Source organism: Mugil cephalus, chromosome 16, assembly GCF_022458985.1.
Source record: "Mugil cephalus isolate CIBA_MC_2020 chromosome 16, CIBA_Mcephalus_1.1, whole genome shotgun sequence".
NCBI lineage: Eukaryota > Metazoa > Chordata > Actinopteri > Mugiliformes > Mugilidae > Mugil > Mugil cephalus.
Genome location: NC_061785.1, coordinates 21268579 through 21411535, shown reverse-complemented (window position 1 = coordinate 21411535; position 142957 = coordinate 21268579). Strand labels below are relative to the sequence as shown.

The window sequence follows — 142957 nt, the reverse complement described above, 5'->3', positions numbered from 1 at the left end:
TGCATGCTCTTTATAAAGTAACTTTTACATACACTTTTAGCCATTTAATATGTTATAAAGACTACAGCATAGTAAAATACCATTTAAAGACATTGGTCCTACTTAAGACGGCTTTAAGTAGGACCTAGAAAAGAAAGGCCTAGTGTTTTGAATCATTTTTTATTTTAAAATTGTGTTCTTGTTCTAAGATTTTCTATGAAAATAAAGTCAGTAATGAAATTTTTTGTGCTCTCTTTTTATTTGAAAAAGTCTCGAAGTATCGAAATACATGTTGGTACCGGTACCGATACCAAAATGTTGGTATCGTGACAACACTATAATCTACGTGACAGCTCGACCAGTCATCGAAGGACATGCTGTCGTCACAGCAGGACAGTGACGACAGCGAGTCCACGGTCTGTTCCCCGGACCTCGACTCCAGCAGGTCCCGCTCACCTGCTGAGAAGGATCCCGTGGACCTCCTTGAGCGTAGGAAAGGAAAATAAGCTTTTAGGACTGTGGCAGGAGCACAAATCTTTGTATAGTCTGTCTACAGACAAAAGTCACGACAGGTTGGAGAAGGAAAAGAGATGGGCTGAAATCACTGCTGCTTTGGACCCTCCAGGTGAGCACTTTCATGTGTGGTGGGTTAAAATATGAAATAAAATATGAATTACTGATTATGTGTAAGGCTGGAATGTATGATCGTGAAAATACATAGTGGCCATACTTTAATACGTACACGCATACCAAATGTTTGTCTGGTTCTATAATCTATATATACCGTAGAAAAGGGAGCGAGATGAGTTGATAGTAGTATATACACCAATCAGGCATAACATTATTTTGTGTAGTGCATTTGTGACTCATCAGAGAATGAATATGGGTCTTCTGAGGGTGTCCTGTGGTGTCTGGTAACAGAATGTTGGTAGTGGGGGTCTCTGGGTCCTATGGGTTGGGGGAGGGGCCTCTGTGGATCATCCCACAGATATTTGATCAGTTTGGGATCTAGTGAGTTTGGAGGCCAGGTGAACACCTGGTGCTGTTGTTTATGTTTTTGTGTGTGTCTGTGTCAGGCTGCATCCTGATGGGGATGGCTGCTGCTATCAAGGAGTGTCATTACTATGGGGTGGGGTTGTCTGGTCTGATCTAGGTGGGTGGTACATGTCTAAATGCCAGGTCCAAAAGTTTCCCAGCAGAACGTTGAATTAGATGATCAATGTTATTTACTTCTCCTGTCAGTGGTTTTAATGTTGTGGCTGATCGTTGTATAACAATTGTTGTAACTGTTACAGCTGAAACTTTTAAAGACAAGATCCTCATGAAATGGGTTTATTCAAAAGTTTCATTCATGTCCAGTTACTGTTAGAATTGAGTTCAACTTTCACATGAGCCATGAATAAGATCTGGAACTGCGTAAACAACCGATCTGTAACTTTCACTGTGGTTAGAGAAGTCTAATTACCGTTAGTTATTGCCACGTGCGATGATGGTTGTTTACTCACTAGATAAACATAAATAGTTCCACCAGCTACATATTTTTCCTTCACTTTTCACTTTTTGTTATTTTTAAAGCCTTGCTCAGGTTGTATTGCGGTCGTAATTTTGCAAACTTGACAACACTTGAAGAACTATCCGACCAAATAAACACAGATGTGACGAATTAAATCTTTAAACTCAATCAGCTTGATGTAGAACAAGGCAAAACCTTGTGACAATGAGCCTAAACATAACTTTTGTTTGTTTACTAGAACGCTTCGCAGGGTTCCTTTTATCCAGGAAATATGTGCAGCTTTAATGTGAGTGTTTTTTCTTTGAATTCTTCATAAAACCTGCTCCATTTACTGTGGCTTGCAGTTGAGTATGTAAAGACAAGGGCCACCTCGCTGCGAACTCCGTATTCCAGACTGATGAAACCACAGGAGTCTGGGAGAAACATGAAACCCATGACAGCGAGGCAGAAGAGGATTATCACATCGTGCGAATTCCTCAAAAAACACATCTCACACCACCCCTCTGAAATCAACGTGAGTGTTCCCGATGACAGGAACAGATGGATTTTGTAGTTTAAAAAGTGATTTACGCGATCTGTGTTGCAGCCCGACCAGTCAATGAAAGAGGAGCTGAGGGAAGACCAGGACAGCACCAACAGTGATCTAGAGGACGCAGAATTGCCCCAAGACCTTGATGTTGGGATGTCGCCCTCTCCCACAGAGAGCTCCTCTGTTTCGTCGCCTTCTCCTCAGCCCCCCAGAAACGCCCCCCACGTAAAAACGGCGACAACACAGAGAGAGAGAAAGTGGCCCTGCTGCAGCACACGTTGGACGTTATTCAGGAGACAAGCAGAGAAGCACAGAGAGACTGCGAGGACTCGTTTAGTGCCACTGTGGCAATGGAATTGAAAAGGATACGTGACCCCACACTGAGGAACTGAGTCAAAAGACAAATAATGACCCTCCTCTATGATGCTCTTGACTCTGAGCAGGTGGTAGAATCAGCCTCATACCCAAGAGAAGAATCCCACTCCATAACTGTAGTCATACATTGACCTCTGACCAGCAGGGCTCGACAAAGACTGATTTATCACATTTTACCACTTAGACATGTTATGTTGGTGTATTTAAAACTGAACGGAAGTTTATAGATCTCCTCCAAACTCCTCATTGAAAAATAACTTGTGTTAGACATGTTCAGTTTAGTTTAGCTTACCTGGTCAACAGTAAGCAGCAGAAAGTTCTCAAAGCAATAAAACAGTTCCACTCCTTCAACTCTGACCTTTGTTTATTCATAGAGGAAACATATCTTACTTTATTCTTAACATTATTACCTGTTAACTGTACTTTTATCTCAGTTCAATTCTCCACGTAGAAAGGCCCCAAAACTCATTTCCTGATGTTTTAGTAAGATTTACTTCAGCACTCTTTAATGTTTATTCCTCCTAAGAATATACTGTAATGTGAAGTATCTATTCATGAATGGTCAATAGCAGAGTATCTCAAGAACTATAGTGGTGCCACAAAGTGTTGACTCCCATTTTTTTGCACACTTGTCACACTTAAATTTTTCAGATCATCAAAGAAATTTAAATATTAATCGAAGAGTTAATGTAATGTGGGGGCACCACAGAAAACTGTGTTATCTCCTTTCCTGTTCATTCTTTACTCCTGTGATTTCCGATACAATCACGTACATACTCTGGGTCCTGCCACCTGCAGAAATTCTCTGATGACTGCAGTGGTAGGGTGTATCAGAGATGGACAGGAGGTGGAGTATAGGGCATTGATTGCAGACTGTGTGGAGTGGTCCCGGGCACACTACCTACTCCTGAACGAGGACAAGACCAAGGAGCTGGTCATTGACTTCATGAGGAAGAGGACACCAATGGAACCCATCACCATCCAGGCCATGGAGGTGGAAGTAGTGGACCACTACAAGTGCCTGGGAGTCCACATGAACAACAGGCTGGACTGGAGGGACAACAGTGATGCTGTGTACCAGAAGGGCCTGAGTACACTCTACTTTCTCAGGAAGCTCAGGTCTTTCAATGTGTGCAGCGAGTTACTAGAGTCTTTCTACCAGTCTGTTGTAGTAAGTGACCTGTTCTTTGCTGTGGTTTATTGGGGAAGTAGTACCAGCAAAAAAGACATCAGTAGAATCAACAAACTGATCTGAAAGGCTGGACATGTGACTGGTAGGTAGTTGGAATCAGTCTCAGTGAGGGACAGGAGGGCATGGGATAAACTGCTCTCCATTATGAACAATCCATTCCATCCACTACACCAAACACTAGAGGGTCAGAGGAGGTCATTATCCAGCAGACGCTAGTCTGCTGGATAATATAGTGAACGCTACAGAACTTCTTTTATTCCATATTCTATCCAACTGTATAACAGCTCATCTTATTATGACAATTAAGCTACTATGATCAATTAATTTCTCTTGCGGATCATTGAAGTCTGTTGAAGTCTAAGTTTACAACCATGACTGGGTCACCACCTGAGACACTAGCATCAAATTTTGCTAATGAAACTGGCAATGAACTGGGCATAGATAACATATCTGAGAAAATATGAGTTGATGTGTACTTAGATTTTATTACTTTAATCCATGTCTATTGACTAACACGGAAGAAGGAGAGTCTGTAACCTATAGTGCAGTCAGCCACCAGGGGCTTTACTTTTTGAGAACAGTCATGTCAACCATGTTCAAGAACACTCAGTGACACAGAGCATATGGACTGCCTGCGGAACGCCTGTTACTAGGCAACATCTCCAAGAGCAAATAAAAGTTGTCACATGATGCTGTGGCTTGGCAACATCTTCAAGAGCAAATACAAGTGGTCATATGATGCTGTTGCTAGGCAACATCTTCAAGACCAAACAAACTGATGGTGACATCAAAGGCAAAATAAGTGGAGTCACATGACATCAAAGGCAAATAAAACTTTCTACTACAGACCTCGATACAGTCTATTACAGACCTCGATACAGTCTACTTCAGACCTCGATACAGTCTACCACAGACCTCGATACAGTCTATTACAGACCTCGATAGTCTACTACAGACCTCGATACAGTCTACTACAGACCTCGATACAGTCTACCACAGACCTCGATACAGTCTATTACAGACCTCGATAGTCTACTACAGACCTCGATACAGTCTACTACAGACCTCGATACAGTCTACCACAGACCTCGATACAGTCTATTACAGACCTCGATACAGTCTATTACAGACCTCGATACAGTCTACCACAGACCTCGATACAGTCTACTACAGACAGCTACAGACTTCCAAAATCCGGTGTACGGTTGATTCTACATTGTCCTTGTTACCTGGATCAATGGCCCAAACAAACAGCCCAACACCCAGACAGGAGTCTGCAACGACTCCTGACAATGATGTCTTCAATGGGGACGAAACAGACCTCGACTTGTACTTTGAGCAAATCGGCGATCTGCAACATCAACTAAAATCACTGCAGAAGCAGAACAAAGGGCTTGTCTCTAAAAGGGACAAGCTCTACAGAGACTACGGCTCCATCAAGTGGGAGCATGACAGGCTGAAGGAACTGCTCCAGAAGCAGGAAAATACCAAAGCCAATGAGATGAAGGATGAGTCCTCTTCAAAGAGTCCCAACAAGATGTTGGACAAGCTCCAGCTACAGGTCAATGACCTGAAGAAGGAACTCAGCCACAGAGACCAAGAAATCCAGCAGCTCCAGAAGGAGAGGGAGAGTTTCTCTGCAAGCCTCAGTGACAACAAAGAGCTGCTGGCTCAGAGAAAAAAGATGGAGGAAGAGAAGGAAGCTCTGGAAGAGTTGAAGAACCAGCTGGAAGAAGAGAAGACAGAACTGAAAGAGCTAAAAGAAAAGAGAGAACTGCTTTCTAGTGAAGCAGACAATAAGGACAAACAACATAAAGATCCAGCAGAGAAGAACAAACATATGAAGAAAAAGAAAAAGCTGGAAGACACGAATAAAGAACTGGAGGAGAAAATTAGAAAGCTGGAGGAGACTACCCAAGAAATGGAGACAAAAAGTGCAGAACTGAGGAAGTCAAATCTTCAGTTGGAGCAAGGGATAAAAGACTTGGATTCCAAAAGCTTATGTCTGGAGGACATTAAGAGAGAAATGGTGAAGACAAGTCAAGAACTAAAAGACAAGAATAGAGACCTGAAGCAAGAACAGAGAGAACTGCAGGAGAGCATTAAACATCTAGACGAGACTAAGAGACAAATAAAGACAGAGAGTGAAATACTGACATCACAGAATAAAGTCTTGGAGCAGGAGAAGAAGAATCTGGAGCAGACAAATAAAGACCTGGAGGGAAATAAAAAGATAGTGGGGAAAGGTGAAGAACTGAGAAATAAGTTAAAAGACTTAATAACAGGCAAGAAAGAGCTGAAGGAGAGAAATAAAGAACTGGTGGAGCACAAGAGAGAAATGGAGGAGAAAACCAAAGAACTGGAGGAGCAGAAAAGAAGAATGGAGGAGAGAAATAAAGAACTGGAGGAGCGGGAGAGAGGAATGGAAGAGAACAAAAATGAACTGGAGGAGAGAAAGAACAAAATGCATGAGACAAGTAAAGGACTGAAAGAAGAGAACAGTGATTTGGAACAGGAGAAAAAAGACCTGGAGGAGAAAAATAAAGATCTGGAGGAGAATACGAAAGAAATCCAGGAGAAAAAAGAAGAACTGAAGGAGAAGAATGAAGCTTTAGAGCAAGAGAAGAAAGAACTGGAGAACAGGAATCAAGAAATGGAGGAGAAAATTAAAGACCTGAACCAGAGGAATAATGAAATGAAGGAGAGAAATGAAGAGCTGAAGGAGAGCAATCAAGAAAAGACAGAGAAAAATAAAGAAGTGAGGGAGAAGAAGAGAGAATTTGAAGAAAAATACAATGAACTGACAGAGAAGGTCAGAGAAATGGAAGAGGAAAAGAAAGAAATAGAGAGCAGAAAAGCTACTCTGGAAGAGAGGAATAAAGAACTTGAGGCAAAGAAAGAGATGGAGACAGAGAAGACAGAAACTGACTCCACAAAGTCAAAAAAGAAAGAGAAGAAGAAGAAGAAGAGTTTCTGGAGCTGGCTGCTCAGAAAGTAGAGTGACAGCAATGTGAGAGTGGAAGAGGAAGCTCCTTGTTGTTCAGGCCGGACAACAGCTGCTCCTTCTACCTCCACCCTCCCTCCATCTTCCTTCTGACCACATTCTTTCAGCCTTCCTCCATCTCAATCATCTTCACTTCTCCAACCTCACCCCTCTATTCTCCACCCTCCATCCATGACCCCTCCACCCCTCTGTCCCTAGTCCCCCTCCCTTCGGGGGCAGCATGGTGCCACAGTGACTAGTACTGCAGCCTCACAGGAGCCCCTCCAAGTCCATCTGTCATCTGGGTGTTTCTGTGTGGAGTTATGTCCCCAGAATGTGTCACATGCTGAAGTGTCCTTGAGCAAGACACTGAACCCCCAGTTGCTCCCAGTGCGTGGCGCTGGTGTGTGAATGTGTGTGTGTGTGTGTGTTTGTGTGTGTGAATGGGTAGATGTGTCTGTGACTTTGACTACCAATAGGTAGAAAAGCGCATCAAGACCATTTACCACCATTATAAACAATAAAAAGCAAATTAAAAATAAATCAACTGTCTCCATGTCTACTTCTCTAAATACACAGTAAAGTACAAGTGCAACACATTTCTAGTTGTTCGAGTTAATGTTAACACATTTTATTGTAGAATTAGTCAGTGGATGAAGATGATGACGATGAAGCTTCTTCTAATTACTGGACAGGATTAATATTGTTTAAAAAGGTTGTTGTTTCATCCATTCAATATGATATCTTTGAGGATCGGTGCAGTGATGGAAAACTACCAATCACACTGACAATAAGGGTTCACATTGTTAAAACCAGTTCAACAACAGTTTGGATTAAATCCTGTTAATGAGCAGCCTGGATTTATCTCATAAAATAAAATCATCCTAAAATAAGACAATAATTTGGATAATATTTTTCTTACAACAACAACAACAACAACAGAATAATAGGTAACAATACAATAATAATTTTGCAAAGCACACACTGTAAAAATGTCTAAACATCATGAAACTTGAAATAGAAAAATACAGTGTGTTAATATAGGTAGATCGGATTGTCCACAAACCAAAGTGTTAGCGGATCGATCCCCAGAGTGTTCCATATACCGAAGTGTCCTTGAGCAAGACACTGAAGCCCTGGCACCTGTGTGTGCTTGTGTGAGTGAATGGATGGATGTGTCTCTGACTGTAAAAGTGCTTTGAGTAGGTGTATGAAAGCCAGACCATTTACACTAGTTGCTGTACGTTAAACTCCAACACTGTAATACAAAAAGCAATACAATCCAGTTGAAACTACTCAATGAAAGTGTTGAAATGATGTTTTTGGTCAGGTCATACAGAAAGAAACTGTACTGCATTTTAACAAATTCATATGTTGTCCTTTACAGATATGAATATTTACAAATATTAGTAAAATCATGTTAATATGAAAGGTTCAAAAGAAAATCTGTGTCAATGTAGAATTGAACACTTATAACATTTGATTTGGTGAATATGCAGACTATCAGCAGAGTGTTCATCAGTTCCTAATAATGGACTCCCCCTTCAAGGCAAATAGTCTGTTCACTGATCTAAATCAATAAAATGTCTAAAATTAGTAACCATAGTAACAAATCTGCTTTTGGCCATTGAAAGTGGTGTTATGTAAGTAATGTATTTTGATGTGTCCGTGATCAGGAATCAATAGGTTGATTGGGAGGACTTGAAGTAATTCATGACTGAGGGGAGACTGTTTGTCCCTGTCCCTATAATGACCCATTATCAGTCAGAGACTCCAGTCTCAAGGAGTGAAGGAGGGCAAAATGTTTTGGGGGACAGAAGTTAAGACTGTATTGTAAACTGATGCCAGATTATATCTGAGTCCACCTCCCCTGTTCACAGAAGGATTTCCCATTCTCAAGCAATAGAGCCACCTGACTTGGGTCCAGAAGTCTTCTGCTGACACAGACAGATTTGTAGGTGATGGGCTGGAGGAGAAGTCCTCATTTTAGTCTGTTGAAAGGATTTTGAAATAGTTCATCGCTTTTGTGTACTTTTTACATATGTTTACTTAAGTACAGTGTAAATGTAGATGTTTATGTAGTAAATATTTTAAACACATTTACAAGGAAGCAAATCCATGATGAACAGACCAGGGTCAGTGTTGTTGTCCTTGTCTATGTGTTGTCCATCGAGGAGAGAGCTGATCCTCCATCCTTGAGAGAACATTCATTCATTATCTAGAGGGTCACAACACCACTGTGCTGTCCCCTGGTGTGAACAGTCTCTCTAGACATCTGCAAAACACTGCGCTGCTCCAAGTCATCTCTGTGGATTCGTATGACCTCATGCAATCCACCGATTGAAGACGTCATCATGTCTTCATTTAAAAAGCAGCCGAAGAAACAGTCCCAGGAACCTGGTGCCATCAAAAAGTTCTTTGCGGCAATAGGTACTGGTATTTTAAAGCTAAACTACATACATACATACATACATACATACACTAATCTACATACTCATCAGTAAAAAAAAATTTGTACATATTTGCTGTTATATATTATATTTATGCCAAAATGTATCTAGTGTTACTATTGTTTTAACTTGTTTTATTTTCTCCATTTTATACTGCAACAGCCTAATTTCCCCACGGGGATAATGAAATCTTATCTTCCTAGATGAATCCACCACAGAGCTCAATCAGGAGGTTACCAACTTCCCCTCCCCTTCCCCTCCACTGATTGCTGCCAGTCAGAGAGCAGTGGAGGGGTTGGCTACTTCCATCTGGGAACACCTCCTCCTCTACTAGCTGCTGCTAGTCAGAGATGTGGAGTCAGGAATCGGAGACGGTAAAATGCCTCGTACTGTGCTGTTTGGAATTGTTCTAACCGTTTAGGTATCCAAACCAAATCGATTGGAATTACCTTTCACATGTAAGTCTTAACAATTACTCTTGATCGTATTGCAGCCATATTCTGCATATTTTTTCACCATGATAACAGTGTTTTGGACAGTGATGGGAGTAACGGCGTTAAAATAAACGGCGTTACTAACGGCGTTACTTTTTTCAGTAACGGGGTAATCTAACTAATTACTGTTTCCATCTTTATAACGCTGTTTCCATTACTGAAAACTAAATGGGGCGGGTTACTTGGTTCTCAGCCACGGGAGCCGCGAAGCTGTTTTTTGCGAAGAGAGGAGGGAGGGGCGAAACAACCGCATAGGTGATGATTGGCTAAGGTGGAGTAGGCTTTCACGATGAGCCAATCACAGACAGTGTTCAGTTTATACACAAATCACACCCACACCCAACTAGCAGAGGTGAGCGGCAGCAATGCTGAATGTGGAGGAAAAGTTGCGAGCCGTCACTGGTTGGACCGGGTCAACCCGGGTTCTTCGCTCTGATGATGTTGTATCTGCCTGTTACATTCTGACTCAACGGCCTGATAGACTGTATCATTGTAGAAGCTTCAGCTCAAAATCAAAGTTTTGATCTACTCCCATAAAGACTGATCTCTGAAGGGCAGAGATTGTTGTTCCTAGAAGTAACTAGTAACTATAACTAATTACTTTTTAAAAGTAACGTACCCAACACTGGTTTTGGAGCATAACTTGTCAATGTTATGGAAAATACCATGGACTCCCGCGCAGAATTCATTTATCCGTTTAATGGTATTTACTTAAGTCTGCTCATGGTATTATATCTATCTATCTGCAATTAAATGTTGCGTCCCGTATTGAACCGATACAGAACGCGATTTGTTCCGTACTTTCTTAAATGTCCAATACATGTGTCTGTCTCACACATATACACTAAATCTAACAATAATGAACAAAATAAAACAGGAAATACTACGTTGTGGTAGTGCTTTGCTGTGTGTGTGGTGCTGTCACAGTTGCCTAGAAACAGACGCTGCTCAAAAACAATATGCATCTTTTAAAATGGTCCGCTGCACCCAGACTCCACCACGTCCTCAAAAGGAGTGAGGGAAATCTGTTGACTGTTTAAATCTGGTCTACTAATAATTGAATTAAAGTGAAGAGTCCCTGAAAAGAAAATGTTACAGGCCTGATTTGATGTTCAGGAGCAGTGAGGTCAGAAACTCAGAGACCACTTCCCCTAAAATAAAATAGATGAGCGCACGTGCAACTGGGTTTGTTTTTTACTCACATTATTCATCCATTACCATGTGTTGTGGGTGAATATGATGAGAGGGGAATGAGGGGGTGATGGATGTTTTGGGAGAAGAAAAAGAGATCCAGTGTCCTCTGCTGTGACACACGTGGCTGTCGATTCACTGCCAATAGCCGGCGCTTACAACTCTAAGGGCAAATATACAGACAGAGAAGTGACTACACAAGACTCCTCAGTAATTATAGAGTCAGTGTTTTCCTCTGGTTATCTAAACACAGTCTTTGTAAATGACTGGTTCTGTGTTTTGTGAATGTTTTCTGTGCATCAGAAAAGTCAGTCAGTTTGAGAGTCACACCCAAATCTAAACTTCACAGAGGGCCAAGTAGGTCTGGATTAGTTTCCCCTTAATAATAAAAACTTTCATTTAAAAACTGCATTTTGTATTTACTTGTGTTATATTTGACTATTTAAATATGTTTGGTGATCTGAAACATTTGAGTGTGACAAACATGCAAAAAACAAACAAACAAAAAAACATGTACAACATGTACAAAAAACATGTGTTGGGGCCAACACTTTTTCACTTCACTGTAGCTTATTTATTCTACTATTTATAGCCAGACCCAGAGGAAGAGGACACATGTCAAGTAAAATCAGAGGTAGTTGTTTAGATGGCTGCTGTGGTTTATTAACGTTTAAAGAGGCTGTAGGTGGAGACTGTGGCTTCAGGTGGAGGAGGCTGTGGATGATGGCAGAGGCTGGAAGGAGCAGGTGGACACTGGAGACAGAGACAGACGTTTCAGATGGTTGTAGAAGCTGGAAAACAGTTTTGGGAGTGACCTTGTGACTCTTGGTGCTCACAACGCTGCTCCTCTGGACTCAATGATCCTGGCTCTCTTGTTGTGGTTCGTGGTGCATTCAGGTCCTGGAGTCTACAGAGAATTAACAACTTACCTCTCTGTCCCTGTTGCTGCTCCTCTGGACAAGATGATGCCAGGAATAAAGGCACTTTTTTGGGGGGATCCTGGTGCCTTCAGGTCCTTGCCCCTAAAGTCTGTACTGAAGACAAGAGAGGTTTAGTACGTGCTCACTGACAGAGTAAACATGTGCATGGTGTTAAACTGTGTACTCTTACGTCTGGCATGTACTGGTGTTCTCTATCCAGAACACCAGGTTCTCCTCCACAGGGCAGGTGTATGTTGTCCCTGAGCCTGCTGCCGCCTCCTTCAAGAGAGGACACAGACCCTGAATCTGGTCCAGGACGGATGTCAGGAACTCATGAGCATCCTGAATTAAAAGATACACACAGAGGACTTTATAAACTGAGCACACCATCATGAGGAGATGAGATAACAGAAGAGGTTCAGGTGACTCACCTTCTGTTCATCATCCCTAAACTCCAGAGCCTGGCCCGACACTGTGTCCTTAAACGAGCGCAGGAGACGACGTTTATCTTTAGAGGCTGTGAACGCGTGCTTCTCCTGGATCTGACAAGACAGGAGGTTAAGTACATACTTAACCTTGTCCCTGTGGTTGTTCCTACGTGATCAGAGAGATCCTGATGCTCTTCCAGTCTCCAGTATTCATCCAGTTCTAGACCTGAGAAGGAAGAAGAAAACAGAGTAAACACTGTGTCTGTCTTTAAATCTCTTTCTCTCCTTCTGAACCTCAGTTGGATGTGATGGTGTCGCATGCTCACGTCTCTTATAAAAAAGGACGTACTTCTTCCTTTCTTCGCAAACAGATGAGTCGACTATAGCTGTTGATAGAAAGGAAACAGAATAGAGATATTTTTGCTGTTAGATGTGTTTGTTCATTTTGTTTTCTGGGTTTTGAGTTGAATGTGAGTGTGACATGGTTGTTGTACCTCAGCAGCTGAGCTCCAGGGACTGGACCGGCTCCATAGATCTGATGCCAGCAAAGAGATCTTTCAGGAACAGGAGACTCTGCAGGCTGGAGTTAAGGTAGCACGTCATCAAGTTCTGTTTTCTTGCTACAGTCAGATAAAAAACGGTCAGTAATCAACAGTCAGTAAAACACATCAAGGGGCTGAACATTGTTTTGATCAGTAACCTGCAGGGAAAAGATTTAACACAAACACACCGTATGATGCGGTTGGAGGTTTGTGTGTGACAACACATCTAGATTTTAAATTATAATCAGATGAAAAAACACATCAAATCTCATCAGGTCAGAAGTCAACTGTAATAACTGAACTTACTGGACCTTTCAAGCTGAGCTTTGGGAGTCTAAGAGTGAGATTTAGAAGACTGTTATGTGAACATGAATTGAATGTAGAATCTACTAAAAGGTATTCAGTATGCAGTTCCTTACCTCTGTGATGGGGTTGGTGGTTTCTTCTCCTCAGGTTTCTTCTTTTTCTGCAGAGTAAAAACAAAATGAATATTATAAGAAAACTTGGAGAGCGACATAAGATTTAGAGGAGCAGTATGGAGGTAGTTGTTTCATTACGTGTTAAAGAAGTCCTTGATGATTTTCTCTATGGTGGCGTGGAGGGTGATGTCAGACGGTATCAGGTCGTCGATAGTCAGAAAGCACCTCTCCAGATCTGGCACCACCTCTTTCTGCATCCCTGCTCGTGGTCTTCTTTTATTTCCTCTTTGACGATGCTGCTGCTGGAAGAAGAAACAGGCCGTCAGAGAGATCATGATGATGAGATGAGAAGTTCAGATGAACAAGTAACAGTCAGTGACTTTCACAGGAACAGGAAACAGCCTTAAATGAGTTTCATTACCTTCCTTGAGGTTTATTCTGTCCTTCAGGGTCGGGAGCCGGAGCGACCAGATTTTTTCTCTGTTGGAGGAAAGACAAATGTTTATGGTTCAATTAAGAAAAAACAGAACAATGGTCTTCATTATTTGTGTTCTGATTTAGTTACGACTGTTAAATATCTGGTTCCTTTGGCTCCTTGTGTGACACATACCTTGCAGCATTTGAAAAGCCGTTGCCACCAAGGTGCTTTCTTGGCCAGTCTGGTTGGCGTTTGGCCGTCTGAGGAGGCATCGCTAGTGATGAAGAGAAACATGGTTAGGTCTTTTCTTGTGCTTCACTGTTATGTGAACATGAATGATGCTAAAATGACAACATGACCATAGTGAAAGGTACTCAGCATGCAGTTTCTTACCTTTCAGATGGGGTCGGTGGTTTCTCCACATGTTGCTTCTTTTTCTACAGAGTAAAAGCATAATTTATAAAATGAGAACACAACAATGTCAACTGAAAAGGTTTTTATTCTAAATACAATATCTAAATGAGTGAACATGAATCTCTATCTCATTCAGTCTACCATACCTCAGAGATGCTGGAGAGACTCTTCCTCTGTTTCCTCTCTGGTTGTCCAGTCTCAGCTGGCTGTGTTGTGTCACACTCATACACACACACACACACACACACACACAGATGGTTGACAAAATTCACAGAAATCATGTACAAAAAACTTTAGTTCACACTGAAAACACCAAACCTCTGGAAGAATGTGCAGCAAGTCTGTGAAACAAACCTCTGTCAATCGCAGGCGAAACATTTTTAGTTCTCTCAGTCTGTACTGATATTGTGAAATGCTGAAATCTCTTGAAATCTAGAAAACTCTGGAAATTGTGAAATTTCTCCAGGTCTTGAAATCTGTTCGGTCCGGTAGCTGAACTAAAACTGACTGAAAATGTTGCTTCCAGGGAGAAACACTTTTAGAATGTTGACCTCTGTGATGTAATAATGAAGATTCTGAATAGAATGTACAGTGGTGCTGCACCCTGATACCTAAACATGGCTTTATTCACATTTATCATAAACGTATTGTTATTATAAACTGTGGTAATTTAAGAATTTACGAACTAAAAGATTACAGTGGGCTAAATCAGTCCCAAAATATCATGGCGGTATGTATATCTATTCAATAAAGTAATTTAAAAAATGTGACAATATGGGAGATGTACTACAAACGTCTGATAATTATTGATTTTAAAAAGTGCAGTGTTAAAACACAACTTAAGATAAAATAAGATAATCCTTTAATTCATCCCACAGTGATTGACAGGTCCAGTCTAGGTTAATTGGTGATAAGATTGGTGGTACCAGTGTTTAATGTTACATCAAAACTGACAAATTTACAACATGAAATATGATGGTTTCATCCAGTAAATCCTCTTAAAACACAGCGACACATGAGTGAACTATTTAAAATACCCAACTTGTTAATACTCCTTTAATAAGTCATTTAATTCACTATTTTGATGTGAATCTATGTCAATACTAAATTTATAATTTAATCAAATCATCAGATCAATCAAACTTTATTTATACATAGAAATACAACCCGAAGTGCTTCACAAACATGAAAAACACACTCCAACTTCTGTATCAGGGATGGTTGGCGCAGCGGCTGAGAACAGCTCCAGGTGGTTGTGGCTGACAAGGAACCGCAGCTGGAACCCCTCTGCAAGTGAAGGCTAACTCAGCCCTCATTGCCCCACTCAGGAGAGGTGTACAGGTTAAGGGGTGAAACACCTGTGACCCTGAGATACCTGCAGAGGATGCAGAAGGTGTTCCCGCATGCATACTGAATGTTTTTCCAGAGGTCCATCACGGGAGTGATCTTCAACTGCCACATCCTAAGTTGCTCCTGCAGTCTCTACTTGTAACAAAGCATCTTTGATGTTCATTTCATCTTCTCCATAATTCACACTGGAATACAATAAATGAGGAACGATTAGAAAAGTTTGCATATTGTCTGATTATTACCTTTTATAAGCTCTGTCATTAACTGATTAAAATAGTTGACATAGCAATGTCCAGTTATCTGTTCAGATATCACAGGAAATAAAGGAACAAAATCACAAATCATGACTAATACTTTTCCTCATGTTTTTAAACTCTGATGTGAGTTACCAGGCTGCTGGGTACTAAACTCAACAATCAGCCTTAAAGGCTGGTGCCTTTTCTGTCAACATACAAATGAGCTAAAAGAATGTTACCAGTAATAATCTGAGTAAAATGTAGCTTGTCTGCATTAGCTAAAGCTATCAAATAGCTGAAATATCTTCATCCATCGAGTCGTGGTTGCTTTAATGATATAACTCCCAAGCATTGATGATCAGTCTTACGTTAACTTACCGCGTTGGGCTCCAGGCAAAACTTGTGCAGCCTCCTCCCAGGCCGAAGAGCCCGAGGGTATCTATGTCTATGAGGGTACCTACCTACCTACCTGTCTACCTACAGAACTATCTATCTTCCACTTCCGGGTTGGTTCATGTCATTGTGTTTTCTGTTTTGCCATGTTTTGCACTTGGGGGCCACCATGGACTCCTGTATTATTTTATCACAGAGGACAATCCCTTGTGCCAAGATCTCAGGCAAAACACATTTAGAAGCCCCGCCAACTGAAAAACCGACCAGCAGGCTAGAAGTCAGCTACCAGCTAGCAACCAACAAGAAGGCACCATATGTAGCACCCTACCCACGAGAGTAACAATATCTTTTTACTGACAAAGTATTACACTCTATTTATCGCGCAAGTCTGGCTCTGGGTTCTTTATTTTTTGTGTGTGTGTGTGTTTTGTGGTGCCATATAATCTTAGCATGAAGCTGTAACAAAAGGTATGTAAATTAATTGTTCAGTGCCTCCACTTAGTAGAACATGAAATAGAATACAACAAATTCTACTACGAATTTATATTAATTTAGACAGTTTGATGTGGGCTGGACCCTTACTTTGGTTTGCTCTATGTAATTCTTAGTCTAATCAATATAACCTAACAATAACATTGTAAGGCCTTCTAATTATCATTCAGTGTATTAAATTAAACAAATGTCACGTATAAACAAAAATCACAATACACCTAGGTAAACTAAGAGATAAATTCTCAAATTAATTAAAGTATACAAATTGTAACTTAAAACACTCCCTGAAATGAAAATGTTACAGGTCTGATTTGATGCTCAGGAGCAGTGAGGTCAGAAACTCAGAGACCACTTCACTTAAAATAAAATAGATGGGCGCACGTGCAACTGGGTTTGTTTTTTACTGATGAGAGGGGAATGAGGAGGTGATGGATGTTGGATTGGGAGAAGAAAAAGAAGAGATATCCACCGCTTACAACTCCACAACCCGGTCTCACCTTGGATCATGAAACTGTCACGAAAATTAATCTGTTGTTTCTTGGTGCCAACACAGTTTTTTTAAACCTTCTGTATTGATTTAGAAAAAAAAAAGCAAACCAGATTTTTTTTTTTTTTCAAATAAAGTTTCAAGTTGCTGTCAAACCATCCCCTGACCTTTGACCCTAAACCACCTCACCAACCCAAAGGGACTTTTAAGAGCCATATCTCTATCTTTCTATCTGTCTGTCTATCTGTCTGTGTGTGTGTCTGTCTTAATATTTTGTCTTTATTACTGTCTTGTTGTGTGTCTGTCAGTGTGTCATAATGCCGGGAGGGTCTACAAAAAAGACTTGCCCCTTTTGCAAGGGAATTTTATTTTGCACACAGAAGGTGTGTTATCACTGCAAGAAGGAGCAGCCTCTGAAGAAGCGCCTCAAAAAGAAGCTTCAGAAGTTACATGAGAGGCAAGAAAGAATGGGTGGTTGGCTTGCTGTTGGTTACAAACCAATACTTCTCCTTGGAAAGAAGACGAGGGAGCAAACCAAATGTGACATCCTAAGCCCTCTCTGCAGTCTGAGTGCCTTTGCCCAAGACTACCTTCAGAAAAAAGGTTCATTTTATGAGTACCTTTGTGAAGGCAAGATGCATGCATTACATGTTTAACAAGTGGTACTATTAATGTATGAAATTATGTATTGGAAAAGAATTATGTTTTCATTCTACTCTTCATTAGACAACTGACTCAAAACTATTGTACCTGTCCACTGCCACTGTTTACATTTGTACAGTTATTCAGGGTTCGAAAGTAATTGCATACATTTTGGGTTGAGAGTATCATGTTTATTTTGATAGTGAGCTCCTGACGAAATGCACAGATTTAACTATTCAGTAATTGTCTACCTTCATGACATGCAGAACAAAATAGTACTAAAATACAGAAGCAGAGCTAAAGATGAAAATTATCCGTTAACAAAAGTAACACAGAAAAAGAAATCACATTGGTGTGTTTTCAGTGACTCTAGCCCACTGAACTAAAGGCCTTTTATTTTTCAAACCTACTCTGAGTGTCTAAACCTGGATTTTATGTGCTTTTTGGATATAATCTTTCCAATTTCCCACAGCTTTGTTTTTATGTTCACAGATTGCTCTTACCATGCTCATACTCGACTGGAATTCGATTTTCTCCAGCATGTACACAGTGAATCGGAGTTTTCATTGGATAAAGCGTATGTATATGCTCCACAACCGCTGCGCTGGCGTGTGACCCCGGAACAAAAACATCCAAGAAAGCTAGTTGTAGAAGAAAAAGATAAACGAGACAATTAGTGAGAACATCACATACGAGATTTAAAAATTTAGTATTATCCGCCTGATTGTTGTTTGAAATGCCGGGACAAGGACTGTAGTGAGAAAGTCGAATTTTGAGCATAGCTCGATTAAGCTCTGCGTGTAAACGTACTGAATGATATATAAACTCTCATCTCTCCTCCGGTTTGAACTAGCAACATTTTTTATGGCATTAGCGGAGAACTTGCATGTTCATCTGGACATGCGCTTTTCTGTTTGTCTGCAGTGCGCTGCAACGCACAGCCAAGCTGATGTTTGAAATTGAATGGATTTTTATCATCACTTTTTTTTAGATATTCCCCAGACACCTCAATATAGAACAGTTGCCAACCCTGAGGAACGGGTATCCAGACTTACAAAGAAGCTTCTATCAAAGAGGTATGAGATGAACCAGTTATGAACAGTACCAGAGAGGCAATGTTCCCTCTAAGCTGCGCGCTTGCGCAATCGCGCACTGCTTGCGCATTCTCAGCGCACAAGAAAATCTATGCAGCGCATAAAATAAAATTCAACATAAACGTATTAATTAATATCTAATATTAGACCTAATCTAATCCAATTAATTAGACCAATAATATTGTGTTCTATACCATTTTGCAACGTAACTCAGTGAGTGACAGGTGTCCATTCAATGGTACGATACAGTTCACTTACGCTGCGCAACCAATCATAGCCTTGACCAGACCTGGGCATTTTACGCATACGGCCCTTTGGGCATTCCCGTCCGGCCCGCGGTGCGTCAGTCATGAGCACAGAGGAACTGTGCATGCAATACGACTGTGTTGCTTATATTTTGAGCCATGATGTATTATTTACGTCATGGCACTGTTAATTCGTCAACAACAAAAAAAGAGAAAAACAGCTTCTTGCATCTATTAACCCTTAAAAGCCAAGGCGGTCTATTTTGAATTACCGTAAGTCACAGTGGTTTGCGCTATTGACAGTATTCATTGTGAGTGAACACTGGTTAGTTGTGCTTTTGCCTGGAAGACCTTCGTGACATCTCAAGGGTATAAGTAACTTTGTTTTTACCAACAAATTCCTCCAAACAAGTCTCTCTTACTGAGGCTCCGCGATCGTTGCTCTTCAACCTGCAGCCACAGCAGCGGTGCGTCATCATTACCGTAATGGCAGCGTTTTTTTCTAGAAAGCGCAACTTGAATATTATCCATTGGAGAGTTACGGTAATTCAAATACAGCAAGCTTCTCTTTGTGGGCAGACGAACATTCAGGTCTTAAAGGGTTAAACATTTATTGAGATTTATTGAGATACAGAAAATAATTCATGTAGCTACATGGTCACTTCTTGGTCCACTGACGTTTTCCAAAGAGGACAAAGTTTCCAAAACTACAGATCGATTGTGTTTCATTTTCCTCTTCAACCTACAGCAAAACTCATAAATTTAAATAAATATTTACATAATATTCTTATGTTTCTGATTAACAGTAGCAGCTTATCAACATATATAATTTACTGCTTTTTACAATGGGAGAAAATTAATATTGAGCAGAATTACGTTCAAGTTATCATTTGGTTTGCCCCTTCAACACAGTTCAGATTTTTCATGCGGCCCCATGTAGAAATTAACTGCCCAGCCCTGGCCTTGACAGTGCTTGCCTATGTGCCCTCTGCCCTGCCCATACGCGCCGTGTAGGCTAGCTAGCTAACAACAACCCATACCATGGCGAAACGAACGGGCAGCGACACATCCACTCACCAAGCTAAAGTAAAAAAGAAATGCTTTTTTTTGAGATGGAATGGTTGTCGGAGAATGTGCAAATAGAAGAACAAGCAGTAAAACTGGGTGAGATTTTTTCTTTTTCGAGTGAGAAAGGTCTACTCTGTAAATGTTGCTCACAGTGGTCCTCGGTGTGCTCAGGGAGCTTGTGTGTATGCCCAGACACATGAAAAATTAGAGGGAACATTGCAGAGAGGCCAACCAGGTGCCTCATCCTGTTAATTAAAATGCGATGGTCTAGATCCAGCAGAAGCAAGACTGTGACTTTCTGGTTATCTAAAGTGCACCTGATGTCATTTAAGATCTTCAAAAGGGCTGTCTCTGTACTGTGGTTCATCCTAAAACCAGACTGATGCTTCTCTAAAACGTTGTTCCTACTCAAGAAATCATGTACTTGGATAAAAAACATTTTTTTCTATAATTTTGCTTAAAAATGGTAAGTTGGATACTGGCCGATAGTTATTAAAATTATTTGGGTCCAAATTGCTCTTTTTCTTCACCACCACTGCCTCGAAGGAGGCGGGGAAGACACCTGTCTGAAGAGAGCAATTCACCATATATAGCAGCTGTTCCTCAAAGAATCCATAAAATGTTTTTTAAAAAACTGGGAATTGGGTCTAAAAGGCAGGTTGTGGGCTTTACTTGGGAGAAAACTCGACCAAGTGTCCTCGTATCAACCAGGGCAAAACTCTCCAGAGTTTCCTCACGTAAAATCAATGATCCATATGCGTCAGTGGTTAAAATCTGTTGAGGTAAAAGTCTCGACCTAATGTCATTGATTTTACCTCTGAAGTGGTCTGCAAAGTCCTAGGTATCCTTGATGAACTGTTAAAATTTGTGTTGGTTATACGGTCTATTGTGGAGAAGAGAAATTTGGTGTCGTTTTTGTGTTCTGTGATTAGTTTATGGAAGTGGGAAATTCTGGCCTGTTTGACTGAGTTATTGTAAGTTTTGAGGAGTTCCTGTAATATTTCATAACGAACTTTAAGCTTTGATTTTCTCCATCTCCTCTCAGCACTCCTGCAGTTTCTTTTCAGATGTTTATTTTCTTCATTTCTCCACGGCGGTGTAGGTTTTGATTAAATTATGTTAATAACAGGTGGAGCCACTGAGTCCAGTGCTGATTTCAGTTTGTTGTTAAAATCATTAATAATAAAGTCACAGGACGCTGGTAAAATCTCTACTCTGTAGGTTTTGATTAAATTATGTTAATAAAATTTGCAGCCACTTCAGGAGTAAGGTAGCGTTTCCTCACTGTTCTCACAGGGGCCTCCCGGTGGTTAAAACTGGTGATGTTAAAAAACACACAGAAATGGTCAGACACAGACAGATCCACGACAGAGGACACAACCACGGATAGGCCATAAGGTATGACCAGGTCCAGGGTGTGCCCCTTGCTGTGGGTCGGCTGTGTGACACAAATCAAAGCATTGTAAAATGTTTAAAAGTTCTCTGGACATAGAGTCCGAGGAGACATCCACGTGTATATTAAAATCACCAGTTATTAAAATTCTGTTACATGATATGTGGATAACTGATAACAGATCGGAGAAGTCTCTGATAAAAGAGGAGGAATAATGGGGTGGTCTGTAGATTAGGATAGGTGGGCTGCTAAAAACAAAGGCATGATACTCAAATGAAGTGTAGCTGTTAAAAAGAGTTTCATTTGAGAACATGTTATTTTTTATAATTGATGCAGTGCCTCCTCCTCTTTTTTCCCCACTGGTAGAAACTAAAAAGTTAAAATTTGGTGGGGAAGCCTCAGTGAGAACAGCAGGTGCATTGGTGCCAAGCCATGTCTCTGTAAGAAGAAGGCAGTCCAGGTTATTATCTAAAATTACATCATCAATGATAAAAGATTTGTTTCCTAGAGAGTGCACGTTCACCACAGACATTAAAATGGCTGTGCTGAACGTGCACTCATGTCATTTTAACGGAATTTTAAAAACACTATTTGGTCTAAAAACAGTCCTGGGTCTTGTTCGTCTGTGTTGTTGGGATTGAAAAAAATGGACCAGACACATGTAAAAATGTTTAAACTTATTAGACATGCTCAACGAGCACTAGTAACAGGAAGATTTCTTTCTTATTTTCAGTGGCAAGGAGTGGGCCCATTCCTGGCAGCCAAATGATTTTCAAAAAATTATATAAAAATAAAAATGTTTAATATGAAATTGTGTTTTGGTGTGAATATTTTTGTTTCAGTATATATGTTATCCTGCATCTATCGCGCATTTAAGGTAATGCTTGTCTCAAATTGAGATAAGATGGAGAACTCAACATACACTTTGTTTTTCTATCAGCTGTTCTTCCCAATTCATAAACAATCATCTCCTATAATTAGGATTGGATCGTCAGCGTAATGTAATAACTGACATTATTGCCACAGCAAACTACATCAAAACACAACCTCTCCAGGATGTTACAGCATTCAGTCTTAACATCCTGCCTTCCCCAGCAGTCTCTCTGAGCTGACCTACAGACCTGCAGCACCACCTTTGTTTGTATGGCTGCATATTTTGGTTGTGCATCTGTTTGATCAAATAAAATAATTGTGACCGAGGGAAGTATATGACCTTCCTTGCCTTCATGCTGACCCTGAGCCAGTGGGTAAGAGAGGAGTGGGTAAGACGCTTTTTTTTTCTTTCTGCTGTGGTCTCAATCAAGACAAAATGCCACCCAATTTGGCTGTTGTCATGTCATTGGAAGGGGATAATCTTTTTTGAAAGATTTGTTTTTGAATGGCCATATTATGTAAATGGGAAAATATGACCTGTGAAACACTGATTGGTTTGAAACATTAATTGGCCCCTTGAACCTTGTACCTGAGACACATTTGAAGGCTTACTGTTCAACAACAAAACATGCTAGAGACACAGGGTTTTGGAAACATATTGACCTCTACTATAATACCTGAGTGCAAACTAATGGTGGCGCTACTGACTAGTGTTGAAACCTTGAAAAAAACCTGATTTCACCCTCTTACCAATGATGAAGATGAAATCTGATCGAACAGTTGTGCTCCCCAGTCCCTAAAACCCATGCAAAGTATACTAAGATCACAGTCACAATTTTAAATAATTGAGAGAATACATCAGAACTACAAAATATGTGGTGCGCTATATGGAGGATTAGGATTAGGGTTAGGATGTTGGTATTAGGGAGAGAGCTGTGTTAGGGATTTGTGCGGTTATAAAATCTCCTGCTTTAAAGATGCACTCCTCTGGTTTCCATCCTGTCCCGACCAGGCCCTCTCCTCGTGGATGTTCAATTCAGCCTATAAGACACAAAACAATAGTCCACACCACGAGAGGCCAACCAGTGTGGATGTTGGTCTGTGTGTGTTTTTTTTTTGTTCTTTTTCCCCTGTGTCTGGTCTGTGTGTTTGAGAGCTGGGGATCTTCCCACGTGAGTTCACCACTAGCTTTCCGTCATGTTAGAATCCACCACAACTCTTTGACAGGCCACCTCTCTAGGTTATTAACCAGTGACACTCAAATAACTGAATGAGCGAAAACCTACAGCTACTTGGAGTCCCGCCCATAGAACTTTCAGCATAGGTCTTCAACAGGGGATCCGCAAAGGCACTGCAGGCGGGTTGCAAGATCTTTGATTAGACTTTTTTGACATATATATTTTTTTTAATTTTCCCCCAGAAATTTAAATTTCTTTAAATACACATTAACACGAATCCAACATATTATAGTAAAGGGATAAATGGAGGCAGAGAACTTTCGTTCAGCACTTCACTCATTCAGCGATACAGGAGCAGTCTCAACAGCGCATCGCTTCACACAGAGCGCCACACTAGCTGGGACCTGTCAATCTAAGCTTACTGTACACAGTAGTACGCGCCACTGTCGCTCTCAATCACGAAGCCGCATATTACACACTGACTCTGTCAGGTACCCCACAACTGGCCGAGAGCCTATTCAGTTCTCCAGTAGCATGCTGCAATATTAGCAATTTGTAAGTAAGCAAGTTGTGCGCTTCTCATCAGGGTCAGACATCTCACTAAACACATCTCAGGTATGTTTAAAGTAAAAACTTGAATCTGTCAATTTCTTTATCTGTCACTTACATACACACATTCCCTAGCCCCTTACCCTAACCCTAACCATCTCAACTAAATGCCTAACCCTACCCCTAACCATATCCTAATTGTAAACTTTACCCTAAAACCTTCAAGACAAAAAAATGAGGACTGGCCAAAATGTCCTCACTTCACACAAATGTCACAAATGCTTGAGTCCTTGTCCAATCCCAAGTCCAGAAGAATGACACCGGAGGTCCCCAAATTTGTCAGTGTGTTCATCAATTCTTCTGGAAGAAAAACTAAAACAACTTCTTCTCCTTTTCATTGAAATACATATTGGAAAATTGAAAAACATGCACATGGACCTTGCCTTGAGGAAAAGGATGATTTTCAATTCTGTCCTAGTCAGCTGATAGCTACTTTCTCAACATGTATCAACAATACGCAAGTACACTTAAACAGGGCTGATGCTCCTTCTTTATTTTGTATCTCTATATTCTATGAATAGTTTCTTTGAATATATTCTATGAATAGTTTCTTTCTGTATGACCTGACCAAAAACATCATTTCAACACTTCAACAGCTGAGTAGTTTCAACTGGATTGTATTGCTTTTTGTATTACAGTGTGTTGGCGTTTAACGTACAACAACGTGTGGTTATTATCAAGTTTAACAAAACATCACTGTAAATGACACACTGTTCCAGTGTTTTTCTATTTCAAGTATTTTGATGTTCAGACATTTTTACAGTGTGTGCTTTGCAAAATTATTATTGTATTGTTGTATTCTATTGTATTCTTTAAAGAGAAACATTATCCAAATTATTGTTTTATTTTAGGATAATTTTATTTTATGAGAGAAATCCAGGCTGCTCATTAACAGGATTTAATCCAAATTGCTGTTGAACTGGTTTTGACAATTAGAACCCAGAGTGTCAGTGTGATTGGTAGTTTTCCATCACTGTACCGATCCTCAAAGATATCATATTGAATGGATGAAACAACCTTTTTAAACAATATTAATCCTGTCCAGTAATTCGAAGAAGCTTCATCGTCATCATCTTCATCCACTGACTAATTCTACAATAAAATGTATTAACATTAACTAGAACAGCTAGAAATGTGTTGCACTTGTACTTTACTGTATTTAGAGAAGTAGACACGGAGACAGTTGATTTATTTTTAATTTGCTTTTTATTGTTTATAATGGTGGTAAATGGTCTTGATGCTCCTTTCTACCTATTGGTAGTCAAAGTCACAGACACATCTACCCATTCACACACACAAACACACACACACACACACACATTCACACACCAGCGCCACACACTGGGAGCAACTGGGGGTTCAGTGTCTTGCTCAAGGACACTTCAGCATGTGACACATTCTGGGGACATAACTCCACACAGAAACACCCAGATGACAGATGGACATGGAGGGGCTCCTGTGAGGCTGCAGTACTAGTCACTGTGGCACCATGCTGCCCCCGAAGGGAGGGGGACTAGGGACAGAGGGGTGGAGGGGTCATGGATGGAGGGTGGAGAATAGAGGGGTGAGGTTGGAGAAGTGAGGATGATTGAGACGGAGGAAGGCTGAAAGAATGTGGTCAGAAGGAAGATGGAGGGAGGGTGGAGGTAGAGGGAGCAGCTGTTGTCCTGCCTGAACAACAAGGAGCTTCCTCTTCCACTCTCACGTTGCTGTCACTCTACTTTCTGAACAGCCAGCTCCAGAAACTCTTCTTCCTCTTCTTTTCTTTCTTTTTTGACTTTGTTGAGTCAGTTTCTGTCTTCTCTGTCTCCATCTCTTTCTTTGCCTCAAGTTCTTTATTCCTCTCTTCCAGAGTAGCATTTCTGCTCTCTATTTCTTTCTTTTCCTCTTCCATTTCTCTGACCTTCTCTGTCAGTTCATTGTATTTTTCTTCAAATTCTCTCTTCTTCTCCCTCACTTCTTTATTTTTCTCTGTCTTTTCTTGATTGCTCTCCTTCAGCTCTTCATTTCTCTCCTTCATTTCATTATTTCTCTGCTTCAGGTCTTTAATTTTCTCCTCCATTTCTTGATTCCTGTTCTCCAGTTCTTTCTTCTCTTGCTCTAAAGCTTCATTCTTCTCCCTCAGTTCTTCTTTTTTCTCCTGGATTTCTTTCGTTTTCTCCTCCAGATCTTTATTTTTCTCCTCCAGGTCTTTTTTCTCCTGTTCCAAATCACTGTTCTCTTCTTTCAGTGTTTTACTTGTCTCATGGATTTTGTTCTTTCTCTCCTCCAGTTCATTTTTGTTCTCTTCCATTCCTCTCTCCCGCTCCTCCAGTTCTTTATTTCTCTCCTCCATTCTTCTTTTCTGCTCCTCCAGTTCTTTGGTTTTCTCCTCCATTTCTCTCTTGAGCTCCACCAGTTCTTTATTTCTCTCCTTCAGCTCTTTCTTGCCTGTTATTAAGTCTTTTAACTTATTTCTCAGTTCTTCACCTTTCCCCACTATCTTTTTATTTCCCTCCAGGTCTTTATTTGTCTGCTCCAGATTCTTCTTCTCCTGCTCCAAGACTTTATTCTGTGATGTCAGTATTTCACTCTCTGTCTTTATTTGTCTCTTGGTCTCGTCTAGATGTTTAATGCTCTCCTGCAGTTCTCTCTGTTCTTGCTTCAGGTCTCTATTCTTGTCTTTCAGTTCTTGACTTGTCTGCACCATTTCTCTCTTAATGTCCTCCAGACATAAGCTTTTGGAATCCAAGTCTTTTAACCCTTGCTCTAACTGAAGATTTGACTTCCTCAGTTCTGCACTTTTTGTTTCCATTTCTTGGGTAGTCTCCTCCAGCTTTCTAATTTTCTCCTCCAGTTCTTTATTCTTGTCTTCCAGCTTTTTCTTTTTCTTCATATGTTTGTTCTTCTCTGCTGGATCTTTATGTTGTTTGTCCTTCTTGTCTGCTTCACTAGAAAGCAGTTCTCTCTTTTCTTTTAGCTCTTTCAGTTCTGTCTTCTCTTCTTCCAGCTGGTTCTTCAGCTCTTCCAGAGCTTCCTTCTCTTCCTCCATCTGTTTTCTCTGAGCCAGCAGCTCTTTGTTGTCACTGAGGCTTGCAGAGAAACTCTCCCTCTCCTTCTGTAGCTGCTGGATTTCTTGGTCTCTCTGGCTGAGTTCCTTCTTCAGGTCATTGACCTGTAGCTGGAGCTTGTCCAACATCTTGTTGGGACTCTTTGAAGAGGACTCATCCTTAATCTCATTGGCTTTGGTATTTTCCTGCTTCTGCAGCAGTTCCTTCAGCCTGTCATGCTCCCACTTGATGGAGCCGTAGTCTCTGTAGAGCTTGTCCCTTTTAGAGACAAGCCCTTTGTTCTGCTTCTGCAGTGATTTTAGTTGACGTTGCAGATCGCCGATTTGCTCAAAGTACAAGTCGAGGTCTGTTTCGTCTTCATTGAAGGCATCATTGTCAAAAGTCATTGCAGACTCCTGTCTGGGTGGTGGGCTGTTTGTTTGGGCCATTGATCCGAGTAACAAGAACAATGTAGAATCAACCGTACACCGGACTTTAGAAGTCTGTAGTAGACTGTATCGAGGTCTGTAATAGACTGTGTCGAGGTCTGTGATAGATTCTATCGAGGTCTGTGATAGACTGTATTGAGGTCTGTGATAGACTGTATCGAGGTCTGTGGTAGACTGTATCGAGGTCTGTAATAGACTGTATCGAGGTCTGTGATAGACTGTATCGAGGTCTGTAGTAGACTGTATCGAGGTCTGTGGTAGACTGTATCGAGGTCTGTAATAGACTGTATCGAGGTCTGTGATAGACTGTATCGAGGTCTGTAGTAGACTGTATCGAGGTCTGTCTCTGTTTAAAGAAAATTTGTCTTTTATTTGCCTTTGATGTCACCCTGCAACCATCATGTGACTACACTTATTTTGCCTTTGATGTCAGCACTTTGTTTTGGTCTTGAAGATGTTGCCTAGCAACAGCATCATATGAACACTTTTATTTGCTGTTCAAGATGTTGCCTAGCAACAGCATCATGTGACCACTTTTATTTGTTCTTGAAGATTTTGCCTAGCAACAGGGGTTCCATAGGAATTTCACCTATGCTCTGTACCACTGAGTGTTCCTAAACATGGACGACATGACTGTTCTCCAAAGGTGAAGCCCCTGGTGGCTGACTGCAATATAGGTCACAAACTTTGCTTCTTCCATGTTAGTCAATGGACATGGATTAAATTAATAAAATCTAAGTGTACACCAAATCAGATTTTCTCAGATATATTATCTATCCTTATGTTCAGGTGTTTATTTTTCTGGTAACATCTATGGATTTTTTTAAAGAGAAATGCAGCATTAACTTTAACTTTCCACAGTTGAAGCACTCTGTTATGTGCAATATTTTTTCTTTTTATTCCTTATGTAATATATTTTCAATATCATGTGTCATATCAATCTGCAGTAACAATGAAACTTGTTTTTAAAGTAGTGCAATACCTTTTTCTATTACTCCTCACATTTCTTACTGTTTATAATAGCATATTGTAATGATGCTCTATCGCCTGTTATTTAAGCTTAAGTGTAATTGAAACATCTAATTGAATGAAAACATACGCTATGCTGGAAGTAGAGAAGAAAAGACTGGAATGGAGTAAAACTAGAGTTGTGTGTCCAGTATTACATTTAATAACTATTTCCACTCCTCATGATACAAATTATTCTCATTTCTATTTGTAAAATGTTTTCATTTGATCGTTTTCCTATTAACTTTGCTGCAAAGCAAATTGTCACAGTATTCTAAAATATATTGTTTGGAGCCATTGTGTTGAGTTTTTGTATTTTAAAAAGCTTTTCACTACAAAACCATGGGAGTTACAATACTGAACAAGACAACAACAACAGAGACAAGACATTTAAAGTAAAGTAAAGTGTTATTATTTAGGGTGTCATTTCTGGATTACTATTTTTGGATGTGACAATGATTTAAATAAGTAGTAATATTAATGTACTAATAATGGAAATGATCGACTTTTTTAACAGGTTTAACGGTTCTGCCCCCTATATCTTTCTGCTTCGGCTAAGATAGCAGCACCCTCCATGCCATCAGCTTCATTCTCCCTCCGTGCCTTCACTTTCCACAGTCCCTGCTTCAGACAAATGCTTTGTAAACACCTCTCGCACCACCATCATCACTTTAGCTCAGGAGACTCCATCCCAGCAGAGCAGCTGAACCAGATAGAGTGTCCCCAAACAACAAACTCCAAAACTGGTTGTGTATCAGAGAGTGACTGCACCCATTTGGACTCCTCCAGGCTTTTGAATGCTTTTAGTGACTTCTGAGTAGAACGCAAAAAAAAAATGGGGCATGATAAGAGTCTTTGATATGTAACCTGTGGAGTTTTGCCTTGTACTGGTCATATTGTATCTCTTTAAAGTGCAGTAAACTCTGACGGCCTGAAATCAGTGCTGGCGCCATTTTTCTGCCAATATGGTGACGTCAGTAAAAAAGTTCACGTAACGTCCGGACCTCTAGATGGAGAGATACAAAATATTAGAGAGGTATACGATATAGAAAGTTTAGATGACCCATTCTTTAACAAATACTGCACATTACAATAAGGTGATGTGAGAAAGCCAGCATTCAGTGATCAAATCTGTTTTCAGATCGTAACATAATTCGGCGTTCCCTGATAACAGGACTTCCTTCAGGTATAATCATGTGTAAACTGACATGCTATATGTGAGGAGGAATAATCACATCACTTCAGATCTCTAGTAGTCATGTTTCACATCAAAACCTTTACATACATGGAACATAGAGACAACACAAAGATAAACACTATAAAACTGTGACCATGTTCCTCCAGTTCAACAGCTGTAGAAGATGAAAAAGTTGTTTGTTGAGAGGCTGTGGCGCCCCCTATAGACCTCTGCCCTACATTACAATAACAAAGCCAATCAAATCAAGAGGCACTTGTGCTGCTTAGCATCCTAAACAGTAGCGAGCATGTGACTTATATTTTAGTAATCAGACGGGCCCTGTGAATTAAGATACTGAATTAACTTGTATGAGCTTGTATGGCTGGTTTCTCCCTGTGTGCTCCAACCTCATTAGTTTCCCCTGTGTCTCATTAATCCCTAAACCTGTGTGTGTGTGTGTGTGTTTGTGTGTGTGTACAGTAACCAGGCATAACATTATGACCACCTTCCTAATATTGCATAGGTCTTTCTTGTGCCTTCAAAACAGTTGTGATCCCAGTTTGGGATGAATAAAGTATCTATCTGTCTACCTTCCTGCCTGCATGTCTTTCTTTCTTTCTTGTTTGCTTGCTTTCTGACGGTGCCCTGCGGTATCTGGCAACAAAATGCATGTTGATAGTGTTGTTACTTAGGGTCTGGGTCCTATGAGTTGAGGGCAGGGGCATCTGTGACCCACAAATATTTGATCAATTTGGGGCATTCTTCATGTTTTTTTTAATTGTTCTTAAACAGTTTTTTTGTGTTTGTGGGGATGGCTGCTGTGATCAAGGAGTGTCATTACTATGTGATGGGGTGTCTGGTCTAGTCTAGGTGTGTGCTACATGTAAATAACAAGTAACACCCACAATAATGCCAGGTCCAAGCATTTTTCTTTTGTTGTATTAGTGTCAAGGTTTATTGTGATCTACTAAAGAACATAACAAAGACCTCACCTCTGAATGGTGCCATTCATTCTCTCTACCAGGCCGTTTCTTTATGAATGATAAGCAGAGCAGAGGCTTCTGTTAATCCTCAGATGTCCACAGACTTGTTCTTAAACTGTACTAACTTGGAAGTGAATTCATGTATTTAATTAGCTAGCTAAAACAACACTCCAGCATTACATTTGTGGGGCAAAAGTCATCAGCCAGTGTGTGAACGAGTGGACCAGTAAGGCTACAGGTAGGTAGCAGAGGTACAGAAAATGCAGGACTTTAAATACTTAGGGTCAACGGTCAGGCTGTATGAGAAAAAGTCAGGAGGTAGAGCTGGAGGATGTTGAGGACGTTGAGATTACCTCTGGTCATGACCAGAATGGTTAGGATCAGGAATGAGTACATTAAAAGGACAGCTGAGATGAAGTTAGAGGTTGACATGGTTTGGATATGTTCAGAGATAAGTGGGATAAGTGAATATATACAGTAGGTCGAAGGATGCTGGAGGTCTAGAGGAAGACCAAAATGGAGGTTTGTGGATATAGTGAAGGAGGACATGAGAGGAGAGGATACAGAGGACAGGGCAAGATGTAAGCAGAGGACTCGCTGTGGCGACCCCTGAAGAATCCCTAAGAGAAGAAGCAGAAGAAGAAGAAGAAGAAGAAGAAGAAGAAAGGTATCAACAATATATTGTAAGTCCCTCTTTAAAATGTTAAATTAATGTATTTATTTGCATTATTCTCTTTGAATATGTCATGAAAATGTATTTTCATCCAAAAAAAAAAATCGAAAATGTATTTTCATGACATGTATCATTTTAATAAAAGGGTTAAACTAACATGGGGGGCACATTTAACGGTAACTCAGGAAGTGCCGACAACACGGAAGTGGCTTTTTGTTGTCTTAAGGAGATCCATTCCACACAGCTTAAAGAGTACTTCTATATTTGTAACAAATTAGTAGACAATGGTTTCACAGGACTAAGATGACGAGTAAATAACAGTTGGCTTTCTTAAATTACCGCACCCTTCTCAGGTTTGTTGTCTTGGAACCGGAGACATGCTCTGGCGTGTTGGTTTACAATTGGCTACCATTTAATATTAAACGCATCTCACTCGCCACTCTTTCAGCCTCCTCTCGAAGGAGGCAGCCGCTGTCTGTCCGCTGTCCTGCTCAGAGTCTCTTGTCTATTATGTGTCATCTACAGCTGAGGACGCTGATTTTTGTTGCGTGGGTGCTGGGCTACGTCGCCTTCCTGCTGTCCGTCCGGAGGATGTGGACGGGGAAGTATGCCCGCAGCCCTCTCGTCCGTTCGCTCTTTGCGAACATGGTGAGCGAGAGCGACGCGGCCGCGTCTGAGACGCAGGAGGTATGAATGAACCCTGGTAGATGGAGATGCAAGGTCACAGCATGTGCCCGATTAGAGGCTAACAACATTTTAATGCACATGCGAAGAATAGACTCAGATGCGTGCACGTTTTTAAGTAATCAACTTTACAGGTTAAACTTGTCTAAATTTCCAATGGGACTTGGTGATGAGGGGTAAAAATAAGAAGGGAAGCAGTTTAAGAGGGTGTGATGATGTCGTCCAGACTTCATTTTTCCTTTTTCTTCACGTTTCTCATCTGTGATCATGTTACCGTGTCGATCAGCTGTTTTCAGTTGTGACCAAGATTCATACAAACAGCATCCTTTTACACTATAATTATTTACCGGCTATTCTCTTCCAGTTGAAACCTGGTTTGATATTTCTGCATTGCTCTTTTTTTTAGAAGATTGGCTGATAAGTACACCGATATGTATATATATTTATGGAATATCTGCAGGCTTGCCCATGTATTTGTCCTGCCACTTAAGTGACAGGCTGTCTATTCACAAACCCAGTGAGCAGTTTGTGTTTCACCCATCTGCAGCAGCAGCGTCTCTTTTGCTGATGTGGCAAGTCATAGTGATTCAGTGCTTGAGTCATTGGATTGGTGGCATAAGGCAGTGATCCTTAGTTACTGATAAAGGGATACTTTGCATGGGTGGCAAACTTCAAGATTTTCAAATTTTACTTATTAGTAATGTTTACGAAAGTAGCCCGCATAAGAAAAGAGAAAGTAGACGTAGGGGGAAAATAAACCACATGTTGGGCAATGTGTGGCGAAGTACTGTTATCACTTAATCATTTTGTGCTTTTATACAAAAGACAGGAAAAGGAGTCAGCTGATGCCAAACTTTGCCACAAAGTATTTGTGTTATATTTTCTACTTTTCTGCATAACAATGACTGGAAAAATTAGCAGATTTTCACATTAGTAAAAGTAGACATAGAGAAGCTCCGTCCTTTATTAGCTTAGAAGTTACCCTGGGCTCCTTTGTGACCTCTCATACTCTCAAGCGACTTGCTTTTGGAGTGATCTTTGTCGATCTGCGTATTCCAAACTCTTCAGAGATGATTTTGTAAACTTTTCCAACCTTTCCACCAATTTTCTGAGCTTCTTGGATATCTCTCTGGTCTGTGCCATCATACACTTCCATAAACATGTGTTGTGATCAGACTGTAAAAAAACAAGCACCTGATTTCTTAAACAAAGTAGATTGACTCTAATTTGGCCTTGAAATGAATGAATTCATCTTAGAGATGCACTTCATTCTGGCTCATTTTCCCAAATAAATGAATACACAAGTATAATATTATAGTACTGTGTTCTCTATGTCTACTTTTGGGACTTTTGTGAAAATTCGCTGATGTTTTGCGTCATTGTTACGCAGAAATGAAGAAAATTCTGATGGGCTTGAATACTTTAAACCGGGACCACGTATTGTACAGTGACACCATGCTTGATCGACTGAGGTCTTTCTTTCTCAGCCTCGAGAAGGGGTAGACGGTACCTGTTCCACTGTTTAGATATAAACTCTATGGTCCGGGGCATTCTTCATGAATTAAAAGCTTGTGTATTTTGAAATAATTTTTTCTCCAAATTGAAAGTTTGCCACTACTCTTGGAGCATCTGAGAACTACACAGGATCACACATAGACGTTAAGGACAGAAGTAGAGAATTGTCTGCGTTTTAGGACAGGGAGATGATGACTTATTTATTTCTGCTATTCTGTATTTGTGAAAAGTCAGGTTCAGTCATGGACACTAGAAAGTCTCATCCAGGTCAGTAAAAGCTTTGTAAACTCTCTCCTTCTCTCTAGTGGTATCGGTGCTGTCCTGACTTGCTGGGAGAATCCCTCCAACCCTTGTTCATCCAGAGCCACCTGGACTTGGGGACCAAGGCATTCCTCAAGCAGAGTGTGGAGAAGTCTGGTTGGATGTTCACTCAGCTCTATCACTCATTTGTGTCATCTGTCCTCAGCCCTCTGGTGTCACGCACCTCGATCAATGGGTAAGTGGCACTGACTCGTCTCCATTTCGCATGTAGCCTGCCTGTCCTCTGACTCCTCTGGCTCTGCCTCAGGTTTCTCGGTCGGGGATCTATGTTCGTGTTTTCTCCGGACCAGTTCCGACAGCTGCTCCGCATCGATCCAGACTGGAGGGCTGAGAGGCTCCTGGACCTCGGAGCCGGAGATGGTGGCGTCACAGAGGTGATGGGTGCCCATTTCAGGGCGGTCTATGCAACTGAGGTCTCGCCGCCCATGAAATGGCATCTCCAGAGGAGGAATTACATGTGAGTAGGGTTCTTCGCTTTCCCCTACTTCCACAGCAACTTAAAAACCAATCCCTCGCTCTGTTTTAGTTATTTTATTTCCCCTGTTTTATATTGTCATGTTTTTTACAGATTTTGTTGTTGTCAATTTTACTTAAAACACCATCATCAGCTTAAAGGAAAAAACAATGAGTTGAAGAGAAATGTATTAAGTGTTGTATAGGTGTTCATAACAAATACCAACTTTGTAACGTTTCCATTGAAATGTCGTGGTCAACGCTACATGTTATGGTATGTATCATATGAGCTGTTTCAGTACAGGTAATTCCTCTGCCCTTTGTTGCATTGAGCCCATATTAAGAGTCAGTCGTTTTTACCTTGTACTAACTATGATTTGGATGTTTTGTTTTTTTAATTTGAAAATACATGGCTTTCAAATGACTATTTGTTGAGCATCACTATATGGAACTCCTGTCTTTGGTGACCCTTGGTTATTAACCGAATACAACTCTCTTTTCTTGTGTTAACTGTTGTGGAGCTCAGGGTGCTGGGTATAGATGAGTGGCAGCAGACTGGTTTCCAGTATGATGTGATCAGCTGTCTGAACCTGCTCGACCGCTGCGACGATCCTCTGCACCTCCTGCAGGACATCAAGCGATCGCTAGTTCCCAGGACAGGAAGGCTCATCCTGGCTGCTGTGCTTCCCTTCCAGCCTTACGTGGAAGTCGGTCAGTTGGAAATCAGTGCTTCACATGCCAACAAAATATTGATAGCTGTTGATGTAACATAAATCAAACCACTGTGATTTTTTTTCTTCCTCAGGAGGCAAATGGGAGCGTCCCAAAGAACACATAATACTCAAAGGAAAGACGTGGGAGGAGCAAGCAACCAACATGTCCAATGAGGTTTTCCGACGAGCGGGCTTTGAGGTGGAGGCGTTGACCCGGTTGCCATACCTCTGTGAAGGGGACATGTATAACGATTACTACGTTCTCGACGATGCAGTTTTTGTTCTCAAGCCCTCAGATGTTAGCGAGGAGTGAACACTGAATGCATCGTGAGAATGATGGAGGCCCTTATTTTCCTAACATTGTCTCTTTTTCGGTGGCTTGCTGGATTTCAGTGCAATTTTCACAAGCTTCATACATAAGTATTTCTGATTTGTTAGGAAATGGTGAGTCAGGTGTGAAGCTCAGGTACTGTGTCTCCCGTTTACCAGCCATCTTGTGTGACAGTGATACCTCTACTTTTTAAACAAAACAAGAAGAACTGAGGCAGTTAGCCTATAATGAATGCCACTGAAGATAAAATCTTCTAATACATATCACCATGTGATAAGTATTTATCTTATAAAGTATGTTATTTGTATTTACTGTTGGCAATTCATCATTGTAGTTATTGTATTTGAATATGTCAAATGTTCAAATGTGTACTTTCATCTTTAGTGTCTAATGCAGGGGACCAGTGTATGCACACTAAACTTATCAATTTAAACTGGACTCCCTGTATTTTACTGCTAACATTTTTATGTCAGAATTGATGAGGCCTTCTTAAAGCAAGCCTGTTTAACTTATAGAGTATGTATCAAAGAGCAACCACTGTGGCTCTGCTAAGATGCAGAGGGTGAGACTGATAATCTGATTGTTAATCCGTTTTGTGCTGGGTGGCTGTGCTAGAGGTGTGCGCGCGTGTTAAATTAAGAAAGACTGTCTTTAAATTTCCTTTTTCTGTTACTCAACCTGGCTTCAAATCCACGTTGTGCACTCAGAAGCATAGTGCACCACCAACTGTTTAAAAATGTGCCACAATGAATGCAATATTTCTAAGGGTGTGAAATGAATAAAGAGTATGCATTTTTGTGTGATTCCTGGATCTTATTTTCCATGTCGTCAGCCAAGTGTAATGTGACGTTGAAATACTCTATGACTGTACCAGGAACAGAATAAAAGCATGCAAATCAGTTTGGGCTGTTTGACCCAAACACTTGACCATTCATTCTTTGGCGTCTCTCACTAGTGTCCTCCCTCAGTTAATGATTTCTGAAAGCTGGATTTAACTGAATTGTTGGAATGTTTTTGTATCCATCGTAATTCTCTTCAATAATCTTTTCTTTGAATTGCATGGTGTTTATTTTATTTTATTTATTTATTTTTTGTTTTCTTGGTGTATTTGTAGCCAGGAATACTGACTTCTGGTGTCTTCATACAGCTATCAACCACAACATTAAGACTAATGACAGGAGAGGTTAATAACATTGACCAACTTATACCAATCTATAGAGGCCACTCCGCTCAGTCCATACTAACAAGTTACATCCTGTTGCAATTCCACTCATAAAAGCAATAGAAAGGGAAGACATGCAGTCGGTGAATGCATATTATAGGCTCTGTATTTAATTGGTTTGAATTGTCGACACATACTGTCAGGCTTCCATATTGATTTATTAGAATAATTACTCAGGCAGAACATCTGTATTTATTTTGAAATGAGACCTTTAGCTTTTATCATATCAATTTAAAACATTAAAAAGTGAATAAACTGATTCCATTTCTTAAATTAACACCATCATCAGCTACGAGCATGCCGACATCCCTTCAATGAGATAAGCCTACATCTCTCTATCTTCAAACATAAACACTTTCAAGATGCTGTACATCAAAAGAAGAAATGATCAAGTGAAACTATTTAAGTGTTGTGCAACTTTTGCACTTCACTGGAAGTGGTGTACCATATCCATTGCTGTCAAGTAAAGACAAGTGAATTCTTACTCAGATAATTTAACTTTATTTGGGTTGTCCTTAAAATGACTCTAAATGCAGCGAAAACCTAAACTTCGTCTGAAACATGGGGTTTGTTATCATAGTTAGATCGCATAGTTTCAACTTCTCTACTTGGTGAGGCGCCAGCACTTGTCTTCTGGTCCTGTCACACTATCATTGAAATATATTTTCAGTTTCACTTAAAGATACTCATAAAAATATGTGTCTTACGTTTCTGTTTACCGTATCCTGTTGAGATACTGTAATGCATAGTATCTCAAGTGTGTGTGTGAGTGTGTGTGATCGTGGTCGACTTTGGTCGACCAAGGAAAATCAGAGGAATGATTCAACTTCTTTCAGGGGATGGCCCTAGGTGACTCCTAGAGGCATTCTTCTACCCCCCCCAAAAAAGACTGTCATCTCAACGTTCATTATTACCCTTATATGTGTTTCCTAATGAATCGTCTCCGAATGAATTGATAATCTTAAATTATTTCAACACAGCTTATTTCCTGATGCATTTCCTTGTACATGGCAACTTTAGAGCTGAGGGCGGATTCTCTGATTTCCTATCTTTATCGGAGAAAGTAGAGGCAACACTGGTGTAGCATAACTTATGCACGTTAGCCATCCCTCCCCTCTGATTGGATGAGCCCGCGAGCGTTTCCCGTCTTGCATTGGGCCCCGTCGTCCTGGCCACGTCCCCAAGCCACGTCGCGCTTTACTCGCCATTTTCCCGTCTTCTGGAGCCAGAATCGCTCTGTTCTAGCGTCGCGGTGCCATTCAGCACAGTCGGGTCTAAAAAACAATCGTTGCCGGAGATATACGGCGATCTTCGCGAGGTTTTGAATCGGCTTGCTTCACCTGGCGCTCCCAGAAACATGAACATTTTCAGGCTAACCGGCGATCTCTCCCACCTAGCAGCCATCATCATCCTGCTGTTAAAGATATGGAAAACCAGGTCTTGTGCCGGTGAGTGTCCTTAACTTTGTCTTTTGAACCCTTTCCTGCACAGAACCAGCGGCCTGGTGTAATTAAGCAGTTTAAGCCGAGGGGGTGAGAGTCTACAGGTTAAACTTGTGTAGTTGGAGCTCATTAGTGTTCCGGGCTAACGTTAGCTAGGTGGCTAGTAAAGACGTCCATTAAACCGGCGCGTCCCATTATTAAACACAACGTAAATAGAGTTCATTGATATTGAAAGTGTTAGGAACACGGATGAGTGGGACTTGAAGCTTGTTAAATGCTCCTGTTAAATGGTGAGAGGAAGCTCCGACAGCAGCTGTCCTGCTAGGTCGCTCTGATAACGCAGTGGGCCCCATATTAACGTTAGCCAGGGGACCAGAGGGCCACTGCGTGTTAGTTGGGTGTGCAGGGCCTCGTAATTTCAACTGATCGGCGAACCCGAGCTAAATTCCACGTTCCTCCCTGCTGCTGTTATCCCCATACGTCTTGCTTACGTTTCCTTTAGTCCAGCATGACCTCTGTGACGTGGCAGCACAGACTACTCTCAACTAATGGATGCAAAGTCAGCGACTGGGTATCTTGCCTCTTGATTTTGCATATACTTGGCGTGGATTTGTTGTATCTGGGCAACCCAGGTGACATTTTTGCAATGTTTTTTTCGGTTTCTTTTTTTTCAGTGATCAAAGGTTAGGGCCCTATCACTGCAAGATAGAGTCACCTGACTTATGTCACTAGGTTACTCCTGTTTGCAGTAGATTAACCCACAAACATCTGTACATGCAGGTCAATCACGTTTAAACTCTGTGATCTTAACTCACGCTGGTGAATCCCAATCCTTAATGCCGTACAGGTGATGAGTTGTAACCAACTGTAGTGTTAGCTGATGGTGTCCCCCTCCTCCTCCGAGGTGGGTGTGACTGAATGAGATGCGTGTTGTCACTTGCCAACACACCAGATAAACAGACAGGTCTCTTGCTGCAGGATCAGGTGAAGATGAAGCCTGTGCAGACATCATTAAACCAACACGTCCCAGCTGCTCATTAGACGGCATGGCTGAGCAACGTCACATGCCCCTAAAAGAACTACACGCACATGAAACTCATTAATAAAGGAAAGGGAAATGACACAAAAGCTTCTACATGTTGCATATTTGAAAGTCATGGTTGCAGTGTTTGCACGCAGACTGACTGCAGGAGGGAAACCTTTGTTGAATGAATGGATGAGACGTTTCTTTTGCGTAAAGTGGGCAGGCACACATTAGAAAGTAAGAGCCGTGGAGTGATGTGTGATGTTTGTGGTTTGCTTGTAACACGTCACTGTGTGTTGTTGGCCTGAGTTCATTGCACTTGTATGACCTGTAACCTTACCTGTGAGTACCTCTAGACTGCATTGTGATCAGTCAGATTGGACTGACTGACTAATCGCAATCTCTCCTGTGAACTTTTCATTTAAATGTTCCTCTCCTCCATCTCCCCACAGGTATTTCTGGAAAGAGCCAGGTCCTGTTTGCCTTGGTGTTCACCACTCGCTACCTGGACCTGCTCACATCCTTCATCTCCCTCTACAACACCACCATGAAGGTGAAGCCCCCCCCCCCCCATCCTGCCAACATGCACACCTCATCCTCACATCCTGTAGCCTTTTTCTTCCAAACGCTGAGTCCGTAGTGTTAAGGAGTTGCTAAAACAACAAGCCGACACGCCTGTGTTTGCTAAAAGATAAAGTTAACAAAATGTGTGAGGCTTGCGAGTGGCGTCGCTGTTGCACAGTAGTATCCACAGCAGGGCACTGAGTAGCGATGTTTTGTCTCCATCTTTTAGATCATCTACATCGGATGCGCGTACGCCACTGTGTACCTGATCTACATGAAGTTCAAGGCAACCTACGATGGGAATCATGACACCTTCAGAGTGGAGTTCCTGGTTGTTCCTGTTGGAGGCCTGGCTTTCCTGGTTAACCACGACTTCTCACCCCTGGAGGTCAGAGATTCTATGATGAAGTAGTAGTTTTCCCTCTTTCACTGTCCTTCTTTCTGTTCTGCACATGTGCGATGACACTTCTCAGCGTTTCCACCTGCAGTCACACTGCAATAGAGTCTGTCCCTCCCGTCTTTCTTTGTGTCATCAAAGGAAAAAATGTGGCCCTGGAGGCACCTCTTGGTAGCTAAGGCTACCACAGACACAGCTTTGAGTACTTTGAGCAGGTGTTCATTTGTCAACACATTTTGTCAACGTGGTAGTGTCATGAAATTTAAACTCTCAGTGGATCAAAATTAATTTGAAAGATGGGTTTGATCACATTTCTCACCGAGTACACATAGGATGGAACGTCACCCTGTTGGTAAAGATGGTCCAGCTTGGCCTTGCATATCTTACACGTAGCACAAGATACACACACACACAGATGTTGACCTCTGGTGAGCCTGGGGATTCACACACACAGTTACACCTGTCATTAGGCGGGAGCTGATAAAACTTTCGCTTGCTAGGCAAATATGTCCCAGTCTTGTTACTGCCTGTTGTGCTTGATACTTGTGTTGTAGTCAAAGTGTACATCGCTGCTGACACTCCCTCTTATTTGCCTCAGATCCTGTGGACGTTTTCCATCTACCTGGAGTCGGTGGCCATTCTGCCCCAACTCTTCATGATCAGCAAGACCGGAGAGGCCGAGACCATCACCACCCACTACCTGTTCTTCCTGGGTCTCTACAGAGCCCTTTACCTCATCAACTGGATATGGAGGTTCTACTTCGAGGGATTCTTTGACATGATCGCCATTGTCGCTGGAGTGGTGCAGACCATCCTCTACTGCGACTTCTTCTATTTGTATGTAACAAAAGGTGAGTGCTGCTGAGTTTTTTTTTTTTTTCTATTTCATTTTTGTAGAACAGTTGGAATATATATACAATATAATATAGACAATTCAGTCATGTATTGTTGGACAGACAGCAAACTTCATAAGAGGACAGAGACAGAACACAGGCATATAAAACTGATATTGAAAGAAAAACTACTGTATGAGTCCTTCAGGTAACCATATATCTTTGCGTCTTATTAACTAGTGGTGGTTTATACAGACATATTTGGCAGTTTGATCCCTGTTAATTGGAAGTTGTTTCCAGGTTTTGTCAGATACCAGCACTGAATTTTAGGGAAGTTAGCATAAGATGATGCACAGCTCTGAAGATTATCTATTTTTAACTGTTCAGCATTGCACAGTGACAATGAAATGTTGAAATAAAAAGTATATTTTTATAGACATAATGTTTCTTCTGAGCCCCTGATAGTTTAGGGATGAGCAGTTCTTCCTGGATTACTTTTGTGTTACATGAAACGTTACATTTCCTCTGACCCATAACAAATGGCTGAGCTGTACCATGACACAGTGTTTATATAGTAGACTGCTGCTCGTTGTGACCAGAGTCGCAAGTTCTGTGGTGAAGTGACAAGGCATCTCTCATGCACCATTGGCAGTTCAAATAATAACGATACACAGCCTTAGCAGAAAAGATGAAGCAGTAACAGAACACATTAAACATCAATCCATTGTCCATGTACGTTTCCATCCCATACGCTGTAGAGAGTCTGACACATGGAGGTAAACAGCTGGTGATCAGTTCGGGTGTTATTGAAGCATCACATTCAGCATTAACAACAAATGCGTTTTCTCGTGCTCACGGGTGAAGGCTGGACAAGCAGCTGTTTCTCAAGATTCGTAAACAGATGCAATGTCACATCGCAGCAATTAGGCTGGGGGTAGTGAGCAGACTGTGGTATAAGTGGTCCAACATGTCCCATTTGCAGCTTGTGCATTACTATTACTGTCACGCTGTGTTGGCCTTACAGTTAGAGCTTAAGATCTGTCTGTGCTGCCTTTGTGCTGAGAGCCACTTACAAAGGAGGAAGTGGCAGGCACAGATATCGCAATTGCTTCACCTCCCCAGAGTTCATGACCTTCAAGTTCTCGCCAGGTTATAGGTCATTAAATTTCTGTAACAGGACGCAGACCACCTGTGTGCTTCCAGTGTGTGTTTTTGGCTGTATATAGCGACCTGAAGACGGCAACCTCATTCAGAGTATGGCTGCAGTCAGTCTCTCACGTAATTTCACTTATGTCTTTAAGGCAACGGCTTTTCCCAGACAACCAAACATACAGGTTTTGAGCTGAATTAATAGTGATTGTGTCATGTTGCAGCCGTGTTGACGTTTTCTTTTCTTGCTGTGTTGACATAAATCTGCCCGATCTCATTTCAGTTCTCAAAGGAAAGAAGCTGAGTCTGCCAGCCTAAGCGCAAAAGAGGGGTGTTTTGGCAGACTCAAAGCGGAGGGTCGGAGTACAGGAGGACCCCCACACCCCCACCCTTTCCCCAAACACCTCCAACCTCCACCTCCGCTTGCTCCTCTCCCCACTTCCCGCCAGTGTAAGATGCCTGAGACAGAGAACGAGCCGGAGCCGCTGGCTGCACCTTCTCCTCCTGATCCACAATCAGTGGGACTGGAACGCCTCCAGAGGCTGGTTCCGAGGCCTTCGGGTTTCTGTTTGACGCATCTTGCCTTAACTTTTTTTTATTACTCTGTATAAAGGAAGAAAAAAAAAAGCAAGAAAAGTTTTCTACATAAAAATGTGTACTCTGAAGATTCGACACATAGAGCTGAAGATGTAAAATTGCCTTTGATTTGGCATTGTATGATACTGAAGCGGACTTGTTGTGGTGGGATATTATTGAGCGTTTGTAATAGTATTTGCAATCGAAATAAATGTGCATCTTTTTTTTTTTTTCCTTCTCTGAATCAACTTTGGAAGAAATCTGTTGAATCCTCATAACCCTGGTGGACAATTGGTTCATGATTTGCTCTTCTTTGTTGGACCAGGATAAATTCCCACGTGTAATGACCATTTCTTTAAGTTTCCAGTGCCCTTTGCTAGAATAAAAAAAACGATTTAAAGATGCCATAATTTAACAAAAAAATGTTGTTGAAATGCCAAGAGAATTAATGAGTATAAGTTGCCTCAGTGTACTTCTCTGTATTGAACAATGTGGTTATTAGGAATAAACTGAATGAAAGCACATGGTTTAAAGGAAACCAATAAACTGTCATCACTGTAAATGGCTTTTCCTCATTCGAACCACAGTCATTTAGTATGCTACATCAGCTAACTTCTAACTTGCTTAGCTCGGCAGTGGCTCTTGAGCTTTTCAGACGGCTCCTTTTTAAATGTTTGAGAACTTCCTGGTAACGTGCAGTATGTGAAGCCTCACTGCGGAACCTTTCTTCTTTTAAGTGCAGATGTATTTATTTTCTATCTTCTCGCTGGTTTCCAATAAACGAGTCCGTGGATTTGTGTGCCTGTTGTGCATAATTTTAACCATAGGCGCGTAATGGCGCAGAGGAGAGGAGCGGCTTAGGCGCTGCATCATTCTCAAAACATATCTGCTTCTGTTTTTACTTTTTTTTTTCCCGTGCACATCATTTCAAGTTTTCGTTTCTTTCCGGAGCATTTGCATGATGTTGCCACCACAAATAAAATCTTTATGAGAAGTGTTTGTGTCAGTGTTATGTTTCCATTAAAGGGAACTGTGCACTTATATTGTGAGGGAATTCTTAAAACTTACCTACATTACGCACAATGCAACTGCTGCAAAGTTGCAGGAAGCTCACTTCTTTATGACTCGTATATCCTGTAATAATAGTAGTAGTTTTAACCGGCACACACCAGGAAATAGTTTACCGTGTAAAGTCGAGTGTAATTCACTTTAAAGGAAATAATTACTATTACCTGTTTTTACCCTTTATACCTTTACATAGCAGCTTAAATGCAACTTTAAAAGTGTCCTCAGGCTCCACAATCCACTGAAAACTATGAAGCAATGTTTTATATCCACAACTCATGATATTGACATTTATATAATTTTAGAGGTGTATAAGAGAAAGTAATATTTTTTCATGTTTTGGGAAAAGATTGGGATCTCCTCTGTGCACAGAAACGGTCAGAAAATGATATTGCTGAACTGAACAGAGAAAATAAAGGTGCTGCTGCAGTCAATCAAAAAAAGTTGAACAGGAGAGAAACTGTGGGACATAAAAAAAGAGAATCTTATCTCAAGGATGAGATTTGGCGAATGGTGCACTGTTGAGCAGTACCCAGAAAGATTAAAAATGTAAAATGCAAACCGTAAGTCAAAACTACTCCAGCTGATACCTTACACACCTGGTCCAAGTGGCATTACAGTTCACAAGGTGACGGTTTTCTTCTTCTTCTGGTTTGAGGTTTGATTGGCTGTTGGCTTGAAGGTGTAATACCGCCACCTATCGGACTGGAGTGTGAATTAACAGAATAGTGAACATAAATAAATAAATAAATAAATAACTCCTTTCCATTAACCCTGTTCCCTTCAGGTACCTAATCAGATGGTTGTGTGTTGTGTGTGCTTTCTCTTTTGGCCCAGGAGGCAGTGAGATTTAACTTGCTGTTTTCGGTTTGTTCCTCTCTTCCTTGTAAGTGTTACACTCAATCAGTATGTTTGACAGATTCTATATTATTACAGTGTGTACATGTTCCAGTTACATGTTTTCCTATTTTGTGAAGGGTACTGTTTTGTCCAGTGTGTCCTGTCCTGAGACGATACTGATGACTGCCTCTTCTTTATGGTTCCTGAAAGGTGTATTATAAAGGTGTCTTCCAGTGTTGTCCCAGTATTCTTGCCATGTTTTTTGTACTTGTTTCTTAATTATTGTTTTACCCTACTTCTTACTTATTCATATATTCATGCGTATTGTTTGAAATTTGAGTGCTTGCTAGACCAGTATCTCAGCATCCTCATTTCTCTCAACGCCTACATGGGCGGGAACCCGACTAAAGCAAACAGTCGCATCCAGGTGGCGGTAATACAACAGAAAGCTGTTTATTAAAGAGGAGAAGAAGAGGGGGAAAAAAGGGGCCGCAACCATAGAAGAAGACGTCTCTTCACTGAAGCTAATATTTTCTGCTACCGTGTTGTGGAGGCACTGACCACGGTGACTAAACAGAATGGAAGATACTGTTTTAAAGGGAAGTTGTACAGATCCGTCAAGTAAGTTACCATCCTTTAAAGAATTAAATGTTACAGCTAGCAGCGCGCCACTAAACACTCATTCTAACTGAGGGTTTTCACTATTCAGCAGCAGTACGTCTCAGCTAACCTCAGCCTCTATTCTTGGATTAACTCGACCTAAAACACTGTGACCGTATTACTCATACAAATTGTGGAAGTGTGCTAAGAAAATATTCCACACAACAACAGCGGCTTGGACTGTTGACAAGGTGGACACGAGGCGCGTTGGATGGATTCAGACCATTGGTGTAACTATCTGCCGTAGTTGTAAAGAACTTTTACCCCTGTTGCTGTGATGTTTTTGTTAGTTAAATAAACAGATCCCTAAAGAAGAAATATATTATATTATATTATATTATATTATATTATATTATATTATATTATATTATATTATGACGTTTTAGTTTAAACATTCAGAAAACTCAAAGTTGTCTGAATCTGAATGGGGAAATATTACTGTGTGTTACATGCATGCAACCCTTGTAAATATTACGTTCAAAACGGTGCACACAGAAAGATAAGAAAGTGTGTAATGTGATGTTGAAATACTCTATGACTGTACCTGGAACAGAATTAAAGCATGCGAATCAGTTTGCGCTGTTTGACACAAACACTTGGCCATTCATTCTTTGGCGTCCCTCACTAGTGTCCTCCCTCAGTTAGTCACTTCTGAATGCTGAATTTCAAACTGAAATGTTTTTGTATCCACCCTAAGACTTTTCAGTAATCTGTTCTCTGAATTGCATGGGGTGTTTGTTTTGTTTTCGTGCTGTAATTGTAGCCAGGACGAACCAGCAACTGGACCTGGCAGACACTGGTGTTTTCATACAGCTATCAGCCACAACATTAAAACCACTGACAGGAGAGGTTAATAACATTGACCATCTAGTGACATTTAAATTCTCTTGCTAGAAATGTAGCACCCACCTAGACCAGACCAGATACCCCCACCCCATAGCAATGACACTCCTTGATGGCAGCAGCCATCCCCAGCAGGATGCAGCCTGACACAGACACACACACACAAAAACGGTTTAGATCCCAAACCGATCAAGTGTCTGTGGGATGATCCACAGAGGCCCCACCTCACAACACTAACAATATTCTGTTGCCAGACACCACAGGGCAACTCATGTCCATTCTCTGATGAGTCACAACCATTTTGGAGGCACAAGGGAGACTTACACAAAATAAGGAAGGTGGTCATAATGTTATGTCTGATTGGTGTATGTTATACCGAAGTGAAAATTGTGTCTAACTTGACATTAATGTCTGATGGAAAACATGGTAGTATATAATTAATGATGACTACTGAACATATAATCCCTGGAGTTCAAATAACCCACTTATGTTTACATTTAGGTACACGTCTTCCCTTATCTGCACTGCGCCTCATAGTTCCACCACTCCGGCTGGTGTCAGCAGCCATCTGGCAGACTGTCCAGCAGAAAACTGTGGCAGATTATGGGATACTCGAGGAGTTTGTGTCCATGGTTACAGATGTTATTCCAGAGCTACTCACCAGCCGCCAGAGGACCCAACTCATCCTGGGCCTCAGAGCGAGGGTGAGGGCAGTTATTTGATTTGGAAATGGATACCCTGTAGCTTTGTTCAGAACAGCATCTCTGTGTAGATCTACCTCATTTCATTCAGCCGGTGGTGACGCTGTAGAGAGCCAGCACAGTCTGATGTCTGGTTGTAATAAATCATTTTTCCCTGTGAGGGGAATATGTGATATTAGAAATGCCAAAAATCCCTGAAGCAGAGTAAGACAGACAAATGTGCAGAAATGGGTGTTTTGAACAAGTTAAACTTCCAGGTCCTGCCAGATGAATGTCATGACAAGACCTGAATTTATAACTATACCTGTGACATGACAGCTGATTTGCGGATTTGTGGTTTTAGCTGATCCTGAAGTTATGTCAGTTCGAAGATTCTGCTCACCTTGAGATCGTTCAGCCTCATCTTGACAGGATACATGCAGGACTGAAGGCATGGCTAATGGAGGTGACTGAAAATTACATTTTTTTCCCAACTTATTAAAACATAGTTTACCAGTGAAAAAAGTTTGCTCATTTTCGTTGCTGTGACTTTTCATAATATTGTGTCTTACAGGCTGGTGGTACAGATACAGAACTTCGGCACTCCAGCTTTGTGGATCTTGTTAAGAACTTACTGGAAAATCCCGATGAGAAGGAACACTTTTTTGAGGTCTGTTTTGTTGTTTGTTTGCAGCTGATATTTTAGAGGATTATTCACCAATGAATTTTTTTACAAACTGAAGCCATGTGTGATCGGTCAGTGGGGTGCTTTCATCTTGTTCTGGCAAGTTTCTGTGTGGATAAATAGGATTGCTTTACTCTTCTGTATTTGTCTTTCTGTTTTCAAGTTACTGCAACAACTAAATATGTCATGATTCTTTCTTTCAGAAAGATTTCCCAGAAGAGTTTGGTCCCACGTATGATGAAGCACTTCAAAACCTAATGTGGCTGTTTTTGTCCAGACTTGAGAAGTTTCTTCCTCTTCCAACTTTACAACAGGTACAAGACAAAATCTCCAGGGTATTTTTGATATCGCCACAAGTCAGGATCATGGATACATATTTCACCTATACCCACTCTCCTCCCTTCTAATTGTTCACAGGTTGCATCCATGTTGGGCGAGGAACCCACTGTTCTGGAGGCTTGTATGCAGTCTGTGTCTCAGTTTGAGAATATAAAAACAATGCTGCAGTATCAAAAAGACCTCGGCCAGCTGGACCACAGTGGTACGTTGGTCATTAAATCATCTTTTTCCTCATAATTTTATGGTATTTATGCACAACTGATCTTTTTGCTAGTGTCCATTGGTGGTGTTATAACATGTCTTAGTACAAGAACATATTTATAGACCAGGCTGATGTTGAAACTTTGGTGACTGGCTGATCTGAATCTGCACGTGTTCTTTTCTTAACCCAGACCTGAAATAAACTGTTCAAACACTCACACTTTTTTGTGGGAGGGAAATTGGAATATTTTTTTTTCTAATTTCAGATAGTTTCTTCGATGGAGCCTGCATCATTTCAGCTCTCAAACTTCCCCTCGTAGAAAGTACCAAGACACAAGCACAACTCTTGGATGATACGCTGTCATGTGAGTCAAACTGGACACAGATAAAACCTGACTTAACCAAGGAGCACCAGACAAGTGAGACGAAGACTGATGAGACTCAGCAGACACCACGGAAGAACGGAAGTCCGTTACCATTTGAAGAAACTGCGGACCTTCTTGAAACTGAAGTGGTGGAAGTGCCTTACATTCTGAAGGACTGCAGTGTTCAACTGCAGAGATCAGACAGGCTAGTGTCTTTGCATTCTCGGCCCGTGAGATCAAACCGAGGCCAGAGAATGAAAAGGATTCTGCTGGAGGAGAAAAGGGGACTTGAAGATGCCCTCCCCGGCTACACATCTCCTCCCAGGAAAACTAAACCATCAAGGAAGGGTCATCCGGCAGCCTCAGACTATAAGGAGCCAAACAGCTCCGTCATAGACGACTCATACATGGCTCCGATCGGTGTGTGCAGTGACAACGACTCCTGGTCTTACTACTCAGATGAGGACCCTTCCCATGTGACGTCTAGTAGTTGTCCCAGTTTGGCTGATTCATGGTCAAACTACTCGGATGATGCGTCTTTCCCTGAAAATGATTCATTTTCTAGTTACTCAGGTGAGGAGCCTTCCTCTGTGGGTTCTAAAAAAGCATTGGCTGCCAACAAAAAGGAAGGCATCTCCAGCATCAAAGCCGCGACCCAGAAAAAGATTCGTGACATCCAGTGCTTTATATGCAAGGAGCAGTTGAGCACGAGCCTTACCGCTCACATGAAAACCCATTTCCCCACCAATGTTTACGCCTGCCCTCAATGCGGCAGCAGATTTAAACAAATATCATATCTTAAGCACCACTTGAAAAGGATCTGCTATGAGTACAGCCAGCAGCATGTAGATCCGGAGAAGCCGGACGAGGCCAGTGATCTTTACAAGTGTGGCATATGCCAAGAGGCGTTCAAGTACAAAGTTTCGCTGCAAAAGCACACACTGACACACAACAAACTCTACTGCAACGTGTGCAGGAAGGTGTTGCGAGACGCTGCAACCTTGGCGAGGCACAACGTCTCACACACCCCTTTCCAGTGCAACCGATGCGAGGAGTCCTTCACTGTTTTTAGGCCCCTGCTCAGGCACTGTGAAAATGTCCACAAAATCGTCAGACCTTTTAAATGCAACCATTGCCCGAAAACGTTTCCAAGGCTGCGCTTCCTGATCATGCACGAATGGCAACATACGGGCAACCTGCCGTTCCAGTGCGCCCTGTGCAGCTTGAGATTCCGTTCTGACATGGATCTCGTCTACCACCAGAGAGTCCACACCAGAGAGAAACCCTTTCTGTGTGCGGAGTGCGGCAAGCCATTCTCCCAGAAGTCCAACCTGTTGCGGCACCTGAATCTCATCCACGGCGAGTCTCGGAATGAGAAGATGCACTCTTGCTCTCAGTGTGAGAAATCCTTTAAAGAGAAAGGAGCCCTGAAAAAGCACCAGAGGAGCAAACACTTGAATGAAGTGTTCCGTAATCCGTGCCCATACTGTGGGAAGATGATCTCGGCATCAACGATGGCAAGACATAAATTAATCCACACGGGAGAAAGACCTCTCAAATGCACTGTGCCTGAATGCGACAAATACTTCAGGTCAACTTCTGAAGTGAAGAGGCATGTCCTTGTACGCCACTCCACAGAGAGGCCGTATAAATGTGAGGTCTGTGGAAAGGGCTTTGTAAAAATGTGTTATCTCAACACTCATGCTAAAATACATTCAGGAGAGAAGCCATTTGTTTGTCATATCTGCGGCAAGGCTTTCCCAAAGATTTTTAGCATGCTAAGGCACAAAAAGCTTCTACACACAGTTATTACTCAATAATCCTGGCTTGTTAGGAATGTTCAATTAAAGACAGAATTCACTTTTCATCCTGTGCAAGCTTTGAGGCAGGTTCGCTGTAATCTGTTAAAACCTTGAAAACAGCCTTGAAACAGTATCAGGCTCATGGAGTTTCAAAATTGATGCAGCAGTACCAATATCTTATTTTTTTTTTGTTGTTGTTCTTTCTTTGTTTTTGTTATTCCATGCTTTTGTCTCCTATGTTGGAACCTACATTACTTGGGTGGAACTTGGGTGTTGACTCTCCTGATGGTTGGGATTACGATGAAGGTTTTAATTGAGAAACTTCAATTTTGCCACACACAAACAGTTAGCATATACGGCAAGCTCAGTTCTCTGCGACTCCTTACTCTTTAAAGTACACGTTCAAAAGCTACATGAAACCTTCAGTGCCTCCAGCTGGAGTTGTGGGAAGTCTGATAAATCTATCTCTGCTTGAGCCAAGTTATTGCTGAAGACTACGGGTTTGAAAATGAAAAAATAAAAAGTAAATAAATAAATAGGTGGTATGATATTGCAAAGATGTGGAATTATGAGAGCCCCTCAACCCTGTTTGAGACTAGATTTGAATCTAGGGTTAGGTAAAGAGGCCTTAACATAAAATTACATTTTTTGGCGTTATTTTCCCTAGTGTAGGATAAATAAAGGATTGTCTTCTCTTGTTGTTTCATTTTTTAATTGAGTTTTATTTCATTTATTTTCCTTAACTTGTCATTCCTTCTAAATCCCACTACCCACCACTAAAATAAATGCATAATATGAATATTTTTGGAAAGCAGAAAAATAAAATGTGATATAACTGGAAAATGGTCCCTCTTGTCCCTTCTGTTGTTTTTTTTTTGACATTTTATAAATTGCATTAAACAAAACATACAAACTGGGATTATTTACTGTTCATTATATATCATATATATTTTTCTTATATTACTTTATCCTATCTGTATTTCACTCTGTCACCCTGGAACTGTAACTTTATGGGAGCAACGGTAACCAAACTATTTCCTGTAAGGATTAATAAAGTACTCTGATTACATGCTCTGTAATAGTGCAGTTCAGTAAACACTTTCATAACGTACTTCTTTGCACTCAAACAAAGAGAAACATTTGGAGTGTCGTTATATGTAGGTTAATACGCCCATTTTGTTAATGACCTGGCCTCATCGAGATCAAACTGGGCTGAGTCTGGGCTGTGAAAAAACGCCTCTAAACCAGACGCGGAACGGACGATCCCTGCACCAACTATATGTGGTCGGACTGTTATTCCGGACGGAACGCGAAGCAACCGTTGACGCACAAAGCTCGCTTGTGTGACTTGGTTTTCCTGAACCCGACCACAGTCCTGACGTATTGATTGACTTGGGTCGAGCGACGTTTGTTATTTCCCCCGACTGTGATGTAACGGCAGTGTATACAAAACATGGACGGAGGCATTTCCGAGTTACCCGGTGAGTGGAAACGACTGAAGCTAAATCTGCCTGGCTAGGCCGCAACGTAGCCCGCGCGCGGGAATAGCATTGCTAACTTATTCTAGAAATGTGTGATTTGGAGAGAATGTACCACCCAGCGGATTTAAATCTCCCCTATGTATTCACCATCAGTCAAGTGTTTGTCACACTCTGGGAGCAAATGCGGGGCCTTTGTTATGTTACCGTTTCAGACCACAACTCTACGTATCGCTCATGCTTTTGTGGCTAATGCTAGGCCAACTAGCTGGTCGTAAGTCGCTCTTAAAGTGAGCCCGTTGGTTTTGAGGGAACCGCGATAATAAATAAGCGAAGAACGTAACACATATATTGTTGTGGTGCGTTTATGTAAACAACTTTGCTTATTACGTATGCCAAAATCCGAAATGTTTTCATATCGACATGTAATACCTGGTCGGTCTGAGATCACGGAAATGAAAGTAGGCACATCCGTCTTCACTGGAGCTCAGCTTTTAAGTGTGTTTGGTTCGTCGAAGGAAAGACATAAACGTATTATAACATTAGCCCGGGACGCTGTTTTGTTAAGCCCTTAAAGGACACACTGAAAAATTGTTAATTTCAATCCTAGAGTGTTACTGTGGGGCATAAGATGCCTTTTTTACTTTTGTGAAAAAATGCACGGAGAATATCAAGGTTAATGAATTTAACATATATGGTTCCGTGCCCTTGAGTGATAAACAAATGCGAACATGTATTTAGACCATTAGATCAATATCAGGCCACTTCTTCATGGTACTTAATAAAGCAGATGTGTAGCCTTCATGCAGAGGTGGGCCTTGTAGACCTGAGGAAGTTTCCTTGATATTCTCTGATTGGCTGAATGAAAACCACATGCCTCTAAACCTTACTCACGCAGTGCTTTTACATGCACAGCTTAATTGAGCTATGCTCAAAATTTGACTTTCGGAATGCGGTCCTTGTCCCGTTTACATGGAATGGAGACAATTGAATATAATAAGTAGCTGGAGTCGTTCATGTGGCAGACCGGCATTTCAAATAAAAAATAGATGGATGATAGGCCAGTTTTTTCAGTCTTGTACCTGATGTGCACACTACGTATGGTGCAGATGAGATGCATGCTATCCCTCAGGTGGTTCTTCTACCGGTTCTATTTACCTTCTTTCTCTGCGACCAGTTTTCTTGTATGTTTTTGTTCTGGGATCAGCGCAGCTGTTGTAGAGCATGTGTACATGCGTCGTCTAGTTTAACTCTGGTTAACATGTATACGTGTTAACCAGAGTTAAACTAGACGACATGCTGGGGAAAACTGATTTCCATTCGCATTATCTGGGTGTCTTAGTTGAAGATGCAATTTAAATGACGTGCCAAAGTATATTGTTCCCCATAAAGGGTTAAGGGTGTAAGGTCTTGTGATGTTGGCAAACTACAAATGGTAATTAAAACTGGATTTTTAAATCATAGTTGGTAGACTTCAGACTTAAGATTTTTTTGACAATGCTTTTGTTTACTGCATTCTCACAACTTGTTATATACTCTTGGCAGATTTCCAGACTTCATCTGAACATGGAAATTATCTTTTTGTAAATAAAGTTTAGGATTGGTTTGTAGCTGTAATTATTCACATTCATGATGGGTGGTTAGACACGTCCTCTTTCAAAGCTACCACTTGAAAATGTCCTGAAACCCAGAAGATGGAGATGTTCAGATACATTGAGATTCCATTCATTCGCTTACATATTGATGTTTGACGGCTCTGACAACTCTTTAAAATGTATTGTCTTGTCTGCAGGTCCCTCTCTTCCCCTCTCCACTCTGCGCCTCCTGGTCCCACCAATTCGACTGGTCTCTGCAGCCATCTGGCAGACGGTGGAGCAGAAAATTGTGTTGGACTATGGGCTGCTTGAAGAGTTTGTATTTATGGTCACGGAGATTGTTCCTCAGCTGCTCTCCACAAGGCAGCGGGCTGAGCTCCTTTTGGGTCTCAGAGCACGAGTGAGTTGGAAGATTTTGCTTTTCAAACCCAAACCAAAGTATAGTGACCTGGTATTTATGGGGATAATCTGATACTGCTAAGACATCGCTTGAGTGATGAGAGTAGGTACACATCACAGAACCAAAACTTGTTGTTAACAGACAACAAAACCAGACTGAACAGCCGGCAAAATTTGCAATATGTGCACACACATATTGTCTTAGACTGGGTAACATTTTCATTATATACATGAGGAAGTTAATCACCAATAAGAAGCCCCCGTAGTGTTTGCAAGCCTTCAGAAAGATTGTTTGCAGGATTGTGCTTTCTTGCATGAATGTTATTGGTCAGTAGTACTCATCTAACTTTTGTAAGTATTATCAGACACAGGTCTGCTGTTTGGCTTTAATCCAAGGGAAGGCTATATAACTGATGGATATGAATGACAAATGTAAAACATTTCCAGTTAGTGTAGCAGGTTCATTGTCGTCCCAGTGTGAATAGGAACAGAGCTGCACAAAGATGAGCAGCTGTGAACTGCATCTTTCCTCAGAATTGTTGCTTCCTAACTGGTCTTGTCCTGTGATTGTAGCTGATCTTGGAGCTGTGTCGCACCGAGGAGACGGCTGATCTGCAGGTTATTCAGCCACACCTAGACCGAATGCAGAACCTCAGGTCTCTGTGGAATGTGGAAGTAAGTAGAAACCTTTTTAGGGGGTTATCTTTTCTGGCTTCACTTGTTACTGTTTTTTTTTTACTGTTACTGTTGTTTGTTGGTCATCTGTTATCATCCCTGTAAAATGCATGTTCCGGTCAACAGATTGTGTTATAATTTACTAACGGGACATATTATACTTTGAACTACTTTTTATTGTAGGCTGACCCAGACCAAGAAGAGTCTGACTGTCACTTTCTGGGCCTTGTCAAAAATCTGCTGAGAGATCCTGAAGAGAGAAAAAACTTTTTCCAAGTGAGTTTAAATTGAGCGCTTTGCTCAGACACAATAAATGTAACAATAATAAGAATTTATTTTTAATACTTAATAATACTTTTGTCTTCCAGGATGTTTTCCCAGGAGACTTTGGTCCCACATATGACAAAGCAATCCAGACCCTGATGTGGCTGTTTCTGTCAAGACTTGAAAAGCTTCTTCCTTCTCAAACCCTCCAACAGGTACATTACGTCGCTTAAAAATATTACACAGAGTTTATTTCTAGAAGAAGCCTGTTCGATATGACTGGGTTCATCTATTTTTCTGTCCAGTTATTACAATCATTGACTCCTGGTCTATCTTTATAACCCCAAACACAGGTGTCTTATTATGTGTATTGTTGTTTCACATCTGTGTGAGGGTTTTTCCATTTTATAAAAGGTAGTGCTGTTGCCTCATTTTGATTTGTTTTTGGTTGCCAGATTGCCTCTCTACTCGGTGACACCTCGTCTGTTCTGAATGAATGCATGGAGACTTTCACACAACCTCAGGAGCTCAAAGTCTTGCTGGATACTCAGAAAGATCTCAGCCAGTTAGAGGACAATGGTGAGCTGACATACCAGTTCTTTGTCAGTCAGCAAGTCAAAGTAGTAATCATCACGTGTAATGTTAATTTTTAATGTTGTCTTTCTTGTCATCTATCTTTTCAGAGTCTTACATCGTTGACAGTGGCATCTTATCAGCTCTGTGTCTCCCTCCTGTGGAAAGAGTTGTGATTGTCAACGAACAAACGGAAACGGATACAACGAGCAGCCTCGTGTACACTGTGTGCACAGAGATGGAGGTGGAGTCTGAGAACAAGGAGGTGTATGGTGAAGGCACCAGAAACGCCGATGAGTGTGTGAAACCCCAGTGGGCTGGAATCAGCGGTGATGTGAAAGCAGAAATGGACACTGAAATAGTTACGGGTTCAGTTGAAGACATTGAAGCCAGCGAGGCTGAAATGGCAGACGACCCCCAAGACAGCCAATCTGGAACACTGATGATTGGGGTTGACGGGCAGGTGACTGTGCTTGGCGGCATGGAGAAGAAACCAAACAGACGTGGGAGGAAAAAGAAGCGTCCTGCAGATGAAGACTTTCAGTTGGAAGGCAGGGACAGGGCGAAAACCGAAGACTCGGAAATTGAGGTCTTGTGGGAAAGACCGGTGCGAAAGAACCGAGGACTCAAGATGAAGCGGTACCTGTCGCAGTGGAGGAAATCTGGCAAGACACAGGCCGCTAACAGCGGCCCTAGAAAGTTTGCTGGTTCCCAGGCTTCATCCAGCGACTTGGATGAGAGAACGTGCAAAGTGTGCGGAAAGGTGGTGAGTCAGGTCAAGTTCTTACAGCGACACATGAATCAGCACTCAGAAGAGATGCCCCACACTTGTGACGTGTGCAAAAAGTTTTATAAGACCCTGCGCTACTTGCAACAACACAGATGTACAGGTGCAACAAAGGCAAAGCCTGGCAGGAAAGCCAAGGAACAAGAAAATGCAGCAGATGAAGGTGAACAATCATCCAGTGGGGTTCTTTGTGAGACGCCCACTGAAGAGCAGCCACTTGACAATCCCACCCAGGAACAAGATTACTCTCCTTCTGCAGACGCATCTTCCAAAGAACCAAAAAGCCCAGAGGGAAACAAAAGTATGATAGAAGGACCCTTTTACTGTCCCCACTGCAGCGTTGAGTTCAAGTGCAAACAAACCTTTAGGTTCCATTTAAGAAACATTTGCTACAATGAGCAGCAGGTGGATCCTGAGAAGCCTGAGGATGTTAAGCATTGTTTCAGATGTGATGAATGTGACAAGGCATTCAAATACAAATCAACATTAGATTCCCACAAACAGACTCACAACCCACTGTATTGTGAGGTGTGTATGAAATTAGTACGGGACTCGGACGCATTGGCAATGCACAAAGAATCCCACACGCCTTTCCAGTGTAACCAGTGCGAGGAGAACTTTCCGGTGTTCAAGGCCCTTCATAAGCACTACATCGATGTCCATAACCCCACCGAGCCTTTTACCTGCACCCACTGTGAGACAACTTTTGCCAGCCTAAAGCGTTTCATCAGACATGAGTGGAAACACACAGGATACCAACCTTTTCAGTGCCCTCACTGCACCAAAAGATTCCGATCATACTCGGACCTTGTGGAGCACCAGAAAAAACACACTAAGGCGTATCCATTCCTCTGCTGGGAATGTGGTAAGAAATTCAGACATGGCGTCACACTGACGAGGCATGTGGAGCGGGTGCATCATGCTGGCGAACCTGTGAGCGAGAGGCCCACACCAACATTCACCTGCGCGCAGTGTGGGAAGAGCTTCACTTCCAGAAGGTGCCTTCTAAAACATGACAATTTCCATCACAAAGGGCTGCGGTTCCCATGTGAGCACTGTGGGAAGGGATTCTTTGGCAAGGATGCATTGGTTAGGCACACTCTGATTCACACAGGAGAAAGGCCTTTTAAGTGCGATGACTGCGATAAGTCTTTCAGATCTGCTGCAGAGTTAAAGATACACAGGAGATACCATACTGGAGAGAGGCCGTTTAAGTGCAACATCTGCGAAAAAGGTTTCGTCCAGTCGTGCTTTCTCACTTTACACATGCGGACCCATACTGGAGAGAGGCCATATACTTGTACAGTATGTAGCAAGGCCTTCTCTAGCCTTCATGGTCTAAAACGACACAGGAGACTTGTTCATGCATAGTCAATGTTACCCTTCATACTAATCCCCACAAGGATGTTCAGTTTAACAATCCCTTGAAGAAAGTTAGAGGCATCAGCTGTGGGACAGAAGTCAAAGTGGGGCTGAAGACTTAAGTTCTTGTTAAAGGGCACAATGTTCTCGACATTTTCAAGTGTCTGCTTCACTCCTGTCTCTACGGCTGCCACAGGTTGGATTGTTAGTGTAAATGTATAGTGCATTATAAAAGTGTAACTTTGTATTTTTTACAGAAATGTTTGCTGTAGTATAACATAAGATTTGTATGTATAAAAGATATAAACCCTGATTCCTTTGGGAATTGAAATCTTTCTTGAATAAATTGAATGTTTGATTACAGATCTAATTTATTTCTGCTTTATATTTAATTTATTTCTGCTTTATATTTATTTAGACTTTTGAGAATCTGAGTAGCATCTCTCAGTGCGTTTACACGCAGACCTTAATTGAGCTATGTTCAAAATTCGACTCTGACTACAGTCCTTGTTCCAGTTCACATGCAACGGAGAAAATCGAATAACTGACAGTAACATGTCCATCTCCTCCACACTAGGTGGCGATGTATTTCTTTTCAGCTGGATAATACCACGTTAACACGGCCCGTTTTTTCGGTTGACCTGTTATGTCATATAATAAACGAGTCTTTCATGCGTCAGACCAGCATTTCAAACAACAACCAGACAGATAATGGTACAGCTCTTTTAATTTGTTACGTAAATGTGCGCGCTGCTTATGGTGCAGGTAAGATGTGCGCTATCGCCCCTCGCACATACGTTATCCAATTGTATTCTGATTAAGGCTTATACATGGCGGAGAAAACCGAATTCCAATCGCATTAACTAGGTGTCTTAATTGGATAAAGAGAACTCTGATTTTAGTTGGAGTAATGTTTTAACATGTACTTATGTTGTCCAGTTAGAGTCCGATTAAGGCAATAATCCTTTTTTTTTCACATACATGTAAATGCTCTGTCTGATAAGTGGTGAAACTTCTTCTAAAAACTAAGACCAATTGCCATTTTAAATTACTTTTGGATGGAGATATGTATACACACAAATAGCAACTTAAATGCTTTATATATAGGAATGTGAGACAGGAATGTGACTTAAGTGTCATTAAAATTTTAAAATAGGTTTGTTAGTTTAGGATTCTGTTCTTGTGCATGCAGTCTTATTTCTTTTTTAGAACATTTGTTAATGTAATAAATCACTCATTGAAGTTATTAGAAAATGGTTAAAAGTATTGATGCAGTTTTGTGCATGAGCCCATAAGACCTATCTGAGGTCCATATGCCAGAGCTTGTAACCTGATGGGATCTGTTAATCATTTGTAGCAACCAGGAATGGGCATTTCCTGCTAAAATATTTACATTACTTAAAAGTTACAATTTGAGTCGCTCTTTTAAACCTTTTTTTCCAGATCACAAAAATAACTTTCTACTATGTGTGTTCTGGAGTAATCATTTTCCAAATTAATAATTTATTGCAGCTTTCTAAGCAGGAAGACTGGAAATATGCGCTCTACAACGCCCTCTACTGTAAAATAAGAAATCTCCAAATTCTGTTAATTAATGATTATTACATATGTGTGCATATAGTTACTTTGGCAGTCAAGATAAACTGATGGTTCTGCAATGTTTAATTCATACTCAATTAATGTATAACTAGTACAATTTAAAACAATTGTTTACTAATGAAGTATTTAATATGCGAGGAAATATGCGATATTGCAAATCATTCGATAATGATACCATTACACACTTTGATGTAGTTGGTTTTCACTGTCGGACATTTGATGGCTACGTGTAATTATCACATCCATAAACCAATACAAAAGAATACACCCCAGATGGGACTCGAACCCACAATCCCTGGCTTAGGAGGCCAGTGCCTTATCCATTAGGCCACTGGGGCAGTATACCACGATTTCAGACGGGGTCGTGATAAGTACTTCCGCTAACTGACTATATATGAGCGTATATTTGTGAGTGGTTGGAGGATGTCACGTCACTAGCCGCCTTGAGCTCTGTCAATACTTTCCACATCTTTTTGTATTCAAATTTCTCACAACCCAGATTCTCAGTTCATTTAGCAACAGTAAGACTGGCGCCAGATGCGAGTACAAGGAGGAAATATGATTTAGTCATGTAACGTTAAAAAGTAATCAAATTATTGATTGAGGTTAGCTTAATCGTGGCTCATTAAAACCCTAATTTAATCAGTTCCTGATTTGTTGAGATGCGTTTAATTCAAAGTAAAAATATTAATTGACATAATTAAATTACTTCGGAGTTAACTTCTCGAATACATTAACGAAGTCCATTGAAAAGCCCCTTTGATCTTGGCTGGTGACAGCTCTCCGCGGGTAGGAACCAGCCTCTGTTGTTTTCCTTGTTTCTGCCCCAGCAGACTCAGGAGGAATGGTGGCCGGTTAGCAGCAGCTGTTGGATTATCTTGTTAATATTGTTTGGCATTCGGTTGTTTTCTCATAATAATGAATTTACTACCCTCTAATCCACACGGGAATGGTCTCCTTTATGCTGGATTTAACCAGGATCATGGTAAGAGGCGTCGTGTTTTTTTTTTTCTTCCCAAATGGAATTTGCGTCGTAGATGCTAAGCTACCGTGAACCGACGACTTCCAAAGAAAAAAAAATAACTGTAACACTGTTTAACAACAATAGTTTCCCGTTTGTTGGGCTTGAAATGATCTCACGGCGGTGCTGCTCTGTCTGCTAGTCTATAAACATTACCTTGGAAGTACTGTGTATTAAGTTAATGTTAGCCATAGCTAGCCCGTCGGACGTCAGCCGAAAACCGTAGCTAGCTTTATTTGTGTTTTCAGCCAACACGTATGTCAGCTAACACGCTAATAGGTGGACAAGACGAGGACTGCCAAGTAAGAAACAAATACTGGGTTAGCGTCGAAGTATTCCCAAAGATGAAGGATGTGAACCTATGTATGTAGACGAGCTTAGCATACATGCTAATGGTAGGTGGATTTCCATCGGACAGTAGGCTAGTCTACTGCTAATAGCTAGCCTCTCTCAGTTGACGGCAGACCGTTATTATTAGGCCGCGTTATTTGGTTTATTTTATGTCAGCTACGTCCACCACAGCATTTGCCTTTTTCAGAAATAAGAGAAACAAATGTGTTGTTAAACGCCCATTGCACGTTACGCAGAAAGACTTTATTCGCTCCCCACCCACGTAAATTTGCACAGGCCGTATATATAAAGTATTTTCCTTGGACACTTGGTCTGAATCTAAATTATGAACGATTTCTTAAAATGACTGCTGGAAAACTGTTCTCCCAAAAAGTAATGGGTCACTGCAAAAGAGATCCAACGCCTCATGTGACCCCCGAAGATCCCTGGCATTAACATCGCAGTGGCTCCGTTTTACGTGAATTCCAGCAGAGGTTAATCATTTGTTCCCCGCTCGGTGTCAGCAACCGTCAGATTTATCTACTGAACCACTTCACTGACCTCTTCCGCCCCCCCACCCCCGCTAGCGTTCTCTTTACAGTAAATATTGACATGATTGATAACTGGAAAGATATTTGCGAAGAATGCTGGTGTGAGAGAGACGTGTTAGTGGTTACTCCAGTTTTAATATGTGTCGTTTGATTCTTGTCACTCTCCAGGATGCTTTGCCTGTGGGATGGAAAATGGATTTCGTGTGTACAACACAGATCCTCTCAAAGAGAAGGAGAAACAAGGTAACTAATTATGTCAACATTCATAACTGGACAGCAAAGAGTAATTTATTTTTCATTGTGGGATGTTTGTCCTTATACGGTGTGCGCTCTTTATTGGCTCACTCCTACTTTCAAGATTCAAGATTATTTACTGTTATTATTATATTTTTTCCTGTGCCTGCATGCACTGAGAAGGATGAAATATTTTTACTCATCCGTGGTATTTAATTGCGGGGGGACAGGTAACAGGAGGTTACCTATCTGTAACAAGTCATATGTAACTGTGCTTAAGGCACCCGTTGGGTTCTTCTATGGTGAGAGAAGTGACATTAATGAGCAATTCACAAATACAATTAGAGAGTTACCCTGGTGTAGTTTAAGTTTCGTGAAAATAATATGTTAAGCTCCTTCCTGCTTCTTCCTGTATGAACTGAAATGGTCCAGAGCTTATCTGAATGTAACGTTGGAGGATCTAAACCTAAGGCATGTGTGTTTTTTACTGGTTGTTGATAACAATTTAGGTTTAATGTCATGTCCACAAATCAGTCTGGAGGAACAGGAAAAGTGTTACTGTATTATAAAATTGGTTATTTTTGTGTAAATGAAAACATCAAATAGGAATGAATGACAAAAAATCTTTATAGATTTTTTAAAAATATATTTTAGACTATTTAATAAGGAAAATGGTTTCAAATTAACATCACAAACTGGAGTAATGAAAGTTTTCCATATTCTGATTAACATCTAATTTTGGGTCCTCGTTCAAAGCTAGCTGGCTTGTGACTGCTGAAAAAGAATTGAAATAAGCAACTTCTGCCGTTCCCAGGAACACACTTTTGCAACTTCAATCCATTTTCTTATATAAGGAGGGTTGTATGAGGAAGTTTCCCCCAAAGACAACTGCAAATATGACTCAGCACATGACCTCCTCCAAAGTTACTTCTCTAAACTCAACAAATTTAACCGCTGTAGATCAGCAATTGCCCGAGCATTGTCCACAGGGCCGAGTGTGGCCTTTCTTTTCTCCGCCAAACAATGTGCAGCTGGGACAGTCTTTACAGTACGCAGCAGTGCTCGCCTGCTGACGTTATATTTGCTGCACACCGAGGGTGACCAGTCTCACCTTGTGTTTCTTGATTGCTGTCGTGCAGAAGATGACATGAATAAGCAGTTGGGGATTAGAAGCACGCAAGAGCTGTCTTTCTTTCTTTCTTTCTGCCAATAAATAACATATCTACTTTGACTTTCAGAGTTCCTGGAGGGTGGGGTTGGCCATGTGGAGATGCTGTTTAGGTGTAACTATCTGGCACTAGTAGGAGGAGGGAAGAAACCCAAGTACCCAACTAATAAAGGTAAGTTTTGCCTACAGTAGTAGCATTTTTTTTTTCTTTATTCCTTTTATTCCCCCAGAATGAGCAGTATTGTCAGCTGGACTTATTACAGACCACTGCTTGACAAATGATAGCGTGTAGGTGCTTTCCAACACTGTCATCTATACCTTGTTGACCTGAGATTTGGCAGGATTGACACTGTGGAGCTACAAATGTCTTTTCATGTAGTTTATTGCCTGTGTGAAATGACTGCCTAAGGTTCTCTGGACTTTGCCCCTTCTCCTCCACATTATGTACACATAAGTGTAACAAAGGCTGTTTACTAGCTAGGTAATATAAGCTTGTAGTAATTAGAACAGGTGGGAAGGATAAAGTATTAAACATGACAGTATATACAGAGAGGATAAATAATACAAGACAAATCATGGAGTTTCTTTCTAGTTTTTTATGTGTGCAGGGTCCTTAGCTCTGGCCTGATGAGCTGCCTTTTTTGCAGAACACTGGTGGAAACCTTAATTTGAGCTTAGGCTGGAGCTCTTTCAACTGCTCAGTACTTTTTGCCCTCTGCCTCTTCAAATCCCAATATATGCAAACTGGTGGTTACTTGGTTTCCATTTCTTTGGCACATTTTCTTACAAATCTGTCAATATCTATGCTACATTTGAAGAAAAACCTACTGTATTTTCTTTAGTAGTGGCTGGGCCCAGCCGTTATTGGAGGCAGGCTTTTATCAGAGTGAGGGGTTTATTTCTAATTCCCTTTGTTGCATACCGGTATGTACTGTATATTTGCTGTACTGTATATTTAATAAAACACACATATCGGTTCTGTAAACACATGAGAAAATTTATGGCAGCTTTAATGGCCATGCCTGGTATGTTATTCTTCGCCGGTCAACATTAAAGCGTTTCGCAGCTTCCTCTCCTGTGTTTTGCTCTGCATATTTTAAAAACATTCTTCTTGAAGTTCACATGAAATTTTCTTGCCGCTACGCTGAAAAGTTTGGTTTGTGTGGCCCTTCAAATGTATTTACTGCCATCTGTTGGCACTGTATCTTCTGAGACATTAACACACACTAGCACATCCACACTGAATGAAATATACAGTTATTTTTTCTCTGACCTGGCCTGTATTTGAAGACAGCCTTTATTTGATAGTGGAAACTACAACCATGGCCATTATAAGAGACCCAGCTATTAATTTGATGGACGGATGGATGGATGGATGGATGGATGGATGGATGGATGGATGGATGGATGGATGGACAGATGGATGGACAGATGGATGGACAGATGGATGGATGGACAGATGCTTTTTTTGAACCCAAACTGGGAAATTTCCCCGGCCACTGTTAGAGGGAATATGGTTTCTTAAATTATACAGATCAAAGGTGCAAAACTTAAGATGAACATAGGTAAAACATATATACAAGTATAAAAGAAAGAAACACGCTGCAATCAGCCTGCTTTGATCTTAATCACCCCATCCAACTCACTTTAAATTGTTTACACATGCCCACAAATAGCTCTCCTGTCCAGAGCCTTTGTTGCTAAGATTGTTGCTATGGTTTTTCAGTGGGATGTTGGTGTTGTCCTATTGCACGTACAAATTGGCACGGGAAAAAGAAGTAACATTTGACTATTGTTGTTCATTGTGCCCTTGTTTATTGGCAGGGGGTGGCATAAACAACATAGATACATTTTCTTTAACTGTGAACTGGGCCAAAAAAAAAATAAACTTGGAAATTTGTCCTTTTTTTCTTTTTTTTTTTTAATAGCACTGAATTTAGCTTTATTGAGTTAAGTCAGATATTTTTTATTTTCAGCTCTAAGAAGTAAGATTTGTCCTGTTTTTAACAGTGGTGTTGTTATGACAGTGGATTGTCCTGTGGGAGGCTGTTCAGTCTTTCTCCATGGACTTTTAGTCAGCACCTTTTAGACTTGGGACACACACAGTGTCTACTGATCCTCTTGTTAGGATGCTCAGCAGTTCATAATGGGCAAGTTCCAATTTTAGCAAAGCCGTAATTAGTTAATTCAGCCATCTGTTTTGATCTTTGTCACAGAGTTCCTCCCCATATTGTCCCTGCTGGGTCTCCATCACACTGTCATACTGCTAATGGCTAATTTGAAAATGAGATTTTGTATTGTATATGTCATCTCGGGAAAAGTTGTACATTACGCTTCTTGCGTTATTATCCTAATTTTCTTTCTTCCTTTCATGTTTGTGATTTTGCTCTAGTGATGATCTGGGATGATCTAAAGAAGAAGACGGTCATTGAGATTGAGTTCTCCACAGAAGTCAAAGCGGTGAAGCTTCGGCGTGACAGGTAAAAGTGCCCCATAAAAAGCTGATGTGAACTGGCTTCTGTCAATGTCCTGGGTGGAATGTAGTTAATAATGTATCGACGCTAAATAAATGTCGTGTAGAGACATACTTCGCCCTCTCGTAAAGTATCACTAGAATTGACCTGTCATCTGATTTTATTGCAGAAAGTGTCACATCAGTAGACCATTACTGCCTTGTAAATGTGGCTTGAGGAGATTTTTATGACATCTAGTTTAAACTTAAACTTGTGCGTTGGCCTTGTTCTCAGGATTGTTGTAGTCCTGGACTCGATGATCAAAGTCTTCACCTTCACCCACAATCCCCATCAACTGCATGTGTTTGAGACCTGCTACAACCCCAAAGGTCAGTACAGTCATTTGTTTTCATCAGAATACATTCTCTTTGATTGATTAAGAAATTCGTTGTTATGGTTCCCCTTTCAGTAAACTCTTTGTACCGTTTTTCTCCTCGCCCTCCTCAGGCCTGTGTGTGCTGTGTCCCAATAGCAACAACTCTCTGCTGGCGTTCCCCGGGACTCATTCGGGCCATGTTCAAATAGTGGACCTGGCCAACACAGAGAAGCCCCCAGTTGACATCCCCGCTCACGAAGGGGCGCTGTGCTGCATCGCTCTCAACCTTCAGGGCACAAGAATAGCCACAGCATCCGAGAAAGTACGTAAACCAAGGGCTGTGGAGTGCGGTTCCACTTCTAATTAGAGATCGACCGATACATTTTGTTTCAATATTTGCGTTTTTTTACTCGTATCGGCATCAGCCGGTACACTGGTGCGTTCGCCGATACATATACATATTTTAATTATCCCGGCAAGATTTACAGACAAACGCATCCATAGGCAGCCCCTGAGCTGCTGGAGAAACTGGATCTGGATACTTGTAGAGTATATGCAGCTGGAAGCTGGAAAATCCTTGTGCTTAGCCTTTTTTTATCTGTTTATTTTGTACGCATAAGGGCATTAAATATTCTTTGAGTTCAATAAATCTTTATGTTTTTGGTTAAATAAACTTAAACTTGTAACATTTGTTATCATTATCATGAGCAGTATCGGCTCCAAATATCGGTTCAGAAAAATTGGCTGCACATGATGTTTAAAAAAAGAAAAAAAAATCAGTACCAGTCCTAATAAATCCTTCTCGGTCGATCTCTACTCCTGATCTTCTTCAGTTGTTGTGTTGTTTGTTTCTGTCCTCGCTGACTTGTGATTAATCTGTTTCCACAGGGGACTTTAATTAGAATTTTCGACACCTCTGCAGGCCAGCTCATACAGGAGCTAAGAAGAGGCTCGCAGACAGCTAATATTTACTGGTGACTATTTGGCTATATTACTTTTCATGTCTTTACTTTTATAGCGCAGCGACAGCTCCATCCTTTTGTTCATACGCGACAACTAGAGATGTGCTTCTGCTTGACTCTAGCTGTTTGCGCTGCTTACACCTTCTCCAAACTTCTCTGCAACTTTGCTCTGTGTTTCCACCTCCCTTCTCACACATACTGTATATCGAAAGGCATATTGCAGCAGCAGTATTCATTTCTCACATTAGACCTCTGCACGGTCAGATTACTGCCTAAGTGCTGCTTTTACTGTCTCCACTTCACTAAACCGCAAGATGTACAGTATGTCAGATCATTTTCTTGCAGAGTCACTATGAGAGTGTGGGTGAAGAAATGTAACTACAACAAAAAGTCTTTATAAAGTTATCATCTAACTTAAGTGTTCACAATTTCCATGAGTCATAAAGGTTAAATTACCACAAGTGGCCCAAAAATTGCACGATTATATGATGAGTCAGCAATATTTTCAAGTAGGTGTGGGTATCACTACTGATTGCCTGAATTGAGACTGATATAAAGAAGTGAGCTAATCCTGTTGAGTGGTCTCTCGAGATTTGTCGTGCAAGACCTCAGCAAGGTTTCTAACAAGAGGAAGCAGGAAAAGGGATGTGAGGATTTTAAGAATCGATATCGGATCTTTCAAACCCAGATTGTTTTGAAAAACCCAGCCCTATCTTCAGTACATCGTGGCCTGTAGGGAAAGTTCATTGAGACACCAGTCAGAAGGCACCTGTGTTCTAGTCATGCTCATTCTTTATATTGTGTCCCTGTGTTGATGTGACCTCAGTGAATCTTGTAGTTTTCTCGTTCTCATCACTCTTTATCTTCTGTCTTCTTCAGCATCAACTTTAACCAGGATGCGTCCCTCATTTGCGTGTCCAGTGACCACGGCACAGTGCACATCTTTGCCGCAGAAGACCCCAAAAGGAACAAGCAGTCAAGGTCAGGCCCAGCCGAATGTGATTTTATTTTTTTATTTATTTTTTTTCCTTTCACGTGATGTGGTGTTCTTGCTGCAATCTTACACTCCAGTGGTGGGACAAAGATAAACATAAAAACTGGTCGTGTGTCTTTCTCTCTGCAGCTTGGCATCAGCCAGTTTTCTTCCCAAATACTTCAGCTCGAAGTGGAGCTTCTCCAAGTTCCAGGTCCCCTCAGGTTCTCCCTGTGTGTGTGCCTTTGGAACGGAGCCCAACGCCGTCATAGGTAGGTTCAGAGGTTTCTGGGACACATGTCAGTGTCACTGGTTCCAGCGAGACGCAGTCAAATGAGACTCATGATGGCAGTAAAACCACACTTTGCTTCTTGTTATGGTTACATTACACATCATAAAAAATGCTTCCAGCACTTCAGAATTTCATCATTTATCTAAACAGGAAGGGATCTGAAGGAGGTTTATAATCCTTACAAGTTTAAAACCAGGAAAGATAAAATGCCACTCATTGCTGTCAGTTTTAGAATAAAAGAAAAGGGATGCGTTGTGTTACATGATATTATTAAGACTGTTGTAGGGTTACACAGCACTGTCTCTCAGGCTTTCTGTCTCCGTCTCACTCAGTGTAACTTCTCCCCATCTTTTTTTGTTCTACTTTCCCTGCAGCTGTGCCTCAGACTAAGTGAACAGATTCACTGTGGCCAGTGTTATTTAACTCCTTCCTTCATCACTTGTATATAAACACATTAAGAATTACATGTCACATTCTTCTTTGGCCATTGTTGGTGGTTACAGAAATAACCCTAGGTTCAGACTAGTACTTTAGCAGTTTTCAGTGGTTGTGTTGTAATGTGGTTTGTTTGACAGTGACATGAGGTATGGCAGCTGTATGCCAGGATGTTTACATGTTTTAAGCAACAGCAACAAATCTAAAACTTAAAAGTTCTCCGTTAGTTTGGTCCCGTTGGTTAAGATGAACGGGTCTGGGTCAGGGAGTTCGATCGGACGAACACCCTACACCATAGCCGAGAGCAGCAGAGGGTTGTAAACGTAGTGTGGGTAGACCACGTTCCATTCAAGAAAATGTTTTAGATGTTAATCTGGCATCTGTCCTCACTGTGGTATTTGACATTTAGTTGATGGACAATGCAGTGACTGATTGAGGGGCAGCCAGTCTGAGATCACGCACACTAGCGAGCGAAGTACTTAACCTTCCAATTTATATCGACTGAAGAAGGGGTATGGAGATGAATGTCAGTGCTGGACCAAGTAAGAAACCACAAATGTATTGAGCTGTATTGTACCACAAGGGTTCAACAGTTACTTATTCACTGAAATCACTGCGACACACGACAGAGAGAAGACATCCGGCGTGTTAGAGGCTGGTGTACGTGTCTGTAGGCGCGTACTTACATTTCTGGAGAAGTTCTTTCAGGTTACAGCGTAGGATCGACCCCATGTGACTCTGATAGTAGCATGCATCCGAGAAGGAAAACCAGCTGTTGTTTATTTGTTGATAAATTAACGACTGAAGTTGGTAAGAGTCACTTAAGGTGAAAACAATTTTATGTGTCACATACAAATTGCGTTCCAGTCACTCTTGACACCTGGAAGTGCCAGTAAATTATGAGCTCACTAATCGGATGTTTCTAGCTCTTCTGGTTTTCTCACATATTGTTTCAGTGAAGTGATGATGGATGTGGCCTCAGACACAGAAGGTGTAAATAGTTCCTTTTGAGGCAGGTCTACTCTTCATTTGCTGACTCATTCTTTTTCTCTGTCTCTCCTTCCACCTTGCAGCCATTTGTGCTGACGGCAGCTACTACAAGTTTCTGTTTAACCAGAAAGGGGAGTGCTCCAGAGACGTGTACGCCCAGTTCCTGGAGATGACTGACGAGAAGATATGACCTTTGACCCCGCTGCAGACTTCCTATTAAGCAAACCGTTTTGGTTTTCTCTCTTTTGTTTTGTTTTAATTTGGAGCCGCTAGGAGAGGTCCCGAGTTGCACTTCTCCTAATCTTGACAGACTCTGTGAAAGAGCAACAGATCAAGGGAGGAGGGGAAAAAAAGAGAAGCTTGGACTTTGTTGCAAAGTTGGACGGACAGAAGTATGGACAGTGATGCAGATTTTGACTCTGGACAGAGGGACATGGACGCTGACTCAACTCCCAAACCAAACAACAAAAAAACAAAGGAAAGCTTTTTTTTTTTTTAAAAGGACAACTTGCCGCTTTTTAAGACGTCTTCCGGGAGTTTACAAAGGATGGCTATTTTTAATCACATAGATGATTCTGATAGTTAGATGGATTGAAGATATTTTTTTTGTCAACTAACACCACCTAATTGAACTATAGGGAGTGCCTCTGGAGAGAATCTGTATGTGTGCTCATATAACTGTGGTCATATATACATCCACGTGTTTATGTACACGAATGTTATTGAGCGTCTGCAAAGCAGGATCAGAAGGAGGTCCCGTTGTTTGTCCACATCCTCCACGTCTTAAAGGTTCATAGTAACATCTGCAGCACCGACTCAGACTCTGCATTGTCAAACGCCTCCTTAGTATTACTAGGTTTTCTTATAGCCAGTGTATATACACAACTCGACAGACTGAACTTCTAACCATATAAATCTGTACAGAATTGTAGCAGAAAAATTAACACGTATTTTTGTTTCATGCTTCCTTTTTTTTTTCTTTTTCTTTAATACGCCGTGCAATACTTTCTGTTTCCCAAAAACTTTTCTATGTTAAAAGTTTGTGAAAGAAGTCGATTGTTGTTTCTACGTAAATGAGAACACTTAAAGAAAGTGTGTGACATTACATTTTCAGAAATACAAGTCCACTGCGGGTTGGATGGGTGAGCAGATTGATGCCGTTCACGTCTGTTTGGTAAATGTAATGTTTGCATCTGCTTAGCGTAAAGACGGGAAAAACAAAATATGTCTGCCAGTTCCTCTAATGTCGTTCTAAAGGAAAGTACGAGAGTTTTCTTGTGGCTACGATCATTATGTAGCCGTGAGCATTTTCATTCCCATTGTGGGTTCAACGGTTTTGTGTGTATTAAATACCAACAAAGTTAAAATGTGCTAATTAGTGATCTTAAATTGTGCGATTAGCTTAATCTCAGTATGTGCAGACGTAGCTGTTTGCCCAGTTTAAGCTTTGTCTTACCTACAGAGAACGGCATTGATCTCATCGTCATCTAACCGTCTGCGTGGAGCTGACAGGATATTTCTTAGAACGCCACAGTGTTTCCTTGAAGAGTGTGAAAGTGGAGTGTTTGTTGTATCTACTGAACAGGGAGCTTAAGAACCAAACACGGTTTACATCTTATCTCACAAATTTATAAGATATCAGATTTAACCAGATCAACTCTAAAAGGTTTTAAACTCTAAGGCTGCACTTCATGTTCTGTGTCACTGGTCTAAATGCGATTTAAACAAAGTAAATTTAATCTTAGATTAAATTAAAGTTCTTCTGAAAGTTGACTGCGCCACATGCTCTGTTAAAATTCCCTCTACTCCCTTTGGGGACGCGTCCGTCACCCCGCTCGTTCAGCTAATCCAAATCAGGGACTCTGAAGTGCTACGTTGAAGCAGGAGATCTGTTCAGTGCGGATACACCACAGTGTTGTTGGATTGTTTTGTTTTGTTTTGTTGCGTTTCATTTGTCATGTTGCTTGATGGCTTTCCACTGATTACTCGTTTGTTTTGTGGTGAAACGCTACAGGCGTCACGCCAAACACACACAGCGCCGAGCGCAGGAGGGACGCTGCACGAAGTGGCGGGCAAGCTTCTTCTCTGACACACCTGAGCCCCGTTTCCACTCTGGTTTGAAAGAGTCTCGGGCGATCGGATCACGAGTGTAAGATCAAGACCCGCTCTGATTCTGAGAACTGCACTTGAGATTTTTTGTCATACGTTGCGAAATGCGTTGTTTAACCGAACCGTTTTTGTTTTGTTTGTTTCGAGCATAAAGAAAGTCTGACTTTTTTTTTGTATGTTTACTTTAATAGTGCTGGCTTTGATAAATACCAAGCTGCACTTGTGCCATCCGATCCCCCGAGATACTGTTCAAATCCGAGTGTGAGCAGGATCTCAGAATGATTGTAAAACCTGCACTCAAAGTTATGAATAAATTTTAACATCTGCTTTTACAGTCACGCTTCATGGGCTCCTTCATGCCTGTTGCAGCGAACCCAAGTGTCGCCTCCATATAAGTTTCTTTTTCCATTGTTGACTAAATTACTGGCGGCCATTTAGCTTTAGGGCTGCAGCCAATGATTAGATCAGCAGTCGGTTAATATTATGAATCGTTTGGTACATAAAATGTCAGTGAACGTAAGACTGTATTTGTTTGTCATTATCAGCAGTCTAGTTAGAATGAAAAGTTATGAAGGGAATTTCAAGTGAACTGGATGCAGTTTGAGGTATTTCTCTCCTAGGAGGATTGAGCATGATTGAAAGATGCTGCCGCGTTGTCACAAAATCTCCCTGAGAAATTACACGTAACTCCTTCTTTGTAGTCTACATGCAAATTATCACACCAACATATAGATAACGGCTGAAAACTAAACTTGATTGCGGATTTGGGACACGGCCCAGCAGCACCTTTGAGGAGCACAGTTTGCAGCCATCAGCCCAGCCCCCACGCTGGGTATGAGACGCACTCGGACTTTCCAATGTGAGAGCGATCCAGAACACAAGACCAAGTCGACCCGTCTGTGAACACGACGGAATAAAGGGAAGGGTCTGGAGTGGAAACCTCAGTCTCCTGATCTCACTGTCACTGAGCCACTTGGGGAAGATCTCAAACGTGCAGTTCATACAAACCAGCCCAAGAATTTCGAGGACCTGTAAGAGCCTCATCCACAACTATCAGAGAAGACTGCATGCTGTCATTGTGCATTAGATCAGGGGTCTTCAATGTATTTCAGGCCAAAGATCCCAAACAGATGGAGAGGTTAAGTAGGGACACCTATCTACTATATGTGTTCTATATTAAACCTGGCCTAGTTCTATGTATATGTGTTGGTCTCGGCCAAATGTAACATGTGGCCCAGCAGCGATAGGGGCGGGGCCTGCAGCGTAGATGAGGCTTGGATTGAGGGGTCTAGTGTGGCAGGCTGCTGAGGCAGCTCCTGTATCTCTGATGAGCGAGTTCTAACTGAAAGAAAACATCTTCAGCAAAAAAATATATTAAAAGTTGTCTAATCAACCAAAGATTTTGCGAGCCCATGTATTAGAGTGTGTTAAGATGCGGACACTGGAGCTCTTTCTCATAACTTTTAGTACAAGTACAACTGCACCCCCACCCCCAGTCTGTGTTTTCAGGATCCCGCTCTCGCTCTCCCCCGAAACCGAAGCAAAAAAAAAGGGAAGCATCTTCTTCCCTGGACTGTAGCAACACATGATGTGAACATGAATGCCTGAGCACTAAAGAGACCACATAGTTTAGTTTGAATCAAATTTAAAATGAAACACTTTTACCTGATCACCCATGATTTGATTTTTACAAATTGTGTAGTGGTGTGTAAAACACATGAGCACAACTGTTTAATTCATAATCTCCTTTGTTTGGAGGCCGCAGTGAATGCCTACTTGTTCCACTTTTTATTTCCTGAGAGCTTCCTTTGTTTCTGTAGCTATTGTTCACTACGCTCCAGCTCAAGCCTTGTGAATAATCTGCAAAGTTTCTGCCTCTTCTTGTCAGCTGCAGGGCTGGAAATGAGTGAGTCAAGGTGGTTTTTGTCGCTTTAGGAAGCTGACAGCGTTAAGAGGAAGCAACTCCCTCCGCCCCCTCTCGTGGTACACAGACTTCCTGGAACAGCCCGAGTGAACTGTGAGGAATGCTCTCTGAAAACCCCTCAGCGTGTTATCCCATCGCTCCCTTCCAGATGTTAAACCCTCTACCCTCGGTCCAGCGAGAAGAAATAACAGACACGTCGTGGTTGCGTTTGGCCAGCAGAGACGGCGTTTACTCGAAGAAATACAAACTAAGAGGTTATGTGTTTTAAATAAATTTATATAAAAAAAAAGAAGCATTTATCCACTGAAGCAGAACAGACACCTATCACTTGTTTTTCCTCATGTAACATAGAATACAATCTGAATAGACTTTTTTTTAGTAGCCTGAACAGAATAAAATAATCAAGCCAAGAGACGGTCAAATTCAACACAAAAGGTAACGAACACAGCCGATGATGACGGGGGGAAGGAAAAAAAAAAATAGCTGAACAAATGAAAGTGAATAAAAAAAAAAAAGGAACGAAAAGTTAAGTGCAGCACTGGTCAGAATCATATAGCGTAGATTCAGTCTAAATTTTCTTCAGTTCCATATTCAGATATTCTGCTCAGGTACATTGTTTCTAGATCCGTAACATGCAAGCTCGATGAAGCGTCAAATACACATGGGAATATACTTTTTTTATCTCATAGGATATTTGTAAAATATGAAAAAATCTGTACATGTACAGTGATAAAGAAATTTCATTTGCATGAATGAGCAGAAAAAAAGAACATCCACTCCATAGATAGTGTTTTCTTTAAAGGAAAAAACAAAACAAAAAAAGAAAAGAAAGGAGACTACATTCATTTCACCGAACAAAGAGTCCACATACAAAACAACAAAAGAAACGGGATTCCCTAAATATCATGTGGTGATGTTTAAATGTTCTCAAAGACCCCACTTACAGCTTTTAGTTATCTTAATTATTACTAGATAGTATCTGTGCCTTGGGAAACGGAGAAACACTCAAAAAGATCCAGAGATACACTTGTACAACGGAATACTGCATATCTACTCACAACTGGGTTAGGTAGGTCAACATGGAGGCTAGCTGCCGAAGATGGGAATGTCCACACGTACGTACGTACACACTTCCCTTTGCGGAATACACTACTGGTGACGTTTGCCATTTCTATCTGACACACAGTTAAGCTCTCGTCCGTAATGCTACCGGGATGAGACCCCCTTTTCCTCTTGGGGGGAGTTTCTGGACTCCTCTGTCATCTAATACATTTCCCCCCCTCCACACCACCTTTGATTTGAAAATCTGGATTATTAAATTTGCTTTCCTTTTTCCTGTGCTTCATCTCGTCGCCTGGGTCTCAAACGTCAGGGATTCACAGTCATCAGCAAACTCTTGATTCCTTTTTCAATTTGGTCTCTAGTTTTTGCATCGTATTTCGTGGTCTTAATATATGGAAGAGAGGGTGAGAGGGGTTCGCACATTCTGTAGTCCTTCTCTTTTTGGCACCTTGGAGTAGATGATGACACTGGATCAGATGGGGGGGAGGGGTGAGGCTCAATGTGTACAGGAGAGCAGGGGTCAGGATGCAGATCGGTTTGTGGGGTGGATGGTGGCTGGGTGTGTGTGTGTGTGTGTGGGGGTGTGTGTGTTTGTGTGTGTGTGTGTGTGTGCGTGGAGGGGGGGGGCTACTTGTCGCCGACCTGCTCGCTGACCCCTCCTTCTCCGTTTCTGTCCGTGGTGCCGTTGTTGTTGGCAGCAGCTGCTCTGCCGTCCTCTTCCTCCTCCGTTTTCAGCCTCTTTGAGTCGGGCTGCTCTTGCAGTTCTCCGTTCTGCCTCTTGGTGGGGAGGGAGGCTGAGGCCGAGGCATGTGTGGCCAGGAGGTGGAGCGGGTTCGCAACGGCTGGTGGGAAAGAAGACAGGGTTTGTTTCTAAGGTTTGTTTCAAATGCCAAGTGTAGATGACAGTTTATTAGCCGACAGCAGTAGTTTTAGAACCTTTTCACTGAGAGCTGATTATTCTATTCACATTGTTTAGGCTCTGATTGGTTGGAGGATTATCCAGTTGTTATAGAGCCCCCCACCTTATCAGTTGAAGCAAGCTCCATAATCAAATCCAGAAGTACCGTGCACATATTCTGATAAGAATTAAGTCTGACTATGGCTGGGTTTACAGAGCACTGAAACTGTGTGACAGCTTCTGATAAAGAACTGCTTTTTTTGAAATATCATAATAGGGGAAGCTAAAACATTTCCATCTAGTGCTACGGATGATTTTCGTAAACAGAGACTGGGGATGTGGTCAGTGTGATGGCTCCTGCCTATTAAGAGCACAGACAATCGACAGGAACCGGTTATTTTATATGTAGCTACTAGAACAATAGCAAACTAGTAATGATAGCAGATTGTTCCAATTTCCAATGATTTTATTACATTGTCTTCAAAAGCCCTTGCTTTAGTAGCATGTGTGTGTGAGTGGGGGGGTCACCTGTGCTAGTAGCAGAGCTGATGGGGACCAGATGGGTCCCGTTCTGTGTGATGGCCTTTATTGGGAGCTGGTGCTGACCGAGTGGGGCTTGTTGCACGATGGTGACTGTTGTCAAGGGGGTAGCCTGGGAGGTCTGGATGATGCGACTGACTCCACCTATAGACGAGGCAGTGATGGATGGGATCGGCTCCACTTTTACTGCAAAACCGGGAGGAAAAAGTCAATGACAACCAAAGCAAACGCTCACAAACAATCTGCTCCATGACAACACGACAGCAGCAACAGCGAGCAACAAAAAAAAAAAAACAAAACAAACAAAACAAAAGCGCTACCTTTGATCTCTTGGTGCTCTCCTCCTCCGTTCTCCTGAGGTTGTGGGCTCACTGTAGCAGCAGACTGTCCGCCAACAGTTGCCATGGTGACGGTCGGGATCTGGTGGACGACGTGCACCGTCTGCATGACGGGGGCGGAGCTGACCGTCGTCGTTACAATGGCTGGCGTCGCCATGGCGTAGGTCACAGGCTTCATGGTCGTTTGAGGCATCTGGCGTTGCACAGCGATCAACACTGGCTGGTTACTGAGGGGGGAGCCTGTCAGAGGAGCCGGGGGGGAAGTTACTACAACACTCGACAACATCACTGGAAAAATGAAGCAACAATGGCGGCGTCGTAGCCTTATTTTTACCAGAAAGAGCCTAGAAGCTGTCATTTGTTCAGCGGTTTACACGTCTCTCACCATGTATGTTAAACACTACAGCAGAAAGAGGAAACAAACTAAAAAAAGAAAGGCTACGTGATTTACCAGGGGAGCTCTGTGCAAAGCGGGCCTCTTGGATGACGGCGAGTTTGGGCTGAACTGTAGTGGTTTGGGTGGGTGCTGGTGGTGGGGTGGGCTCTGGCTCGATGGGGACCGGGGACCCTTCTCTGGACAGGCTGTCTGGGGTCTGGACCCCGCTGGAGTGGGCAGACAGTGCCCCTGTGTGGTTGGGAGAAGCTGGGGCGCTCCTGGGACAATGAGAAGAAAGCAGGGTTCATCAATGCTGCACAAAACCGAACGCACAACTGTACGGGTAGCACGGCGCCCAGGTTTTAAAGAACACGCTCATGTGATCACATACTGCTGAGCAGCACCGAGCAGGGTTTACCTGGAGGAGAGTGGCCCTACAGGGGTCCTGAAGCAGGGCACTCCCCTGGGCCTGCGCTTCCTGAAGGCTTGTTCTATCAGCTTGCCCTCTGAGGCGGGGTCGATCCTCCAGAACGAGCCTTTGCCCGGCTCCTCCTGAGAGCGGGCCACTTTGATGAAGTACCGGTTCAGGGACAGGTTGTGGCGGATCGAGTTCTAACCAAACCAAAAACAAAAATGCACACAGAGTTAAAAATGACGCCTGGAGCGCAAGAGCAGTTTAGTGCACATATATACACGCATGTTACCGCACATACTCTTGTTGGTTTGTGTAGAGAGCAGAATGACTGCTGTAATGCACTTTCCCTATTTAAAGTACATGTAAGTATGTTTAAAAGGTCTGTTTTGCTCAGACAGCAGCGCCCTGTATTCGAGGGTTTTATTTTTCTGCTTGTGAGGGAAATGGAAACATTCTAGACACACTCAAAGGCCACTTTATGAAGAACACCTGTTAAATTTCTAAAATCTATCAATTTAATATGACACCTCTGCCATGAATGCAGCCTTTACTAGATTTGTATGGGTGCAATGGTGCTTGAAACTCATAGTTTTATTTCTGGTACATAATTTCAAAAACTGAGTAAAAACGTAACCACTCAAGTCACTGTCAATCAATGTGGACCTTTAGTAAGTATAAGCTTCATATCTTTGCCTCGACACCTAGGACACATAAATAAACTTGAATGGAATTGTCCTAAAAGCAATAATGTGTAGCCTAATATTCCCCCTTAAGTGTTGATGCCTGTGCAGGACACAGACGGGATAACCTACGCACAGTCAACGCTGGTGTGAAATATTTATGCACTCATCAGTCTGGCTCACTCTGTAACAACACCACCCAAACACTAGTCAGCGCTGTCTTTTTTGCCAGTCGGGTTCATTTTTGTTTCTACTTCCTGCTTAATTTTCAACAATGCCAGACGTTTGAAATTCAGTAGCGTACTAGACCACAGTATATTGCATGTTTCATTTTTTTTGTCCTTCCCACTTACATATATAAGGGGTTTAGAATATGGCAAAACCCATCAGTCTCAATATTACACACAATAAGAAACTGTAAGAACAGCTGAATTAGATTATATTACATCCTTCAGGTCTACCTAATAAAGTGGACAATATATTGTATTGCATGTGCTGCCATAGAGAGCGATCAAGTCAAATAAGACTGCTTTCATACAGAGGTTGTTTGGAAACAGGGAGCGTTTATCCCTTCAGGTTGGTTTGTCTGGGCTGGTGTAAACGCAGCATCGTTTACATCACACATCGAACCAGAACAAAGGAATCAAACTGATGTGTGCATCATCAATGCGCATATGCAGAACACTGGTACATTAACCACAAAGCAGCAATAAATAGCAGTGTGGATGCTCAACTTCAGATCATTTTCTGATATCCTATTCTTTTCCACACACAAAATCACAAAACTGTTTGCAAAGTACCGTTGAAGGTGTGTCAGAACTTTGTCTCGATGGCCCTCTATCCTAAACCAAGGCTAAATGCAACATTGTAACATCATTTTATCAATTACTCCTTGATTCTGAATAAAATATAGGTGTGAACTCTCCCTAATACTCAGAAGATTAAGATCTTTCAACAGCAGACAACAAACAGTAGCAGTTTGTGAGAAAGCTCTGACCGTGAGCTTGAGTTCATGACATGCAGACACTGAGCAAAACTCTAGTTAGTGACATTCTGACCTCACTTTCATGAAGCAGGTCCGTTATACACATGCTTGACCCACGTCGGGACCATTCTCGAGTCACTCTGGTCTGCAGTCTGCAGCGTTGGCTTGACAAGGCTTTTTTCCCCATTTAGAAGAATGAAAAATACCTGTCCCAGTTTCTCACACTGACCTCCTCAGATTCATCCAATGCCCAAAAGGCATTCAATTTAAGATGATATAAAACCAGAGAAAAGCAGCGACGCCTCGTAACAGAGACGTTAGGACCAGGAAGGGTTGTGTATTTTATACACTTAATGACAGCAGCGGGTGATTCATTTACGTTGGTTGACTAATCCATAGTACATTACAGCAATACTTAAGTCTGTCCAAACATTTGACTGGTAGTGTGTGTGGTTTTTAAATTTACATGAACCTCCAGTCTGGATCTGAAGATCTAATTATGCAGGACCAAAACATTTTTGGGGGTAATGCTAACAGAAAACTAACTATAATCTGATGTTGTATTGTAAAGACCCACAAAATAAGCTCGCTGTGTATTTGTCTGTATTTCTTGTTTTGTGCATTTGTTTCCTATTATATTCATATTCTTCTTATTAGTTTCCATTTGGTCATTTTTCTTTTAAATCCCGCTCCTTGAATGTATGCTGGTAAACAGTTCTGGGGACGGTTGGTTTTGGGTGGGAAGGATAAGTGGTAGAGCAAATTTAAAAAGCCGCAGAAAACAGACAGCCCTCTAGCTCTGAAAAACTGCCGGATACAAAAAAATTATAATTTAAGAAAAGGGAGTAACCCAACTAAGTCAACTTACCCTTTAACCACAGACACAGTAATAATAAAAACAGCTGCTGAAATTAGGAAGACACTGACCTGCCAGCCTTTATCAGCTGTTCTGTAGTAGGGGTAGTTCTTGGTAATGTGGGTGTATATTCCATTCAGGGTTAGCTGTTTATCTGGAGCCATGGTAATAGCTTGAACTATTAGTTGCGCATACGAATAGGGTGGTTTGGAGTCGTCCTGTAGAAGATGAAAGGAACAGGTTAAAGTCACGTGCCGATTTGGGGAAATATGTGTCACAAGCTCGTACATGTGTGAACACACTCACAAACACAGACACACACAAAGTTCAACAAGGACCGGTACTCCAAAGTCAATACCCGAGGCTGTCATGAGCGTTGGGCAATTTTTAGACTTCAATGAATAACTAGTGATGTTCAGTGGCGCTCAAATCCGTCGAGACTCCTCTGAAGTCTGCTGTCTTGACTGCGCAGCCTCTTGTTTGAGTTATCCACTCAGAATCCATTTTAAAAATCAAGCAGGCGCACCGACGGCACGCTCTCGTTCAGCTCCTGCTCAGTTCTCTCACCTTTGGGCTGTCTTCACCTGAGGCCTCCTTGTCGTTTTCTGACTGGGAGTTATCTCCTATGAGGTCGGAGGCCAGAACACGGCTGGTCCTGTAGCTGGAGAGCCCGGCCCCCCGGGGACTCGAAGGACACGAGTTTGCCGCACTGTGTAACACATTTCAAACACCATGTTTGATTGAATCACCATGCAAATGTCATGTAAGAAAACTGTGCTTTTTTTTACTTTTTTCTTTTTAGATCTACACACACAACTTTGTGACCACTCCTACCTGATGGTGCCGGTAGGTGAAGGCAGCGGGCTCATGAGGTGGGCGATGTTGTCGGGAATGTTTATGGTCAGTGGGGAAATTTGGGGTTGGACGGGCTTGACCGGTGATTCCGGCACGTTCCTTGGCTCCTTTTTGTCACTGGACAGGGCTGTGAACGTGATCTTTATACTTGTGCTGGGGAAGCGGAAACAACACCTAGGGAAGGATGAAAATACAGACACAAAACAAAAAGAAATATGATAATGCCACCCATCTAAGTGAATGAAGTGCTTATTACAATGTTTACTTGACGGACGAGCCTCCTGCCTGGCAACACGCAGGGCAAGGAGGCCCAACTGAAGCCTAGAGAAGAGAACTCAGAGTCAGTTTCACACTGTTTAAATATGGACATCAACGATGACCATGTCTAACATGTCCACTTTATTATTAATGGGATATATTTGGACCAGCTACTGACACCTTAACATGAAGTACTACACTGACATTCTGACATCAGCATGTCCTGCCTAAGCTTTTATGAAGTTCAAACGTACCGCAAGAACCGATCAATGAGAGTTTTGGGAAATAAAGAAACATACAGACAAACAAGTTGTGCAGTGTAAACATACCGACTGCAGGGAACATGAGGCCGAGTTGACACTGAGCCAGATCAAATGAACTACAGCACTCAGCTTTGCTTCCTGGGAACTGTTGTATCACTATACTATCCCTAGAAAAGAGGTGCTGCATGAAATGCATAACAATAATTCACTGACAGCCTATTTTTCCAAGTAAAAATTGCTGCAGCATATTTTGCAGCAGGTCAGAGAACATCACCTATGCAAACACGAGTTCAACTATTAACCTGTTTTGCAGACATCAAGGGTGGGACTGCTAGTTGAAGACTAACCCCAAAATAAGTTCATTGGTTTTGAGAAGAAATCTGTGTAAGAATTCGGCCATTTTAATGTGTCGACCTTGACTATCACTATATACAAACATTAAGGACCACGCTTTAAGGCGTGTTTGAATTGTTTAGGTCCCGTTTGCAATTCGACACACATACAAGGCATGGTATAGCAAAATAACATAAACTACCATATAAACATTAAAAAGGCTACTTCCACGCGGCACACTTCAGTGACTAGTAGTCTAGTGCATCAGTTCTTAGTTAAAGCTTGAATGACATCTAACTGACGTCATGTTGGTAGCGTGCATATACGCCGAATAAACTGGGACAACAAAAATAACAATCTGGGGCCATGAATCACGTTCAGCGCGCCTTTATATTTGATAGCGAGCACTGAAATGAATACTCCGGCATTTTTGGCATGGAGATTTGATGTGACGTTATTGCCGTACACACGAGCAGCGCGTATCAGGCTTAGTGCTGCTTGACACAGCACGTGCAACACCGCTGCGGGGATAACAAAACAATAACAACACACGAACCAATATATTCTCACTTTCCCGTCCTCATTTAAATCAAACCAATACTAAAAATCTTACATTCGTGGAAGCTGGAGAGGTGGAGCCCCTCTTCTCTGGAACACCCCATCAACAAACACCCCGTTTTTTCCAAGGCATCGGAGATAGAATTCCCCCGTGCCGGTGCCATCTTCTCCCGCAGTGAATATTTCGAGGTGCCGTCGGGAGATGAAGCTGGAGTGTCCCATGCTGACGTCCACCGAGCCCTGCGAAGAGTTCCGGCCGATGGTCACCGACCTTTTCTTCATCAGATACTCGAATTCTCGGCCCTCAAGCCGGGCTACCGCCGACCCCGACATCCCGCTTACCACCGCCATCTTCTAAGGTATCTGGTAGAGATTTGGAGGTGTGTGTTGAACGCAAACGTGTAAGCAGTTGCAGGGGGTTGGAGAGGGGCTCTTTTGGGGGAGTTTGTGAAACAGGGGGGATCCAATTTTACACAGTGGAGAATTTAGCTAGGAACGTGCCAGACCGGGGACACAGCGGCTCCGACCCACCGCCGTGAAGAAGAGAAAAAAAGAGGAGCAGCGGCCAATGAAAAGCGGCCAAACTGGCGGAAGTAGTGGGACAGGCAATCCGTTCAGCCAATGGGAAAGTGGCTTGGGCAGGCAGATGTGTGGTGTTTACCAATGACAACAATAATAAAAATAGCCGTAGAAAATAGAGCTCGGTTGCGGCGCAGGCTGACACGCAGATAGACGGAGAGACGGAAAATATGGTGCACTGATAACAAGGAGGGGAATGGGACGAACAGTAAGACCAGAGAAGAACATGTTTTTTATGAACAACCGAAAGAATTCCATCAACAGTCTGAAACTTGTCTGCATTTAGTTTTTTATTCATATATTTTGGGGCTGCTCACAAGCTGTAGATACTTTACGAGGACTTTTTCGAGGAAATTTAATATATTATTAGTTTTAGATTAGATTAGCTTTGTGATATTGTTTATTGCACATATACAGGTACAGAGCAACAGAATGCAGTTTAGAATCTAACCAGAAGTTAGTATGCATGTAGAATAAATAGTATGATACACTAAAGTACAATATGATATCACTTTTTGTTGCATATGGAAAATATTTATAGATGGAAACCTATGTACAGATGAGACCACAATTACAGGTAAGTGACCAAATTATACACAATGATTGATTGAAGTGAACATTTATGGGTTAAATGTAAGTAGACTATACACAGGAACTATAATGATGATGATGATGACATGACCATTAAATATGTATTAGATTATGTATTAGATGGTGATAGTCTTTAGTCAGAGAGGAAATTAAGAGTTTAGGGATGTGAGTGAATTGGTGTGTAGGTGTATTATATCCCTATGATCACTTGTAGTATCACTAGTATGATCACTTTGTGTACCTAATCGGAAGATTAGGTAAAATATATGTCCTTCTGTAAAATGGAATGAAATTTAAAAAAATAAATAAATAAAGAAGTTTCTCCTGTCTCTATTAACCTGGACATGCACATCAGCTGGCACGAGACCACATGCAGTGCACGCCCTGGAAAGCTAAATGGCTAAAAAATCTTTCACAGGAACATCCATCGCCATTTAGGCCAACAAGAACAAGAGAGTTATCTCCACCTGTGCATGAGTAATCTTCTGATGAAGACCATAATATATGTTAAGGTATTTTCTCTTTTCCTGCGTAGTCTGAACCCAACAACTGTTTAGATTTAATAAACATACATTACACATTGCATTGGGCAATATACGTAGAACATTAAGGACAGAAAAGTGTATGCAAATCCTAAAAAATGCATAATTGATCCACACGAAGAAGTTATAATAAACTAATAAGGACTCTCGTTCACTATTGTGTGAGTCCGGTTCCATGCAGATCTCCACTTAGCCAGGATTTCCCTGTAGTTTACAAACCGTAGTACAGCAGCCACCACGCTGGGTGCAGCGAATGAGACCATGTTCAGTGATACATTTGTGTTTAAGATCCCTCAAATCGTCTTGGCACTGCCACAGAGTTGGACAGGTTGCCGCTAAACCGCGGCGCAACGCCCCAGTTTCTTGCCGATGTCAGCGCATGTGTGTTCAAAGAGACTGCATCAATATTCACCAAAACGTGTTCGCCGCACAGAGCCCATGCGCCATGCCACACGTGTTCTCTGGCGATGACGTAATCATTTCAAACTGTGGTGCGTTCAAGAGTTACACAGAGAATGCGAGAGTTATGAATCCCTTTGAGAGACTGTACCACAGACTGTATATCAGGGCTGTTAAACATACGGCACGCCAGGCATAACTACCTAATACTCAGGTGTCAAACACACGGCCTGCGGGGCAAAAGCGGCCATCAGAGGACAATTTTTCAATGAAAATAACTGCTATTCCTAATTTGTCCACTATTTTAGTCAGAGTGGAAAGAACGCATCACTGAGACCCAGGACTAAACAGCAGACAGAAATATGCCCAAATTGCACTTATTATTATTCTCAAGAAATATAAATATAAAAATATATAAAAGGATACTTTATTAAAAGTAATTGGTTATTATCCTGTGAAGTTACTGGTCCAGTTGGTCCATTGGGGTTTATGTGGTAATACTAATGTAACCTAATAGAACTTATCTTATCTTATCTTATCTTATCTTATCTTGAAAAACACTAAGACCTAAGACCATGAAAACTGAATTTCTCTTTCTTTAGAAATGCCCCATTGTTGATCCTAATATTCTGGACACCCACAGAGTTTATATATTAGTTTTAACTGATGATCTTTTTATTCATTTGAGCCTTGTTTCTCTTTACACCATTGTCACTTACATTTACAGAACTTGATAAACTTATGTGGATGGTGCATTATAAAAATTAAGATGGCGTGAAAAAAATTAATGTATAGAACTGTCTCACAATAAAATGACGGAAATAGGGGTGTGGCGACATAGGAATATACAACTTAACAGGTAGAATGTGATAACTGTACACCGCAATCTTTCCTTAATTGCGTCCTGTTGAACAGCAAAGTAATTTAAGTTCTGATACATATTTTACTGTACATCTGTTTGTCTGTGTCAGGTTTTCCTGTAGGAGATCAGACAGGCTCCATCAGGAGATGTACAACATGAGATGATAAACTGGACTCCTAACATGTCCTCTCGTCTGTGCGAGTCATCCCTTCATCGAGTTTGAGTTTAATTAGTGAAGCTATTGCTTGTATGACAGTAATTGTTTGTGATATTTAAAACAGAATATAATAGTTAGGAGAAAGTAAACAACGAAAGCCTGATCTGTATCTGCTGGTTAACATCTGTTTAAGACAAATGTAGAACATTCAGTGAAAAACTGTTTTCTACAATTCTCTACACTGACCAAAAACTATGATCAGCTGATCGGATGGACCTATTAGCCACAAGTTCCTTTGATCAGGCTTCTTTTTTTTTTTTGTGCCACATTTCACCACAGTGTCCTGATAATGGCTGGAAAACTGAAACATAGCATGGGAATATTTTCACCTATTACTTCAATTAGATTTGTATCCCTTGGCAAAAGATTATTAATGCTTAATGTGTCATCAGTATTATATGATGTGCTTGTACATTCAACTGGGGCATGACACTGTGAAAAGATAAAAGGAGTGTAAATATAAACCGAATTAATTGAAATGCGAACCCTAAGCTGTCTACGACTCTCTAATATCCATTTTAATAAAAGGACACTGAATGCAAAAGGAGGGACTATATTTAAAACTGGAACATGTCAATGTGAACACGTAGTTAAATAAGGCGTGTGAAAGTGCTAACTTACCCCGTTTTTTAGCTTCTGCATGCTCAGCTAAGCCCGGAGAGCTACAGAATCCTGTGGTTGTAGAAGGGAAAGCGTCAGATTAATGGAATGGGGTAGAACAGAGACAGTAACTGTTATGGCTACAGATGTTTTAACCACCTTAATTAACATAAAAAAGACTTGACATTAGTCATAGCAGTCAAGTCAATGTTTGAGCATGAAATGCGATGCTTTTAGATGGTCTTTAAGGCACATGACGAGTATGTTTAAAGTCGTATTTTGTTCTAGCTGTAAAATAAACAGTATCTACAAATAAACCATAACGGACGTGTCTAATGTCAGGGTGCTCAACCGTGGCACCATTTAAACTATGAACACATGTAGCCACAACATCTTTGACAAATTTCCTGGCCTTTGGTCCTTTTTCCTGGACTGCCACCAGCCTTCCATCGACATCTTTGTGCCAAAGGAGTGCTCATCACGTCAGGGTGCCAGAGGTGAAGCTGGTGAATGTCCTCCTCTGTCATGTCGACCTGTTGGACAATTCTGATGACTCCAGTGTCAGTTCTGCCACAGTGGGTGGCGCTCAGTGCTGCTCTTCCTCACAGGGAGTGGGGGAAGCAGAGGACAGAGCCTTTCCATCACAGGCTGTACAGTCTCTGCTGCTCTCTGGACACAGCTGTCACCAATGGTCCGCACTATACCAGGAAAATAAAACTGAATATTAAGTGCTTATTGTAATCTAAAGTTAAACGTACTGTCATGGCCCAGCATGTCACTTTATGTCACCTTGAAATATAAGTCTTTAAATACATTTTGTTTGTCCAATTAAGAAATTCTATTACCAGCTTTCTGCACTAGATGCAGCCAGCAGCTGTAGCACATAAATAAGACAAAAGTTAAATCTATAATAAGAAAGGACACAGAGAGTACAGTAACAAAACTAGTCTTTCTAAAGGCTAATTAACGTAGCTTAGAACAGATGATTTAAAAGAATCATAAGTACGCATATATTTTTTAAACGTACAAGATGTGTGAGAAATATTAAAGTGTTACCCTTTAAAAGGCCCTGTTCTCTTTGTTTTAGTGTCAGTATACACTGCATTTCTCACCATAAGTTTTCGGCCACAACAATCTTTAAATCACATTAATATTTGACGGAGTGATACTGTTGTAAACTAAATTCGGTTATGGCCACTCATTACCTTCAGTCAGACTTCACATTTCAGTCAGTGCCAACACTTGACTAAATTAACACGTATGATGTTGTCTCTTATTATGATATTAAAATAAACACTGTATTTATATTTTAACTCTATAATTCCTAAAGATTCATAAACGTTTATTTATATTTTCAATATAGGCTTCACGTTATGGTGCTGTCTCTATGTAATGGGTAGTGTTGGGAGATGAGTTGGCCTCAGCTGCTGTGAAACATTAATCATGTGCTGCCACCTGCTGGTAGTTTATTGTCATGCAAGGAAGTCTGGGAGGCTGAGTCTACGATATCTGCTTGTGAGGCATGCGACAGTCAGTGTAAAGTGTTCTGGTGGAGGTTTTATGTACTGCATACTGAAAATGACTCTATTTGATCTGGACTCTGTGGATGCAACAGAAATAAGTGCACTGAAATATTTAATCCTTTAAGGGTAGTCTGTGGATCATTTTTGGCCTTATATGTCAAAAGTCAGATGGGTTCCTAAAGCCAGCTTCACATTAAACTTGTAAAATTAGAAACTCTATATTTTAATACTTATTGTCATATTTATCAGCCATTTGATACAAGCTAAACTTCTTCCCAAATGCTGGCCTATTAGAAAGCGCTCCATGGTTTTTATTCTATCACGGCACAGTGTTAAGTAAATGTAAATTTCAAGTGAAGGTACAGTATGACAACTAAACTACTGGGCCCGAAAAGTGCAGTCTAATTGTATTAATACTTAATTTGTTGACTGCTGCTACCAAATCAATTCCTTCTCAGCTGCTATTCACTTTTTCTCACCAGGGACTTTCCACAGTAACCGCCGCTAATGAAATGCTTTTATGTAAGGTAGCAACTCATTAATGAACTGAGAGCCCGGCTCAGGAAAACTCTGGGATGAATTAGATCCTAAAGCGGAGAGTTAATTTACAGGAAATATAGCTGAACAATGGTGTAATTAATTTTGAATGTGTAGAGGAAATGAACTTCCATCCGAGGTTTAATCTTTGAAATATATCTACATTTGGGCTTCTGTTAAATGCTGTGGATGTGGAAAAGTTGGACTTAGTAGTAATAATAATTAACAGTAAAAACAATTTCTGCCGAAAACCTGTGTGAGCTGCAGCGAGCAGAAGTAGTATGCATAATGTATGCATGGTTGTGTACTTGTATTACTGATAATATAGGGACGTACCGCACGTGTGTTCACACTGCGTCATTGTGGGGACCAGCCTCCATTTTGCTGAGAAAAAGCAAAAGTCCTCATAATGTAAATGACTAGATGTAAGGACGGAAGTATGGTAAAATGTAATAATGAATGACAGGGTCAGCAAGGTGTAGACTATGCAAGTCAGTGCAATGTCCTCTCAAGTGTTGGAAACCCGACTGCGGTTCAGGGAGTTGGGGCCTGCAATTAATTTCCCATCACCATAATAGCTGTTGACCCTGATCTCTCCATAGCACATTAGAAGTTCTGATGTCAAGAGCCTTAGGAAATGTGGTTTCCCACTCACCACGAGCTGCTGTGTGTTGCTGGTGGGCAGTCGTTCTGTACTGATACTGTGAAGGCTGATGTTTGAACGGTCATGGTACATGATATATTTAAATTAATCCAAAATCATAAGAGAACAATGTATAAAGTAGTTAAATACAGTATTTTTTTAAATCATTTGCAGGCATTTGATAGAAGCTCTAAAAAGAGAGCTGGTGTAAAGTGTCAAGAATGAACCATAGACTTATTTATGCAGTCAGTGGAATTATTCATTCTCTGTAACCATTGTCCTCTGGGGGGTCGCGGGGCGAGAGGCGGGGTCTATCAAAGGACTGGAATTAACATATTGTGGGTTAGAAAACTTTATATTTGTACACCATAAACACCATAAATCACAGAGATCCACAAACTTACTTAACTGCTTTGGATCAAGTATTCTCTTTTACACTTTAGGCTTTCATGATATTTGAGATGTTGTGAGCATTTGCCCTAAACAAATGGAATTCTTTTACAATACCATATGTTTTTCGTAATAGGCCAACTGACACTAAAATATTGTTCAGACTCAGCTCTCACAGCTGAAGCTGGTTTTAAATGTAGATGAAACAGTAATGCATTCATCTAATGCCCGTGAAAATCCCATGACCTCTGTTGACTTCAGAACTGATCAAGGAGATAAATTAGAAGTTGTCTCCAGTTTTAAATATTTGGGGTATGGCGTGATGGTGACCTGCCTGACTTTTAAATCTCATATTTTAAAAAGCTGAGAGTGAGGTTGGTGTTCTTTTTCAGAAACAAGTCCTGCTTCTCTCTGAAGGCCAGAAAGAGATTGATCTCCGCTACGTTTTTACCACTTCTTGATTATGAAGATATACTCTTTATGAATATATTTGGGCTCTGTGGGATCCATGCACATAGATACTGTTTAACACAGTGCTTTGAGACACATTACAAATGGTGGCCATCTTCAAAATAATAATTGATTAACAAATGAAACATGGGGCATTCCCACAGATTTAATGATGTTCATGTAATGGTGAAATCATGTGGTAACTCCACACTGACAACACTAAAATGGCCATTTTATTATATATTTTCCATCATATGAAGCAATAGCCAAGATATGGAAAAATCAGTGTTACAAGGCATTCATTTTTTTGCTAGTAGCTTAGTATATTTGTTCATTTAGGGATTTATAATGAACTTTTCTTACTTCTGGAACAGAACCTGGTAGTTTAGTTTTCATTTTTGTTCATGATTAGGCTACAGCTAAACACCCACAGGGGAATAAATGAATGTACCTGTGTCTGAGGGAAAACAAATTGTGCATCTTTAAAACTTAAGACTAGCAGGTTGTATCAGCAAGTTTAATCTGCAAATAATAAATAAATAAATAAATAAAATAAGATTGATCATGTCTCATGGTTGGCTTTACCTTAAAAAAATAAATAAATAAATAAATCAGGGACATCTTCTCATTCAATTTCTGCAAGAAAACAAGTACAATTCCCAAAACCATTACTCTCATCTTCAAAGCAGGAACAAAAGCAGTAACTACATATTTATTCAAAAGATCACAGTCTGACTGACATTTCCTTCAGTCATATACAGTATAATAGCAGTAGAAAAACTGCATGATAAATATGCTATACTTACACAGACTTTCACAGCAAAAACAACTAACTGAAATATAAAACAAGAGCTGGCCCTGACTAAAATCAAATTCTTCTCATTCACTCTTGCGATTGAAATATATATGTGTGTGTTTTGGGGAATCGCTTGTACAAACCTGTAATTTACAAATATTCCTTTCCAGGTAATAATGAAATAATGGAAAAATGGTAGATGAGAGGCTAAAAGAAATCATTGCATATTATGTCCCAAAACATATATAAAGTTAAGGAATTCATTCAATTCTATTTTATTTCTATAGTTCCATTTACAATTCAAATAGTCTGGTTACATTAGTCAGAGTGAGCAGTATGGGGAACGTAGGGAAAAACTCCCCTTTAACAGGAAGAAACCTTGAGCAGAACCCGGCTCATATGGAGGGACCCATCTGCTTGAGGAAGTAAAAAAGAGAGAATAAAGAGATGGGAAGAGAAGGGAGCAGCAGGAGGAACGAGATGAAACACACATATATCTGAATAAAGTACACATGCAGCATCTTAACATGATACAAGAAAGAGTACAAGATAAAACAGATGCATGTTACATGACAGATTGATAATGAAAAAAATAAAGGGCAGAGGTCGTATTCAAAATGTTCATTGTATAAAGGTTAAGTGTGAATACAGAGTGTTTATGCTGTTACCAGAGCAGAAAACCATCAGTGACTAATAAGAGGTGATAATGTATGAGGATATGAGGTATCATAAGTAGGCTGTATAATCACGCTTGGTATTCAAGTAGGAAAAGATGAGCGTAAGGAATGAACACATGACGGGGCGAAGGGCCAGAACTGAATTGTATTGGCTACCCTTTACCAAGAACTAAACACATTGCTGCTGTACTGTGAAGTGCTGGCAGGACTGACAACAACCAAACACTACACCAAGAGGCCATGCAGAATTTAATCCTTGCCACCTTTTGTCACGGCAGCGCTGCAAGTTAAACAGTGTCATATTCAGCTGACCCGGGCCCGGCTCAGGTGTGTCTGCGTGCGTGCACGCCCGAGCACTGTACAGCGCGCTGGCAGCAGGTAATGGAGAGACACGTTAGGTGTGAAATGGAACCCGAAGCCCCGGAGACGGGACAACAGTGGGATTGTGACACGTTAGAATCACACGTCCACTGTAGCTCACAGTAATTTTCCTGGGGCAGTTTGAGCAGTGCGGTTGAAGTTATGAATTAGTAATGCATGGCTGACACATTTTTTGTTTTTCTTTTTAAATGCGCCCGTTGCGTGGGACTCAGTATCTGTGTGGTTGACATGCTCCTTGAGAACGCAGCTGCTTAGTGCCAAGATTTTAATGATTCAACTGAAACTACATTTTGATATCCATCATTTAGTTTACTTAAACATATATTATCATATGTTATAAATACAACATAGTAAATCAAAAACTGAACTTTCTACCAGAATAAAAGTTACTGTTTTCTTTGTCAGTTGTGACTGAATCTCTATTGTTGTAGGCAGCATTGTTAACATATCTTGATGTTAAGCTCTGATACCAGTTGACTGTAAGACGGATGTGTCTTCAGTAACAGAAAAACTAGTTGTACTACATACTTCAGTTAAAGATTATACCACAGCTCTAGCTTCTATTTGATTACCCCCTATACTTATTATGTTATGTCTCATAGTTGGGGATTGTTTTTTTCCTCTTTTCTCTTCACACAAACCCATTCTTGTAAAGTGACCCTCCTCTGCCCCAGTAACTAATGGACCCAGTTTGACTGGTTTTTGTTGAATGGGCCGACCAACCAATACTCACATTTCACAACAAGAAAATCACCACAGAGACTCAGCAGGGCGAACAGTCCTGTTCGCCCTTTACTTAGGGAGTCAGTAAAGCAGCAACACAATGAACAGCAACACCAGGAAGTAAATTAAGTGGAAGGTGCAAATGGAGAACTTGTGTGTGTTACTATCAGAAAGTTAAATAAAGTGGTTACAAAGGTCATGACTACAAAGACAAGTGACAAAAATGCACATGTGTAAATGCAAAGCTATGCAAAAATGAAAACAAAAATACAAAGAAAAAAAACAAAAGCTAGAAAATGGAGATGGAAAATAATTACAAAGAGATGCGCACAAGACAATGAAGAGAATACAAGGACATGACTACAGTGAGACAAAAGAAAAGTAAGATGCCCAGAAAGGAGATTAAAAACAACCACAAGTCGGAGAAAAAGTACCGCAGGGATTCAAAAGCATTTCGTAGAGAAACTGAAAAAGTGCACACAAGCAAAAATGGCTACAAAACGGATTCAAAACAACCACATGGGGAGGCAAAATTACTATAAAAATACAAGCCGAATGTCCACAGAAAAACTGCAGAGAGATGTAACAAGACTACAGGGTAGCATGAATGACTACAAAATAACCAGAAAAAGTGCAAAAGTGATGCAAAGTGACTACAAAACGTGCAAATTTGAGATTTGTCGTTGCTTCAGTCTTTGAGTCAAGATGTGTTGCTCTTGTGTAAGGGGGACCCTTTTACATGTCTGGGTGTCTTCAGCAGTTTTTAAACCAGCTCCCATGTCTGGGATACTCAGCATACAGCATACATTCCAGGTTCCATAAAGGTTCCATGTTTGTTCTTTCAGAGTGAAGCTGCAGGTTTTCTGGTTAGTGAGGTGTGCATACAAGCATCCAGCAGTGACAGCAATTTGATGCAGAGCATTTTCATCCTACAGGAAGGTAACAGAGCTTCATTAAAGGCATTTCACAACAGATTTTGACCGTGTGATGCTTTAAACATGAAGACCTGCACCTACTGCAGCTTAGGTTTCATTTACCAGTTGTTTTCCAAATGGAGGAACAAATGAAGAATCTCATTTTGGGAGTAACTCCTCCAGTGGGACCTCCAGGTTTCCCAGATACCAGATGATCCAGAATATCAGGCTGAGGAAGATCAGGAGCGGCCCAGAGAACACAAAGAAATCCCAGAAACTGAGGGGCACTGCGACTCCAACCAAGAAGAGGATGAGTCCTACGACATCCACGAGGATGGCAAGAAAGAAAAACAGCAAGCAGCGGCCAATACGGGTAGTATCCATAGCAGCGGTACGTAACCAACGGCTTTACCAGTTTCTTCTGCTGGATATGAAAAATAGTGCCAGTGAAATAGATTCCAAAGGAAGGCACCGATCTTTCTTTGTGCCTTGTGTGTGAGTTGTAGTGAGACTCAGTTGAGAAGGAAGAGTTTAAACACTGAGGTTGCATTCCTTCCTGTATCTACATCTTACATTTTTTTCACAACACCTTCTGACAGAGGAAAAACAAGTTTCCTAAGTGACAGCAAGAGATTTTCTGGTTCTGTCCCGCATGGCTTCATTTCGTAAACATATACTGTTAAAGCACGAACACATCCAGAACTTAATCTCAGACTCGTAGGGGGATATTATTTTGGCCATAAACAGATTTTTTTTGGAACAATTTTAAATAAAATAGGTGGACAACTCCTGGGAAAAGTTAACATTAAAAAGTGCTGATGTGGAAAAATCTGAAGGAAGGCAAGACAGAGAAATAACTTACCCTTTGTGTAACTTGCATTGGCAGTGGTGCATCGTTGCCAGGCACCCGAGTATTAGCCAACAAAGAGAGTCAAACAACTACTACATCCAATTAAAACTTTATTTCCACAAAAAATAATAATAATTTACATCTGCAAGAATATCCGCACGTAAAAATAGAAATTTGCTATGTACATGTTGAAGACATTTTCTTTCTCTGTGCACAGCCCTTGTGCCTACTGTGGATGCAGGGCTTTTCCCTGATTAAGAAACAGTCTTCACTATTTATGTCAAAAAAAAAAGTGACTTTAGTTCATTAGCTCCGGTTTTTCAGTCTGTTGCAGTTTTTGAAAAGCAGCCAAAGTGGGAGTCCATCTTTCGAGGGGCCGGGAAGCCCAGACATCACCTTTAAATAAGAAGAGAGAAACAACGTTTTATTTATTGGCACTTATTAAAACTTACTGAAGCTGTCTTTGCTGAGAAATATAAAAAAAAAAACTAAAGTAACACAAGAATTTGAATGTATTATAAACTTTACAAACATTTTGCAGACATTTTACAAACGTCATTTTAGGGTGTTGAAAATACAATCACATCAAGTACAGACCATTGGAAGTAATCAGGTGTAACAGGGAAGTAACAGCTTCCCAATTAAATATCAGATTTCTTACCAACTCCCCTTCTCATATTTCAGTGGTTTTTGGTTTGTGGAACCACTGAACCGGCAGTTTAAATTTAACTGCAAAGGAAACTAATTTTGGTTTTGTCTGGATGACTGGAAGTAATATTTGTTTTGAATTAATTATTCATCTGTATTCTACTTTTGTATGTAACTGTGACATACAATGTGACAAAAAGGAAAAATACCTAATGATGATAATACCTTCAAAAGTCTTGTTCTGTCCATCTAACAAACATAGATTTGTACTCACACAAGAGGAAGTAGTAGATTTTTTGATTGAGACACTGTCTATTCCGCTTGAATAATTAACTCACTGTTGTTTGACTAACCGCAGTAGTTTGACTACTCCTTTGTTAAATTGCTGGGTAGTGCTAGAAGGGAATAATAGTGGGCTAAGAAGGAAACCCTGGGGCACACCACACTGAGCTTTGTAAGAATGGCAACCGCTGTAAACATCCGGACTAACTTCAAATACTTATTAAAACAGTTTAAAATATAACAGCTGGTGTAAGAAACATGAGCAAAATATGTGTCAAGAGCTACACAATAATTTTAGCCCTTAAATACACATAAAAAAGGTTGTCTGGGGACCAGACACTTTAATTTAAGGAAATACACATATTTGGGTGTGCTTTCCAGGATTGAGATTAAATGATATATATAACTTGCATGTCTGTGTGTTAAATACAGAGTGAGGAAATCGTTGGCCTAGCATAAAGACCGGGAGCACAGCAAGGCTTCTAGGTACCCTACAAACCATTTGTATACATACATAAACAGGAATGCAAAACAACTATCTCTAGTAATACAGTATGTGGTAACAGTTTTTTGATGAACAGCAGTTTTACAAGCAATAAAGGCATGATCCAACATGTACTGTAAAATCGCAAACTGTCATGAGGGCCACTTACAGGAAATCTTTTAAAGTTTAAAGGAAGTCAGGCTATCTATTTTCCACTCCCTTCACACTAAGCTAGGCTAATAGCTTTGCTTTTCAACTGAGTAGTTAACGTCATACCAAAGAATACTATCGATATTTCCATCTTTGCCTTATAATGAAGGCAAATAAGTGTGTTTTCCATAATGTTGACATATTCTTAACAGTCAAAAAGACTGCAACACTTTAATCCTTTTATCAACACTAAAATTACACAACAATGGGAGTAAATCCAACCTAAATTGTTTCCTTGTTACTCAACCGTTTATGGCATCATTTAAAGACACGTTGTGAAACTCTTGTTTGCCATACATGTGGATGTTTTACAGTTCCACCAATTAAAGTTTACACAAGGTACAGACAAATCTGAAAAAAGTCTCACTTTATGACTCCAGATATAGTGACACAGGGGGTGCTACAATAGCAATGTTGTCCGTGGGTGGAGGCTTGTGTCGACCGGAGGAATGTACGCTGATAAAACCTTTAACATCATGAACTCTCAGACAGGGCGATGGCCAGGATTTCAGAAATACTGAGGTCTAATTTCTTCAGTGCAACCACACCCACCTGCAGCAGTTTAAACCAAAGTAGCCTGTGAAACATGAGATAGAGTTCCACTTCCATTCAAGATGCTAGTAAGAGATAAATTTAGAGAAGATAATGTGTTGGTCACAGGAAAAGTGATCACATTAAGTTCTGAAAATTACAATATGCATCAGATAATAACATAGAATAATTAAAATAAAATAGAAATTGTGCAGCAGCTCTAGTTTCCTTCTATAGTGGCATTTTGCAGTTGCTGTGCGAGTAGCCTCACAAATCTAAAATCATGGAGCTTTTTATATTAAATAATTTTAAATAGCATTGCTATTTGTTACATTTTACATTGATATTTGCTTATGGTCTCTTGCAAAAACAGTATATTCTTTAATGAAGATTAGTAAATGAAATACTTGAAATACTTTTATCAGGAAAAGCCCAAAGCTCCTGGGCTGCTTATTTGTGAACTGAAATTGTCAAACTGGAAACTCTGTAAATGCAGAAGAATTTAAACCCCAATTTAAAAATAAATGTTGTATCCAGAGTTTGGACCGCTGAACTCCCACAAACAATGGCTACCATGACCTCAACTGTGTCTCTCAACGCTCCTTGGTTTTACATTTAAAGTTCCAACAAAGAACTCAGTCTCTTTGTTCAGAAGTGTTTGCTCTTGTGAACACACGCAAGCAATTCCATATCTCAAGATCATTAGCCAGGTAAGATAATACAGAAATCAGGCTGAGGGGCATTAGAGTTAAGCTACCTGAAACTATAGGATGTCAGGAGGTGGCACGAAGCAGACTTATATATGATCCTGCATTTGGTGGCTGAGTGAGGAGGCCTGGCAGTAACTATACCAACCTACCACACTCCATTCTACCGGATCAATAAGTGCTGCTGAGTTCCATTAAAATGCAATTGCGCCTTTTGGCCCAAAGGGTGTCTGGCTTGCCACCCAGTTACAAGCAAACTGACGGCTAAAATAATGCAGAACTGTGAAGGTGAGCAGGAACGGTCGGGCTCATTAATTAAAAGCAGCCACGGGCCACTGAAGATCTTTTCAGAGCAGCCGAAAAAGAAAGAAAGAAGAAGGTTATTATTACAAATATTCGTGAGCAGAGAGCTAGGCAGGACAGCTCGAGAGAGAGAGAGGGGGGTGGGGGGAGGGTCCGATTGAGGGTGCCCATTCCTCAAGACTGGCCTCCCTGTAGGTGTCATCTGATCTCTGACAATAATGCGAGACATTTCACAATTATGGCTGCGGCGAGAGGGGCGGGAGGACTGCATTGCCAGCAGTGGAACACAATGAGGATGTCAACACTGATGATGAAAGAGTTACAGCTGTGGTGGTGAGAAGGTAATGACAAGCAAAACAACAAGACTGACAGGAGGGATGACAGCAGGGCAGTGTGCTGAATATTTATAACTTTCAATTATGACTGTTTGTTGGTTCCACAGGCCCCCGACTTTCAGAGAATCATATATTTTTCAGAGGCTTGCTTTAACATGAGGGGAATGGAATAGCTTATATTGTCAGGAGATTAGGTAGGTTCGGGGGGAATGGCTTTTCAGAGTGGCTTTTCAAAGTCTCAACAGCACTGAGCGAGTTACAATAATAGATTCTAGATGGAGAGGATGTTGAGGTGGCCCTGGGTTAGATGAGGAGGAGGATGAAATACGCACCGTTTCTTGTCACAGTAGCCTCTCTACTTTATCACCTCCTGCCTGCAGAGTCACATCTGAGCTCTTCAACACCCCCAACTCCAGGTTTTTGTCAGTTGGAGACAAGCACTCGCTCCCGGCATCAAACCCTCTGTTGTCTTGACCCGACCAAGTTGCGCGGCCGTCACCGCCGTCTTCCCACGTAATGCGAGACTGCACCGGGACGCACGCAGTCCCGTTCACCTCCTTCCCGTTACCCATGCTCTTCTTCTTCTCCCCCGCCTCCAGGGATTTCACGCTGCTCATGGAGAACCTCTCGGACAGCTTCCTGGCCCAGTGCGTAAAGTTGAGGTCCAGGGAGTTCGCCCTGTCGTCCGCGTACAGCCCCACGTTCCCCGTGTACCACAGAACCCACCACACCAAGCTGAGGAAAATGATGATCGAGCCCGTGAAGATGAGGAAATCCCCATAGAATCGTCCGTCCACGTTCAGGTTGCCGAAAATCCCGACGAGGAGCACAACGAGACCGGCGCCGTCAAAAGCCACGGCGAGGAAAAATAACGGTGCGCAGTTCCCCAGGCAGCTGTGGGCCATGCCGGAGCAGAGACGGGACACGAGAGCCGGAGTAACGGCGCCGAACTGCTAAACTTGTTTTTCAGGACGCACATTTCCCCACACCGTGCACCTGTGTGGTGTTCACCTGTGCGTAGGCGCCGCCCTCATTCCACGTCACTATCAAGGTGGGCTCCCAAGGGCCTCGTATCAACATGTTGCCTTCAAATGCACAGAGTAAATCTTACTTCCAACCACCTTGAGGATAACTTTGTGTTAAATGGGTGCATTTAAAGTTAAATATACGGGTATACGGGTGTGCATATGTAATCCAAGAGGAGTATAGAGATTAGGGCAACAGAAACAGCTGGAATATTTCTCTGGAAAACACTCTTGTTTAATTATTGAAAGACAAAGATTTCCCCAGAGTTGTCTTTTTATCAATATCCCAGGAAACGTCCCGAAACGTTAGTAGGAAATTAGAAGCTAGACTCATAAACACAACCCCCAAAAAGACGAAAATAATTAAAGTAGAAAATTAACTAAATAAGAAATTATTTTATTTTCGTGTCCTGAAAGTAGATAAACTTTATTATATTTGAGGGGGGAAAAGCAGTCAGACTAAGTTGCATTTAATTAAATTAGAAAATGAAAGAGGGGTTCTGTCAAGAGAAATATTCCTCCAGGCAGAACATGACTTCTGAGTCCACAGCACATTGTGATGCCAAACTCTTTATTTTAACTTTCCTTAAAAGTTTACTGGAAAAAAGTCATTTTCAAGTCATTGTGTTTTTGATTCAGATTTTTTTTTACCCTCATCTGACTAGATTTTTGTCATTAGTTTTCTTTTTAATCATCAAATGAATAATTTAGCTCAGAATTTTAAGCAGTCTTTGAATTTTTTTTAAAAACTGTTTAATTTACAATTACCCACGCAAACCCTTTTGTCCCACATTTCTATGCAAATCGAATACAAAGTATTAGTTCTATCGAATAACAAGATGACTAACACAAAAATGTTTTTTTTTTAGGTCAACTGTCTATTCAATATATTATGGTTGAACAGCGCTATGAATGAGCTGTAATTGGAGCTCAACTACCTGGCCCGCATTACCTCTATAAATTATGCAAATTTCACATGGTACATTGCAATTATTTACACTAAAATCTGGCTCCATGTATGATTTGGCTTTGAAAATGTATTTCTTTGCGATAAAACATGACTTGTGATGCACCACTCACTAACAGGTGGCAGTTTTGGTGGACAGAAGGTTGAGCAGGGACAACATTAGCATATTCAGTGGAGTTTCGCTGAGAGTCATGCTGGCTCTTGAAGAAACGCCTCGTTCACAGGCACGCTTCACACCTGACACTGCCCAGCACAACCATGGACAACGAGCGGATACACTGGAGCATCGTGGGTGGGGCTGAAGGCCTTGTTGTAGGGCTCCTCAAGGGTGGTAACAGGAGAAGCCAGTATATTCACTTACACCAGATTTGTTATGTTGAATGTGTGTGGAGCATAGGTGGCTTCTCTGCTGGGGCAATGGGGCAACACCCTGTGAAAGGGGGAAAAAAAACAGGTGCTTTTCCAACCAAATTCACTGTGTGCCTCTGAATGCACAATACAGACTCACTGTGAAGTCATTTTTCACTGACTACTGTTGGCCGCCTCTGTGTGGTCATTTCAATATGGCTGCAAATCGTCAGTCAGTTGATTTCTCATTCATTTTAAAGCAGTTTATTTTACACCCAAAGGTGTTGAACCATAGACTGCATAAAGACGGACCGCAGAACAGTTGCTCAAAAGCCAAAGCATGTAGAGCTCCCCCTGGTGACGGGTTGCAGTATAGGTCATGAGCTCCCCCTCCTCCATGTTAGTGGATAGGACTTCAAATAAATATTTTTCAGGGCTGGTTTCAGTTATTTTAGGTACCTAATATAATACAGAGGCATGTTCAAGTGTCAATTTGTACCACTCATATCCCCAGAAAAATAGTGTTGGTTTGGCTAATGCAAGGAAGTGGAGGCACATTGTCCATATTTATATACAGTCCATGTGCTGAACTGTGGTTACAGATGGTATTACAAGCTGAGTTTCATTAAAAATTTAAGTTGGTTAATTTTCCCATTGAATGGGTCAGAGCAACACCGCCCAACACTGCCAGTATTGTGATACATTTTTGGGTTTCTTTAGTACCACAGTTGGTGAAATATAGATACCCTGATGCAGTGAACTGGCTTGCAGCTGAAAGGAATAAATTACTTTCACTTGATCTTGCAAACATTTCTTGGTACTAGGATTATTAAGTGTAATAATTGAAAACTATTCCATGTCTGCTTATAGTCTGAAAGGTCACACAAGCCTAGAGTAATGGAAAATCCCCCCTTCCGTGGCTGCATTTGACCTTCTTTGTGGTTCGACTGTGTGTGGTCATTTTGCAATTCTGCTAGCTTGTCCCTTTGGTCAGAATTTTCCCAGCAGCCTCCTGCAACACACTCCAGTAAATCCAGACACCTCTGATTTTCATCTGGGTAACGGGCTTATTGAAACTCTAACCCAGTCACACTCTGAATGATTTCATGATTTATTAAGCCCCGTGATTAACTGGAAGTCGCGGCAGATTACATGGATTTCCTTCAGTGAAGTCCTTCATGGCTCAAAGTGATTTCTTTGCCATATGCAAGGCATCTGCTGCAGAAAATTGCAGGAAAATAGGGATGAAATGGGGGGGGGGGGGGGGGGGGGTTATGGTGTCTTCCTCACAACCAGCAGAAAGAAAGAGATAGAGTAAAAATCTTAAACTACCCTGCAAAACAGGCTCAAGGCTGCATGTTTAACTGTACATACCGACAATGAATAGCACTCAGTACATGTAGAGAAAATATCATATCTGGCTGTGTCAGCGTGCATTAATTTGGCTGCTAGAGGGCGCCAGTCATCTTTAGAACACAGCTGAACCTACCTCGAGCACTGCATTGGAAATATCCTGCGTCCATTAACCAGCAGCTCCCAAAAGTAAAACATATTAAAAAGAAATGTTTTCATTTTGCCACTGTCAACCGAAACATTGGAGTTTACTTTGAGAGAAATGTCTAATTAGGTTCATTTCCATTATCATAACACATACAGGCCTTAAATTGTACTTAACATGCTGATAAACACATTAATATAGTGTTTATACTGGCAAGTATTAATACGGGCTAATCAAACATCAACACTTTAAATCATCAATTGTGTGCTAGGCTACAAGTGTTTCAAAAGATTACAAAGGAGCTGCTGCAGATTTGTGTACACGCAACCCTCTCAATCTGACTGCACACACACACACGCATGCACGCACGGAAACACGCACACATGCACGCACACAGTGAAAATGTGGTCACTTCACACCCATACTTAAAAAGTGTAGCTACAAAAAAGTGATTAATTAAAGCTACCACTCGGTTGCAGCCTGTTGTGTTGAGTCAATGTGTGTCCCCCTGATTTTAAAGGCTGCATTAGCACACTGCAATGCAGCGGCGCCGCTGCTTCTGGTTTAATGGTATGAGGTTATTTTCTGCTGGAGCTCTTCTTCTGCTTCTGAGTGGAGGAACAAGTTGGCATTCCTTCAGTCATTAGTCTGCAAAGTCATTCTTATTATATCTTATAATAGATCAGGAGAGGCATTATGTGTGTGTGTGTGTGTGTGTGTGTGTGTGTGTGTGTGTGTGTACTGTACATTGGCGCATCTTTAAATTAAAGCTGCACCAATCAATAATTTCCCATAATTAATCTATCACGCTAGTACATGTCACATAAAAATACTGCTCTCATTCCACTCATGTCCTGCTGCAGCAAGAAGCTGTCCAGAGCTTATAAACCCATGGTGCTCATGGAACAGGCAAAGTTAGCATCTAGCAGGAGAAGAAGGAGGAAGAACTAAAGAATTGCTTAAGAACAAAATACACTTCCAAACCAGGAACTGTTGAGTAGTTCCTAAAACATTTTTCATGTGTGTGTGAGTGTGAAATAAGAATGACTGCAGTTCTTAAAACTCAGGTTTTAGTTTTAGCTTCAAATACAGTCCCAGCACAACAGGAACTTTTAGTGGTGTAATAACCATTGAGTGATTGATTGAAGACATGAAAGAAGCACCAGAAACCATCTTTTTAACTCCTTTGTGAACTCGCTATTCTCCATCGAAGATCTGCTGAGCCAATAAAATGATCTGGGCTGCCTTTATGTGATGACGGACAGAAGAGTAATAGTGTTGCAGTCATGCAGTGGTGTGAGCACCGGGTTGAATTTGTTCACAACAACTTGGCTCTGATTGGTTGTAGGAGTTTCTGAACAGATATTTTATCTCCGCATAATGCCCTGTAATGAAATCTGAATGACATGTTACCAGACTCGCCAAGCTTCTGTTTGCTAGCTATGTAAGCATTTACCCCAAAGAGTGAGCAGAGGCTACAATCGTCTCAGGAAAGAAGATAATAATATGACGATTTCACAATATAACCTATTGAGTAGTGCAGCTCTAATAAGCATTTCCCATAAATCACCTCTCAGACGTAGTAGTGTGAGTCATTTTACGGTGAATTATGGCATATTATGTGCCTATAATTGAATTCAAGTTACACCTTTGTCTTTGGGAGATGTTTGATTCTGAATAATTCCTCTGCTTTATTTTGTCAAGTCAGTACTTTCCTGTTCCAGTAACAGGAACCAGTTGTAAAGAGAAGTAGTTTTAAAACTACATGAGCCAGATCAAGACACTTGAAGAATGCTGGTGTTAAAGGGCAAGCTCAAAAAGTCTACTTGAAGTTGTAACGTGATGTACCGAACCCCAGGGCAGTCAGAGGAGATAAAAACAAGTCGAATAAAAATTTTCAAAAATGATGCCTAGAAGTGATTTGCACTCAGAATAACCTCAACGTGCTTTTCTCCATTCCTCGTGTAAAAGCTCTGTGAAGACGAGCTCATTCATCCTCCACTTTGTTGTACAACATTTTGATTAACTGCTCGGAGGAAGACAGTCGGTGCTGCAGGGTCACTCCAAAAGTTCAGTTCGTTTGTCTGCAGCAGGCGAGGGGTTTCAATAAAGTCAAGCGTGCTGATGTACCCCGGCTGATTACTACTACTGTTTCATTACCTCTTTCTGCATTCAGACTTTTGGAAGGTACTGAGCTCACATCACTCCTGCTCATATTTTCTTTGTTATCATAACCGCACATCATGATCTGAGCCATGCTGTCTGCCACGCAGCCTCTGTAAAGTCAGATAATAACACGAATTGTTCCACCAGCAATACAGTAAATTAGCTTTCAACAAAATAATGGAAGTGGAGCTGCAAAGGCATTACGAACTTTGGAGACGTGGTCACCTTGTCAGTACGTGATAAGTCAGGAAACGCCTTGCTTTCCAAACCAGCACCCCGGAGACTGCATTATAGTGTTGAATCAATCAGACATACAGCGCTGAAACATTTTATCTGTGCCAGAAAGAGGCCCGATTGGAGAGTTAAACCTTCTTCTCTTCTCTTTGAACAACTTCTGGGAGTAAAGGAGCTGGAACTGTATTAAATAATTGAGAGTTGGAAGGTAATTGAGGACATAGATCAATAATATCTAGGGGGTTGTTCTCATTACAGAGATACCCAGACACTTCCTAAAGTTATAGCTCAATGATGATGAATCTGGAGAGAAAGGCAGAGAATAAGGAAGAGGAAAGAGGGAAAAGGGGAGCAATGAGATCTGAAAATTTAACAAATGAGACCCATTTCCCATCCCTGTCTGTCTCATCAGAGCCTCATATCAAACCTCTGGTTGTGGCAGGTGGTTCGGCCGCCTCACATCTCAGAATGTCAGATCTCTGTGCTTAGAAATGGGGTTTTTTTCCAGGGAGCCTGACGCTTTCCCGGGCACTGATTTCCCAGAGGATTGGCAGTCTCGACACGCATGGGCTTCTGTGAGCGTTTAAACAGTCAACCCCCACCCCCGCCCACCCACGCTGCCTCCCAAATGGCAACCGAGCTCCCTATTATAGCCTCCTCTTCCCTGCTTCTCCTCTTCTATCAAGTACACTTTGTTTCTCCTTCTATCACCTGTTGGGGACATAAAAAGGGAGTTGGTAGACTTTTAAGAAAGTTGCGGGATTAAACAGTCATTTTGTTAAGCGTTTACACTGCCTAGTGACGGATGCAGAGACGATGGAGCCAGGGTTTCAAATCCGAGATGGTATCTTTACCCCACCTGCGGTGGAAATTGGAGGGCAGCGTTAAAACTGATAGAGTGTGGAGCAGGGGAGCAGTTACTTTTCTACCTGTTTATCCCCGAGGGGCTTAGCAGAGCTGTTATTCACGCTCGCTCACACAAACGCTGCCACCCGCTCATGTGAACAACACGTATTTGTTTTGTTACAACCAGGTCCTCAAATCGTATTGGATTTTTTTCCATTCTGAAAGCCTGACCTCTGTCCTCTGACCATACTGCTGCAGGTTTTAAAGCAAAGCTAAATTAAACCTAATCCTGAGCTTGTTTTTAATGTTGAAAAAGCTTAAATTGGCCCCAAAAAGAAAGAAGTACTAAATCATGTCCATCAAAAACAGCCTTCAACATGCAATTTGATAAGAGGCTGTGAATCATATGTGGTGCATGTGTTACAGATAGATAGCTAACTGTCTAGATAGCTAGAAAGCTAGATAGCTATTTGGCCATCTATCTAGATAGATAGGTGAATTTGAGAGAGTCAGCATAGTTTTTTTTTTTTCTTTCTGTGCTTGTAATGGTGAAGTTTGCTGACCAGCCAACCAAATCCTAACCTGGTGCTATAGATTTTTTTCCTTAAAACGAACCTTTTGAGAAGTTGTCCTTGGAAACTGGAGAAAGGCAGCTTTAACCAATCAGATTAATGAACCACATCATGTGAGAAGAGAGCACTGTGGAGGAAAAACAAGTAAGATCCTGAGGAGCTATGAAAGCTGGGAAGCCAATACTTTATATCCAAAACTACAGAATGACTTTGATTGGTTGCCTATAGGTGAGGTGGAGCCTTCCCATTGATAAACCAGCTGGTTGGACCACACCTTCTTCTGTATTCTCCAATCATGAGGCAACATCTGTAGAGGAGTAATCAAAGAGAGAGAGCAGAAGGTGGGGGAGAGAGCGGTGATGGGGGAGGAAGTTTGTTCTCCTCTGATCTTTCTATCCCGACTGTAGTAACTAGAAATAATGATTAGCACATAAATGAATACAAATTCAAAATTATTCTCACAAATGTCAGTGGGCAATTGTTTCATTTTTACAGGGAATACTTTTACTTGCAACATACTCTTAGGAGTAACCATCAGAAAATCAAAAACACGGTCAAAGCTGTCAGTACTAGGCTGATCTGCCCCCAGAGGGTGAAGCCTGAAGCTTGGCAGAGGGTGATCACTGCGTGATCTCGAAACATTCCAGCACAGTAAATGAAAACCTTGAGTAAAATCAAGACGGCGGTTCCCCCTTGGTCTATCGATTAGTGTAGCTTTAAGTTAAAGCTTTGCCTGTTGAGGTGGAGCTGCCCTGGGCAAGTAGTATACAGTTGTGTACAGTGCCTGGGAATAAGATTGATGGGCGCAGCAAAGGTGAACCAAAGCGGGAGCATTCAGGCCAGAAACAGAACAGTACGCTGAACTTTAGATTCATCATTCCGACTGCTGATGTTCACACAGGGAACTGATCCATTGTTAAGCTTAGGTTGGCTTGCTGGTTGCTGGTTGATCATTTGCAGTATATTATTACAAGAGTTCTCATAATTTGTTTCTCATACAAAAATTATCATCAACACAAGGATTTTTTTAAGGAAATGAAAAGAGAGGAAATATCTTTCAATACTTTATTCCCCATCCTTTCCTTTTATCATTCATTCATTCTTTCCTATTCTTTTCAAGGGGCAGACTATATAAGATTATTCTTCTTTCTGCTTCCTTTCATTCAGACAGAATGTTTCTGTTTATATTAAAATAATATATAAAACTAAAACCATTCTTTTTTGGGAGAAAAAAAAAGGTGTAGACCAAAGTCAAAGCTTATTTTGTGTACCCTTTTAAAACAAATATAATTATCTCAACCCTATTGCTTTGTTCCTCATACTAAGAAGAGAGATAAAAAACAAAAACAAATCAAAGACTCCCCCCACTGGTTCACATAAGGAGACAGAACATCTCCAGAGACCTCATCAAATTCTTATTCACTTCGTTTGTATCTTTCTAATGTTTTACTTTTGAATAATTTCTTGAATATACCCATATTTTTACTTTCTTTCAATTCATTGTCACATTCATTCCATAACGTAATTCCATACAGTGACACACGTCTACTTTGACCATTTCCTTTCAAAAATAAAATTTCCCCACAGTGGATGTGTGCTTGTCCTCACTGTGAATAGCTCCTGGATACAGTCAGGAAGTGTTTTACAATGTGCTTTATACATTATCTGTAATGTATGTAATGTTTTAAACTTAACCAAATCCATACATTTCAGAGCTTGAGAGTGCACAAATAACAGATGAGTAGGACGTACACATTCAACCTTGTTAATCAGTCTTATGACTCTTTTTTGTAATACAAAACTACAATTTGTGTTGGTAAAGTAGTTCACCATATCGCTGCGCAATATGTAATGTAGAGAAGAATGAGTGAGGAATACAATACTAACTAGGATTTTTGGTCCAAAAGTTCTTTAGTTTTGTAAAATGTTGCAATAGATTTGGATATTTTTGTTTTGATGTAGTTTATGTGGGCTTTCCAATTCAATTTATGGTATATTATTAAACCCAAGAATTTTTTTTCATATACACTCTCAGTTTCTGATTTGTTAATCTTAAGTTTGATCTCAGGATTCATTTCTCTATTTCCAAACACAATGAATTTAGTTTTGCTTAGGTAGTGATAACCTGTTGATCTCAAACTATTTCTTCAGTCAGTTCAGTCAGTTTCCACTGTCATCTGCAAAAATAACAAAATGCAACAACTCTGATATCTTACATATATCATAAAGGATAAAAAAAGATTGGGCCCAAGGACCGAACCTTGTGGTACCCCACAGGTGTCCTTTCGAAGTACTGAATTTTCATCATTAACATATACATACTGATACCGGTTTTCTGGATAACTTTCCTTCATATTTTTCCAGCTTGTCTATGAAAATCTTGTGATCTATTGTGTCAAACGCTTCTTTTGAGGTCAATAAATACCCCCACTGTGTACTCTTTAATATCTATTAATAGGACGTTTACAATCCAACACAAGCTAAACACACAAAAAATTGGATTTGTGAACCCTGATAGACTGACTAGAATGTTATATATGTACATAAATACATGCACACATACAGTATAAGGTGCAGTTTAAGTACAGTATATTTGCTCATAAAGTAAAGATGGGAGAGAAATTCCACTGCATGCGTTCTCGATTTTTTTTGTTTGCTCATTTGCTTTTTGTGCACGTACACACACATGAACTGAAACATGCATTCAGCATCTCTCTCAGAGGTCAAAGATCATCTCCCATCAACTGCTGTCCTGAGAGATCTGCCCTACAAGGACGCTCCTGCTGTTTATAATTGTCAGCCTCTGCGTCTCTTGTATCCACTCCAGTTTTCACTGATGCGGAAAGCAGCGACGCCAACGAAATGTCCCCTCCTCAACTCCCACCCTCCCCTGTGAGTGGCTATCGTCTTCACCCCGGTCATATAAATCAGACGGCGCGCGAGAGCCGTAGGAGGATTAAAAGAGGCACAGGGAGGAAACAGAGGAAGATGGAGTGGAGGAGAAAAAAGAGAAACGGGTCTTATGGCCAAAGTGTCCTCTTCAAGGTCGTCGCGATGATTGGGTTGGAGGACGGGACTCAGGGAAATGAGAAAACACAATGTCCACTTGGCAGGGTGTGTCATGTTTTGCCAAAGCAAAACTTAATTTTTGGTTGTCTCCAGCCCTTTTTATTTAATTACAAATCTTAAAGGAATGTAGCAAGAATTTCAATACAATCTCACGGTGAAAAATGCATGACCAAGTTTCACAGTGTTGCATAATATTCGGTCGCCCTACATTGAAAAGCTGCCAACCCATCACTAAGTATTTCATGACTGAGGCCCATTTTCCAAGAGTGAGACAGTATTTCAGGAAAAAAATTCCACCCTGTCAAGGAGACTTTTCCTGCCACGTGATGTGTTTCAGCACATCGTCATCCTGTTCTTACCGCCGTATGTGCTCTTATGCGCTGAGTGTAATCCGTTTCTTGTGACAGTTAGCAGATGGCTGGCACTCCCACTCCTGGTTCTCATTAGCGTGAGAGTATGTGTGATCTAACATACACACGATGGATGCACCAGTTGATCTTTCTGAGAAGGTCGTCAGTGCTGCTGGTGGTGGTTTTGCATTTTTCCCATTTCCTATAAAAGGAGATTGACAAATACTGTATCTCATGTCTGTGTGTTAGGTGTCAACTGTTCCTTGTTAACCAACTGTTTTGTTTATATGAACTGTCACAAATAAAGAAGCCACCTCTTCGATGACCCGCCCACATTTCCACCAGACTTGTGTTTTGTTTAATTAATACTGCACTCAACTCTACCTCCACCAATTACAAAAACTTATTTATTATTAAACTTGTTTATTTAATTGTTTTTCCTATTCTCAAGGTCCTGCTGACTTTGACATGTGACAAGGATGACGTCATGATGTCGCATCCTTTTTCTAGCTTCAAATAACTAACTAAAATTAAACTTATCTGAAAATACTTTTGATTATGCATCAGTATATTAACTAACTAAAATGACATAAACCATTCTTAAAAAAAAAATAAATAAAAAAATTGACATGTATTGGCCCAAGTCCCATCCATTAACATGAAGAAGGTGGAGCTTATGACCTATACTGCCACCAGGAGGAGGTACTTGCTTTGCCTTCACATTTGAGTAGCTGTTCTGTGCTCCATATTTATGCAGTCTGTGCTGTATACTCATTACAAGAGAGTCCAACTGTCTTAATTAACAACTAACAAAGCAAACAATGCTACTTTTCAATGACCACCATTAACTGATAACTGCTACTGCTACTCTAAAGGAGGAGCCTGGAAAGCAGACCAACTTCCGCCCACAAAGTAGTGTCCAGTGTCAAATAGTCAGGCATAGTCATGTCATCTATGCGCCATGGATTTTATGGATTTGTTTAGATGCTGCTATCGTGTGTGTTGTAAAAGATATTATAATTTTAAAGGGCTGTTACAGGCTCCAATTTCGCCCCCTGCTGGTCGAGAGATGTAGCCTTGTGAATCATGGTGAAGCTGATCGAGGTTGATCAAAAGGTGGCAGAGTTGGTTGATCACAAACCAGAGTTTGAGGTTTCAAGGACCAAGATACTGAAACTAGTGTGAATGTTTGTGAGCTTGCGTGAATGAATCTGTAGATCCAACATGACAGTAAAACATTTCGAGGAAGAAAAGCACTGTATAAATAAGAGGGTACGACCATCTCCTTCTGGACCATCCACAGCAGATGGTCTGTAAGTCTTTGATTAGGCTTTAATTTTGAATATACAGGGTTAGAGGGGAGACACCTTTGTGGGCCAGCCTGAGTGGCTTCTTTTCTTTGAGTTAATTACACTAACCCATCCAGCTTAGTTGCGTTGTTTCAGTGGCTTAATTTGTGGATAAATCAATGCAAGTTCTGTTTGTGTTAGACCTCTTTGCTGAGAGCCTGTTGCCAGGGTTCATAACAAACAGTTAACAGCGATCAAGTTATTTGTCGAGAATATAGTGGTACCACAAGACAACTCATAAGAAAGTCTATTAATATCGAGTGATGGAGTATTGGACTGTTGAAGGATAAAAAATACTATACTCATTCAATACTGTATTAACTTTGGAAATTACAACTTGGTAAATATGACACTGTGTTTAACATGTAAAAAGTAGACAGATAAAACCAAACCTACTACCTACCTAAAGGCTGAAATATATTTAATTTGGATGAACTGACCCTTTAACGTACTGTAGGCCAAGGCTACAGTCTGGATGCTAAAAAAAATAATCCATTTCATCAAATTAATGAGACATGGTCATATTGTCCTGGAATTCATTCTAAGGGGACCAGCACTGAGATTATGTGAAATTCACTCATTTGAAAAATGTAATGACTCCTTACATCTGGGACAGTGACATGATTTATAGTGCTTATTTTCTCACCACAATATCTCCTCTGCATCAGAATAGAAGTCACACTTTACTCCAGGTCTGTCTGGAGCCATGCTTCCCACAGCCTCTATTCATTTGTGTTCCCCATTAATAATCCAATTACGCACACTGGCTCCTGCCACAGACGTAGCTGATCGGTTTTTAATCATATTAAGCCTTTCAGCTCATTCAATTGTTTATTTCAAATAGCCTAGAAGCGTGGTCTCAGGGAGGACAGAGGATAACACTTTGACTAATAACTGATGAGAGGAAAACCAGCAGTGAGATGGGGACGCTGCTGTCTGAGCCCCTAGCCCCACCAGTCAACTACTGCCAGCATTTCTTCTCAATCACAGCCCGTTCCCTGCAGTTTGTCCATGAGATACCCAGTAACAGGCACGCTATTGTTGTGTGGTACAGCCAGATCTTTAAATACTCTGATTTAGCGCTCCAGAGTCCACTTTAAGGCAGGGAACCGGGCCTGGCGGGAGAGGAGGCACTCAATTTGAAATCCAACTCACATTCTGTAGAAGTGGAAGTCGATATTCCCGGACTTCACCGGGGGGCTTTCCAAAGGGGAAATTGTGAGAAATGTTGACAAATAGATAATCAGTTAAAGGCTAGATGAAGCGAGCCTCACATGCCTCTCTGCCAGCCGAGATAAAAATACGCCAAGTGTAACTGCCGTGAAAGATAAGGGGTGGGATCTCATCTCCTTCCCATCTTCTTTCTCACAAACCCGCCGATGGCATCCATTTTTCCTCCCGCTCCCTCCCTCAGTCTCTCTCTTGCTTTCAGGCTCTTCCTTCCAGGGGTGCAACTCATTCAGTCGGAAGCCCGCTCTGCATTTACAAAAAGAATGTCAGAATCAGCAAAATCATGTGAAGAAAAAAAAGAAAAAAAAGAAACATTAAACTAAAAGCTTTATATCAATATGGTAACAGTGTCTTTTTTTTTTTCTGGGGACTTAGGGAGGTTAATCTTTACCTGACCCCGACCTTTAACCTCCTTTATGACTGGGAAAGACTCTCTCCATACAGGGATTGATGGTATTGAATTAATAGCGAGTCAAAAGCAAGCCATGAAAAGGGGAGATTTAAAGGGAAAGTTAACCAAGAATCTTTTCTCAGTGGAACCTTTCTCCATATTTTTAGATCATGCATCCAAACCACTACAAAGAAGGTGAACTAACAGCTTTCCAGAAGCAATCCCAGCAGTTTTTTTTATCACCACATGAACTGGAAGAAAATGGTGACAGCACTTTCATATTCATTTTATATTAGAAATTCAGAATGTGAAAGACTTTATTTATTTTTGAGCAAATTATTTGCTAGGCTCTGTACATCTGGGATTTGGGGTGCGGGCGGAAAACACCAGCTCTCATCCGGCATCTTTCTGACTGAATAACACAAAACGTAGAGCCTTGCGCAGCTCCCCCCCTTGTGGCTCTCATGTGAAAAGGGCGTTCGTCTTGACAAGCTAGTTTGGGCTGTCAGCTTGAATCTGTCGTTACTTTCCCACAGCATAGGCTTCTCTTTGCTGCACACACTAAGGGGCCGAAGCACTGTGAACGCTCACAGATGAAACGAATAACATTGATTACGTGGGATGGATCAGATGAGTGAATAGTTGCCACTTGTAGTGAAAAGGTTGGATGTGAAGGAAATAGAAAGGTTAGAACTCCTGAATGGCTTTGCCAAGGGTCAAACGGTTATGGTGTATCTCACAGGTGTCAGAACAAGTGTCATGTGTGCAGGGCCCCGTCAGAGCTCTTCTACAGTCCCTGTCTCTGGGAGCTGGAGCTCTTATGGACACATCTGAGAGACCAACATCTAACCCTAACTCGCAGAAAGTTTTGTCTCATCTGTCTGTGCCATCAATGCCCGGCCCACTCCTTTTCTGCATGCTACACCACTCATCTTAAAACTGTGTTATCAGCTGCTGCTTCTCTTTGAGTAGCACTTGAAACGCCCTAGCATCCACCTGTAGGTTTTCATACCACGTTCTCCAAGAAGGAATGTTATTATTGTGGCTCCCGCCTGCCCTCCTGCTGTGGAAAACTCGGGGATTCGTAGAGGGGAGAGATGAAGCCACATGCCACGTGTCAGTTCTCTATGTACACCACATAGTCTGCATTTATGAAAGTACAATGGACGTAAACTCAGTGCACGTTGTGCAGGTCTGGACACTCAATCTATGAATGTTGATGAAATGAGCATTTCTCATTTCTGTTGGTTGTCCAGATCAATTGTTCCTGGAACGATGCCTGAAAGGATAACTCCTTTCATAAGCATTGTTTTGTGGTGACAGCAGATAGGAACAAATATAATATACAGTGATTTGAAATACAAGATCTATAAAATACCCTCTTGAACTTAAATGTGCAATATATTAAACCACAAACTTTCCTCCCAAATGATGGTTCTCTTGTATTTATTGTTCTCCGCAGAGCCGGGCTTTCGCAGAGAATTTTGTAGAGGACAACAACGACTATATTAGATGGTGGCATGTGTGTTTGGGGACTGGATGGATGCTATCCTCTCTTCGAATGTATTCTCATATCAACCGGGCTATTTCTGCTGCTGTTTCCTCCTTTTTTTTTTTTTTTGGAGGGGGGGCAGAGTGTGGAGATCTGTCTCCGGTCCCTCAGATTCGCTGCACCCGCAGGCAGTAATAAACTACAGACATGTTTCCTCAGCTCAAACTCCACCTTCGCTGCCCCCTCTCTGCGACACAGGCCATATCATTATCCTCGCAAGCAGCAGAAATGCCTCTGCAATCTGCGTTGGAGGAATTTCTCCTCCTGTCCCCTGTCAGCCGCCTCCATCAGGCGCCGATCCGGCCGAGACTTACACTGGAAGCGCCCCAAAAATCACAAAGAACCACACTTGTGATGAATGTGCTTTTTTTTCTTCCTTTGTTCCCTGGGAGGATGAATAGAAGATGGGGACATGTGAGGATTTGCCGGAAGCTGACTGACACCACAAAGCTGGCTGAAAGTGTTTGCTTTGTGAATCATCTAATAAGAAAATGTAGCCTAACCTAGTACAGAACTCCTCTGTTAACATGAGCAAAGTGACACAGGTAGCGTGCGCAGGCTACAGGGAGGATACAAGTGTTTCTGGCTGCGGTCCCAGAAAGCTATTGATCCTCAATGTTCTGTGCTATGAGCCTGTCTGCTGCAGGATTTCTGCAGTGCTTGTGTGCATCTGTTTGTCTGGCTGTGTACCAGATAAGGAAGCAGAGAGAGAGAGAGAGAGAGAGAGAGTGGAGTGCTGATGACAGTGTAGTGTACAGTGAGGAGTCTGAAGGTGCTTCTATCCCTGACTTTCTCAACCTTTGCAACAGCCTCTGATTGCTCTTCTGCACACGTTAGCCGCGAACAGCACTAGATGGCGGTGTTTAATTCTAGAGCGGAGCTTAGCTTCCCATGCATATTCAAACTGAGTGGAATAAAGTTGAGCACTTCAATTCAGATATGCAACAAAGCTTCCCACACACCATTAGCATTAAATGCTACTTGGGCAGCCTAGTTTGTCATGTATTGATTTTTGAATTATCCTGTATTGGTATAAGCTCTCTTTCCAGTTTTTATTGAGACAAAGTTCAGTTTGAGCACCATTCTCATCCGTCCCCCGAGGATACAATTCCCAGTGATGCCTGGAACACGACTAACGGCGGCGGCAATCCGAGTGGGTGACAGAGTGTCCTCGGTCGCCATTAGACCAGCAGAGGAATGCAGACAATCGTCGTGCCAAGTTAAGCGAAGCATCGATATGCTATTGCCTGGCAACAGTGATTCGCCTGGCGTAATGTGCAAATTGGATTGCAGGACTCATGATGAGAGTCTCTCTGTTCCTGCTATCACCAAGGTGTTACTGAGCGTGTTTCTGCTTTCAGCATCCTGTGCTCCTGGAACTATCTGAACAAATGGCGCCATGCACACTCTGCTAAGTATCAGAGCGATAATTTATGCCCAAGAGGAGTGTGTTTTTTGAGCATGTGCCTACTTTCCCAATGGAAGAAGCTGTTATGGAAAGGGTCAAAGAGGCATGCGTGGGTTTGATTATTGACCAGGGAGCCACGGGAGGCCTTGCTCTTTACCCGATAAGCGCAGCAAGAGAACAAAATGCAATACAAGGCCTTCTATTGACAACCACTGGAGCCCTTGTTTGTCAGTAGAAGGCAACGGACCAGCCTTGGGTCGCTTTCCATGTATCGATCAAAGCAAATGAAACGACCCGAGCAGAAGACAGCGGCTGGACTTAATGTGATTCTGATATGTGTGTGTGTATGACAGACAGGTTGACGTGGCGTCTGGGGAGACCTCATTACACCAGACCTCTGTCCCCGTGTAAGACAGCAACCCTCGCCTTGTAGCCGCGTCCTTGACGCTGCTGTCACATCCACGGCACACACAAACACACAGGTACACGAAGTTAGAGAGATCGTTCACATCTGAGAGATTGGAGAATAAACTCATCAATACAGAAGCACTGTTATCTGTCATCCTGTCCACCTCTAAATGTTAGCCTGCACTTGGAAATTGGCAGAGAGCAGCTTGTGACAAAAAAGTAGATTTGTCTCAGCCTGTACCTATCCTAAAGTGCTGCTCAGGCTTGTGCTGCTTTTTTCTTTTCACAACTTTGGTGTCAATTTTATTGATTATAATATCACCATTCTTCATGTTTGGAAACAGGAAGATGTTATTACAGTAAATTCAGATTCAAGAAACACAAGACAATCAAGCAGTGAAGCCAGGCTGTCTAAACGAATTAGACATGAAACACAAGTAAGTACGACAAACCTGGAAGTCAGCATGCAACTATGAAACATGGCAACACAGCGTCACAGCTTTATTTCAGTATTATTGTCTTTGTGTTTATTTCGGGGATGAGTGATGAGATAATAATAATAATGATGCTGGCGATGCTGCAGGTGAGGAAAGCCACTCCAAACCTAACTTTGATTGGGTCACTTATAATTTGCACAAGGGTAAGACTGACCTTCATGTGCAGCCACCAAAGTCCTGCAGTAATGGACAATATGAGCAATTTCGCAAAACACCTGTTGAACAAGCAGCGTTAACCGGAAGAAAAGGCTTCTCTCTGTGGTATGGCTAATGAACTATATATATATTGAATTAAGATGAATTATAATAACCTGTCAGTAGACAGCCTAGTGGATCAATGAAACCGCAGGACTGCTTATCAAGGTAGGAAATCACGTCACGTGGCACTTTAGCCTTGTATTATAAAAATAAACTTGTCAATTTTGCCAGATTTTATTGGCCTCAACTGATAAAGTTATTGCTCATTGTTATCTGCCAAGAAATTCTTTCTTTAATGTATTTCTGTTTATGTAGCATAAATCAACATTTCATTATAGAAAGCCACTTCTTCACTGTTTCTTTACAGCATACTGTGTGTCACAGGAATTCATCAGGAGTGCAGCTGTGGTAAATGCTGACACCACTCATACAGCGCTTAATGGAACTCATTCACCCATTCATACGCTCTCACACGCCATGCAAGGTGCTCTCCTGCCCTCAGGAAACTATAGGTTCAGCGTCCTGCCTAAGGACTCTTTGGGACAGTCTGCATAATCCCATATAGTTTCTCTCCTGCCATTGATGAAACCCCTAAAAAACAATCTCTGTTCTTTGCAATTTAATATTTAAAATAAATAAAGAGTTTAATGTAGTAGCACGTTGCTACATCTTTTCCCAGAGGCTCTATAAAGAACAGCATCTGACCCAGGTCTGCACTTTTATATTATATATATGATGGTTTGAAGTAGTTACGCATGACAATAGTTCCCTGTTCAAAAAGAAAAGACAGTTAGTAGTAATACTAAATATCTGAATAAATATTACTTGTTTATCCTTGACTATGGGGGAGAGACATTTGAATAAATGAACTCCCACTAGCATCACATTATTAACCTCTTAGTATTCCAACCTTTTTGCAAAGAAACGCATTTTTAATACATACCCAAAGTAAACTGGAGGCTGTTCATGAACAACAAGGCTCTGAAGTTTCTATCACAAAAGTCAGAATGTTCTGACTCTGATCACTACTTCTATCCAGTTTGCAACTTTATAACTGTGAGACAAAAATGTATTCATGTTTCCATTTCCAGAGTTAGATCTAAGAAAGTCTTTTTCTCTGGCATAGACTTGTTGCAAGGGTAGTACAAACCAAGCTTTAGGCTTTTCACACATGCACATTAGGTTCACTGGTGATTCTAAAGTGACCGTAGGTGTGACTGTGAATGGTTGTCTCTCTCTCTGTGTGTGTTAGCCCTGCAACAGATTGGAAACCTGTCCAGGGTTTACCCTGCCTCTCACCCCTGATGACTGCAGGGATAGGCTCTAGAGGAAAAGCAGTTACAGAAAAGGAAATGAGATGAGTTTTGCAGTCGACAGAGTTTAGTATGCTAACCAGCTAATCTGCCCCATTTAGTCTCTTAGTACCACTTTGTACCACTAGAGGTGACATGACTTGATGAAGTCTAGCTCCATGAGAATTTGCAATTTGTGTTAGAATCTGAGAAATATGAAATAAAATCGTCTACATAAAGAATGATGTGGTAAAGTTTATGTGGCAGGATCCAGCCAGGATATGACATCCTGGATTTGGCTTGATGCTAAGCAGTATGACATAAAAATAAAAATAAAGCATGCAGACAGTTCAAGTAGGTACAAGTAGGTTAACAGGTGGAGTGAAGAACACTACCCAGACAGTACATGACCTGACCTGACCTACTGTAAAACTGTTGAGATGTGACTTTTGTGATTGGAAATACGGATGATTAGCATCACACTTAGCAGGAAAATCAAAGAAATGTGGAGAAACAAAAAGAAAGATGTTGCCGTATATCTCCGAAAAACACGCATGCACACACGCCCTCCTTCCCGCCCCCTCCACAGTGATAGTGGTTATTATGAAGACAGTGATGTGGCCACACATTTCACCTCTGCCATGTGTTATATGCAGACCGACATGGGCACGCCATTTCATTCTACTGCGTCTGACCTCATGTCAGCTCTGCCAAGGTAGGTGTCACCTCATTCAGAAATGAGACGTCGCTCTCTCCAGAGTATCTCTGCCCTCTCTGCTAGACGTCGGGGCCTGGGAGCTCACCAGAGATGGAGGGGAAGGCGAGTGATAAATCTAAAGAGGCAGTGAAAAGAGGAGGGGGAGGGGGGAACAGAGGGAAGAGGGGATGCGATGCAGAAGAATGAAGGGTGGAAAGGTGAAGGAGCAAATCAGCCCCCTGCGTATGCTTCATCTTGGCACGATTGAAGCTTTGTTGAACCACACACAGCAGAAAATAGACCCAGCCATTTATATGTGTACAGAACCGCAGAGAGCAGATGAGCAAGCCTGTAAGCCCTGATCCGAGGTCAGCTGTCTCACTGAGTGGCTGGACTCAGAGGTAGGTTATTGGAAACAATGCCCCTCAATCCACAGTCCGACACGATGCCACCGCTTCAGCAAACAATCTGGGCAATTTGTTGAGTCATAGCGGTATCCGAATCATGACCCAGCAAATCATAAATGATGACTCTGGAGATCAGGCTGTAGCAGATACAATGGAAAAGAGAACTGCTTGAAATATCACAATTGGATAATAATTGCTTTTTTTATATATATACTCTTACACATAGTAAAAGAATGGTTCCAACCTCTTTCAGATACTGTATATAAGTATTTAACAGAAATGTTGACATATTTTGAGTATTTGATGACAAAATCCTCCCATGAGCATTATTGGAGAGTTGATGGTTTTGCACTAACTACTGGATGTTAAACACTCAAGGAGCGACATAGTCAAACTGATAAATATTCTATGGGCGTACAAGGTGTCAACGTGGCCTTTGGGTCAGGCTTTTTAAAAGCAGACTGTTTTCAGCTTTTAACCTTCCTGTTAAAAGTTTGTTTGTCAGAAACAGCAATAATGTTCCCGGGTCGGTTTGACCCAGTGCATGTTTAATTATTATCCAAAATATGTCAGAAACCAGAAAAATCCTAATAAGTGTTGTTAATCTTTCGTTACTATCCATTATTAACTATTCTAACAATATTTTGTGCAGTGGTGTTCCTTACCCCTCATTCAATTCAATTAGGTGAATTGATGATTGGAGTGAAAAACAGTACTGTGCAAAAGTTTTAGGTAGGTGTGGAAAAAATGCTGGCAACTAAGAATGCTTTCAAAATGGAAGTGTTAATAGTTTATTTTCATCAATTAACAAAATGAACAGAGGAGAAATCTAAATCAAATCGATATTTGGTGTCACCATCCTTTGCATTCAAGACAGCATCAGTTCTTACAGGGTGTTGAAGGGCAGAAATAAAATAAAATAAAATGAATCAGTCGTTTTAAAAGTCAGCTAGGAGACATTCATATGTCACACATTTACAAACTGTAGCAAGTCTTTGATTTTCTCTGTTTTGTTAGTGATTTTCCACACCAATGTTTTATTTTTATATACTTTGGTTGTATATTTATACAGCACCTTTCTATCTATTGATATTCAAAGCTCATTACAATCACTAAGACACGTCAACTCACACTAGCACACACACATTCAATGTTTTACTCAAAGGACACTTCGGCATGTTCTGGGGATGGGACTGCTAATCCCTTGACTCATGGACAACCTGCTTCACCCACTGAGCCTGTCCACTCCAGTGTGGATGTGTCTGATTGGAATGAAAGCAACAGTGCAAAGTGAGGGTGGTTGTAAAATCCAGAAATGACAAAAGATTAGCAAAGGCCATCTTGTTTCAAATTTTCTTATGGCTACCTTTCATTACACACAGCAAATCACATTTTATGAGTCGTGTTGTTTTATAATGTCCAGGTTTGAATGTTTGCAGAACATGCTCTCACCATGAAAACTAACAGACTCAGAAATGTCTTTATTACCAGGTAAGTTTGTGCATACAAGGAATTGCTTTCGGTGGTTGCTATGATAAATGTAAGTCAGGAATAATCATAAGTCAAGAGGAGTTAAACAATACAAAAAATATATTCAAAATATATAAATAGAGGAGGAACTGAATGAATAGGAATAGAAACAAAGTGTGGTTCAGACGAAACCATCCATTTTCCTTTATTGTTTTCTGCCTCCGTGTTTGTGTTTATTCTTATAACTTTATGAGAGCACTGAATACCAACGTACAATTACTACTGTTCACACTTGAATACTATTCATCATGAATCAACCATGATAGATGCATCACCTGCTATCACGCCCTCTTATTTGAATCATGCACAGTATATATGCCGCATGTATGTCAAGTCTTCTGCTATCTTTGCCTCCTGACACCTCTTTTTTCGGCAGGTGGGTCCCTTTCATATGAGCTGGGCTCTGCTCAAGGTTTCTTCCAGTCAAAAGGGATCTTGCCACCATCACCTTACTGCTAGCTCTGGTGGTTTCACACTCTGGAGTCTGTAAAGCATCTTGAAATAATTGCTATTGACATTATACAAAACAGAATGAAATCGAATTGCTAAAGTACTTAATGTCAGCGTCAGTCGGTGAAAGGCTACAGCCAGCACTCTGACCCTGGCTGTTAAAAGGAAAGGATGGCATATGCTTAAACTGAGCTTCAGACGTTAATAAACACTGGATAACGTGGGTGCCCACCAGGCATGTTTTTAAGTGAATTGGATACAGGATTACAAGGTGGAATCTAATTCATTTGAATGAAAGCTGTTCAGTGGAGCATGCAACAAAAAAAAAAGTTTTCCAAGTTTCCATCACAGCATACTTGCTTCTGTGCATTAACCTCCTTTCTCTGTCAAGCCCATAGAGGAAACGTGCCACAGGGATTCCTCCTTCCCACACAGCTTGAATGTGCTCACCTAAAAATATCACACAGCTCTTTCCAAATATTATTGGCTCAAACGGATCAAATTCTGTTAATAAAAAGATTAATTGTGTAGAGTTTGTAACTCTCACCATTTTATAGACTCTTCATTTTCCAACGATTGTGTGTGGGGGAAAATTAGTTTCTGGGCCAGTTGGTTTCGTGTGATGACTGCAAAATGAATGTGTTTTGGCCGCTTTGCCAAACCCCCCATCAGAGCCTAGTGCTTTTCCAGGGGGCTTGGCATCACTTACTCCACCAGCTCACCTGGTGCTTGAGCCAAAAAAGTTTTCCAGCTTCCAGGTTGGCATTCACATTGTGCGGCCCTCTGCATATGAGCACGACTGTCTTCCCGACTGGCCTACAAGGTCTTGTAGGTGATGCCACAAAAATAAAGCTGACATTAAGGCTCAAGGAAAGTTTTATTTCCTTTTATAAATATTTAAGAGGTGTGATGTAATTCTAGAGGTGCAACGGAGTCAGAAGTTAATTAAATGATTTTTGGAGGATTCCTTTGAGCTTTGGATTAAAGCCACTCACTTCGTTTGCAATTCTAAGTCATTCAAAGTCTTCTTCTCTGTGTACAAGTTATCCCACGAACAGAACCACAAAATCCCTTAAATGAAGGAGAGATAGAAATGCAATATTGAATAACTTGAGTAAGAAGAAAAAATATGAACTACTACTACTCAAGTTCTCCTAAAGGTGTCCGTCACCCTCTCAGCGCAGATCTGTTATTTTCTGTCCTTTCACAAACGGCAATAACGACAACAAGTTGTGACTTTTTCAGCCATGTCCACGGGAAGCTGAGCAAGGGAGAGCGGGAGCATGGGAGAGGGAGGGAAACAAACCAATTACTGACATTGATTTACTTCCAGGCTGCCTTATGGGCAGCTTAGCTTGCTGGTCAGGTTCTGGGTAATTCAGGGGATTGCATCCATCGCCATGTACTTCAGTTATCACTGCAATCCCATCTCAGCCTCCATGAAAGCATGCGGTGAGACAGGAATATTAATAAGCATCCGTGGCGTTCAAAGCCTGGGCCCGTAGGATCTTACATGATCCAGAGTGACACGTCTCTCTTCTTTTTTCACTGCTAGGGCCACCATTTCATGTTTCATATTCTACTGGTGTGTGTGTGGTGAACTGGAGGCATCACAGTTTCTTTTATATCCCAGGTCTCAGATGTGTGTGGATGAAATGCTCTCAAGCATGCCGCAGCACAAATCCTCTCCGTACACATTTGATTAATACGGCACACTTTCTAATCATTCATGTGAAACACTTTTTCTTTTGAGATGTCTCTAATTGTCAAGAGCAGAGGAGACCTCACTCTCCTCTCTGTTTGATAGCTGAGCGCCCAGGAAAGGCACTTTTATGCGGCGGTTTCATATTCTGGAGGACAAGATCTGAAGGACGAAAAACAAAAGAGAGGCTTAGACGTCCATTATGACCCCTCCTGCACCAGCTCAAACGCGTTCCAAAGCCCCGTCTTCATATTCTAACCCTCTCCCTTTTCACGTCCTGTCTTCATCTCAGATATGTCCTCTCACCTCCTGACTTTCTCCTCATTTTTCAGCCCACCATCTCCTTCCACTGACTCTTCAATCACGAGCGTTCGGCTGCCAGTGGGATCAAGCCGCTGTGGGATGTATGAGCGTGGAGAAAAATGGATGGCTAATTCAATCAAGTCTATTATTCCTGAGGCAGCGCCACGTTATCAGCAAAGGCGTTTTGATGCATTGCTTTCATGTTCCACCCCCCCACCCCGTAGACACACACACTCGCACAGAACTCTGACTCTAAGCGGTCCGTCAACCACAACAGGCTTCAGAGAGTCTTATGAGACTGGAGAGGTCTTGGTTCTGTGGAGCTACACACAGTGGGAGAACCCGTTTACCTTCACCCCAAGGAAGGTTGTCTTGGCACCTAGGAGTGTCAGCCATTGACATCATGCACAGACAAGTAGGGAATGATTTTGGTCTGTGCTCAACGCACAACGTTTTCTACAAATGTGACCTGTGAACACATTAAACCTGTTCCATAGTGGTGCCAGGAAATCTAATTTGGCGCCATTATCACCCAAAAACTAAAAACATTCGTCTCAGCATAAAAATGGCCATCTGTCATATTCAAGACATTGCTAAACGAGTTCATGCAGTGCTCATTAAGTATTCCATCCTGTAGTGTACTGGAATCTGCTGTCTGTGACGATACTGCAGAAATTGTGCACCAGTAGCATGAAGCATTTCACATCAGCCAGCAGTCAAAGCTGCTACAAAGTGTAGAAACAAGCAGCGGAGTCGGAGTAAGCTAAAAGGAGAAGGAATCAGGCAGAGTCTATGAGGTGAAACGGGAGTTGCAAATGTAGCTATAAATTCACCATCTTTGCCGCTCTGGTTGAATAAAATACAACACAATAACACAACGAGGTTTTTTCAAAACAAGACAGTACCCTACGGAAAGGACCAACACAGATAACTACTTGTGTCATAAAGACAAGGGCTTCCATCTTATCAGCATGTCAACAGCATGATCAATATTGTGTTCAGTATAATGTATAGTATAAAATACAGCAAAAAACTGCAGCAGCCAACCACCACTACTCACATCTGGCTAACAGGAATAATGACGTCATGTAATGGGAGGGAGCTTCTCTACCCTACATCAGCTCCGACAGCTGTTATGTTTACGATGATCAGGCATAACATTATCACCACCTTCCTAATATTGTGTATAGGTCTCCCTTGTGAACAGGTGTGACTCATCAGAGAATGGACATGGGTCTTATGAGGGTGTACTGTGGTGTTGTGAGTCCTTGTGTCTCAGTGAGATTTACCTGTTTAAATAAAGGTTTAATAATGATAGTGGGGGTAAGTAATCCTGCATCCTGCTGGGGATGGCTGCTGTCATCATGGAGTGTCATTGCTATGAGGTGGGGGTGTCTGCTCTGGTCTAGGTGGGTTGTACATGTCTAAGTAACATCCAGGTGAATGAATGCCAGGTCCAAAAGTTTCCCAGCAGTACACTGAATTGTTACAAGATGCTCAATGTTATTTACTTCAGTGTTATTTTCCTAATTGCCCCTCAGGATGAAGTTTTTCTGGTTCTGATTCTCCTGTCAGTGGTTTTGATGTCACGCCTTGATGTGTTACCTCCCAGTGGACCAAAGAAAAAATTAAAGCCGCTTTAGTATTTTCACATACGCAAATACATAAAGAATATGTATTTTTCAGACAGTCAAAATGCCATTGAAAAATACATGCATCATATTGAACAAGTTCCCCATATTTAGTATATTTATTTGTCTCTTTAAGATTTTGACTACAATTGATCAATTTTCATTTTTTCTCCTTCATTCAACTGCATACTATTTATTTTATATTGTCTGTGCCGTGGCCATTCACTTTGCAAACATATTTCCTCCAATAGCAGCCAGTATTCGGGTTTCTTATAATGGACTTGACAGAATGTTAAGAGACTTGCAACTGGACTTGGACTTTCATATCAATAACTCATGACTCCACTTGAGCTTTTGACTTCAAAATACTTGCTACTTTCCCTACAGAAGGGCGCACACAGAAGGATCTACTTTGATGGCAAAGACTTGAGACTTGGTACTCTGGTACATACCGGTATGAAACAAAGGCATGAGTAAATAAAGGCCCCCGCCACCATTAGAGGAAATACGAGCAAATAAGGAATTCAGAGAAAGCCTTTCTATGTGAGATATCTTATCAGTAAAACACTAAAGCATGTGTAACGTGACTGGACTACCGCCAAATAAGGGCTCAAATCTTTCTTATCACGTTCAAATTGTTTATCGTACTAAATAGCAAATGTCCAGTGCACAGTTTTGAGTCTTTTGTCACAGCATTTTCTTTGTGGGCACCATTGTTTAATGCTGCTGATTCCAACAAGTTTTAGGGCATCTCACCATATGAAGAATGCATATGCTGTTTTGCAAACTAAGACGGTCTGGGACTGTTGTATCAAACAATACATGGAGGGACAAGAGAGACATCACAATAAAGTTTGGCAGATTTGACCTTCACATAATTACATAGCATGTATTTGTATGGCTGACTCCATAACTGCTGGGTTTGTGGTTAATGTCAGCAGATTATTTTATTTTATCCTCCAGCATGTTGTGAATGTAACCAGGGTTAGTTAAAGTTATTTGTAGTTTGCTGTAAGAAATTTGTTGTTTATTATGTCATTTTTCTCTAAATGTTCTCTCAAATGTAAAATAAACAACAACAAAAAACCCACATTATTTTCTACATTGAACTCCTGCAATGGTTTGGTGCATCCCTGCAGTCATCGATGCAGCTCCTTCTGACACTGGCCACCACTAGCGCTGCTGACAGTTTCCAGTCCAAAAGCATTAAAAGAAAAAAAGTGCACATTCAGTGCTTTAAGAAAAAAGTGATTAGAAAAACTGAAAATGATCTCAAACCAGCCTCACTTTTGTTGACCTGCACACCTCTGTTTTTACACGCAAATAAAATTCAACAACAACCTGAAGAACCCCAGGGCCGCAGACAGTTTAAAAAAAAAAAGCTCTATGCTTGTCTTCTTAATCAGGCTTTTACATGATTTTAATTCTTCTTAATTCTATCTACTTGTAATTAGTGTTTTACACATTAATATGTTTATCCCATGGTTTTAGATTATTTTTAGATTATTTTAAAATTAAGTGTTGATTTATTTATTTTATAACCTATTTTTACTGGATAAAGAGTGTTTTAACTTATTTATTTATTTTACTTTACCTTTTTTTTTTTTTTTTTTTTTTTAATTATACACATCTTATTTTACTATTTTAGATCTCCAGTGTTCCTGTCTGCCCGTCTTTTAGGTTCTTGGTCCTGGGTTGTTGGACGCTCCACTTACGTGCGGAGCCCTCCTGTCTGTACCCCCAGAAGCTAGCGTCCTCCCTGCCTCAAGCCTCAGTGTCCTGACATGTAGTGTGTGTGTGTGTGTGTGTGCACATGTATGTGTTAGTGTGCTTGTGTGTGTCTGTATGTGTATATGTGGGGGTGGGGAGTTCTTGATTTTTTTTTCTTGTCCTAATGTTTTATGTTTTTATTTGCGTGAAGCACATTGCGTTGGATTTTTCTTTGTATGAGAATTACTATATAAGTAAAGTTTGATTTGATTTTTTATTTGAAAACAGTCGAACTGAGCCTCAAACACTACCTGCTACTGTGCTATTCCCAGCCTTGCTGCCCTCTCTCTCTGCAGGAAACCAGCTCTTCTTTTCTGCTCCCATGGTACCTCCTTCTCCTTACCTCCTGCTGAGTCTCTTGTGTGTAAAAAAAAAAAAAAAAAAAACAACAGATGAGAAGAGATGAAGAGAACAATCCATGTTCTTAGAACTCAGTCAGTTTTCCGCTGTTGTTTTGTCAGCTCATACTACAGGGTCGCTTCTTTCCAAGCACAAGAGGAATCTTAAGCACAGATTGTTGGAGCACATGGATGCAGCAACGCCAACAAAAAAGTTACAACAACTAATCACCTCACCCATATGCAAAAGCAAATGAAACTCATGACGTACAATATGCTCATTTTTACAACTTCAAATGTTCTGATGGGTATATTTCACATTAGATGGAAGCAGACAAGCTGTTTTCCATAACTCTCACTCTCTATGCTAAGCTGGGCTACATGTCCTGATAGTTTTTAATGTTTTTAATGACAAATAATTTCTTGTATGTAACTATTTAAATGGGGCGGGAAAGCAAAATCCGCTTGTTTGAAATGTGCACTTTAAAGGCTGCAGCTGATGACAAAGCTCAAACACAGTGATATCAATATGTAAATGACAGCGGCATCAAAACAGAGGGGATAAAAGTGGCAGAAGAGAGCAATGTGAATGAAGAGACGATGTAACTACAAGTAAATGGGTTTGGACAGGGTGAAAATTGAGACTAGTGACAGATATAGAGTAAGACAGGAAAAAAAAGCAGGCGGAGAGTGAAACGAGAGTGATGGCTGAGTGAAGACAGGAGGCAAATCAAAAGAACAACAAGGCAGAGATGGGATGAGCGCACGGGCGGTGACGTGCGAGTTCGTAAATGACATGAAAAGAGAGAATGATGAAAGAGTGAGAGAGGCAGAGACAGACAGACGAGGCATTGAAGAGAGCGGGTGAACAGTAAATAGAATCTCTCTGTGTGAGAAATCATTTACGCTCACGTCCAAACTGTGTTTCATTTAGGCCATTAATCACAGCTATAATGAAAAGCTGAGAGCTGCTCCTACACACTCCCCCTCTCTTGACATCACACACACAGCTACATGCAGCACGGAAGAAGCAACCGTAACAGCCACATGGAAGGAAACTAAAACGCAACTGAAAAGTGATGATAAAAAAATAAAAAATAAAATAACTGGTTGCCAAAAAAGCAGCTGTACCCCTCCCTCTGCTGTGTGTGAATCAGGGCATGAGAGAGGAAATTGTACAGATGGATCTTCGGCTGGTTTTGTAGAGTAAAAATAACCGCTCTAGGGCTACTTTGTTTTCCTCTGAGAATACATTTGATTTCGTGATTGGTGCTGAAAGCGGATTCCTTTCAGTTACATGGTGATATTAGAAGAAATAACCTCGAGCATTTACAGGAAAAGAATTTATTTCTGAATTGAGATTTGAGTTCCCATCACTTCATTTTACAAGAAATATCTCTACCAACCATGAAGCTTAACATTTGTTGGAGATATTTTAGGAAGCGTAACAGCGGGGGGGCTGACACAGCAGAATTACTACTGAACGTCATGTTGAATGGTCCACAGATACAATGCCATTCAGTTTTAGTCGTATCCATAGTGATGTTGAAGTGATACAGCAGTGCACCGAGGCGGCGTTGAACCATTAGTGAGTGCCTGAAACTCTAGTTTTGACGGTGTGTCCCACACATTGTTGGACACTTTTCAGCTGATTCAGGGTGCCAAAAAGAGGTGAAACGAGTCAATCACAGTGATCTCCCTGACTGGGTGTTCGGCTCTGTGAACAAGGTGATAATAAATCCACAAAGTGAAGAGGGCACACACAGAAGGTTTTTCTCATTTTACATCTTCATCTCACCTGAACATTCAGACACATTTTCATAACATGATCATCTCAGTGATCTAATGTGTAGTTTATACCTCTGTGTCAAATTAGGAAAGTAGTTACAGTGTCAGCCAAGGTCCTACCAGACCCTAACACTTTACCCAGAAATGTAATTATGTGTCACAGTGACACAGACCGCAGGACCACTGGTAGTAGGGTGTTTGTATTTTAGTATTCCTGGCTGCTTTTCCATCTCCGCAACTTTCTAATCGATTGTCTTGGATCAATAAAGACGGAACACATACAGTAAATGAAAGGTTAGCTAAGGATGAAAGGTTAGCTAAGGAGGTTTGGATATACAAACATTTCTAAGACTCATGTTCAGTGAAATTTTGGCGAAAGTTTACCTCTGTTGAAAGTGAAGCACAAATTAGAAGCTGAAGCAGGAAGTTGCAACGAAAAACAACCCAACCGGCCAAAAAGACACAGCACCAACTAGCCTTTCACAGAGCGAGTGTAGGCTGCGTGTGTGCATAAGTGTGCATTTTAAATGAGCCTTAAACTATAGACCATGATCAGCATTAATCGAGGAAGGTCAACTTTGAACACTGGTTTTAGTTTTTTTCTAGCTTTCTTGCTTCTTTGATTACAGTAGCTCTTCAAGCTTCCCCTTTGCAATAACAAATATAGAATCCTGCCACCTGCTAGCATGAAGATTTACTTCTTTCCACCCCAACATAGAACATCTGGTCTATCTGACCAAGTGGTCAAGTTTGTTTCAGACAAAGGTGATGTTAGGTGACATCACAGTTGGTCTTCATTGCATGCAGTTTTTTGGTGTTGGTGTAATGTGTCTGTAACTGAAGAGTGGAGGCTAGATAGCCTTGATTGTTAGCTTCCAGTCTTCCACTCTTAAAGTGGAAGCCGGGGATGTTTGTAGAAACTCAACACCAGGAGTTTACGATAGCCTTAAATCCAGGCAGCTGGTTGGCCCTGTTCTGACCTTGCATTAATGTCCAACCTGGGCAATCCAATTGTAAGTGACAAGCATTTAGTAGCTCTGTTCACACCTGGCAGCTCAAGATCCAATCTCAGTTTTGCGCTCTGTATGAACACTGACATCATTCTACAATGTGCTATTTTTAAAGAAAGGACCCACAGACCTAGCTACTGTCTTCTTTATAAGTCTGTGATCATGGCAAATTACCAGGCTGTGAAATTTTTGTCACAGGAGAGATAGTCAGTGTCTTTTGTTGCCCTGTGATCCAAATCATGGCGCACACAGAGGATTCTAATCTGCTCAAATCACAGATGGCACTTAATGAACAGCTAACCAGCAGCTAATCTGCTCCCCTCAGTGGCCCCTTTCACTGCAGGCATTTTACACTTGCTGTTGCACTTGTGTTTTATGGTTTGCCTGTATTAGGACTTGAGTGTCATGATAAATTTTATTAATTATCCTTGTGCCTCCCTTGCTATGTGACAAGTCAAAATGTCGGTTGTAATCACAGTCGGTTCAGGTAACAGACAGAGCACACGTTGCATCAAATTAGTGAAACTGTCAGAAAATCTCATTTCAAATAAAGACATATGTCAAAACAGATAAGCAAGGACTAAAATTAAATTTTTAACAGACAGGCATAATAAATCTTTTCCGTCAATAGAAAAAAGCGCGAGTAGTGTTGCACTCCTCATAAATATTAAGAATTACACAAAAAAAAATAAAAATTAGCAGCAGTTTAGTGTTTGCAGTCTGTGAGTGCTCCCCTGAAGAAAATCCGGGAGTCTGTCCTCATGTGGTGACGTCACCTCCCTCCCTCCAGAACTCCTTAATCAGCAAGGTCAGGAGGCTCTGAGCGCGGGGCTCCTCTGTGGCAGTGCTAATGCAGTCAGCTGGAGATAATGGGGAGTTTTTTGGAAGTGGACCTTCAGCGTGACCCTGGAGGCGAGGTAGAAAAGCTGACTAAATTATTCATCGGTCGTCACTGAGCCCAATAAATAAATAAATAAATATGTGATGAGCCTCATGCAAATGAAGAGTCGAGCGAGTGTTTTTTTTTTTTTTTTTTTTTTTTTGCCTGTGAAGGCCCCGGATTCTGTGGAATCCACCAAGTGAAACGCAGGAACAAATCAAAGACTGCACCACCTTAGGAGCTCCCTTTAAGAGAAATCAAAGCAGAAAATCTGTCAATTTTGCTTGCCATCTCTCAATTTCACAGCATGTTATCCTGCATTGTCTGTAAGAGCGGCAAGAGACAAGCCCTCTCTGATGAGACATTATCTTGGTGCCAAATTGTGTGGGCGTTCATCTCATTTTTATATACAGCACAGTTAGAAGCATCTTCAGCCTGCCATTAGCACCACATACAATGCAGTGAACAATGAGTGGAACATATACATCATATATACCCAGGAGCATGTATACTTGCTTGTACGCATGATGCACACTGTAACATTTCATTTATTGGACTGGTTTATTGAAACCATATTCCTCTTGTCCAGCATAGGTTGCATAAATAATTTATCAATTTTTTTGAATTTTGAGTGCCCTTTATATATTTATACCATGTGTGCGTGTGCCAGCATGATATCAGTGAGTGAAAAGTTCCCTGCCCATTTTTGTGCTGCAAAAAGGCCACCAAGTGCTTTTCCATCCTCAGACGTTATTGTTTGACAGTTTGCTCTGAAAAGAGGTTTTGTTGGGATCCATTAGCGTATTCTGTACCCTGCAGCTTTTACAGCAAAAACCCCTCAGCCATGACCCTGCTGCGACGCACACAACCCACATGCATGCACATGTACAGACGCGAGGCGCGCACACACCCCCGCGCCCATCCCCCACAGCACACTGACACACTCAGTGGGGGGAAATAGGTGGGAGGTCGGGCTCAAAACGGATGCAAGTTGGCGTTTGTTACTATGGCAGCCGGTCAGACCTTGCATCCCCGAGAACACGGCGTAGAGAGTGGCATCACTGTCAGCAAATAGATTTCTTCATCGGAGCACCACTTTACCAGAGCGTGTCGGCGGCTTATCAGATCAACAAAGCTTAAAACTGAATGATCAAATGTGTAGCACAAAAAAATATAATCATTTCCAGCCTACAGCTGTTATTCCTATCTTGGTGCGGCCACCTGGTAAGTGGTGAAATATGGGACAGGTCATCCGGTGAGGTAAAACTTGCCTTAGGAAATGTAGGTAATGCACAGTATACAAGTGATGACTTTATCCAAAGTGACAGTCTGTCTGCTCAGTTAAGTAGGCTTCTTCTCATAAATATTTAATTTATGTGCTCCCCTTCACTTAAAACATCTAAACTTCAGGTACCTCGCTTGTAGTTGCATCTCACAAGTTTTTCCCCTTATTTCATAAAAAATATTCTTTAAATAGTTGTTTTATTTGCTTTAGATTGCAAATAGATTAGAACAAACAAAAAAAACAACTAAATTCCATTTACCTTGTCACTGTATTGGGTCAGAGGTGGATATCACAGGGGTGAACACAATGAAAACTTGACTGACGCATTTCTCACCTTTGACTGCAATTTTTCTGTGCACTAGGAAGATTAAAACATCTGTCCACCTGGGCAGAACTGAATCATCCCTGACCAAGCCAGGTTGCTGCCAACAATATCTGTAGTGGATTGTATCAGCCTGCACCCCACAGGCTCCTGCTATACAGCTAGTATAATCTTATCACCTATCTAGAGTGGTTTGTACCTTAAAACACATGCAGTAATGCCACAAATAAACTAACTGATATGATACACAGAGATAGCTTGTTTAGTTACAGTTCAATTTAACTTTGTTATGCTTTGCTTCTGTTTGGATTTCTAAGAGCAGGGGTATATGCTATTTTTGTACATCAGCATAAGTGAATGCTATTTTCTCTCTGCAATTATACATTCTATGTCATCTGAGCGGTGTGACTCTGACTGGTTGTAGGACTATCCCGTCACATGCAGCGAACGAGTCTGTTAAAGGTGTTTTAAAAAAGAACATTTCACCAATAAAAAAGTGGTGAAAATAAACATTTAACATTGACATTTCCTTCTAAGAAATGTGATGTTGCATTTAACTGAAAAATGTCTTTGCAGCGTCATGTTGCCAGACAATGAAATCTGATTCCACGGCGTATCTCTGAAGGTGCAGGATGTATTCGCAAAACTGTCCCTTAAATAATTTACATGCCAGGATCAATGATTCCATGTTTAGTTTGCTTGCTTTGCCGTGAAGTGTGAAGGCAATCTTAATTATACTTGGTTACACTCAAGGACACTACACTGTAAAAGTCGAGATGGCACTGGCACTAGTAAAAGTAGTAATAGTGCTGTTGTAGAAGGTTGTTTTAAGTCTTTATTGGACCCTCTTTAAAACCTAGGCCATTGTTATCATTTATTCAGTCAGCTGCCGACCTTATTTCACACCTTGACATATGCCCCTCACTGCTCAACTGCATCTTAGAGATGTGTAACATTAATTTCTGAAAGGGTACATCCATTGCTCTTATATATGAAGGTCAGTGTACTCACCTGAAGAGTATGAGTTCACAGGGAGTTTGAGGGCCATGGTGAGCTGGAAGAAGAAGAACGTGAGAAGGCATTATAAAAATATTTCAAAGCGTAACCACAAAAACGTATTAAATGTAATCAACCACCACAGTTGCCAACCAGCTGAAATGCACTGTAGGTATTAAGAGTTAAATTGCCGCAGGGAATAGGCTTCTCTTAATCCACAGATTAAAAACTATGTTTTCTGAATCTCCCCGAGGGCATCTCTTCAAAGAGGAGAGTTGCTAGCGGAGAACCGTCTCCAACAATGTCGATTTCTTGTTGTAACTTTATAAACTGAAGGGGAGTGTTCAGGCAGCAGGTGGTCAGTAATTCCAGAGCCTATTTTCTCCAATGGATTTCTTTCACCAGTGTACAGACTGATAATTTAAGCTGGGGTTGAGAAAGCTAGCACAAGTCTATAACTTAGTAGCAGTCTCCTGACACAGCGTAAGAATATCTTCATCCTGAAAGCTACAAAAAGAAAAGGTATAGTCTCCAGATTGTATGTGTGGCTCTAGGGATTTCATAGTAATTTGACCCAAAGTGCATATTGAAATGTTGCAAAAATTATAATGGACTTCTGACCAAGGTTGCATATTTGATTACTCGTAACAGTTTATACATTCATTCATTCATGGTTCCCAGATGTTATATGCTCACGCTTGGTGAACTTGACCTTTTCTGTCACCACCATGATGCTGACATTTGTCATGTCTCAAAAATAGGGTGGGCAATTGAACAATTGTTGGATTAATTATATTAGCTTTAACAATCCCTCTAAAGTTTATACTGTATACTGCTGTCATAAGGTCAAAATTGTACTTGACTGATGTTTTAGTGTCTTTATTTGGTACAGCTTATCTAGAATTGGTTTGTGGAGACAGCAACAGATAAAACTATGTAGCTAAGGTGTTCTCATGGCTAGTCACTTTTTGTCAGCTCTTCCTTGAGTCTTTGTAGTACAGAAGAATATTTAATCCCTCCAGCGCTGGGTTCTCCTCGTAAATGGATGCATCCAGAATATTACTTTTGTCCAGGTGGCATTCAGATCATAACACCTCAGCTTGCTTTCTATCAAAATGAATGAGTAGTGGTCACACTCTGAATTCTCCTCATGTCTGACCTCCACACCCCGTCCATGAGTGTGAAACTAATTTTGGCTGCCTGTATCTGCAGTCTTGTTCTTTTGGTCACTGCCAAGAGCTCACAGGAACATGGAATGACTGATAAATTAAGAAGTTTGTTTTGAGGCTCAGTTCCTTCTTCACCACAACGGACCAATACATGCTCCAATCCAAGTGTCAATTTCATGCTCCCGTGAGCCGTCACTTGTGAACAGGACCCATGCAACTGGGCAGCAAGTCCCCCATCAGCAGGAGGGAATTTTCAGGCATTCATGGTCTTTGATTTGACAGTGCTGGTCCTCATCACATTTGTTTCACACTGAGATGCATGCTGAAGCCAGCAGCACCACATCATCTGAAAAAACACAAAGCTCAGTTTTACTCCTGGCACCCATCTGGGATGCTGCATCTGAGGCATGCCAAACTAACACGGTCACATTGCACTAGCTGTCATTTATTGTTTAAATGTGCTTCACACAAGCGCCACAACTTAATGAAACTGCATTACTACTTGCAGTTTGCATGTTCCTGATGTTCCTGTGTGAGTTCTCTCCAGGTACTCCAGCTTACTCACACTCTCCAAAGACATGCTTGTTACTTTACCTGGTGATTCTAAATTGCCCCTAGGTGTGAGTGTGAATGGTTGTCTGTCTCTCTTTGTTGGCCTTGCAGTAGACTGGCAACCTGTCCAGGGTGTACCCGGCCTCTTGCCCAATCACAGCTGGGATAGGCTCCAGCATGCGACCCTCCAGGGGACAAGCGGTTACAGAAAATGAATGAATGAAAGAATAAACTTGTGGAGCATGAATACAAAAATGCTTATATAGGCCACTGTTGGATCAACAGTACATACATTTTAAAATAAAACTCCCTCTCATGGGCCCTCCTGGGCAACAGTCCCAGAAAGCCCCATCCTTTCTGGAACAAATATTCTATGATTATTCATTCACAAAATTCCAACCCAGTTTCCAATGAGTTTACACATAGTCAGTTCAAAAACACAATAAATTTAATTTCTGCCATTTTACATTTAAAGACCTAAGAAAAGCAACTTTAAAGTTCACAATACTGTTTCTTGAAATTTCCCTGTTCATGCAAGAAATGCTTCTACAAGCCAAGTTTTTACATTGTCCTCCTCACAAGACGCTGTTTGACATTGTCTGAGAACAAAAGTCTATTTCTTGGAGACCAGTACTTTAACTGAGGCACTTATCTGTAAGCTTTGTTCCAGGTTGGAATGACTCAGAAACGACCACAAAGCCCCCAGAGACACACTACAAACTCACACCAACAAAGAACGGCTCTTTAAAGTGGTTGTGCTGCACTTCCACCCTGCTCTAAACTGTTAGAGGCTTCCCTATGAGTCACCTGAACACTTCTATTTATCACTGTCTCTCTCTTGCAGCAGAGTCATTCCTCAGCTGAGCCAGAAGAATATGAGAGAAATATTTTTTGAGTCTCAGGAAAGCAGTGGACTGCTGTCTAACCTTACCTTGTTGGTATGATGTTTGAAAGTGGACTCTGAACAGCAGGTCAAGCTGTGGCTCTTGTTTCTGTCCAGGGGCAACATGCTGCTCATCTTCATGCGATTATGAGCAGATTTTCTTTTGCCATTGGTGGTCACAGTGCGGCAGCATTGATTAAAAAAAACAAAACAAAAAACGATAAGATGCAGTAGCGACAGTACAGGCCATACTCAAGTTACAAACTCATAGTACAAAGCAAATCTTTTTTTCTGCTTTTTCATAAGCCAAGTAATCCAGTAAAGAAAAGTAAAACCTTCTATCCTGGTGTAGATGGACTCAATTCTTGTTAGGTGTTATACATTATGGGGCGTGTTTCAACTGATACAGATAAAAAAAATATATACCTCTGAATGTAAACGGATAGCCGTACACTCGGATGACATGTATGTTTGACTATGTCACTGCTACTCTCCTGTCCATTGCTGCATAAAGGCCACTCCAATGGTTTGATTGCCTAAGCAGATCCTTGCCAGAGCATAATCACTTCCTGAGAGAATGACCCATCTTTTGTCTAGTTGGAAGTTACAGGAGAGCAACTACTATAAAGTTAAGTAAAAACTAGAAAATTTCCTCTGGGAAATTTTGAAGGGGCTACGGGAGCTAATGCCGGGGGTACCGTCTCTGTCAACATGAGAATTAGCACACTTTGTCTACATGTAGTGCAATTAGCTTATGGTTAGCACAGTTAGCTTACAGTGAGCACAGTTAACCTGCAGTTAGCAGAGTTAGCCTACATTTAGTTCAGTCAACCCACATGTCGCACACTTGACCCACATGTCGCACAGTTAGCACACTTAACCCACATTTAGCACATTTAGCTTACAGTTAGCACAGTGAGAGAGTAATGCACGCTTTCGCGTGCATATTTGTACATCCTAGTACTCTTCCTGAGTGTATCTGTAACTGTAATAACATGAAGTTTCATGTGTGTTTATGTGTGTGGCAGTTAGCCTGTGTGTGAGAGATTAATGCGTGCTTTCGCACGCATCTTTCTGTATCTTACTACTCGTAACTGTAATAACATAAAGGTACCTGTGTGTTTGTGCGTGCATGTGTGTGGCCTGTGTGTATATCTGTAATTGCAAAGTTACCTGCGTGGGTGGGGAGGTGTGTGTGTTGGTATGTGTTGTTGTAACATAAATGTATGGGACACAGGTATTAGCTATATTAACAGCAGAGACAACTGATTAATGAATTGGTCTCAGCTGTGGCCCAGAGCTGCAGCTCAGGGGTTGCCGTGGCAGCTCAGTTGTTGCCGTGGCAATGACGACAGAAGCGCGCGGAGCAGGGACACAGAAAAGAGCAGCATTTCCCCCCTTTTCGCTGGTCTCACATTTGGGCTTACTGTGACAAAACCGTAGCTCCTATCAGAAAAAACAAGCAGACCGTGGGTGTCGTATGACCTTCCCGAAGACTTTGATATGTTTTTTTGTCCTTGTAGAGTAAATATTTTGGATACACTCGCGAGTTAAAGACAAAGGTCCTTCTCCTTTTCTCTTTTTTCTCTTTTTCAAAATCTTTGCATTGGAGTGAATGGAGAGCAGACAGGTACCTTACCGCGAACAGATGCTCGCAGTTTAGATTCTGTACGTCTCACTGCTTTGCCGAGCACATTGTGAGAGACACAACAAGTTTGTCTACAACTGTGGAAAAAATCATGTAGTATCAATCAATCACTATCAATGTAGTGTGTAAATTGTGGCTGGGACGAGTGGGGAAAGAGAAAAATTTCAGGCGTTTTCATACACGTTCTCATACACAGTATGAACATTCCACACTCTAAAACTATTTTTTTCGAAAAAGATCATGGTCATTGAACAGTGATTCATCAACAAAGATAAGACCTATCAAAACAGGGGTTAATACATCAATACACAAGGCTTGTGTCTACTTTTTCAAGTTTAAATGAAGTCTGTAGGTGAAAGTATGCCTGAGCAGTAGACCTCTGAAAAACTGTGTTTTTTGGGTTCTTTTTTTTGACCGTTCCATTCATCTTCAATAGGACATTTTTCACTTACGTCGCAAAAAATTTGTATCTCGGGAAGAAAAGTAATATCACACTGATCCCGATCAAGACACATGTTTTGATTCATATGAGTTAAGGGACAAAATGAAGTGAATGAGCCATGTGGCGAATGAGCCACAGAATTTAATATGACAAAAATCTGCAGTCCTCTTTATTGACAGTATGGACAGTTTAACAGTAGCCAAGACTCATTGGTATTGTAGTATTCTTAAGCATTTGTCATGCCAAAATCACAGAAAATATGTGATTTCTTACCACTTTACATTCTGGTGGTCATGATATGCACGTATGGGATTGTATTCTGGCTTGGTCTTCTGTGTTGTGTAATATTTGGAGTATCGTTTAAAGTATCTTCCGAAATGGGAATGTGAAAAGAAAAGATTTTACTCAACCAATGGCTCCTTCTACTTCACAACTCGTTTTAAACAGACTGGAAGGATTATTTCGAGGGCATTAACAGTCCCTGAGGATCACATAGGGACACTTAGCAAACCGTGAACTTGCTTAGTTTCACTTTACAAAACCCCACATTCATTTTGAAGAGAGGTGAATTCTTTCAAGCACACAGCCAACTGTGTGTTCTCTCTCTCTCTCTCTCTCTCTCTCTCTTTCTTTTTTTTTGGTCTTTATCTTTACAAAGTGGATCAAAGACAGCATGTAGTAAAGGGAATTTATCACTTCTGTTTTCCCAAAGGCTTCAGTCTTGGACAGCAACATTACAATCCCAGAATTACACCTAGCTTTGTTACTTACCCGTAAATGAAACAGGAAGTGTGTGCGTGTGTGTGTGTGTGCATGGTTGGCAACAGCAAACTGGAATCGCGCAGTGAGAGGATCAGGGGTACATGAAAATAGATTAAAGGGATTCATCCAGTTATCAAGCCACTGCAGACAATCTCTGCTAAGTGATAGCAGGGCCATTCAAAGAGGAGGACTACAGCCGCCCCCCGAACCCAATCTGCTGTCCACAGCCTCTGTGTGCGAGCTGTATTTGGGCTCTACAGCCGTAACTATAGATTTAATTAAATGGGGAAGGGGATTAGTGATGAAATGCTGCAGTTTAGTGGCGTCCATGTGTGCCGACATACAGTGTTTCACTTTGACCAATGTGAAGAGTGTGATAGTCTTCAGTTCAGTCTTTCATTGTGGTGAACTGCCAATACTGTATTCCCTGTACTGGATGGCACTTCGGCATGTAATTGTGATCAAGTGCTTCCATAGCTGCGTTTCCACCCAAACGTAACTCACAATTTCACAACAGAGGTTTTGAGGAAGTCAGCAAAAGAACCTGGGAATTGCTGTAATGTAATCACCAGTGCCAGCTGAAATAAGGTTAGGACTCATCTCCAATTACGCTAAAAGAGAAACAGTTACAATTTACAAGTGTGTAAAAGGACACAGACCATTTGATGGGAGTGTCATTTATTTTATCACTGCATTCATCACATCTGTGCAGAAACCTTTCAGTCGGAGCAAGGAATAAAGAACTGTTGCAACACTTTGAGAACATTTGTTTCTAATCAGCTGGATTTGAACTTATCATCTTGCAGTGGATTTTGTTTTTCTTTTTATTTGACACATCGCTGCCTCCTGCCAATAGGGCAATGCTGGCATTGTCGGACACTGTTACTGTGATGGCTAAGGTGACCTTTACAATAGGTAATTTAACAGCAGGCTAACTAGACATTGTCACATTGCATCGAACAGTTCAACTCAGGTAGCCCCTCTACCCGTATCCAGGCAGGTACTTTAGTGTTGATGAAAAATAAATCATCATCTGATCCTGCTGATCACGGTGGAAGTGGACTCACATAACCCACCGTTATAGCACTCACTTCCTTTATTTTACTCATCTCTCTTTCCGTGAGTTAAATCAGATATGTTCCTGACCAGTTCCTTCTCTATAAAAAGGTTGGCCAGTACAAAGGTGCTTCACAGGATCATCACCCTGCTACTGTAACTGGCTTCCTTGGTGATAGAAAATAAACTGGTTACACATGATAAATATTAGCACATTAGGGAAGCATTAACATTTATGAGAACAATTTGGGTGATTTGCAGTCATATTGAAATCCGCAGTGCTTTATGAATCACGGTATGATGCTGACTGGACTATATCCAGAGGAATGCTGTTAGTCTACAACAGTGACTGCTAGAGAAGCACTGTGATCGAATATGGTAGAAAAACCTCTGCACGCAATTGGATTGTCCTGCAACCTACCAGAGTTATTTGGTTGCAAATAAATTCAATTCCATGGTACTTAGATGGCATGTAAGGCTACATGTTACTACACTGTCAATATCCAATGCAGGACATGTCACTTCCATCTCTGCAGCTCCTGGTCTTGGTTAACGCTACCTCTGTTTTCTAGGCATTTCCTGATTTACTAAACTCATTTCAGATGTCTTCGCTCGGCTCCTGATAGTTAGCCCTGCCCTAATGTATCTTTATCCTCTTTGTTCCATTCCAACTTTGCCTGTTTGTCTTTGTACTTCATATCAGAGACAAACAAGTCTGTTTCAAGTGTACTTAGTCCAATGGTTAGTTCTGTGATTCAGAAGGTCCATCAGCATGTGAGTGACTGTTGTGTATGTATGTGTCTGTTTCATCTCTTTAAATTGTAAATTACTTGCAATAATGTAAAGCTTTTCTACCTGTTGGTATTCAAAGGTATTTACAGTCACAATGTAATTTTTACCTACTGTTTCACACAAGCAATTGCATTGACAGCAGCTCAGGGTTGCTCTCCCTACTAAGCCACAGGCACACGGATTAATCTAAAGAAAAATGTAGTCATAATACTCTGATGGAATTCAAGTGCACATTATACTAACAGGTTAATTAATGTGCATGTTTTAGTTCTTCAAAATTTCATTAACAAGAAGATACAAAGATCACTCATAGTATTACGACCATCTTCCTAGTATTGTGAGTCTCCCTTGTGCCTCCAAAACAGTTGTGGCTCATCAGAGGCCTTCTGAGGGTGTCCTGTGGTGTCTGGTAACAGGATGTTGTTAGTTGAGTGGAGGGGCCTGTGTGGATCATCTCACAGATACTTGATCAGTTTGAGATGTGGTGAATTTAGAGGCCAGGTCAACGCCTTGTGCACCTTTGAGTTGTTCCTAAACTGTGTGTGTCTGTGTCAGGCTGCATCCTGCTGGGGATGTCTGCTGCCATCAAGGAGTGCCATTGCTATGGGGTGCCTGGTCTGGTCTAGGTGGGTCCTACATTTGTAAGTAACATCGGCACGAATGCCAGGTCCAGAAGTTTCCCAGCAGAACAATGAATTGTCACAATATAGTCAGTGTTGTTTACTTCTCTTGTCAGTAGTCATAATGCTATGCCTGATCTATGTAGGTTTGCATGAATATTCAGGGTTTTGAGGAGATGTTCTACTGGAATAACTTTTAACTGTGTTTGTTTCTTTCATTATTATTATTATTGTTTTCATTTGAATAGTTTTTTTTTCACGTAAGAAAGGTACAGCTTGGTCAAAATTAAACACAGGTGAAAGAATAAGAATCCACACTTACAGGACTTCTCTCTCATTTCGCTGTTCTTGTTGCTGTTGACTTATGTAAAGATGAGCTGGCAGTTTTTGTGCCGCTAATTCAGTCAGGGAAACATTTTCTCTAACTATATTTGTTACATACCTTATGTTAGAAACCTTGAAGTTGGTAACAATTCCGCAATCTCATCACGTCATCTGACATTTACCACACAAAAACCTGGAGAAACAATGTATTTATGTTAAGTTGCACCATATTTAGTCACTTCCTGCTCTGAGGAGGTGTGCATGTTCTTGAAGCAACCTGCAACCATCTGCTTTGAGTCACCATAGACAGACAGTTATCTGGGCCCACAGCTTTCTGCAGGTTGAACTTCTGCAGCACTGCCCTCACATCAGCAGCTGATACACTGCCTGTGTGTATCTGTGCTGCGGGAAGAGTTGAGAAGCCTCAAAGCGGGCAAAGAAGTTCTTCAGTGTGTCAGGCAGATGCTGAGTCCCTAGGGCATTCAACGGTCCTGCCCTTGTGGTTGGTGATACTATTTATTCTCCACATTTTTCTTTGATCACTGGATAAATGATCCTGGATCCTGAGGCCATAGTTGGCCTTTGTCAATTTAATGCCAGCATCATGTTCTTTCCTTGCAGCTCTCAGAGCCTGGCCATCTCCAGACTTCCTGTTGTATGCGATTAACAAATGATTGGAGTGAGACAATCATCAATAATGGTGGTGTTTGCAGCACACAATTTGATATCAGATTACTATGTAATGCATCATCAATTTCAGCCTGGATAACGTTATGGGTTAGACAAAATTATGACAGAAATTACGTGAATTAAGTTAATCATTATTTGTAGGATTGTTCTTACATGTTAATGCCAATGCTAACTGCTAGCTACTCAATGTTCGTTGTATGTTTCAGGGGTGTCTAACCAGAAGTTGCATTTACTACGTTACTCTCCACAGTGGTTTTGTCTAACGATTTATATACCTTCGGTTTTTGCTTCATGTAGACGCTTGGTTTCTCAATTAGACACATGTGGGTCAGTGAATGTAGTCCCATGAGTCAGAGTCAACTTTTTAAAATAACCCTCATGGTCTTGGGGAGTGAATGTAGATTCTCCAAAATATGCCTTTTTCTTGTCCATTCTTCCCAAACAATATGCTAACCAGCATTTACAAGCTAGCATGTTTGAGATGTGTTGTCTACAGCTAAGCCCACCCCCCTCAAAATACGTCACACTCTTTACAAGCTATGAGGGGGTCTATACGCGTCCTGCCTTACTATACACGTGATCAAGTGTATTGTTTTCCCTGGTTGGTGGAAGCGTGATAAAAAGTCACCGGGTGCTTGGACTGTAGCTTACAAATGTGGTAGTGCAGTTCCTTGAGTGCCAAGCTGATGCATGAGAACGCAAAGATTAAGCTGAAATGATCTGTGACCCCCTTCTTATGGTTCACAGATTAATCCACTATTGCATTTAGCTGTTGAATGTTAAAACAAACCTGTGCACATGAAATTATGTGCTTCTGATTACTGTAAATCAGCCTGCAAGTATCCAGAGGCTTGGATCCTATTGTAGCTTAAATGCAAGAAAATGGCAGCTCCAGATCAAAGGTCTGTATTTTAACTCTACAGAATCAAAAATATTTCAAATTTAAAATAACTCATGGAACAATCAGGTGATTATTATTATTGTTATTATTATTTTGAAAGTTTTAGTGACATCACAATTTCTTCTCTATACTGTACACCTTCCCCAGTTTCCTTCTTCATTGGAGGTGGAGATTATAAATTTCACATATTCACATTAGGGATGTGTCACTTTGAAAGAGAGGTTGAGGTAAATTAGTCAGTGAAATGTTGAGTCTCCTTTTTATGACATAGCCCAAAAGTTAAGTTTTACATATGTCAAATGCAAAATGGGAAGTGATTTGGTGCTTTGGGCCACAGCAGGTTCTGCCAAATGAACACCCTGGAGCCCTTCCCACACCAGTGCTTTCATTTTCACCCTTAACACAGAACGGTGGCATCAGTGCCAGATGTGTCACACTGACATCTATGAAGGTTTACTCCCCCATGCTCTCCAATTACGAAAGCTTGGATCGTGCTTTTGAATGCTCCCCTACCCCCATGGAAAACCACTTTCACTTTCTGCATGCTAGCTTTTCACGTCACAGGGAGTCCTTGGCAACCAAGTCAGCCTTCCCTTTCTGTTTCATTCATATTTTTTCCTGTGACCCAATTTTCCCTGGTTTTGCAGCATAAAAAGATGAGGTACAAAGGCAATTTTTCACAGGGCTTAAAGCCTTTTTCATATGAGACAAATTGCACGAATGGAAAAGGGTCACAAAATTGCTGTAATGTAATCACCAGTGCCTTGTGAATTGAGCCTGGTTTGTGTATCACACAATTGTGTAAGAGCTGATTATGGTAATCCAGTGCCTGTATTTCTCAGGTATTGTAGTTTACTGTCATATTAAGTCAGACTAACTGAGTCATTGGACAGTACTGTGCAAAAGTTTTAGGCAGGTGTGGAAAAAAATCTTTAACTAAGAATACTTTCAAAAATATAAACAATGATTGTTTATTTTCATCAATTTACAAAATGCAGTGAGCGAACAAAAGAAAAATCTAAGTCACAATAATGTTTGGTGTTACTAGCCTTTGTTTCCAAACCAGCATCAATCCTTATAGGTACACTTGCACAAAGTCAGGGATTTTGTAGAGTTGTAGATGCAGTGGTTGGCCAAGGAAACTTGAAAGCAGATGAAAAACACATCAAACTTTTTTCCTTTGAAATTGGAAGATATCCAGCAGTGCCATCAGCTCAGAACTGAGAGAAACCAGTGGGGCCCAGGTACACCCATCTACTGTCCGGAGAAGTCTGGCCTGAAGTGGTCTTCATGGAAGAGTTGCAGCCAAAAATCCACCCGTCTGACATAGAAACAAGGCCAAGAGACTCAACTATGCATGAAAACATAGGAACTGGGGTGAAGAAAAATGGCAGCAGGTGCTCTGGACTGATGAGTCAAAATCTGAAATATTTGGCTGTAGCAGAAGGCAGTTTGTTCACTGAAGGACTGGGAGTGCTACAATAATGAATGTCTGCAGGCAGTGTAGTAAGGTTGAGGTTCCTTTCAAGTTTGGGGCTGCAATTTTGAAAATGGAGTTTTGGTCAGGACAATGGTGTCCTCAATGCTGAGAATTACAGGCAGATACTTATCCATCATCAGTACCATCAGGGTGGCACATGATTGGTCCCAGATTTGTTCTGACAATGACCCTAAACACAGAGCCAAGGTCATTATCTTTAGTGTGAAGAAGTCCTGGAAATGATGGCATGGCCTCCACAGAGCCCTGATCTCAAGATCATGGTGTGTCTGGGGTTACATGAAGAGACAGAAGGATTTGAGGAAGCCTACATCTCCCAGAAGATCTGTGGTTAGTTTTCCAAGATGAACAACCTGCCAGTCGAGTTCCTTCAGAAACTGTGTACATAGAGGAATTGATGCTGTCTTGAAGGCAAAGGGTGGTCACACCAAATATTGATTTGATTTAGATTTCTCTTCTGTTCATTCACTACATTTTGTTAATTTACTTCTCTTTCCAATCCTGCTCTCTAACAAATATCAAGAGGAAAGAGAAAGTTTACAAAGTCAAAATGCCTCCATGTCTAAAAGGAAAAGTAGATTTACACCAGCTACCTGCAAAGAGAGAAAGTCAAAAGAGCCATATGAGGATAATCTGTAGAAGTCATACTGATACAAGGGCAGTTTGCAAAATATGAGCAAAACAGATGGGCACGTAGCAATGTGTTTTCACACGTTTTTATCTCTCCCATTGTAGATTCTTTTGAACTCACTCCTGGGACCTCGCTTAATGATCTGTGTACCCACTGAAATCAGCCTGAAGGATATTGATGCCTATCTCTGATAAACTGAGGAGAGCTTGACTTCCAAGAGCAGCGCCTGGATCTTGTCCAGGTGAGCTTACTTCCTTTTTGAAACTCAGTTGGCTGGAGAATCAAGATGAGGCCTTTCTCTCTGTCTTGCATTGGCCTACGGCCCTAAAACAAAATGATTATTCCTCACATTTTGGCTAATGACTCTGACACATCAGCATATCCTGCTCTCTAACACATATCAATTAGC

At 41.2% G+C, this 142957-nt stretch overlaps 7 protein-coding genes, 2 long non-coding RNA genes and 1 other non-coding gene across 14 annotated transcripts; 5 read left to right on the top strand and 5 right to left on the bottom strand.

The window, feature by feature from the left end:
- Positions 1–11356: 11356 nt before the first annotated feature.
- LOC125022816 lies at positions 11357–13705 on the bottom strand. 4 transcript variants are annotated; one of them, XR_007114484.1, is made up of 10 exons: positions 13626–13705; positions 13437–13495; positions 13154–13317; positions 13016–13062; positions 12549–12674; positions 12381–12440; positions 12058–12280; positions 11817–11968; positions 11636–11740; positions 11357–11459 (listed from the first exon to the last, which is right to left on the bottom strand). It is a non-coding gene; the product is annotated as an uncharacterized LOC125022816 (long non-coding RNA). The 4 variants fall into 4 exon arrangements; XR_007114485.1 differs by having other exon boundaries at positions 11636–11735; XR_007114486.1 differs by having other exon boundaries at positions 12549–12634.
- Positions 13706–31412: 17707 nt separating this feature from the next.
- mettl9 (methyltransferase like 9) lies at positions 31413–36177 on the top strand. Of its 2 annotated transcripts, XM_047610089.1 has the most exons (6): positions 31416–31579; positions 31752–31913; positions 33731–33921; positions 33994–34203; positions 34726–34910; positions 35005–36177. In XM_047610089.1, exons 2-6 carry the CDS (start codon positions 31818–31820, stop codon positions 35223–35225), a joined length of 903 nt encoding a protein of 300 aa, XP_047466045.1. In that variant the 5' UTR covers positions 31416–31579; positions 31752–31817; the 3' UTR covers positions 35226–36177. The 2 variants fall into 2 exon arrangements, with proteins under 2 accessions (XP_047466044.1, XP_047466045.1); XM_047610088.1 differs by having other exon boundaries at positions 31413–31913.
- A 1451-nt stretch (positions 36178–37628) lies between these two features.
- On the top strand, positions 37629–43444 carry LOC125022265 (ER lumen protein-retaining receptor 2). Its single transcript, XM_047608767.1, has 5 exons — positions 37629–37913; positions 39384–39484; positions 39725–39883; positions 40491–40743; positions 42158–43444. The coding sequence occupies exons 1-5, from the start codon at positions 37823–37825 to the stop codon at positions 42190–42192; spliced, it is 639 nt and encodes a 212-aa protein (XP_047464723.1). The 5' UTR covers positions 37629–37822; the 3' UTR covers positions 42193–43444.
- A 1349-nt stretch (positions 43445–44793) lies between these two features.
- LOC125022264 (zinc finger protein 329-like) lies at positions 44794–50771 on the top strand. Its single transcript, XM_047608766.1, has 7 exons — positions 44794–44976; positions 46360–46562; positions 46903–47004; positions 47113–47208; positions 47427–47537; positions 47641–47764; positions 48030–50771. Exons 1-7 carry the CDS (start codon positions 44934–44936, stop codon positions 49946–49948), a joined length of 2598 nt encoding a protein of 865 aa, XP_047464722.1. The 5' UTR covers positions 44794–44933; the 3' UTR covers positions 49949–50771.
- Positions 50772–51195: 424 nt separating this feature from the next.
- LOC125022864 (zinc finger protein 132-like) lies at positions 51196–57426 on the top strand. Its single transcript, XM_047609821.1, has 7 exons — positions 51196–51411; positions 53201–53403; positions 53976–54077; positions 54261–54353; positions 54446–54556; positions 54797–54920; positions 55025–57426. The coding sequence occupies exons 1-7, from the start codon at positions 51384–51386 to the stop codon at positions 57070–57072; spliced, it is 2709 nt and encodes a 902-aa protein (XP_047465777.1). The 5' UTR covers positions 51196–51383; the 3' UTR covers positions 57073–57426.
- Positions 57427–58927: 1501 nt separating this feature from the next.
- trnar-ccu lies at positions 58928–59000 on the bottom strand. The gene has a single exon. It is a non-coding gene; the product is annotated as a tRNA-Arg (tRNA).
- Positions 59001–59106: 106 nt separating this feature from the next.
- wdr45b (WD repeat domain 45B) lies at positions 59107–70890 on the top strand. Its single transcript, XM_047608580.1, has 10 exons — positions 59107–59647; positions 60733–60807; positions 62037–62138; positions 64359–64446; positions 64714–64808; positions 64927–65117; positions 65684–65769; positions 66637–66738; positions 66881–67002; positions 68531–70890. The coding sequence occupies exons 1-10, from the start codon at positions 59581–59583 to the stop codon at positions 68635–68637; spliced, it is 1035 nt and encodes a 344-aa protein (XP_047464536.1). The 5' UTR covers positions 59107–59580; the 3' UTR covers positions 68638–70890.
- A 1792-nt stretch (positions 70891–72682) lies between these two features.
- Positions 72683–81455, bottom strand: foxk2a (forkhead box K2a). Its single transcript, XM_047608579.1, has 9 exons — positions 80953–81455; positions 79465–79659; positions 79198–79339; positions 78702–78848; positions 76113–76306; positions 75770–75972; positions 75301–75558; positions 74969–75166; positions 72683–74384 (listed from the first exon to the last, which is right to left on the bottom strand). Exons 1-9 carry the CDS (start codon positions 81246–81248, stop codon positions 74170–74172), a joined length of 1848 nt encoding a protein of 615 aa, XP_047464535.1. The 5' UTR covers positions 81249–81455; the 3' UTR covers positions 72683–74169.
- Positions 81456–88928: 7473 nt separating this feature from the next.
- Positions 88929–92243, bottom strand: LOC125022115. Its single transcript, XR_007114414.1, has 2 exons — positions 91845–92243; positions 88929–91736 (listed from the first exon to the last, which is right to left on the bottom strand). It is a non-coding gene; the product is annotated as an uncharacterized LOC125022115 (long non-coding RNA).
- A 425-nt stretch (positions 92244–92668) lies between these two features.
- On the bottom strand, positions 92669–97112 carry LOC125022568 (transmembrane protein 238-like). The gene is made up of 2 exons (XM_047609300.1): positions 96404–97112; positions 92669–92967 (listed from the first exon to the last, which is right to left on the bottom strand). Exon 1 carries the CDS (start codon positions 96974–96976, stop codon positions 96413–96415), a length of 564 nt encoding a protein of 187 aa, XP_047465256.1. The 5' UTR covers positions 96977–97112; the 3' UTR covers positions 92669–92967; positions 96404–96412.
- Positions 97113–142957: the final 45845 nt, after the last annotated feature.

What these genes read in the sequence shown, in the direction of transcription:
- mettl9 (XM_047610088.1), top strand. Translation starts at nt 31,737, where the DNA reads ATGTGTCATCTACAGCTGAGGACGCTGATTTTTGTTGCGTGGGTGCTG. An exon ending in CTCCAGAGGAGGAATTACAT is followed by an intron (nt 34,204 to 34,725) that starts GTGAGTAGGGTT and finishes TGTGGAGCTCAG; the next exon opens with GGTGCTGGGTATAGATGAGT. An exon ending in CCAGCCTTACGTGGAAGTCG is followed by an intron (nt 34,911 to 35,004) that starts GTCAGTTGGAAA and finishes TTTCTTCCTCAG; the next exon opens with GAGGCAAATGGGAGCGTCCC.
- LOC125022265 (XM_047608767.1), top strand. Translation starts at nt 37,823, where the DNA reads ATGAACATTTTCAGGCTAACCGGCGATCTCTCCCACCTAGCAGCCATC. An exon ending in TCTACAACACCACCATGAAG is followed by an intron (nt 39,485 to 39,724) that starts GTGAAGCCCCCC and finishes TCCATCTTTTAG; the next exon opens with ATCATCTACATCGGATGCGC. An exon ending in ACGACTTCTCACCCCTGGAG is followed by an intron (nt 39,884 to 40,490) that starts GTCAGAGATTCT and finishes TATTTGCCTCAG; the next exon opens with ATCCTGTGGACGTTTTCCAT.
- LOC125022264 (XM_047608766.1), top strand. Translation starts at nt 44,934, where the DNA reads ATGGAAGATACTGTTTTAAAGGGAAGTTGTACAGATCCGTCAA. An exon ending in TCCTGGGCCTCAGAGCGAGG is followed by an intron (nt 46,563 to 46,902) that starts GTGAGGGCAGTT and finishes TTGTGGTTTTAG; the next exon opens with CTGATCCTGAAGTTATGTCA. An exon ending in CGGCCAGCTGGACCACAGTG is followed by an intron (nt 47,765 to 48,029) that starts GTACGTTGGTCA and finishes TTCTAATTTCAG; the next exon opens with ATAGTTTCTTCGATGGAGCC.
- LOC125022864 (XM_047609821.1), top strand. Translation starts at nt 51,384, where the DNA reads ATGGACGGAGGCATTTCCGAGTTACCCG. An exon ending in AGGCATTTCCGAGTTACCCG is followed by an intron (nt 51,412 to 53,200) that starts GTGAGTGGAAAC and finishes TCTTGTCTGCAG; the next exon opens with GTCCCTCTCTTCCCCTCTCC. An exon ending in CAGCCAGTTAGAGGACAATG is followed by an intron (nt 54,921 to 55,024) that starts GTGAGCTGACAT and finishes CTATCTTTTCAG; the next exon opens with AGTCTTACATCGTTGACAGT.
- wdr45b (XM_047608580.1), top strand. Translation starts at nt 59,581, where the DNA reads ATGAATTTACTACCCTCTAATCCACACGGGAATGGTCTCCTTTATGCT. An exon ending in TGGATTTAACCAGGATCATG is followed by an intron (nt 59,648 to 60,732) that starts GTAAGAGGCGTC and finishes GTCACTCTCCAG; the next exon opens with GATGCTTTGCCTGTGGGATG. An exon ending in GACCTGCTACAACCCCAAAG is followed by an intron (nt 64,809 to 64,926) that starts GTCAGTACAGTC and finishes CGCCCTCCTCAG; the next exon opens with GCCTGTGTGTGCTGTGTCCC.
- foxk2a (XM_047608579.1), bottom strand. Translation starts at nt 81,248, where the DNA reads ATGGCGGTGGTAAGCGGGATGTCGGGGTCGGCGGTAGCCCGGCTTGAG. An exon ending in TCACCTACCGGCACCATCAG is followed by an intron (nt 79,340 to 79,464) that starts GTAGGAGTGGTC and finishes TGTGTTACACAG; the next exon opens with TGCGGCAAACTCGTGTCCTT. An exon ending in AGAGCACCAAGAGATCAAAG is followed by an intron (nt 75,167 to 75,300) that starts GTAGCGCTTTTG and finishes CCGGTTTTGCAG; the next exon opens with TAAAAGTGGAGCCGATCCCA.
- LOC125022568 (XM_047609300.1), bottom strand. Translation starts at nt 96,976, where the DNA reads ATGGCCCACAGCTGCCTGGGGAACTGCGCACCGTTATTTTTCCTCGCC.